At 33.1% G+C, this 121,896-nt stretch overlaps 9 protein-coding genes, 1 long non-coding RNA gene and 1 other non-coding gene across 14 annotated transcripts; 8 read left to right on the forward strand and 3 right to left on the reverse strand.

The window, feature by feature from the left end:
• The first annotated feature begins 24,323 nt into the window (after positions 1-24,323).
• On the forward strand, positions 24,324-25,557 carry LOC135128237 (putative nuclease HARBI1). Its single transcript, XM_064055135.1, has 2 exons — positions 24,324-24,452; positions 24,510-25,557. Exons 1-2 carry the CDS (start codon positions 24,406-24,408, stop codon positions 25,555-25,557), a joined length of 1,095 nt encoding a protein of 364 aa, XP_063911205.1. The 5' UTR covers positions 24,324-24,405.
• A 763-nt stretch (positions 25,558-26,320) lies between these two features.
• Positions 26,321-27,461, reverse strand: LOC135128238 (uncharacterized). Its single transcript, XM_064055136.1, has 4 exons — positions 27,430-27,461; positions 27,145-27,350; positions 26,649-26,835; positions 26,321-26,376 (listed from the first exon to the last, which is right to left on the reverse strand). The coding sequence occupies exons 2-4, from the start codon at positions 27,343-27,345 to the stop codon at positions 26,321-26,323; spliced, it is 444 nt and encodes a 147-aa protein (XP_063911206.1). The 5' UTR covers positions 27,346-27,350; positions 27,430-27,461.
• Positions 27,462-63,669: 36,208 nt separating this feature from the next.
• On the forward strand, positions 63,670-78,128 carry Oseg1 (Outer segment 1). The gene is made up of 15 exons (XM_064054872.1): positions 63,670-63,853; positions 63,935-64,721; positions 64,774-64,971; positions 71,470-71,751; positions 71,831-72,260; positions 72,313-72,440; positions 72,495-72,656; positions 72,771-72,928; positions 72,982-73,256; positions 73,307-73,451; positions 76,889-77,086; positions 77,167-77,441; positions 77,497-77,696; positions 77,744-77,914; positions 77,964-78,128. Exons 1-15 carry the CDS (start codon positions 63,795-63,797, stop codon positions 78,078-78,080), a joined length of 3,585 nt encoding a protein of 1,194 aa, XP_063910942.1. The 5' UTR covers positions 63,670-63,794; the 3' UTR covers positions 78,081-78,128.
• A 180-nt stretch (positions 78,129-78,308) lies between these two features.
• On the forward strand, positions 78,309-79,321 carry LOC135128065 (large ribosomal subunit protein eL28). Its single transcript, XM_064054881.1, has 5 exons — positions 78,309-78,377; positions 78,585-78,679; positions 78,864-78,992; positions 79,042-79,155; positions 79,206-79,321. Exons 2-5 carry the CDS (start codon positions 78,593-78,595, stop codon positions 79,287-79,289), a joined length of 414 nt encoding a protein of 137 aa, XP_063910951.1. The 5' UTR covers positions 78,309-78,377; positions 78,585-78,592; the 3' UTR covers positions 79,290-79,321.
• Positions 79,322-79,388: 67 nt separating this feature from the next.
• Positions 79,389-80,470, forward strand: LOC135128063 (S-adenosylmethionine sensor upstream of mTORC1). Its single transcript, XM_064054879.1, has one exon. The coding sequence runs from the start codon at positions 79,491-79,493 to the stop codon at positions 80,451-80,453; it is 963 nt and encodes a 320-aa protein (XP_063910949.1). The 5' UTR covers positions 79,389-79,490; the 3' UTR covers positions 80,454-80,470.
• An 85-nt stretch (positions 80,471-80,555) lies between these two features.
• LOC135128062 (G-protein-signaling modulator 2) lies at positions 80,556-98,306 on the forward strand. 3 transcript variants are annotated; one of them, XM_064054876.1, is made up of 9 exons: positions 80,556-80,766; positions 80,911-81,143; positions 81,197-81,475; positions 82,016-82,255; positions 88,177-88,441; positions 88,633-88,839; positions 95,488-95,686; positions 95,767-96,133; positions 96,605-98,306. In XM_064054876.1, the coding sequence occupies exons 1-9, from the start codon at positions 80,722-80,724 to the stop codon at positions 96,687-96,689; spliced, it is 1,920 nt and encodes a 639-aa protein (XP_063910946.1). In that variant the 5' UTR covers positions 80,556-80,721; the 3' UTR covers positions 96,690-98,306. The 3 variants fall into 3 exon arrangements, with proteins under 3 accessions (XP_063910946.1, XP_063910947.1, XP_063910948.1); XM_064054877.1 differs by having other exon boundaries at positions 88,633-88,800; XM_064054878.1 differs by lacking the exon at positions 80,556-80,766 and adding an exon at positions 80,805-80,863.
• Positions 86,682-88,309, reverse strand: LOC135128067 (uncharacterized). The gene is made up of 3 exons (XR_010280320.1): positions 88,123-88,309; positions 86,823-87,000; positions 86,682-86,764 (listed from the first exon to the last, which is right to left on the reverse strand). It is a non-coding gene; the product is annotated as an uncharacterized LOC135128067 (long non-coding RNA).
• Positions 98,281-99,453, reverse strand: LOC135128064 (surfeit locus protein 1-like). The gene is made up of 5 exons (XM_064054880.1): positions 99,239-99,453; positions 99,065-99,186; positions 98,817-99,014; positions 98,595-98,768; positions 98,281-98,543 (listed from the first exon to the last, which is right to left on the reverse strand). The coding sequence occupies exons 1-5, from the start codon at positions 99,410-99,412 to the stop codon at positions 98,333-98,335; spliced, it is 879 nt and encodes a 292-aa protein (XP_063910950.1). The 5' UTR covers positions 99,413-99,453; the 3' UTR covers positions 98,281-98,332.
• Positions 99,454-99,506: 53 nt separating this feature from the next.
• LOC135128061 (breast cancer type 2 susceptibility protein-like) lies at positions 99,507-108,447 on the forward strand. 2 transcript variants are annotated; one of them, XM_064054874.1, is made up of 11 exons: positions 99,507-102,301; positions 102,357-102,500; positions 102,550-102,801; positions 102,853-102,961; positions 103,015-103,185; positions 106,811-107,018; positions 107,068-107,297; positions 107,350-107,624; positions 107,678-107,899; positions 107,955-108,171; positions 108,218-108,447. In XM_064054874.1, the coding sequence occupies exons 1-11, from the start codon at positions 99,861-99,863 to the stop codon at positions 108,407-108,409; spliced, it is 4,461 nt and encodes a 1,486-aa protein (XP_063910944.1). In that variant the 5' UTR covers positions 99,507-99,860; the 3' UTR covers positions 108,410-108,447. The 2 variants fall into 2 exon arrangements, with proteins under 2 accessions (XP_063910944.1, XP_063910945.1); XM_064054875.1 differs by having other exon boundaries at positions 103,021-103,185.
• Positions 108,448-115,189: 6,742 nt separating this feature from the next.
• Positions 115,190-116,567, forward strand: Pdxk (Pyridoxal kinase). Its single transcript, XM_064055350.1, has one exon. The coding sequence runs from the start codon at positions 115,471-115,473 to the stop codon at positions 116,362-116,364; it is 894 nt and encodes a 297-aa protein (XP_063911420.1). The 5' UTR covers positions 115,190-115,470; the 3' UTR covers positions 116,365-116,567.
• Positions 116,568-116,687: 120 nt separating this feature from the next.
• Positions 116,688-116,760, forward strand: Trnar-acg (transfer RNA arginine (anticodon ACG)). The gene has a single exon. It is a non-coding gene; the product is annotated as a tRNA-Arg (tRNA).
• The last annotated feature ends 5,136 nt before the right edge of the window (positions 116,761-121,896 follow it).

Here is a 121,896-nt window from a genome sequence, read left to right on the forward strand (position 1 = left end):
AGATCTGAGGCAAATCTGAGCTTTTAGACCCCTCGTAAAACTTTATTAACTTACATGAAATCATTAAACCAAGAGTTATCAAATATTTCGAGCAAAATTCGTATTGAAATTAACACTCATGATTAATTAATGAATTACTCTCAAGTCGGGGCAAAACTGAACAGATAAAATCGAAACTTTAATATTTATTTCCACATTAATAGCAAATTCGGGTAATTAATTCAAGCAAAATATTCTTATACTTGCCGAGTTTAAACTGGGAAAATATGAGAGCAGGGTATTTTTGATCAATGGGTTGTGATTTGTATGAAAGAATGAAAAAGTAGGTCTCCCATTTCCGTCTGTTTATAGTTTGTTGGCGATTTTATTAGACATAATCTTCAAAATAAGTATTTTTATATTTGCCAAAATTTTGGAAATACGATGTTGTTGTTATTAATTTTGCATTGTAGTTATCCAAACTGATTTCATGAAATCGCCTACGCTTCCTTTAGTCTTAATTTATACTTGTCGAGAGGTTTTCTAGGCTCTCAAATTAACGCAGATCGTTGTTTTTGTTCTACTTACTATTTATTAATGATAATTATAAAAATTATCTAGAAAAAATAAACACAGCAGCATATTTCCCTTGCCACAAATGTTAACAATATCTTTTTGCTATTGTCGAATGTTAATGATCAAAATTAATTGCAAAAAAAAATAGTTAAAATTATTTAGACACAATTTCCCTGGACCCTACAGTACAATACAGTATAATATATCCAGCTTTTCGAGAAAGTATAAAATCTGATTTTTCGAATTTTATTTTTTTTTATAATAACCCCTATAATTTAAAATAAAGACATGTGTGTTATCTTAAAGTGGCGGCAAAGAAGCATGTTATACGTATGTTTCAAGCGATTTTTTAAATTACATTTTTTTTTATGATGGCATAAACTTTTTATCAAGGAGACGTATATCAATTTGGGTAGGTGCAGTATAATATTAATAATAACATTACAGTATTCTCAATTTTTCAGAAAAATGGGGTGATTTCAAAAATAAAATAAATTGGCTTATTCATTAATTTTTTGAGTCACCCTGTGTATCTAAAATCTAAAAAATATGAAAGCATTGATAAATCACTAGTGTAGACTCATAATATTTTCTACATTTTAGGTAAGCACTTCCGAGGCTCATAAAGAAAGTGAAGAAGAAAGTGCCCTCTTGAAAATAAGAATTATTTTGGAAAATTTTGAGATGACATCATAAATTTGTTGAGGAGAATGAATTGATAAATTTTGATTAACGAGTTATCATGCTTATGCTAACCTTAAAACGTTTTTAAATTATTGAGCATTTAGTTTCGCAGATTCACAGTTAAATTGTAAATGGTTGTTTAACAATTTTCTCTTGAAAATTTCTTTACTTCTCTATACTTTTTCACCATTCACTTTGCAACTTTTGACTTTTCAAACTGACTTAATGTGAGTTTTATTTCGTAAGTATATAGTAAAATAAAAAGTGAAACTTCTAAGAACTTTGCAGTTTATTTTTAATTTTTGTTTAATTATTACATACAAATTGTCGCAAATTCAGTTTGAAAACTGAAAAGTGCAAAGTGCAAGGTTGCAAAATGAATTGGTTGAATGGGGCCGGAGATATCTAGGTTAAAAAAGTCAAGAAGGATTCATAAACCACAGGTGTAAGAGTATATTATTTTATAATATTTATATGACATTTAGAGTTATCAAATATTTCGAGCAAAATTCGTATTGAAATTAACAGTCATGATTAATTAATTAATTCTCGACGAAAGTGTGCGCACTTGGGTCGGCGATTTTGATACTGAAAAGTACACCTAAAAAGGAGACGATCCTCAAAATTTGAGCCCGATATGTGCAAATTCTGGCGCTGGAGAATTTTTTGAATTTTTGAAAAAGTCGATTTTTCACCAATTTTCAAGTATTTGTATTTCAGCTTCTATATAACTTGAAGACTCCTGCTCAGCGGCATTCTTCTCAGTAAGACTTCTACTTTTTTGAAAAAAATAGATATTAGGTCTAAACTTATATCCGGCTTAGCTAATATCTTCCAACTAAACAACTGTTTTGGTTAAATTTTACCTATTTATAAAACACTATTACATGTACCGTATTCGAAGTTGAGAGTCGACCAGCAGCTAATATCTTTTGTTGAGGTATATTTTAATGGAATCTACCCAGCTTTTGTTTAATTGCTCCGATTTTGTAAAGTTATAGCTATTTAAAACCAATCAAATTTAAAAAAATCGCTGTTTTTAAATAGCTAGAACTTTTTTCTCCGAAGTTCGATTTGTTTAAAACTTTAAAACTGTCAGGAAAGTTGCTTTATTATGTCCCCAAGAAGCCCTGAAAATTTGAACTAGGGAATCGAGCTTCTATTTGAGTTATACATTTTTTAATATTGTCAAAATTTCTTACATGTCTATCGAATTATCAATATGGATATTTGATGCTGATATTCAAAAACATAAAAAAATTTGAATAAACGATTTGAATCTGTGAAAACCATCAAGGACACTCGAATTAACCATTCTTTTACACCTATCAACGACATATTTTTAATGACTACTATTAGTCCGTTAGTTAAAATTTCCGTAACTCACTTCTGTTTTTTGCTTTTTTGTTTTCTATAAGTTGTTATACAGTGTGAATGTGGTCGATATACGATCTCCCTGATGTGAAATCCCTTGTTCGTCTTTAATTCTTTCATTTGTATTATATTCTAGTTTATCTCGTATTGCTCTGTAGTATACTCTTCCGATTGTTGAAACGACGATAGTTTTCACATTTATTCGTTTCTCTTTTTTAAAGATAGATGTTACTTGTGCTTGTTTCGATTCTTTGGGAATTTTCTCTCCAGTTTCTCTGATTAATAAGTTCAGGACTCTTTGTTCCCCCCAAGTACTGATCTATGTTTGTGCATAGTTTTTCCCACGATTCGTTAATTTCTTTGATTACTTGTCTTCTAACTTCCTGATTTTTTCGTTATAGTTTATATGATCTTCTTTTTTGTGGTTAACTATTTCATATACATTTGCTTCTTTCCTTTTATTTTTTCTATTGTACATTCATGCAAATCCTTTTGAACTTCTGATATTCTAACTCTTGTTTTCTTAATGCTTCTCTTTCGATTTATTTTATGTCACGTGTTGTACATGCACTACGTATTGCAGAATTTATTGGAGACTAATTTTCAGACGACGATGACCTGATTTCTGATTTTAAAAATTTTTTTCGTAGAGTTCAGTTACGAGTTATCCTCTATAGACAAACTCTTTCTGGATATTCCGTCAACTTCCAACCTCAGGGTTGTACGTGGTTAGAAGCGTGTGACTTTTATTTAACATACAGGGTGATTTCGAAATGTGTGCAATAAAAAAAATGGACAATAGCTCACAATAAAATGTATTGCACTGTGGAAAATTTACGTTCCTAAGTGGTGGCAATGTCTAGAAAAAATTATTTGATTAAGAACCAAAAAAGCGGCGCACTGATAACCAGCGTGCAAACACGAGAAGGGCCAGTCATGTATCAGTTGGTTGCCGTCGTGTGTTCGGTTAACGTCTTTTACAATGGTGAATTTGTCCAATTCAGACTGTCTCGACATGGTAATGCTTTATGTTGTGGCTGATGAAAATATTACATTACAACAGTGGTATAGCATCTCCGAGATCATGGTTACTTAGAAATTGAAATTCTTAAGTTAGACGAAGCTTCAGGAAAAATAAAAAATTAAAAGGTATTGTGTATTCTGAATTCAATAAAAACTCTGATTTAAGCGTTTTGTATGGATTTTGTGAAGGAATGGACCCCGGTACCTGTGCTAAATATTGGATCTTACAACCAAATTTAATTATAAATCACAGCATTGGTAACAGGCTCCTTTTCTGCATTTAAAGACTTTTTAGCGCCTAAAAGAAATCAGTTCACAGTGGAAAATCTCAAACGTTCAATTTATGGTTCATGTAAATGCCCGACCTTGATGTCCGGTGTTGTAAGGCGGTATGTCTATGAATTAATTCCGCGGATGGTATCACTGATCATTGCATAGATAAATGAAAATTTAACAGCGACTTGCCATTTGTTGTAGTTTTTTTTTGTTACACTTATTTTTAGCATGAGATAAAGTTCTCCTTTGATCATTTAAATATACTAAACTCGCTTTTTAAGAAATTTTTGAAACAAGTAACACTTGTTTTGCGGGATAAGTGAAAACCTTGTAAAAACCAAAATGAACAAATCAAACAAATAGTCAGTGCTGTAATAGAAATTCTGAAAGGGATGTTTAGCAATAACAAGCGATATACATAATAATAAAGATAATAAGCGTACAACTATTTTGGCATAAGCCACACAAATAGTAATGTTTCAATCTACAGGTAATAAATACATTTTTCAAAGAAATGTGTACTTGTAATCAAGTACTTTTGATTTCGATTCGATCGCCTCAACAAAGTTTTTGCAATTTATATTATTGAAATGAAGTACGTTTTAAATTTGGCGTAATGTGCATAGCAGAAGCGATTACTAATCTTTAAGATTTATCGGAATGTTGAACCACAAGTGAGACATTGCCTTAGAAAATGTCCGATCTGATTAGTATCAAAGGTAGACATTTTTCACCGAACGAATAAAGACCATTGTAAAACTTATTTTCAGGTCAATTTAATACAAAACTCTTACAAATATCTTGATCCTATTTAGGTGATTTATTGCACATTTTTTAGTGGTGCATTTTAATGCAGCAGATAGGATAAACAGTTTTAATAAACCCGAAAATATCGCAATAAGGTAACGTAAAATATTTGTTGTTTTAATTAGCCGAATCTTTCATCTTAACACACTTGTAGTAAAAAAAAGAACGATAAGAATCTTCAGTTCTTTGCAAAGATCCGTTAGACAGTAATAATAACGAAAGCTAATTTACATAGAACTAGCAGGACGAGTCAAATTTGACGCATTGAAATGAATTTTTTTATTTATAATTCGGAGGTATCAAAAAAGCAAGAAAAACCGAAACATTTTGATTATCTCGAGTTCGATTAATGAAGTGTTGTTAAACATAAAAGTTCATTCAGGAAATACTCACAAAAGTATTTAATATTTTTTATTAAAGAAATAAGTGTTTCTTGTGTTTAATATAATGAGTAAGGAGTGACACAAAAACAGCTTATTCACTTGAGGTCCTGGGGGCATTTATTTAGGATGAAATTATTTATTTACAGTTAACATTCACATCACACATCACCTTGGAATTATTCCTCAAATCAGTTAATGCATCAAGATATTCATTGTTACGCTTTACTAAATTTGTAACTTGATTTTAACTTAGATAAAGGAATAAGGGATTTTCTAATGAGGTTTTAAAGAGTTAAAGTGTAAATTTACATTCAACCCCCAGGAAAATTTTGCCGCTTTTTTACACCGAACAATGCAAACCGATTAGCATAATGACTATTTCAGACGTTAAAGTGCGTTAAGCGACTTCAGTTACCATAAACATTCTTTTTCAAGCGGAAATCATTACGTAAGTAATACACTTAATGCACATATTCAATCACTTTTCTCACCCCTTTTATTAAAGTACAAAACTTACGAAATGAAACCTCCAACGGTTTCATTAAATTAATTGCCGCCAGGAAAATCATTACTTAATTTAAAAATCGATTGGGTGGAAATTAGTGCGGCCTAATCTTATAAATTTAAAATTGATAAACTGTAGTAGGTGATTACTTGGCTGGAAGTTTTAAAAATTGAAAATTAAATTAAGGATTCTCTCTGGAATCCATTATTTCTCCGCTTCCATTTACCAATACGTGATTGTGTTTATTGAAATTGACATTCTCGCCTGCAGCATAAAGATGTGCCAGTGGGATTTTTTTATAATTTAATCGGCAAAATTATAAATTATTCAAAGTGAGTGATTCATTTAAACGTAGCGAACTCAGTTATTTCAGCGGGCTCTCAATGACCTTACTTTTGATGTCTTGCAATTTCAGGCGGCACCTGACCATCGATCTCCGTCATTACAAACGTTTTAGTGTCTAAACTAACCCGCATTCTGTTATCTTCTTCCACTAATAAAACCAATATCATTTAATTGATCAGTCGCTTAAAGGTATTCCATCGGGCTCTGCTTCATCATTAACATGAGGCACACGTGCGGCAGCTGCCTTACATCCATGAACACCTTTGCTCCAGGTAACACCGGGCTCATCTCTTAGAGAGGGTATTCGAATTTCAAATCGCTGAAATAATGTCCAGGAAAGAGAGAGCATGATTTTTATGTGCACAGGCTCCCGCACATGTTCATCCGAAGTGCACCCCATGGCATCGGTCACTTCACCCACAGAGTGCTGTCGGTTCATATAATTTGAAACGAGGATCAGCATCTGTTTGTCCCTGCATTAAAAATGGAAATTGACGCGGTTGTTGATTTCTGGGATTGTGGTTTTGCGGCCGCTTGTGGATTGTCGTGGGTAAAAATCGGAACAGTTTGAGTTGATTTTAATAAGTCTCCACGAACTTGAGTTTTCAAGGCTACATGTAATAATTACGTGGAATTTATGTAACTCAGGTACCATTAAAAATTACTGCTGCTTTGCTAACAAAATTTGCCGCTTTATGTTGGGTTTGTCGATGATTTAATTTTTGCGCCACCGCAAAGAAAATAATGCCGCAAAAACAGCAAAAGGTGCAGGAAGAGAGGGTCTGTGATTATACTCAAAACGTTATTTTTATATCCACTAAAATGTTATTGCCCTATAAAACTAAAAACAATAATGTGCAAAAAAACCTAAATGACACTATTCCAGTAGCAGGTACAATTTCATTTAAACTCGTAACACATTGCAAAAAAACATTTACAAGGTTTATGGATGTACTAAAAAAGAAACAACGTGCGATGAAGAAAAGAAGTGTTGTATATAAATAAGATTTTTTTTTAACTACCGACTTGTAATAATAATAATTTTATTTACAACAGGCTGTAAGCCCAGTTACAAGAGATTAAGAGGTACTAAAAAAAACTCAAAGACGTGCTAACCACGAAATAAAAGAAAATAAGAAAGTACAAAAAAATTAATTTCTGTAAAAATAAGAACAATAGTAAATTTTTACTTTAACGCATATAAAATTGCGTTAAAGTAAATACCAACCGAGACGACTTAAATTCCAAAAATATTTTCCATGCGATTAGAAACAGAATTTATATGTAGAATCGAAATTAATATCAAAATTACGATTTCTTTTATTATAATAACAGAATGCCAGTTTTGCTTAGACTACAATAAAATTGTGTATTCTGTAGTGAATTTATACTTGGAACTAAAATATTAGTTTTTGAAAATAGCCATGGATCAAATACATATTTACAAAAAATTATACAAAAAAACAGACCCTACATATAACCAAACAATGCAAGGTAAAACTAAAAATCATCAGTAATAATAACTGATTGTGAACTGTTTTTGGTTAAGATCAATCTAGTGTGTAACGTGAACTTCGAAAGTTTGTTTCAACTAAATGAAATTTCAATATACAAAGTGTTTATAAAAAATCTAAAACTTTACAATTTCCAAATATCTATATTTCAGTTTTTTCAAGTGTAATACCCTGTCTTTTTGTCCTTATTCTTCTAACATGTCGATATGCCTACTGAAAAAGTAAAAATTCACAGTAACTATTAACATTAAATATAGAAAAATATGTATCAAAAGGCAAGAGAACAAAAAATAAAATATCATGCAGAAATATCGATATTTGAAAATTGTAATAATTAAAACATTTTGATAAACACTCTGTATAGGAAAATTTAATCTCATTTAATCTCATCTCAAATGTTTTAACACTGATTGTAAGAATAACCCTAGTGTGATTTTTTGTAGAAAAATTTCAAGAAAATTGGAAAAACGTGGCAACGTGGCATCGTAATTTTAAAAATAAACTATGGTTGTAGAGCCTAAAAAGAAGTCAATTAAGATATATAAAGGTATATATGGTGTTTCATTGAAAAAAACTAAGTTGTGCGTTACGGCTTAAAAACAGAACACTCTGTATAGTTAGGAATAATTTTAGAATATAGTCCTCAAAAAACCGTACAACTTTAATCTTTGATTTTTTTTTATTTTTAATAATAATTAATGAGATATCGAGGAAGGTGCGCTTAGTGACTCACCCGGTATTTAAAGAGAATCTGTTTTCAAGACAACATTCGACCAGAAAAAAATCTGGACGTTTCGGGTAAAAACTGGATTCGGAGTCATAAACTACATGTGTAGGACTATGTTATTTTATACAATTTAAAACCCATTTACTATGTACAATTTTGAACTGACGCCATCGCATTAGTGGTGGGGATGATTAGACAATTTTTGGTTAGCGTTTTACAATCTACATGATATTCCTAATATAAATACAAAATTTCGCAACAATCGGTCCAGTACTTTCGAAGATTATCTGTCTAATAAAAATCCAGGACGGCAGACAGACGGACAGACGGACAGACAGACGGAAACGGGAGACCTATTTCTTCGTCCTCTAGGGGTCATGAAAGGCCGAGAAAACGTAAAAGTAGAGAGTCGACAGACGGACTCGATTACAATACTTCCTTTGCTTACGCTCGGGAAGTAAAAATGTATTAATAATAAGATTGATTCAGAAAACCTTTTTACATTTCTGAGGAGAATAAAATGACCTATTTGTAATAGTTATTTATGCACCAAGGGCATAATGAAGTTAAAAAACATTAATTTCTTATTATCAAATAATATTCGTAAATAAAAATTTATGTGGTGTTGATTTTGTTGTCAAGGAGATTCTGTGATTGTTTATTGCAAACACGGCATCTGTTCAAGCGGTGTCAACACGTACGTTTTCGAACACGGAAATGAATGAGGAAAATTATGAAATTCCGGAACACATTTTGAAGAAAGCGCAAAAAGCCATCAAGATCCATATACGAAAAAGAATACAAAATTTTCCTTAATTGGAAGATGGAAAATTTAGTAAATCTTATCGGCGAGACAGTTAGGATGGCTTACTTCCAAGAATTGGTAAGTTGTTCAGTTTATAAAATAATTATTTAATTGTGTTTTTCATTTTTAGTCAGAAAAATATTCACCCAGTTCCTTATGGTCAAAATACTCGATGGTCAACGCAACTTTAATAGTAAACGACAACACAGACATTTATAATGATCATCGTTTTACATCTTAAAAAAAAACTCAAAAGGTTATGTGGCAAAAAAATCCAGAGTTTTGACTGGCGAACAAGTCATGCAATTTCTAAAAGTTGCTCCCGACGACAGATAGTTACTTCATAAGGTAAACTAAGTTATTTTTTTATGATTATAGCCTATAAGTATTTAAATACGAATGTTTTATCCATTAAAGGTAGTTGTGATTGGTCTCTTTGGAGGCTTAAGGAGAGATAAGTGTAGACGATATTGAAGATAAAAGCTGTGTTATTATTGCAAAAATTAAGAAAAGAAAAACTGGTGAAGCTAAAAGTTTTACTATTGTTGAAGAAAAAGAAATTGATGCGTTAGAAATAGTTCGAAAATATGCTGCATTAAGACAACCAGCCGGCAAAAACATGTTAGGTAATCTACCAATAAACTATTGCAAAGTTTTTGGATTTAGAAAATGCCAAAGAATACCAAATTTTTGTTTAGTTCGGTCTAGCAAAATACGGCATAATGATTCTTTATGCCCGCTCATTATGCCCCGGGTATAACCGGTAGCTTTACGTTCACTAAATCATGAGTATAAAACAAACATTATAGACGAGTGAAAAATAAAACGTTTTTGTAAAACTCAGTATCTATACATATCGCACTGTGAGAGCAATACTCACGTAACTCAAAACCAGCGTGTTTTGAGTAATGGTGATCTAAAATTCCCAAGTTCGTATATATTATTTGTATCTTAAATACCAAAGGTTTGGAAATACATTATAGTCGTATTGTCAATCTATTATTAATCGTGTTTTTATTCCTTTAGAGTAGAACCTTCTACTCGTTACAGAAAACAAGAAATTTTGACTTACGTGACTATTGCACTGCTACACCATATCAAATATTTTGGCTTGCGTGTTAATAAATTGAATACAAGAGCAAACTAGCAACACATTGTAATGAAAAAAATATAACAAAACACAAAACGATCACAGTATTAATTCATTTAACATCTACACTGACGGGCAAAAAAAACCGGCCACCCTGAAAATTTTCACAAAACCACTTTAAAACTTAATTTAACTAGTGATCGTTATTTTATTAAAGAATCATTCACTATTGACACGCGTTGTACAAATTAGCACAAAAAAGAAGACAATTAAACGCAGAATTAAATTTAATTTAACGAAATAACAGAAACAGACCAAGTACGATATTTTCTTAAAAAAAAACAATAAAGGAGGCTGTTGTTGTAAATAGTGTTTTTCATCATTTGATTATAAGTTTGGCGATTAATAAACTTTTTCACGCGAAAATAATTCCGTTAACTCTTACAGACGTCTTTCAAAGTGTCGCTCTGTTTCTGTTATTTTGTTAAATTAAATTTAATTCTGCGTTTAATTGGCTTCTTTTTTTTGCTGATTTATACCTTATATGTCAATAGTGAATGGTTCTTTAATAAAATAACGATCACTAGTTAAATTAATAATTTTTTTCACTAGCAGCCATGACGCATGCAAATGTCGACTCATTTAGAGGTATCAAATTCAACTTTTGCGACCACCGGTTCAAAAAGAAAAATTGAGGTTATGTACGCAATGTTTGATGTGATTATTTCTTAAAAAATGAACAAATGTGTGCTACAAACATTACTTGAGTATACGCATGGTAGTTGGTAGACGGTAGAAGATAAAATGATTAACTCAGCGACAAGTATAAACGGTTTTCTTTGTGTTGAAGATTTAGATTAAGTTTGATTAGAAATCAAAACAAAATCATGTTGCGTCAAAAAATTGAACGTTTATTTTTTCAGTTTAGTGTCTTATGGTTTCTACTAGTGAAAAAAATAGTATATTAACCACGGTTGCAAAGCCACTTCTAGACCTCGCGCTTCAGAGCCCTCGACGCTGCGCGTCTCGGGTTCTAATTTGCGCTCGGTCTAGAATGCTTGGCTCTGCAACCTTGGCTAATAATATACTATTTAAAGCTTCGTTTTGCGAAATTTTTCAGGGTGGCCGTTATTTTTTCCCGGTCAGTGTACTGTGGCTAAATTGTTATAAAATGTGTTATAATTGTATTTAATTCGTTTTTTATACATAATTGATTCAGTCCATCGTATTTTTTTACGTATTGCTAAAGGACCTTCATAAATATTGTTTAATCATTTTCATTTAAGTCTGATACCGCCGTTGTCGTGATGTTCGGGAGTTGATTGACTATTATTTCCTGATATACTTCCTTTCTATACAAAGTTAGAAAATTCCATCGGAATTTTTGACAAATTTTAATTTTTTTATTTCGCTCTAATTAACTTTCAAAGCTTTCCTATTCAAAGAAAAATTGATTTCCATGTTTTCGGTCAATTCTTAACTATGTCAGAAGTCATTGTGCATTTGTTGTGTTCAGTTTGTACCTAAATTAGTAGGAGTATCAGATTATCAACATCGACTGAAATCTCATAGCTTCATAGCTTACGTGCATTTCACTTTAGTTTTGAGATACGGCAGTCTTGCATTAAGTGCACACGTAATGTTCGGAAATGCAATACTAACATTTTGATGAATTTGAGCATTACGCAACTATTAAAAACCGTTTATACTTACATATACTAAAACTACATTAACTTTTTTATGCATTAATGATAAATTTAAGAATTCGGCAAATTTTGACTTACGTGAGTATTGCTCTCACTGTGCGATATATTACATCTACTTAACCAGAACTACCTATAAAATGATGAAGAATATTGTGTAAAGAGAAAATATTGGGTTTTTGACAGATATTTAAATTTGCTTGCATTGAAGAGATTCAAAAACTGTATGATCTACTTATTACGTCAAAATGTCATATTATTGCGACAAAATCATAAGTATAAAAAGTCGTATTCAAAAGTGGATTGTTAAATTTTATTACAAATTGCCCTCATCCATAATTTTTCGACGGCTGACCAAAGCTCTTGGAGAGACTTTTGTCCATTTTTTGTTTCCCGAGCCTGGCTACTTTTATGTGTTTCGGACATTTCATACACCTAGAATACGAAACAATAGGACCCCGTCTCTGTCGATTTTTATTGTATAGATACTAATCTCGGAAACCACGCGACCGATTGTTTTCAAATTTTGGATCCAGGCGTCTGGTAAAACTTACGGTACAAAGTCAAGGCGTTATTCTTTAAATTATTTTAAGATTTTTTTATACTTGAATGATTTTCGAAAAGGCGCTTTGATTCGAAGATACAGACTTAAACCCTTTGGATTATTATTTACGGGGCCATTTGAAAACATTCGTGGTGGTAGTTATTTTCAGCAGTTTTTTAAGATTATAAGAATATTTACATATCATATGAATAACTAAAATATTGTTAAATAGAACCCCCCGAATTTTTGCCGCATGTTTAGTAAACACCCTATGTAATTATGTGTTATTAGGAGTAGGTATCGTGTATGTGGAAAACCGCTAGCCAAAATTTGTCGGATCATTCCCACCCACACTGTAATGCTTAATAAACACCATTTCAATTTCATGAAATAATATACTCGTGTTATGTGCTTTATGAATCCGCCTTGTTTTTGTTTACTTCTTTAGTCGCATAATACGCAGCTGCGTAAGCCTGACTTTGCAGATGAAAATTCCCCGGTTCGAAAATCAAGAACGGTAGCCTCATTTTTGTTTTAGTAATATTACACTGCATGTGTCAAAATGGACACACATACCCTTGCTGAAATGTTGATTCACATTCTCCAGTGGGAAAACTCAATAGAAACACAGGCATAGCCCTGACTTTATTAATGCATTCATATTTTTTAAGTAATTGTTAATCGAGTGTACACGTTTCCTATCAACGGTGGATAAGTGCGAACTAATCCTCCGCGCCAGACCAAATATAAACAAGGAAACAGTGTATGTTTGCCTAACATAATGCGTTCGAATCAAGCCAGCGACGGAATATAAGTAATTAGTTAATTACTAATTACATTATGATGCATTAATGAATTCATAAGAACAAGTTTATAATTATTTTCCTTACATTGCGATTGGTGTTATCTATATTGTTTTTTGTAAACAACTGGATTTATTTAATTGCACTTCAAAGGAGATGGAACTTTTGTTTAATAAAATAAGACCAATTTTTTACGTGATTGTGATTCACTCTGTTTTAAATTTTCTTTACGTGAAAATAAGTCGACTTGCTATTGTTGTAGTTATGATTACAACAAAAACGATGGTGTTTTTGCTGTCTTACTGGCTATGATAGCAGTGTACGAGTAGAAAGGTTATTTTTAGAGGGGACAATCCAAATACATAGCAGAATTCTTTTAATTTTAGCAAAGTATTGTAAAACGGTATGTTTCTATTTCAGTGTACCTATCGGACGAAACAAAATAATGATATAATATACACCCAAAATTTGACAACAATCAGTCCAGCAGGTTCGGAAATTATCTGTGTAATAAAAATCGACAGAGACGACAGACAACACGCAGACAGACAATTATATTAATGACTAATAACAGATATTCAATTGAAAAAGTTGACAAGTTGGCCTTGCTTTGTTGGAAGAAAATACGAAAAACGCATGTGTTTTATACATCGTCATCTATTAAATTTTAGGTTTATTGTAGACATGCTTCACAATGTTTGCAAAAAATTAAGGCCAATTTAATTACTTTTTCAAATGAAAATCCAATATATTTTTATGCAAAGTTAAAAACAATGCTACACCGTCGAACCACAGCACAGGCGAAAAACTCATTACGCTGCATTTTCAAATGAAATTTACTTAACAAGGTTTTGAAATGGTAGTAAATTTTTTTTGGACAATTTTAACGTCCCAATCTCCACTTACGAAAATCAATTTTATCTCGACTTAACGTTCCAAGTTCGTATGCATAATCCGTTCCTAAACATAATGAAAATCCAAGAAATAAAAACTTAGTTTAGTGAAACTGGAGAGGTTCACGTTATTGGTAGAATATAAATATAGATGCGTGCTTTTTGAGATTATCTTATTGACTGTTCTGATTTAGGACTACCTACACGTAAAAAATTATTTAGATAAGTTATGGAATAATGTTCCACTTTCGTAAAAATATACCTCTGATTCTCGTTGAGTCTTTTAAGAAATACTTTTTTTATTCATTATTCAAGACGCTTTTACTTCCCGAATGTAAGCTGAAAAGGTATTATAATGGGGTCATTTTGACGAACGTCTAATCTCATGTTTTCGTTATTTTTCACAGCATAATGTACGTCTTCCGGTTTCGTTTGTCTCTCATGTCATCATTCTGTTGATCTATTAGCGATTTTATGAGAGGGCTCGAAAATACCTACTATTACTGCCACAGGATCGTTAAAAATAATTTTTCTATCTATTTTCTGTCAGAATTTAGAAAAATATAAGTTTACGTCGCGACGCCAACGCCAATGTACCAAATTAAGCTTCCCCCTTGAAGCTAAAACCAATGGAATTTACAGAATTTCAATATATCTATCGATTTCCAAGACCGCGGAATTTTATCTGGGACACGCTATATATGAACAAGCACTAGAAGCAAAAATATTTATGAATTTTACGTGAAATTTAATATAAACTGAGAGTCAGCTTCTCCATGTAACAATATAAAGCTGCACGCTAAAGACTGTTATTATATTTACACAGCAGCGAAAACTTTACTGAACAAACACGAAATCTAAAAGTACTATACATTTTCATATACTGCTTCAGCAAAAGTTCTGTAAAATAACATTGCACATTTTTATTAGTGAAGTTTTAATAAAATATCTTTGTGTAATAAAGATACTTTGTGCTGCACGCTCGCATGTTTGACTAACAAACGTAATGAATCTAAATTTTCAAGCGCAGCGAGTTGTTTTTTCTCCAAATGTAGAATTTGCAAAAGTAAAATTAAAATAGTTTCGTACTGTGAAAGCGAATCAGGGTTAATTAAACCAGTTACTGCTAATAGTCGTATATTGTTTCAAATATTGCAGCAAAAATTTGAGTATAAGTGCAGGTATTTTAAATTGTTTGCACTGTTAAAGTTACAGTATACATTATTTTACTACTTATTCTGTCGCAAATTAACGATCTTGAGAAGTTTCAAAATACGGTGTGTGCAATTCTCTATTATTCAATGCTAACAGTGAAAATAGTGCTTCTCTTGCTTCCATAGAATGCATGATATTAATGTTTAAGAAATATTACGTCTGATCAATCAAAATTAGATGTAAAAAATAAATTTCTTTTTCATAATACTACTTCAGTACTTCATTCTAGGAGAATGTTTTCACTTAAATGTTTCTATTTTATTATGTGGCTAACTCTAACTCGAATTCCATAGAACTAATTTTACATAGGAAAATAAAAAAGTCGTAAACATGAGACTTTACACTTACCCTAATTACATTTCGTTTTATTACCAGAGTGCTACTGTGCATTGTAAATGCGGACGTTAACAACATGCACTTTATGTTGTTGCCATAGAAGGTTAAAGAAATCCCTACTATGTCCAGACGAAGAATGTGAGTGTTCTGCAGAAAGGGAAGATTGAAAAATAACGTTCTATCCTCTATGTTATGAGTAGTCAACTCCAGTTGGACAAAATGATACATTTTTAGAAACACTTGTAACTGTTGCTTTAGTTATTGTTTAATGTACTATGAACATATATCATAACAATGATAACCTACAATTAATAATGAAGCTCAGTCATGAAGAATGTTTTCAAGAATTGAAATGTAAGTAGTTGTCTTGCTTCTCTTCGCAGCAATCATTCCAAAAGTACAACAAACAATAAATAAATTATGTTGCACATGAACAAACAAAAATGCATCTCGATACACTAATCTTATCCACAGTGAGTATTTCTCTCATTAATTTTATAAATAAAAAATTAAACAAGTGAGCCCATATATGTAAAATATGTTAAAATTATTACTACCAAGAAGATGGCGTAATACACATACTGCTCGCAAAAGTTTAGAATATTTGCAACAATTTTTTGATAACGGATCATCAGTAGAGGTTTACAACCTGCATGGGCCTGCATGATCTCCTGATTTAACGCCATTTGATTTGTCTTGATTTGGGGAGTGCACAATTTGGATGAAATATTAACTAAATTGATACACATGATTAGAGAGCGGAAAATATGCAGCAAAATTTTGGGAAATATGATCATATGATATGCATCAAATTTATGCAAATATGCAGTAAATTTCTTAATATATGCAGAGACATGCAGTTGCATATGCTCCAAAAATAAAAAAAAAGCGTAATAACCGAACTAAATTTATTTACAAATTACAAATTACAGGTTTCTTGTGATTACCTTTTATTAAAAAAAAAAATACATAAATCATATTGTAAAATGTTTAATTAGATCTCACTGGTACATATATCACATTTTTAAAGATAAAATTTTTATACTAAAATATAAATATAGGTAAACAGAAAGAATTTAAAAATAGGAGTAATCGACTATTTAATTACTATTTTGGCAACAATTTATTTTTAAATATTTTTCGAAATATTCTAACAAAAAGTTTTTCAGGTGATTCTAAAGTATGTATTTGTAAATTAAAAAAATACGTCCACAGAATGATGTAAAAAAATAGTAGTAATCGACTATTTAATTACTATTTTGGCAACAATTTATTTAAATATTTTTCGAAATATTCTAACAAAAAGTTTTTCCGGTGATTCTAAAGTATATATTTGGAAATAGAAAAACTATATCCACAGATATAAAAATGCTTCGGTTTAGAGCAGGCGCGACAAAATACAGTTCCTTCTTGAAGAATAAGATCAGGAAAAGGTTTAATCCATAAATTAATTTGAGTTATCTTCGACATATTGACACACCTGTATCGCTTTAAATGCTTTCAATGCACACTCAAAATGAAAAATAATAGGATAACGTCCATACAACATACCATTAAAACACTTAAGTAACGAACAAAAATATTGGGAACGAACGGTATTTCCAAAAGTAATTAGGGCCCGAATTTACGTGGAAGGTTGGCTTAACACCCAGTGGTTTCTCCAAACTACCATAAAACCCAGACCTTTCCTAGTTATTTGAAACTCAGGACAATATTTGCAATATGATTAATGAAATTTCGTCTTTCTAGATAAATGCCAATTGAATGACAATAATTTTTTTTTCAAATTAGCACAAAAATCGATAAAAATGCAAAATATGCACCCGTTACGTGAAATATGCAGCAGAAGGCAAATATATGCAAATATGCAATTTTTTTATAGCTGCATTCATTTTTAATTAGCATGATTCGTTCACATATTAAATATCAAGACTTATATGCAAAAAATAAAGGATATGCAAATTTCATAAAATCCGCTCTCTACACATGATAATTGAATGTGAACAGACATTTTATTAGCATTTTATTATATTAGTATGTTGCAGAAGCTAACTAATAGCAGAAGTCAACTTGACGGAATCTATACTGATTTTCATTAAGTTTTTAACCAAATCCTGATCCCTGTTGGGTTGAGCTACCTATCAGGCGCGTCCCCAGGTTGCGGATAGGGGGAGTACCAGCATTGTCTGGAGAAAGGAGGTCTGGGGAGGGCGCACATAGCCCCCCGGAACTAAACACTCCTGGGGGTGGTGGAAGTTCGATCTGGATTTTCCCTTCTTCAGATATGTAGGTTAGGGCTGAGGGTTGTCTTGCCTGGACATGCCTTGGTGGTTGTCGGCGTAGACGGCCGCGAAGGCGGTTCAGAAAGACGAGCTGGAAATAAACGTGCCCTCCCGGGAATAAACCCCTGGGTGGGGTCGTCAAAACAGCCCCGCGGACAAGCTCCCGCGTGTTTGTGCCGTGCGTGGAGACCCGTAAGGTGGGATGAAGGAATCCTGGAGGTTGAGCCCACCTTGGTGCAGTGTGGTCACCAAGGCTGGACAACACGTCTCTTGGCCTGGATTTCCACCAAAACGGGAGGTCGAGACTAACCCATCTCAGATCAATCGGCTGCGTCGTCGGGTCAGACCGCCGACAGGGTGAGTCCTTGGAGGAAGTGTAATCTGAGCACGAGTAACCTCACTTGTTGAGGCTGCGTACTGCAGGATGAGCTTCCCTCCCACAGGACGAAATCAAAATCCAAGATTATGGATGAAAAATTAATTAAACCCACTGAGGAAGTGCCTTCGGGTGCACCTCAGATTGAAAACCCAGCCACTGTGGGATTGCAGCCTTCTAAGAGGAAGCGACTCTGCAGGACTGAGGTAAAAAGGCGGAGGAAGGTTCGCTTGCGAGTGCCGACTCGCCGAAACCGGGCCCATCTTCCTCCGGGATAAACCCCAAGGGAAAAGGGCAGGTTACAATAGCCAACTTTAAACAACCCGAGGGAAAAAAGACTTCAGGGTCAAAAAAGAGAGTGCGGTCTTCAACCTCTACACCTCCGGTAGCGCAAACGCAAAAGAGGATGAGGAGGCAGGAGACCACCTCTAAAGAACAGCTACAGGGAGGTAGCTGCAAGCCGTCTCCGTGTAGCTGTGATTGATGTACAGCATCCACTTGGTAAGCTGACTGCTGACCCGGTGGAGATGGTACAAAATGGCCTGATGGGAGCACTGGACAGACAACTTGAACAGTGCCTGGCATCGGAAAGACAAGCAGCCACTTTCAGGGGCATCAAGTACGTAGGGGAAGTTCTACGGATAACCTGTGAACACGAGATGTCTCGGGAATGGCTAAAACAAACAGTGCGCTCTCTAACACCCTTGTGGGAAGGCGCACAACTTAACGTGATCCCCTGGGCTGAGCTACCAAGGCTGGTGAGGGCGATCCTGTGGATACCGCGACTACCGGTGGATGCAGAGGTCGTACTTCGCCCCTTGGAAGGTCAAAACCAATGGACTCGCGTTAAAAAATGGCTTCTTTTCCATCACGAGGCCAAACCTGAGGCTGCCTCTCCAGGCAACCTCTTTGTGTTTGGTCTTGGGATGGATGAGGCCAAAACAATCAGGGAGAGAGAGGGCAGGATCAACTATATGCTGTCCTCTTTTAACCTGAAACTTAAGGAGAACGAGGCGTCGACTCAGGAAGGACAGACCCCTATGGAAAAGGCAGAAACTCCAGGGGATCAAGCCTCTACCAGTGGGGGCGGGCCCGCCTGAGACGTAATCCTCGTGTCTCCTAAGACAGGTATGAGATTTTTAGTTGCAGAGATGGCGCTGCAACAGATAAATTTTATCCAGATTAACCTGCAGTATTGTCGCACGGCGGGGACTGTTTTGTGTCGTCGCCTAGACAATATGCAGAACATTATAGCAATAATCCAAGAACTATGGATAGTAAAATCTAGGGTCGCGGGGTTGAGCAATTTAAATGGCACTGTTGTTTCAGGTACCACAATAGTATCTCCAAGGACATGTATTTACATTCTCAGGGATATTAAAGCCGTCCTCCTACCTCAGGTCAGCTCTAGGGATGTGACTGCGGTAAATGTTAAGTGAACATAGGAAGAGGCGAGGAGCAACTGGTAATAGCATCCTTGTACTTACCACAGGAAGCACATGAACCATGTCGAACATGGGAGATGGCGATGTAGGGAAGCAAAGATACTTATGAAAGAGGAAGAATAGCTGAATCTCTTTTGGCAACAAATCTAGAAATTCTCAACCGAGGCTGCGAACGAACTTTCGTAACATCGCGTCGTCAGTCAATAATAGGTATTACACTCGCTACATGGGATATCTCACAATATATAATGGAATGGCACGTCTCTAAAGAGGCGTCCGTGTCAGATCATTGATGGATTATTATCTATGTATACATTAAAATGTACAGACATAGAGACAAACACGTACAGCAAAGAAGAACTGGAAGACAGACTGTGGACCATTATCAACGACTCTCTAAAGTCAGCTTATAAGAAAAGTTACCCCCTAAAGAAGGAAGACTTGGACAAAGGTACACCATGGTGGAACCGAAGACTCACTCTACTTCAATCGGGACTAAGAAAACTTTTCAATAGAGCAAAAACACTAAGAAAACTGAAGACTGGGAAGCCTATAAAGAGAACCTGAAAGAGTTTAAGAAAGAATTAAGAAAGAGGAAACGGGAACCGTGGAGATCCTTCTGCAGAGACATAACGTCGACTGCTTCGGCCGCAAGGCTGAAGAGAGTTCTCTCGAAGGACCACACACATCAACTAGGTTTCCTAAAGAAAGAAGATGGCACTTTTACAGCCACCTTATAAGAATTCGCAGAACTTTTGCTGCAGACTATGTTTCCAGGCGGCACAAAGACTACCTCCCATTCCAAAAGGGATGTAGCCGATACTCAACCTTCCCGAAGGACTGTCACGGCAGCAAGACTGGAGTAGCCAGTTGACAGAAGTAAAGGTTATCTTTATACCTAAACCAGGACAACAAAATTACACTTTGGTTAAATCCTATAGACCAATTAGCTTAACATCATTCTTGCTGAAAACGCTAGAGGGACCTCTACATTTGAACGAATATGCCTACATTAGTCGCCTGCGTTGACAGTTGCGTTGATAAAAATTGAAAAACCCAAAGTTTAAAAAACGAAAAATTGAAAATCCAAAAAGTAAAAAGTCGAGAAATCTAAAAATCCAGACTTAGAAAAATCGAAAATTCCAGAACTAGAAAAATGGAAAAGAATAAATGCTAAAAATTTCCAAAACTGAAATATCAAAAAATTCAAAAATAGAAGAAAAATTGAAGAATCGAAAAACTCAAAAATCACAAAATTGTACGAAATATGCAAAAAGTGCGAAATTAAAACATTGAAAAATTGGGAAATCGAAAAGTCAAAAGAGTAAAGTCAAAAAATCGCAAACTTAATTGAAAAATCGAAAAATGGAAGAACTGAGAAACTGAAAAATCGAAACATTGGGAAGTTGAGAAATGGGAAAATCAAAAAATAGGTTAATGAAAAATCGCAAAACTGAAAATTTAGAAACGTCAAAATTTGAAAAATTAAAAAATATTGAAGACCTGAAAAATCGAAAGATTTAAAAATCTAAAAATTTAACACATTGAAAAATTAAAAATCGAAAAACTGAAAAATGAACAAATCCAGAAATCGAAACATCGAAAAATTCACAAACTGAGACATCGACAAATCGAAAAATCAAAATATCGACAAATCGAGGAGTCGAAAAGTCGAGAAGTCGAAAAATGGAAAAATTGAGAACCCGAAATAGTCGAAAATCGGAAAATCGAAAAGTTAAAACTGAAAAATTGATAAATCGAGAGACTGAGCAATCAAAACATCTAAACATTCCGCATCTCAAAAAATTGAAATCCCGAAAATTTAAAAATATAGAACAGAAAACTCAAGAAATAGAAAACTCTAGAATTTTAAAAATGAAAATCAAAAAATAAAAATCCGAAATATAAAACGGTCAAAAAATTGAAAAATCGAAAGTTTAAGAAACTAAAACTCAAAATACAAAAAATAAAAAGTCGAAAAAACGAAATAATGAAAAATCCCAAAACTGAAAGAAAATCCATAAATTGAGAAATTAAAAAATTAGAAAATTAGGAAATCGAAAAACCAAGAAAGCAAAGTCGAAAATTCGAGGAACTGCAGAAATGAAAAATCAAAACTTTAAGAAGCCGAGAAGTGGGAAAATCAAAAATAAATTAATTGATAAATCGGAAAACTGAAAATTTAGCAACGTCAAAATTTGAAAAATTGAAAAATAGAAATACTGAAGAACTGAAAAATCAAAAAATCGAAAAATCTAAAATTTAAAACATTGAACAATTAAAATATCGCAAAATTGAAAAATCAAGAAATCCAAATATCAAAAGAACATAAATTATAAATTTAGTTTTCTTTATACATAATACGATTACTTAAGAACATATTTCACATCGTAATTTCTTGTAGAAAAGTAAGGATTTTACAATTTAGCTCCGCCCCTCGGCTTACGACGAATAAAAAAAGTCATCAGAATTGAGATAGGGTGGGTGGGCGGGGCTTATATTTCGCCATTTTTTTTATAAACTTAGCCATTTTTTGATAACAAAAAACTTAGAACATGGTTAAAATTGTACATTTTTACATGGAAATATGCATTTTGCAATTCTGTGGCGGAGCCTATTTGCAAAATCTATATTTCCTTATACAAATTTTTCATTTTAAGGATGTTTTAAGTTTCATCTTGTGTGAAAGTCTACAAATATGAAAACAAAAAGGCTACTATTTGATAATATAAGACTGATTTTCGCACTTTTGTCATTTTCTAGCATTTTTCAACTATTTCCGAAAACCAGTTGAAACATTTTCTTGTAGATTTCGATATACAGAAGTCATTATTTTCGGACCCGTTTCTTGGAAATTCCTACCGTTTTTCCAAAATCGCTAATTGAAATACAGCAATTTTCACAGTTTCGTCAAATAGCAGAGTATAAAAATTTTGTACGTAGATTAAAAAGGAATATATAATTGTTTCAAGAATGTACTTTGTAGTTTTTATATATTTTCAGAAATGATTAAAATTTGTTAGTTTGGGACAATAGAAAAGTCAGGACAGGTCAGGTCACGTTAGGCCAAGTCAGGTCAGGTGCATGAAATAAGAAATGAATTTTACAACAAGTACTTAGATAACAAAAAAAGTTACGATTAGCGTTTTTTTTTACTTATTTTCACATCCTAGATTCTACCTTATTATTAGTTATTATTATCAACGCAATTGTCGCCTACATCCAAGGGGATCCACGGATACGGCCTTACACACAGTTGTAAACCGTATAGAGTGGACGATGGAGAACAAACTCTCCACCTTAGATAGTTCTTGGATATTAAAGGAGCGTTCGATAAAACGACCTTCAAAAGCATAGAATTAGCTCTAAAAGAACACGACGTTATGGTTTGAAGCATCCGATATTTTTGAGCTTTTTAATTTTACGAGTAAATTTTCAGACCGGATATCCGATCGGTTTAATATGCAGAGACGAAGCTGTCAGTGCTGAACTAAGAGACAGCCTTTTTTCAAATTCAAAAGGAGACAAGAATCTTCATTGCGATTTGAAGTACTCGATTCTTTAGAGTTTTCTAATTCTATAAATTGGATACTCGATCGGTTTAGTATGTAGGGACGAATATCGGAAGAATATTTGTGAATTAAAAACGAGCCTTTTTTCTGGTTTAACGAAACATAACTCCAAAACGGCACAAGGATTCGCGTTGCAATTTGAAGCCTTTCATTACTTAAAGCTTTCTAGTTCTATGGGCAATTTTTCAAATCGGATATACAATCTGCTTGGTATAGAGAAACGGACATACATATAGAACGGATGTCACTTGGGATTTAAGAAATAGCTTTTTTCAAATTTGATCAATTACAACTCTAAAAGGGCACAAGAATCCACACTACAGTTCCAAGTATTCGATTCTTCGGATTTTTATAATTCTATATGAAAGATGTCATTTGTGAGTTAAAAGAGAGACTCTTTCAAATTTGACAAAACATATCTCTAAAACGGTGCAAAAATCCACATTGTGGTTTGAATCATTCGATTTTTTGGAGCTTTCTTAATTAAAACGAGTTGCAAGCACTAAAGATCTTGGGACAAAATTCGATCAAAAATTAATTTTTGACCAACATGTTTCAGATATTATTGGGAAATCCTATATTTCGTATTCCTTGCATACAACGTTCTCATGTGGTTGGTTCTTCGTGTACCAGCTCTATTGTGATCACTTAAAGCAGGTTAGAAAAAATTCTACATTTTTTATCGTTTTTTATAGATGGCTAGATAGATAGATAGATAGCACTGCTTATAACTATTAGTCAAAAATAATCTACAAATTTTACTTCCACTAAACCACGAAGATCAACGAAGACAAATAAAGAGCAGAGGATTTCCCGATTTTGTTATTCTCAAAGATTTAAATTTAGAAGCCTGATATTCGTCGAACAACCTCTGCTTTTTTCCACTTTGACGTAAAAGTTAATAAAAGCCAGAAAAATAATTACTTTTTCCTCGTTAAGAGGTCTATTTTGTAACTCTCAACGATCTCGCTAGAGCATCGTTAGCTTACGATAATCGTTTCCATAACGATTTTGGTACCGATGGCGATTTTGTAACAACTATCGTCTCGTTAGATAGCGATCGCATCGTTAGAATGTCATCGTTCCGGAACGATAGGTTTCAGTTGACCGTTAAAAGTGTCAGAACACGTTAGAAAAATATTTATACAATGGAGAGGAACGTTTTGGTGCAAATATTGGTAGAAGTAGAGAGAAGGTAAGTGTAATTAATGTATTTTTGGATTAGGTTATTATATATTTTTTTTTACTGCAGGGACAGAATGAGAAATTTGTCTCGGTTTTTAAGAGATGTAAACGACCCCTTCTTCGTTCCAGAAGAATCCTTTAGGAAGACCTACCGACTGTCAAGGCAAGCGGCAAGGGATGTATTTCAAGAAATACTGCCGCGAATGGAACGAGGAAGGAGGGCAACAAGAACTCCGTCAGTTGTAAGATTTATGGTTTCCTTACATTTCTTTGCCCAAGGAAGTTACCAAAAATCTGTGGGCAAAGATCAACACTGCGCCGTCTCGCAAAGTGTAGTCAGCAAATCTCTGAAGGAGGTAACAAACCTTTTAGTGGAAATTGCTCCAAGATACATACAGTTTCCCAGAGATATGCAAGAGGCTGTCGCCGTGAAAGCGGGATTTTACGAAAAATTTGGGTTTCCCGGTATAGAGGGATGCATTGACGGAACTCATATTCTTATTTTTCCCCCTCCTGCAGAACATCCTGTTCATCCTGGCAGAGTGTATGTGAACAGAAAGAACAGTCATTCCATAAACTGTCAGCTAATATGCGACTCTAATTTGAAAATTTTAAATATCAACGCTCGTTTTCCCGGGTCAGTTCACGACAGTGCCGTTTGGATGATGAGTAATGTTAAGGAAATTATGAGAAACAACCATATGCAGGGCGATAGAACAACATGGCTTTTAGGAGATTCAGGGTATCCTTTAGCACCGTTTCTTTTGACCCCTATCATTGGAGCTGAAGATAATACACCAGAGGGCCGTTACAACAAAGCACATATTCGTGCGAGGAACTGTGTTGAACGTTGTATTGGTCTGCTGAAATCATATTTTAGGTGTTTGCTCAAAGACAGAGTTCTGCACTATTCACCAGAAGTTGCAGGGAAAATTATATACTCATGTGCTGTTTTACACAATATCTTACGGATAAGAAATATTGAAAATGACGAAATCAACATTGTCTATGACAATGAGAACTACAATAATGAAGAACTGGAATATGAAGAACACAATTTACTGCATGAAGGGCGCATCACAAGAAATAATTTAATACTACAACATTTTCAATAATATATTTATTTTTTTAAAACAAAATAATTAAACTATTAAACAGAATTGTCCAAAACATCAAAATTTACACTAGGATATTTTAATTTAAATTTCATTTCGTTTAATAACACTTCCCGCTTTTTTAACTCAACCAATTTTTTTAAGTTGTTATTAATTTCTTCTAAAGTTCCGTCATTTTTTTCCAGGACTGATTTTAGTGACGAACTCAACGTTTTATTTTTATATTTTTTTTTTGGGACGGGTTTATCTTTGGATGTCGAAGGAATGACGTTGGGTGGGGCAGCAGGAGGTGTATCGTAGGCAGGTATGGGAAAAGTATCGGTTTCAATGGGATCACCGGGATCATCAAAGTCTACACTGTTCTCACTGCCATGACCTAGGACTTTATTAAAAAAATGTAATTAAATATTGAAAGAACGCTGTTGTAAAGGATACAGATACATAATACGATTACGACTCCAAAGTATTACTGCCCATTCACAATGGACATAAGGCATAACAAGTACATAAAGCTTACATAAATATATAAAGTTGAAACGATGGAAAACGTATACGCAAACGTATTCACAGTGGACGAACTTAATTCTTATGCTTATGAACGTTTTATGTAATCCTTGTGTGCGTACACAAAGTTGAAATAAGTTCAACTTTGTGCACAGATTATGTCAAAATTATGTTAAAATCTAGGGACTTTTCAATGCTGCTATTGAATTCCCTTTAACAGGTGGCACTTGGTACTTCACAGCCTATGCTTAGCCGGCAGTTATTCTGTTCTGCGTTTGCGCAGTTTAACAATTCTTACAGAGTTCACTCTGTCCACTGTGAACGTACATAAGCATAACCCAGACACAAACCAAAAACGTAAATTATGTTATGCTCTCGTTCTTATGCCTTATGTCAATTGTGAATGGGCAGTTAGAAGATAATGTTCTAAAAACTACTTAACCAATCAAAACACTATATGCACTATTATCTTTAGCTGAACTATACCAAAAAAATTTTTCCACATGAACTCGTGCCATATTTTTCACGAATAATGTGTCTTTGTTTTATTATTCAACATTTTTCAAACAAATATTTCTTATACTTACATTGTGGTACACCTAATTCAGGTAACGAAACCAACCCCGCAACAACGACTTTCCCCGTAATACCTAGGAGTCGCTGCTCCAGGTCTGTTAAAGTACCTGCAGCAGCTTCTCCACCTCCAGTTCCTCTTTCATACAGTCGTAAATTCCTCGCCTTCTTCCTAACATTAAATTTCCAATCTGCAAATCTCTGGAACACAGTGAAATTTACTTGGGTACCAGACATACGTAACATTATAATTAGATTGCCCTATGTTATATTCTTGGTGTTGTACTAAAAAATACAGAGGTGATGGTTTATAGTGTAACAGTATTTATAAACATAAAACTTCTCAGTTCTCATAATTGACTGATAATGAGTAAACACTATGTTCACTTCATCTAAAACAAGGGTAGGTGTTGGTGTAAGCAGAATAATTGCTAAGTGTAGCATAAATTATAGTAAAGTACACATTTTTAAAAATAGTGTTTGGGTGATTAACTGATTAATTACACATACCTCTCTCCACTGCTTAACACTTTTCTGTGGTCCTCCCACAGAATTGAGTTTGGCCACCAACCCTTCCCAGATCTTTTCCAAAAGATCTGGCTTGTCTGCCACGAACTTTTGGGCCCTAAAATCGGCGTTACTCTCTAACTCGTGGACATAGAGCTCGTATTGCTGTTGGGTGATACGCTGGGCCCTTTTACGTTTGTCCATTGCTTCTGTGAACGTATTGTAAACTGAATTTCGTGTTAGTGTGATTATTTTGATGTTTTTCTTTCATAATTATTGTTTACTTACATGCTATAAGTTATAACTTCACAAAATTTTACTAACTTTCAAAACAAATGTCACACAGAGAACAGCGTAATCGACAGCCTACACAAATTCAAATACTACCGATTCTAAAAACATTAGATTCATCGTTCCGCTAACGATTTCAAAGCTTTACGATTACGATAGTGTTTATAAAATTGGAAATTTTTACAATCTCGCTAAACTGATTTTACGATTGCTTCTAACGATTATCGTTTGGGAACGAGATCGTTCTGGAGCGATAAATTACAAAATAGACCCCTAAATCTACTAACTTTGATTGTTCAACTATCCTTTAACAATTAATGCGCTCTTACACCTCTAATTTCACTAATTACATCTTTTATAATAGCTCCATATTTTATCCGCTTACAACTAACTTACAAATCAAACTGTTCGTATCGTACAATTATGTTTAAACATAATGGAAGAAAATATATATTTTCAAATTTTGTTATAATGTTTGCTAATAAGTTCTTCGTTTTTTTCGTAATTATGTACAATCTAACCAAAACTTTATATCATCCCTTTGTTTTAGCTAAACTGAAATACTCTTGTTTAATTTAACAGCAGTCGTCACAGCAAATAGCCTTAGTTAGAATTCAGAGGAAGTTTTAAAGTTTTTTTCATTTAACCGTGATGGAATATATCCAGAGAGCTTACCGATATGGCACATCTTATTCAACGTTACCAGATGTTGTCACTTTCCTGTCGGAGAGATATTCTCTGTGTAAACTTTCTCTCAAGATTGATTTCTGATAAAATAAATTGTGCAGCTCTTCTTGGTAATATAAGTTTTAATGTGGCACGACTCTCTTCAAGTTACGTAAACACAAATATCCCAAGAGACGTTAAATTATATTTTTTGCAATTTTTTTACTTGTGTCAAATCAGGTACTTGTGTTATTAAACTATATTTTATTACATTACTTATGTTCCTGTTGGACAAGTAAACTTAAATTACTTAAGATACATATAACATTTCTTATATGGGTTGTTCCTCAAACATCCATTATGGAAAAATGGATCATTTTAATGCAGTTCTTTAAGTCTTAAAGTGTCGTTGTTTTCTGTTAACATATAAGATGAAAATTTTGCAGTTCATATTTCAAAATGTTCCATAATTGTTAAAACTAGTATTTATAATAATTGACCTTAATAGCAGGTATCTAAAGTAATTTACATTTCACGACAGATGTTTCATCCCATTTACTGAAAAAGTGTGTGTTAAACGACTTTCTTAAGTTCTGGCTACAGGTGTTCTATGCTCGTTTTTTTTTCTATTTCAAGTAAAAAAGTCGGTGTTGCTTTTTATAAATAGATATGGTGTCATTTTGCTACAACAATATGAAGAAACTTTTGCCCCCTTTATTATTGCTTGTGACGTGACTACATTTTTGATAAAATATCAAAGATCAAAGTTTTAATTAGGTCAGAACAAAAAACCGGAGAAGCCATTAATTTTTCTGCCAGGGCGAAGAGCGCAGTATGACAGAATTACCTGATCTTTAAAAGGTTTGATGTTTCGGTTCATTTATTTTTAAAAATAAATCAAGACTCTGTCAGACAACAAAAAGAACGAAAACAGAAATTAGAAGTAACATTTTAAAAGCATCAGGCGAATGGCACGCGTCAGCTTCCCTTAGCTTACCGCCTATGCCGTTCTAGTTTATCGTCGGATCCCTTCTTTCCACTCTCCAGCTGTCATGTCTCCGGCCGCACACAATGTGGAAACAAAATTAGTAAACCCTCAGGTAAAATTGCTCCCAAATTCACGATATTCTATTAAATCCTCATCAAGAATCATCCGAGCCCATCAAAATATGTTCTAACGCAATTCCCTCCCGATATATTTGGCGCCCTCGGGGAGTCCGTAATACGCCAGCCTCCGGCAAGAATTAAAGTCGCTTTTAATATGCAAAAATGTAATTCTTTTAACAATAAAACCATGAATTTTTAATCAAAACGGTGGATTCTGAGGGAAGTTAGTCACGCGACATGGACGACTTCTAATGACGGGACATTTCTCAGAAATTCATTTATTTTATTTTGATTAAAGTTGTCTTAACGCTCAATCGATAGCGAGTGTCTAACCTGAGTTTCCACTTAACTTGATACATTTCAGAGGATTTATGTTGGTGGTTATTACAAAGCCCCTGCTATCAAGAGGGTTGGAACTAATTATGTCAACCGCTTTGCGGAAGAATAGATTTTAATGATAATATGTAATACCACGCAGTTATTAACCCTATCAGCGAAATGATGAATATTTCATTTGTTGCTCATTATTCATTTCCCTTACGTACCGTTTCGGGGAATTCTACGAAAGTACTTCGTCACTTTCGGAACGGATCCAATTATGAATTTTCCGCATTGCCAAGCATTTCCCGATAACTGCCCTCCGGTGATATTTTTCAATTTTAAAGGAAGAGGGTCAGTGGCGGCTCTTGAGATTATGTAGCTGGGTAAAAGCTGCAAATCGGGTTTGAAACGTTGCAAAAATTTAAAGACAATAAATATATCCCAAGGGGATATTGAGCGGATTTTTTTTATTGCAATAATTTAACATTTTATTGTTCACTAATAATAATTTGCTTGGATTTATTGAATTTTATGTTTTAATGGTTTTAATACCAATTCGGACTCAAGGGATAATCGTACAAAATTTAAAAATATGCCAGTAATTTAACTTTTAATAAATATAAAATGGAAGAATTTTGCTTCATTTTACTTAATTAAGAATTGTTAAATAAATCTCAGTAATTTAGCGCCCTCTAAAATTCCGTCATGAATAAATTCCACTTTTAAGTATCGTAAAACTTTGCAGATTTACAGATCAAACTGATATTTTAACAAATTTTAATTTTCAGTCTCTTCGAGGTGTTTTCGTTATACTTACTTACAAATGGAAAACACACAGGAAACTAAAGCCGAAACTATCAGACCGATTGTTGTTAAATTTCAGATGTATGCTACGAATATGGTGTAGATCTTAAAACGCTAACCAAAATTTGTCTAATCATCCCCACCAATAATCTGATGACGTCATCACAAAGTTTTGCTTAGTAATAATATAAATTTTATAAAAATACCACACTCATACTTGTGGTTGATGAATTTGACTTGATTTTGTTTATTATTATTATACCTCCTATTATTCAATTTTTCTCGTAATAAAGCTGGCAATAATCATACAAAATATGGACCAAATCTCCAATATATACATTGTACTTACCTATACTTTAGCAGTCCATACAATTCTTTACTTCAAATCAATTTTCGAAGAAGCTGAATTTGTTAGAATTGTACTTCAGGGAGTGTAAATATCCTTGAACCAGTGTTTTTTTTTTGTTTTAAGAAAGTTTCGTTTTTCGTTAATTACAAAATGGGAAAAAATAATTATTTACATTCAAAAAATTAGGCAAGAACATGAAGAAACAATCGTAAATTATCATCTCCGCCTCCTGTTCTGAGTTTGTGGTTTCCTAGAATAATGCGTTTGAATGATATTTCGGTGTTTATCGTTGTTGTGAGTGGCAGTTTATTTCGAATTGCTTATGGTTATAACTCATAAAAGTTAACGCATGGGGCAATTTATTTTACTGATTACATCAACAATAACTCATCCGAATTTCCAAAAATCTTGGGAATATAGTAGTGTTATTGTTAGTACAGGGTTTCTATACATGATTATAGGATCGCAGTAGGTCATGTAAACGTGCCGCCTCTCAGATTTAACTGTACGGCGATCCGTACTAAGTGCCCAAGGACGTATGACAAAGATTTTACATGGATCACGTATAACTGGTTGCCTAAACGCTTCATATGTTTTTAAAAAATAAAACTAACTCATTACGATAAAAAGAAACAAATTTATTGCGGTTAAGGGGATGTTTGCTAAAAGAAAACTGTCGGATTTTTAATTTTGCCGTGTTATTGCCTTCACAAGAAGTTTGCGTGTAGAAAAATAAAGACGAGAAGTAGTGGTAGGCTGGTTGAAACTCAGGAAAGCTGGGGTGTAATTTATGACACCCATAATCTCTGGTAACAGTTCGGCACCCGCTTGTCGTGTATTATATATACAGTTCAATTTTCATATACGAAAAAAGACCACAAGAAATTAATAACAAATAAAAATCTGAATATGTACAAAAATGAACATCGAAAAATTAAGACAACAAATAGTAAGTCCAAGCAATTATAATCTAATTGGGAAACTGATTGATTTACAACAAAAAAAGCACTCAGCCGAATAATTATAAATGCAGTTATTTTTCGGACACACAACAATCACTTTCGCAACACTTAAAAAGATTTGTGGCAAGTAAAAGAAAATCAATTTTAAGTGTCCAAATGGCTCTACTGAGTGTGTCCCTATACTGAAATGCAACGAGAAAATCACCAATTTCTGCATCAGTACGTACCTATATGTCATGATGTAATGCAAATTATAAAATAAACTAGAGAATAATAATTTGTTTCGTTTTTATTTATGCGTATTTATAAATATACCCAATTGTTTTACTTAAAACTAAGTACTTCAATTATTTGGTTTACATATTTCAATTATAACTGGTTCCCTAGCTGGTTAGTATCGGCTAAGTTCAAACTAAAGTGGTATAGAAACTACCTGTGTATACTGAATGGTTATCCGGCTAATTATAAGGTTTATGGTAATCTTTTATTCAACAAAATAAAATTCTTTCAGGTAATACACTTTGATCTTTGACAAAAAGTCGAGAAGCAATAGGATTGGTGATTATATAAAGTAACAATAATAAAATTTATATTAGTAACATTGGCTTACACTTTATGTAAGTGTATAAAAACAGCGGCTGGTCTAAAAAACAGTAATATTTATATGTACCTACAGAAATTAGGGAATAAAAGCATAATAATAGTAAAACTAATCAAATGATGATTAAACTGCATTTTTTGTCTGTAGTTTTAGCAGGTTTTTGACATAATAATTCTGATAAAAGTTTTTTCCACTTTTTCGTGGCTTTGAAAGTGGAATCTTCGACTTTCGTCCTATTTCAAAATATACTCTTTATATATTTCAGTGGTCACGAGTTCGCTAACTACACTGAAGTAAATTTATGCAAAGATTAAATTTGTCACCGAAAAGATGTCGGAAGTAATAAATTATTCCATCGGTCCAAGAACGTTCGGTGGGTGTTATACCCCGATCCGAGAGAGACCGCAGTAAGAGACAGCAAATGGAACGGATAAAATAAAGCTTCAAACATGATCACTTTTAAATCAAAATTATGAAGTTTTATGAATCGATTTTTTTTTTTCTTTTTGAAATATCATAGTAAACACTTCAAAGAATGTCCATGACTTACTTTAATGTGAATTTTATAACTATGATCGGCACAGTCGGACCTAATATTAGTGTGATTTTGAACATATTTGCGATTTTATTAGAGCAAAACAGGTCATTTTTTCTCCAATTTTATAAGTTCCGGACACTAATAGCATATCAAAGATATTGTAAAAAAAAAAATTTAGTTCAGATTCCAACTAGTTGTCTAGTATTTGTGAAACAAAATCTACTGTAAATTCACTGAAAACTAAACCCATTACATCACCTTAAGCATCACAGTAAATGTTAAAAATGTCCATCATTCTGTTCAAGACACATGTTCACTCTATTTTTAATTTCAAAAATGTTCTGTAACATCCTTTCGTTAATACTTTGGACCCGTTGTTCAATTGCTCAATTCTGCTCAAGTCGTTTCAAATCAACAATGCCCTCAGGTGAAGTCTACCACGAGATTTCTCTTTGTGGATACTGCCAGTTCGAACAAATCTGTTGATTACATCTTTAATCTGGGCCTTTAACGATGTTTCTTGAATTATTAAATCACGGTATTTGGACAGATATTCTTGCTCACAAGCGGTTACAGAATACACAAACTCTTCGTTTATGAAGTCCCATTGCGATAAAAAGACATAATGATGCATAGTCACGGGCATAATTTCGGCGAAGCGGGATTTTTGAAAGCCATGGCCAACTACGCTATTAGAATCATTTATAAAAGCCTCCACCTATCCAAACTAGTATATGTGTCTTACAAGAATATTGATGACATCATCACAAAATTTTGTAATGGAAAAATTCACTTGAAACATGCCAATAGCATCCTTATTGACCTTTAATTTACTACACACAATTTAACTTATAAGGGTTATTATAAAAAAAAAAACAAATTCGCAAAATCAAATTGTATAAATTTTTGGATAAGTATGTACTTCAGGGGCGAGGAAAGTTTTTATTATTAATAATTATTAACTGAATTATTACGATTAGTTGGCATAGATCTAAATTCGGAAAAAGTAAAATTTTTAGAAAAAAAATACCCGCTGAGAAGCTATCTAAAAAACGTCAATTTAAGCCCGATTAGATATAAAAAAAAGTTTTTTATACATAAATAAAAGCTTGAGCTACTAAAAAGTGAAAAACATTTCATGACTCAATGTAAAAAAATGTAATTTTACCGTATAAATGTAATAATTAAATATTAGCCATATTAAAGAAGTGATTTTGATTTGACTTCGAAACTACTGGAACGATTGTTGTCAAATTTCATTCGTATTTTAGAAATATCGTGTCTAACCAAAATTTGTCTAATCATCTCGACCAATAATGTGACGACGTCATTTAAAAATTTTGCGTAGCAAATGTTATTTAAATTTTATAAAATAACATACTTGTAGCTAATGAATCCACCTTGATTTTGTTTGTTATTGTTATAATTTTTATTTTTTAATACTTCTTCTTTGTAGAATTATCAAAATAACAGTTACTTGCCTAAAATAATATGCACAGCGTTTTACTCCATTGTAGCTTAAAATTATGTACTTAGAATTTTCATCTGTTTTAAGGAAACAAAATCAAACAAATTTCATTTTCTGTTAACACAAAAGCATACTTTGCATCTGCCGCAGCTTACTCTGGTAACCCAGCATCTTTAGCTGTTCTTTAATAGCAGTGGTGGCTCATGACCCTTTGAAATAGGGTGACAATTTGATTGATGAGTTAAATATGAAGAAATAAAACAAGCCGTTATTACCAATTAATAGACGAAATTGGGTGACGGAAATAAATACAAAAATACATTCAATAAAAGTAAACAAGTATTTGTCCACATACCTTTGGTTTTGACTCATTACTGAGAAGACAGACAGAACAAAACAAGTTATCATTTTTTTCAAAGCCGCACATCCGCCAAAAAATGTTTAATACGTGTTATGTCTAATAAAATATTGATGAACATTTCTCGTTTTGCCATGAACACTTTTTTAACAATAATTCAGGGGTGGCTCTCCCTAATTTTTTTTTTATTTACAATTAAACAATGTCACTCGGGCAGAATGAAAGTGAATTCCCGTAGTTGAACTATTGCTAGCGGTCACTCTTTCAAATACGACCCGATTCCAGCCAAATACAGCGACTAGAGGTATGGTTTCCATGGCAACGGTGTAAACAAAAAATCTAAATGAGTCATGATTTGGCATCCGTTTTTATCGAGACCTTACCAACGATAAAACATCTTTAGTTTTGATACATTTGATACGAATGAAGCCAGATTAAAAAATTAATTTTGTTAAATATGAGTTACGTGTCCTTGTGCCCTCTGACACCAGCCGCTCCTATTTAATAGTTTGCACATTTCTTTTTTTAACTTATAGGAATTATCATGAAAAAAATTAAATTAGAAAATTGAATTTTAAACACAAAAATGGTTTAGATCATTGATGTTGGACGAGCAAGTTGTATTTTTCACCCATTAACTTCGTACTCACACCGAGGAATGTAAAAATCACCGCCAACTACGGGGCTTTTTTTGTTGATAACATATTACTTTGCTTTTAGGTTTTTAATGCATTAGTAAATTTTTTCATAAGAAATTCAAGGTGAATGACGATCATTTTCTTTCTTAATGATACTAATGAATTTTAAGTTAACAAAAAACACAAGCTACACATCAGAGGACCACACGAACAGAAACACTCTGTGAATTCGGAATAAATAACAGTCAGCCTTGATTAGTTGATTACTCCTTTTAAAATTACCTCCCTTTTTCAGCATCGAGAAGGATTGTCATAATCATCAACAATCTGTTTTTTTATTTTTCTGTCGTTATTTTCGGTAGCATTTAAAAAAAATACATTTAACTCTTAAAACTAACTAATTAAGCTTATCCTACTTACCTTAAGCAAAAGGTCAGGTAAACTCCTACCACCTTTCCGTTTTTTAAAAAATAAAGAACTTCTCGACTTCACTTGTTGCATGTATAATCCTACAGCAACCGACATAGTGAATATCAAATATTAAACAAAATGATGTTTAAAACTTGCTGAAAGTCACATTAATTTGGAATTAAATTTTCATATTCAATTCTATGGTAATATTTTGTTTGGAAGTTAAACAAGGCGTAGATAATCGTTTAATTGTTCCTGGAAATTTCGCATCAAAAGGACGATTTTATAAGCCCGTTTTATTCGAGCGTAAATATTTTGTTCAGTTTTACAAAATAAGAGGTAACGCAATAACAAAAAACACGAAACTCTTTCAGCTTTACTTTATATAATTATTATAAAATATTGCAAGTGATTTTAAAATATATCTCAAATATAACAGTTAATTAATTAATTAATTTTATTAATTCAATCAAAAAAACATTAATCGATTTTTCGCGATATACGCACTACAACCCTATTTCAGGTTTCGAAAACAAGAAAAAGATATCTCTAAGTTTTGGAATAAATTAAACGTCGTGTCAAAAGTGATATAAAACATTTATAGGAGAATACTACCCCACAAAGTTGTTTCATTAAAGCAATAGATTTTTTACCACACAGGATTTTAAAATTTCAACGATCAGATTAAATACGATATTAAAACAGCTGTGCACAGTAATTACAAGAAAGAAACTTGGATGGCGAGATGAACAAACAAGCAAGGAAACACCAACCTCTAAAACGAATCGCGTGTCTTATTAAAAAAGAGATCGTATATTTAACTAAGCTAATTATATTAATCAACCTTGAGTTTGCCTCAGGTTTTTGCTTTTTGTTTTATATTGTCCTAAAATGTGAATTTGCACTGGTTAAGCGTTTTCTTGTTTAATAATTTGCATTAATTAATTTGTAATATTTATTTATCTGTTGATTTGTAAGGACATTTTACGTGATCTAAAGCTTTACAATCCTACACCAGCCGCCACTGGAGAATACATATTATTAAGTTACTACTGCACGTCCAATTTCGCTTCTCTATTCAATGAAGGGGGACCGACAACCTCCCACCGGAACCTAGAAGACCATTATAATCTTATTATTGGCAAGGACTTATATCATGCTTGACAAGCTCTTTAATGATTGTGTCTGGTTTTCAGGTACGCGGTCGTAACCCCAGGATTTAGATTCAAGTCAAACTGTCTCATTTCTAACCAAAGACCTGTAAATTTTCACGCGACAGTTACAGATTTGACAATTATACGGTAAGAAATTTTTATTAGGGACTCGAGTGATTGATTTTACGACACCTAAGTGTGCATTGCAAAGGTAAATTTATTCATTGAAGTTCTATTTCAGCCCCTACTGGAAAATTAAGCAGCCCATCTGTTGACCAAATGTTGTTGCATAATGTGTTACGAGGTGGAAAACGATAATATGAAAGAATGGTGTAGCAAATGGTATGCGTCTGCCATAAGGTTTAGCAGAAATTCAAACACGCGTTCTGCTGAAATATGAGCAGTCATAGTTAAAAATTAGCGCAGCATTTGCATGTTATCGTAATTGATTCAAATGATCGCGAAAGCTGAAATGTCATTCAAACTTGATAAATTATTCTTTTAGCCGAACACCAGAAATATGCATTATTGTTCAAACTCGCGCTGTTTGTATTTATACATAAATAACAGTTTTAAATGGATTAACGAAAATACAGAAAGAAAAAATTTCTTAACAACACGTTAAGTTGTTTTTTCAATTAGTATTTAAATTAGTTGTCGTGAAATATGGGTTGGTAAGGATACTAACTGAAATACGTGCTTTTCTGGAAGAACAAAAGAGATGCTTGAAAGCAAGTATCACGTACGGAGCAAATGTGGAAGTTACATGAAAGAAGGCATACTTGTACAGAAAATTTACCTCTGGATATCGTAATATCCATTAATTTTTTGTAACCGTTATTTCATTTTATCATTATTAAAGTCGACTAATTGCATATTCAATAAATTCGATTTAAACGTATTTCATTATGTATTACAGTATTAGAACAAAAAGTGTTACTTTCATTACGACTCTGAAGAGTTAAAAAAAACATTAATGTGACCTAAATAAACAGTGGAAATGATATAAATTATATAAAGGATACAATACCTAATACTCTTTACACAACTTTTGTTTTTTTATTTGTGGACGTGTTGGTCGTACAACCCCCGAAAAAAAATAAAAATTTAATTTTTAGGTTTAATATTTTTTAGTTTTTTAGATTTAATATTCTTAAAAAAAGATACTTGAGACCCCCGAGAAGGTTTTACATTTTTAAAAAAGACAGTTTATACCCCCAAAAAGGTTTCACATTAAAAAATGACATTTGGGGCCCCCGAGAAGGTTTTACATTTTTTAAAAAAGACTGGAACCCCCAAAAAAATTTCACATTCTTAAAAAAAATACATTTGAGGTCTCCGAAAAGGTTTTATATTTTTAAAAATACAGTTGGGACCCCAGAGAAGGTTTCACATTAAAAAAAAAAAACTGGGTCCCCCTGAGAAGGTTTTACATTTTTAAAAAAGACAGTTGGGACCCCCGAGAAAGTTTCACCTTAGAAAAAAGATATTTGGGGCCCATGAGAAAGTTTTACATTTAAAAGAAAAACAGTTGGGCTCCCGAGAAGGTTTACCATCCTAAAAAAAAAAAACATTTCGCGCCCCCGAGAAGGTTTTACATTTTTAAAAAAGACAGTTGGTACCCCCGACAAGGTGTCGTAAAAAACATATTTGGGGCCCCCGAGAAAGTTTTACATTTAAAAGAAAAACAGTTAGGCTCCCGAGAAGGTTTCACATTCTAAAAAAAACATTTCGCGCCCCTGAGAAGGTTTTACATTTTTAAAAAAAGGCAACTGTGACCCCCGAGAAGTCCCACATTCTTTAAAAAATTCATTTGGGGCATCCGAGAAGGTTTTGCATTTTTAAAAAAGACAGTTCGAACCCCCGAAAAAAATTTCACATTCTTAAAAAAAATACATTCATTTTGAGGACTCCGAAAAGGTTTTACATTTTCAAAAAGACATTTGGGACTCCCAAAGAAGGTTTCAGATTAAAAATGAACATTTAGGGTCCCCGAGAAGGTTTTACATTTTTAAAAAAGACGATTGGGGCCCCGGAGAAGGTTTTGCATTAAAAAGATAAAGATATTTGGGACCCCCGAGAAAGTTTTATATTTTGAATAAATACAGTTGGCCTCCCGAGAAGGTTTCACATTACAAAAAAAACATTTCGCGCCCCCGAGAAGGTTTTACATTTTTAAAAAAGGCAACTGGGACTCCCGAGAAGGTTTCACATTCTCAAAAAAAATACATTTGGGACCTACGAGAAGGTTTTACATTTTTAAAAAATTGGTCCAAGGTTACTTTCACAGAACTTCCCTCGCGCTTGAAGTACCTACAGTCCAACGAATTCCGCTCCTTTGAAATTGAATAAAAAATGTTTGTTTTCTCATAGCCTTTAGATAATAAAAACCAGTGGTGTAAATGATAAATTCCAAGGAGGTGCCGATGCCGTCCGCCGACATACGGACAATATAAAACATATTCAAAGCAAATAACCAACGGAAAAGAGTATATTATTATCAATGTACATGCTTAACTTCGATTGTTTATGTTTATACATCGAAAGAATGTCACGTAGAAATTTGTTAAATTTGAATGGGTTGTCTCCTCAAAACAGAGGACCAAAATTATTAATTAAGCCATAACAGAACAAAATATTTTAAATATGATTATTATTATTCTTATCTGATCATAATTAAATAAAGACGTGGGTATTCTCAAATTTTCTAGAAAAAGAGGTTTTTAATTTGAGATATAAAAAATGGTATAGTATAATCCGGCAAATCCAATTCTTCAAAAAAAATTATAAAATTTGATTTTACGATTTTCGTTTTGTGATAACCGCTGTAAACTAAACACCAACAGCATAAATAACAACATAGAATATATTTAAAGCACATAACTGACAGGGTAAAATGTGCTTCAGCACTAGGTAATAGCAATCTGAAGCGCAAGTGTTTATTTATGTTTATACATCGAAAGAATGTCACGTAGGAATTACTTTGATTTGAATGAGTTTGTCTTCTCAAAACAGAGGACTAAAATTATTAAATTAATCGAACAAAATGTTACGAATATTATATAAAGACGTACGTATTCTTCACATGTTCGGGAAAATGGGGTGACTCGTTCTTAATTTGATCAATAAAAGATTTGTGCACTACAAGTATAGGAGTATATTTTTGTATAACATTCACATCATTTTAAAATATGTTTAATTGAAATGACGTCATCAAATTGTTGGTGGGAATGATTAACAAAATTTTGGTTAGCATTTAACCATCCGCATTACATTTCGAATATACACACAAAATTTGACAATAATCGGTCTAGCAGTTTCGGAGGTTACGTGCCTAAAAAAAATTGATACAGACAGAACGACAAACAAACAAACAGACAGACAGACAGACAGACAGACAGACAGACCGAAACGGGAGACTCGTACTTTCGTACTATTGGGGTCATGAAACGTCGACAAGATATAAAAGTGACCATTCGTCCGATGGACTCGATTACTATACTTCCTTAGCTTCCGCTCTGGAGGTAAAAAGATAAACTTTTCTACACATTTTAAAAAGAGCATATTTTGTTTGACAGTTTCCCCACGGGCATGTTTCAGTAGTTACGCTGTCATCCTTTCGGACCAAATCCGGCTACTACTGTTGTTACAGTTCATCACGGTACATTAGACTGAAGATAAATACTTAACAGCATCAACTAGAAAATTTTTAACTTGAGTGAAAAATATCTGAAGAATTTTGTCAATTTTAATTTATCAATATTTATCGAATTTGTTTTTATTTTGTGAATACATTACATTTTATCTTGAAAATCTTCAGGCAGCCGACAAATTATCATTAAAGAAATTGGTATAATGTTTATTATATAGAACTTCCCTCGCTCTTGAAGTACAGAAAAATTTACAGCGCTCCAACTCACTGAGCTAGTGGCGCGGTTGCCCAACATTCCTTGTATATTGAAATAAAATATTGTTATACAGTTTTCTTTGATTTTTTTGCGTAGTCTATGGGTCATAAATAATAATCTATCCCTCTGTCTGTCTGCTTGTCTGTCTGTGCTGTCTGCCGTCTGTCGTCTATGGCGATTTTTATTAGACAGATAATCCTCGAAACTACCGCACCGATTCTTGTCAAATGTTATCCATGTTAGGAATATCGTGATGGTAATACGCTAACTAAAATCAGTTTAATCATCACACTGTAATGACGTCACTTTAAAATTTTGTTTAATAAACTCCATTTTAATTTTATAAGATAATATACTTCTGTACTTGTGCTTTATGAATTCGCCTTGTTTATTACTTCCTAAGCGTAAGTTAAGGAAATATAGTAATCGAGTCCATCGGGCAACTTGCCAGTTTCATGTTTTCTCGACGTTTCATGAGTGTTAGAATATGTACGGAAAAAGTGGTCTCCCGTTTCCGTCTGTCTGTCTGTCTGTCTGTCTGGCGTCTGTGTCGATTTTTATAAAGGCTGACCAAAAATACGTCACGTCACATTGCTATTTAATAATGATAAAATAAGAATAGTAATAATAATATTCAGAACATTTTGTCTGATTGTGCTTTATTAACAATTCTAGTCCTCTGTTTTGAGGCGATAAACTCATTCAAATCAAATAAATTCCTATATGACATTCTTCCGATGTATAAACATAAATACTTGAAGTTAGGCGTGTTGTTATTGCTGAGAGGTCATTTTCCCCTTGGTTATCCGCTTGATATATATATTTTACATTGTTGGTACTTGTGTGTGGTTTTTACTTCATAGAGATTATCACAAAACAAACATCGCAAAAAATGTCTACAGTTATGTATACAAGGTGATTCAAAAGCAATCGTTCATATTTTGGAACTCCTTCACATTTTTATAACATTCTGTCAATGCAAGTGTAATTGAAACTCCGTTTTCTATCATCGTTAGAGAAGTGCAAATTGATATTCCGCCCCAGACCAAATATGTATAAACAAGTCAACAGAGTGTATTTTCGTAACATAATATGTTAGAATCAAAGGCAGTGGCGAAGCATGAAGGATTAAAGTATGATGCATTAATGAATTTACAAAAACAAGTTCTAGAATAATCTATTTTTTACATTTTTTTTTTGCAAAATACGCCAATACGTCTATTACATTTCTTGGCAATTTTCAAAAGCGTACCAATGACAGACAGCGTCGGTGTGATTAATATCAACAGTGAATAATCACCCCAGAGTCATTTTTTTTTTTCTAAATAGTTATTTAAGTAGTTTTAGTAAACAATGTCGAAAAGAGTTGAATTTGTAATTTCTTTATACCTACTTGTTTCTTGACAAATGTAAGTATTGATACATTCGTAATAAACTTATATATAGCTAGTGTTACATTGTACATATCAAAATGTTTTATGTTTACCCCTATCATAAAGTTGATGTCTTTTCGTAGAATTAGAAATGAATATTGCTCCTTTAAAAAATATTCTAAAACTTAAATTAATTTAGTAAATCAGGATTATAGAGCTGGTGTAATTCATTATCAAGATTTGAATTAATGAAATGTCGTTTTATGAATATAAACGAACTGCTTGTATATAATTTTAATTGGCTAATTTAATATAATATATGTTACCAGCAAAGTGAGAAATTCTGGTTTTTAAAAAATACCTAACTAATATTTAATATAGTACAAAATACTCAAAATCGCTGTGGCAATGTCGGGCATGTACTTTTCTTACTTGTGGATAGTTACAGTAGATCACTGTTGATAAAATGTTTTGCGACTCCGCACAAACATGTGTTTGGGGGTATTTTTGTGAGGGTGTCGTGACCGAACTGCATGAGTGTGCACATTTTCAAGAAACTAAGAATTTCTAATCGTCTAATACTAATTAATCACTCTTGGTCATAATGTGGACATAAAAAATATTTTGTTGTTAATTATTATTTATTTATATAGTGGGACAACGGAATGATATTAAATATAAATTCTTTGGAACAAGTTTACAGAAATAAATTAATAACTTATTAAATATTTAAGCGCCAAATAAGGTTTGATTTTGAGAATTTGATTTACGAATGTTAATCACATGATATTAATTACATGATTAAATTAACAAAGTTTTCATAAAAAGTGAAATCAAACTCTTTTTCATAACTGTGTAATACCCATACTTTACTATATGACACTGTATAGTAACTAATTTTAGACCAGACCGTATCACCAAAAGTAAACTGCTATTACCAAGAAGGTAGAGAAACGTGATTAAATTTTTTAATATATTCAAAAAATGTGAGTTCAGTCAAAGTGCATGGTGTGTTTAATTAATTCAGCTTTATTTATTTTTACCAGAAAGGGAGTAGGTAGGTACTACAATTATACCTCCATATAATTTAATCACACACATCTGCATTAATTAAGCTGATACCAAGTGAAGAAAAAAACTAGATTACCCATTCAGTGAATGCGCATATAAATTTTCAGCATTTATATTGTTGATTAAATATTTTTAACCAAGTTAATGAACTAAAACCTGTATTAAACACTAAAAAAATCTACGAAAATAGTAATTTACACAACTAGTTCGGGATAGCCTGCTTCCCGCATGAACGCTTGTTTGCGGCACGACCGAAGGGAGTGACGCATTTGCGTGAATGCGGGAAGCAGGCTCACGAACGTGTTGTGTACAATATTTTTTGCAACGAATAAACGTTTAAACTGAAGAGATTAACTGTGAGTTATTTATAAACAACGGCATTGACAGCGCCGTCAACACATCACAATGTTGACACTACCCGAGTATTTTAAGGTTACCATGGCAACGGGAAGTTAAATGCACGTGTGCGGGAAGTTCGACGTCCCGCACTCTGGTGAATGCGCGAAAGCTAGCAAAAAAGGTCATGAGTGCAAAAAAATGGTTTGTTAAATTAGTTTTATTTTTTACAACACATATCACGCACAAATTAACATTCTGAATATATATTTTATCATAACAAGAAACTGACCTTTTCAATATTGTTATTCATATTTGTTTGTGTAATGTGATCTTTTTTAGGTGGAAAAAATATGTAATAACTGGGAAAAATAATTATTATACGAAAACCTCCTGATATGAATATTTATTTATCTTCAGATTAATATTGTCATATGAATTTTGATATTGTTTATCATTAGTTTTTCAGTAAACAGCTAAAGTTTCAAGTTAAATTTGTCCATTTTCACATTTATTCTATACCTACAGTTGACATGATTAGATGATAATATTGTTGATTTCAGAACACAGTTTAATGATCGTTAGTAAGATGCAAAACTTCAGATATTTGTTAAATTTAAAGAATTTGGTTGTTCCTACAATAAACTTATGAAAGTAATTTTTTTATACGATGTTATAATTTTATTTTTATGTTAGAAACCATTTCGTCGAGAGTGGTAAACTACAGCTAAAGAAGCATGTTATGCGTATATTTCAAATGAGTTTTTCATTACAAAATTTTGTTATGACGTCATCAACATTTTAGCAAGGACACTTGTATCAAATTTAATAGGTGCAGCGTAATTCTATAATTAACAGTATTCAGTATAACTGTAATAACTGTATTCTCAAATTTTTTGGGAAAATACGACAAACCGCTTTTAAATTGATTATAAAAAATGACGACGTGTCGGCATCGATCCACGGACCTCTGATCTCCGAAGCGACCGCTTACGCTATATATGTATTTAAAGAACAAGACTGATTAAACAATAAAAATCTATTAATAATAAACAGAATCAAGGTAAATTATCTTGTAAAATTAAATGGTCTTTAATAAAAAACTTTGCGGGGACGTCATCAAATTGTTCGTGGAGATGATTAGACAAATTTTGGTTTATGTTTAGCCATCTACACGATACTTTTAAAATACATATAAAATTTAACGATAATGGATCCAGGAGTTTCGAAGATGATCTGAGAGACAGAAAACAGACAGATCTAAACGGGAGATCTATTTTTTGTGCTCTAATGAAATATTGAGAAAACATGAAAATAACCAGTCGCTCGATGGACTCGATTGCAATACTTCAGGAGAAAATAATAAGATCGTGCATTTTTGTTCTTCGTGGTACAAAAGAATCATTAAGGTACAATTTGAAAGTTGTCTTTGCTATTGAAATTGCTAAGTCAATATTCTTTTGAATATTTCAAGAAGGTTAGTCATGAATTGAAGCCAATTTTGTCGACAGTAAAACTATATGTGTGCTATCTGAAGAAAATAAAATCAAATGGGTTTTCTGCAATTTTTATGATTAAATATCTATAGATGATAAGTAGAGAGCGGATTTCTAGGTTTAATGCTTTTTGTGAAAAATGTAAGCACTTCAAAACTTTTTTATATCTGTAACTATGATACAATTTGGAGTCATTTCACACATTTTTTTTTATGCTTATTTGCTTTTTTTTCAATTTTATGCATATTAAAACTTATATGCTTATTTAATGCTTTTTTCGACGAATATGAGTTTTAATGCATATTTTGTTCAAATGCGGGCCTTGTCGGGATGACAAATACTTGTTAGTTAGGCGTATCGTATCGTATGCATTTTACCTGGACTTGACCATTGAAGTACACTTACTCAAGACCCTTTCTGTGAATAGGTTCCGGTCATTTGGGTAATACAATTTTATTATAGGATTGGAAAAATACTCCATAGATTTTATGACTTTAAATCCTTACTTTCGTTGATAATAAATTAAAGCTTTTAACCAGATGTTCTTTTTCGGTATTTTGCGGCAAGACCGTTGAAGATTTTCTAAAAAAAAGGATTATTGTACCCAACAACCTACCTTAAAATTTTTCTAATGGAAACTTTTAAGTAAATGAACCGTTTATTTCACAACCATCAGTCTATCGCATCTGTCGTAGTACAGTGTTATACGTGGTTCTCCCTTGTTCCATGTTGAGTTCTTTTTGGTAATAGGAATCGTCGACATTGTTTTGTCAGTTGTTGAAGCTAAATTTCCAATAGAATATGGAAGCAGCCCCTTTACGTAACGTCTAACAGGATAATATAAAATCACATTCTTGTGATAGTGTCATTATAACACCAAACCTCCTCAAAAACAAACAATGAACTAATTAAATATATACGTACAAAAGGTATTCACTGAGCAAGGAATACCTCTTGAAAGGAAATAGTGTAAGTTGCTGAGAGAGTGTTGGAAAGTTAAAACAAATATTTAGGAAAGGAGGGGTGTACATGTATTAAGAACTATTAATTACAAACGGAATGGCTGTGGATGGCAGGAGGCGAAAGAAGAAGGGAGGAAACAATAAAAAAGAAAGAACAGTATTAAATGTTGTAAAAAATGACTTGGCACAATGCTTAAATGAAGACAGGTGAAAAAAAAAATTTTAAAAATTTCGGTGTAGAGTGAAACAAAGGTATTGGTTGAATGATACAGAACGAATAGACTAAATATGTGGAGAAGAGAGAAAAACGGTGAAACAAACAATGTGTGAACGCGACGAAAATTAAAGCCCGAGTGGAGAGCGTACTTGAAATATTACAGGACGATGGACGAGGCGTGGATTGGATGAAAGAAGTGCAAGTACATTCAAATGTATACCTTAATTTGGGATGAGAACAAAAACGAAATGTATATCAAGATAGAAGTAGTGGCTTTTTTTTCTAAAACTGTTGCGTTCAAATTCGTCTATTCGTTCAATTACTTAATGATTATAGCGCTTTCTTAATAAGAAGGTATAGAATATATCGGAAATATTTACCATACTTACTACCTTTCCATTAACTATTCTAAGCTATTCAGTAAATATGGAGCAGACATTGGTATTATACAAAACAAATTCTGGACTAGCTAAACAAATCTTGATTTCTGTAAATAGGTATGGTATAAGACGTCGTTTCACGTTGACTCCTTATGCTGCAGCTACTTCAATCGGGAGCTTGACACTGTAGACGCTATTTAGCTGTCCAATCGAGTGCCATCTTTTAGAATATTTACGAAGGGGACACACCCTTGTCAGATATAAGTGTGCCAAAGATTCATTCATAAAAGCGCTCCACCTGTCTTTAGCTATCCCCGCATCTACACTTTGAAAAAGGTCAGCTTTAGTAGTATTCGTCAATATGAAATTTTGAAGACAATGAATGAATAATGCTTTTCTTATGTTCTTTCATTTAACTGTATACCACTAACATATAGATATGTGGAAAAAAAATATTTAAATTGACTGGAACTGAGAAGTTTTGTTTTAGTTTTTTTTTTTATTATTTGTGACTGCAGGATTTTTAATTGTCAAATTAATGTTATAATGAAAGAAAGTGAGCTCGTTCCACAGTTTATCAATGTGAAACTAAATTTTATTTATCTATCCATTTAAAGACTTTTCGTGTGCTGATCAGCGAACTGGCGAGCTGTTTTCGAATATTTTGTAATATGTATCCCGCAAATATTTCAGTTAGTAGAAGGCTTAATTAAGTGTTCCATGCCAAACCCATCTCTTTGTCGGTAAACATTTCCATTGAATTCAAAATAATATGAACAAGACACATTTCTAGTTACTAATAATTTCTGAGATGATAATCGGATTAGTGTTCTTGGATAAAGCTTCTGTTGAGTAAATTTATTACGTTGTTTGTTGGTGCAATTGGTAGAAGATTCGTAACATCAGAAGAAATAAATTTGAAAATATTGAAGAGAAATTAGTTAGATATATATGTTACTTAATAAAACCTTTTCATTGTTTAGAAATTCATACACACCACACATAGCTTTATTGTAGGCGGGAAAATCTCTTAATTTTAAGGCTAATTGTTCAAACAATTGAATAACAATTGAACACTTTAATTTTACGATTACCAGATGTACAAAGCTTTCAGTAAATTTGTTTCATATAATGTCAGAAGTGCAAATCCTTTTCAAAATTCATTAAAAAAGTATTGATTACTAAATATTTGCAAGTATTTAGTTATCATGTAAGATGTAAGTCTCATATTACATTGATTATTTTAAGAGTAGATTTCATGTAATTGCTTTTTACTTCCCACACATAAGCTAAGAAAGTATTGTATTGTAAGTTCATCGGGCGGCTGCCAACTTTTATGTTTTCTCGACGTTTCATGATCTCAAGAGTACGAAAAAATAAGTCTCCGATTTCCGTATGTCTGTGGTCTGTCTGTCGTTTGTCTCGAGTCTGTCTGTCTGTGTCGATTTTTTTTTTGACAGATAATCTCGAAAACTACCAAACCGATTGTTGTCAAATATCACATGTATGTTAGAAATATCATGTAGATGGTAAAACACTAACCAGAATTTGGCTAATCATTCCGACTAACAACAGGAAGACATCATCTCCAAAATTTACAACAGTAGATCTTATTTAAATTTTGTATGATAAGCTACTACTAAAAAAATCAGGATTGTATAACAACATTTTGCAATTTTACTTTGAAACTACAAAACCCACAGCTCTGAAATCTTGCAAACGGTTTACATTTTTTTCATCGTAGGCATGGTAAAATTTTCTTACGGGAAACTTCACTTGAAACATACGCATAGCATGCTTCTTTACATCTACGTTAAAAATTCAAACATATCTTTATTTTAACTCATCATAAAAGAAATAAAATTCGCAAAATTTAATTTTATAATTTTTCGAAGAATCTGTATATCTTCGCCTGTACTTCAGGGGCGGGGGAAGTTCTGCCTAAATAACTTTAGACCAATTTTTTTACACTGCAATTATTATATTTTTTAAGACATCTAACAAGTCTCTATAACATTATTACCTCTACACTCGGGGTTTATTCAACATTGAACCGAAAATATAAAACAATTGAATCCAGAAATTCCCTTTAAAAAAATTTCGTTGGTCGCGCGTTTACATGATTTGCTTAGGTGTCGACGTTACATTTTGTTGATGATATTAGAAATAAAAAAAATTTGAAATATGAATTCTAACGATGGTGTTTTACCGGAAAACTTCTTAAATGGAGCAGAACCAGCTCTAAGTAGCCTAATACCGGAAAAATCGAAAGGCAAGTATCAGAAATCATACACTACATTCAAACAATGGCAGGATGTAACTAAAGTTGCGACTGTAAATGAAAATGTTATGTTGGCGGATTTCCATGAACTGGTAAGTCCTTATGGTGTTAGCTTCTTTAGTGCATTTTATCTTTTGTTTAAGCAATGGAAGAAACATAGCTCATCATTATGGACGGGACGTAGTACTCAGTGCTGCGGAGTACTATACTATCACTGTTCACAAAAATCTTCACATAAAATCACTTCAAAAGTTGTTTGTTTTCAATAAATTGTAAAAAAGACGGTTTTGACGGAAGATGAATTTAAGAAATTTTAACTGAGGCAGACGACGAACTGTATTTATTATGCTAATAAGTACTGCAATTTTTCCAAAAGTTTCTTTTAAGTTACTTTTAGTTTGTTGATGTAATTTAGATTTTTTGGAGCTTTTTCAATCGAAAAATTATAAACCAAGAGGTTTTACTGTTATTTCTAAAAACACTGTCAGTCAAGTAGAAATAGTAAAAAAATATATATTCTGAGAATAAAACATGCAAAACATTCTTCGTTTTGTAAAATCGAGAAAAAAGAGTCCCTGCAAGCACGGGTATTAGCGATATTTTCATATTTGGTGGCGAAAGCAAGACACTGATAAACATCAAAAAATTGAGTGTCATTTTTCTATAAAAGTCGTAATTGGAAATAATTTATATGGGTTTTAAGAACTTATCAAAAATGAAGATTAACAAATATTCCAATATACAAAAATACATATCAATAAATTAATCGATTTTTAAGGAATAATAGTAATATAATACATAACAAATTAAAGTTCAATACAAGTGCTTCATCCATAGAAATGAAAAAAAAAAGTTGGCCCAGAGACGCACGGATGGAGTTTTAACTCTGCCTTGTCAATTTAAAATCATTTTTGACAAAATGATGATTAATGATGATGATTGGGTTAATTAATGTAAATATCCATGTATTGTCAATTGTTTTTTATAAAATACACTTTTTTTTATTTATTTATCATATAGAAATATCTAATTATTATAAAAATATTGTATAAAAATATAGCGCGGCGTTACATGCCTATTTCAGACTCCGTTTAGACCGGTGTCGGTGTCGGTGTCGATGTCGAACTCAACACTCAATTCCGGCGTGCGTCGTATACGTGTTCTATAATACGAAAATAAAGGAGTCAAAACTCCAAAAAAAACATCTTTAAGTATGCCAAAATCGAAGTCAGTATCATCCTCGCTTGATGTGTTTTCATTAAGACTAATGATCAGGTTTGAAATCCTTACTTCAACTTGACGCTCAAATAATTATTTTCAATAACCTCTCGCAAATACACACATTTTTCGAGATTTTATTAAACTTTATAAAATATTGGAAAATTCATTTTTTGCCAAAATTTTTGCTGCCTCAAATTTAAAAATAACATTGTCTTTAGCTACACAGTTCTTCACTATTGCCCCAATTTTTTTTATAACGTTAAGATCTGGGTGATATAATGGTAGTCTTGATGACCATTTGTTCCAATATTACAATTTATAAACGACGCGTTGTTTTCTACGTCTTTTAATAATTTCAAAAAGTGGAATTTTGAAACTGTTTGGATCAAATCGTACATTTTTTCCTATAAGCCAGTTTATTCACTTTTTGGGAACACACTGCGACTGATTTTTTCTTCCGTTATTCCTATCTTCTTCAACTCCAATTCTTAAATATCCTTACATTTACATGTATTTTCGCCCGTCAAGATCTGAATATCACGCTACAGTTTTTGGAAGGCATTGTAGAACGTCTTTAAAAAACTGCCATTGACAATTTTGTGTCTCTAGTCCCACAGACTTGACGAAAATAATGTGAAGACAAAGGTGATACATTATTATCCATCACAGAAGACAACTGAAAAGCTTCCATTACCAGGAATTCACTTCTCAGGATATACAGTTCATCTTATAAAGCAGAACTAAGTACTCTTAAGGCGTGCTCTAGTTCTAAGAATTTATTATTGTATGTTACAAATTAGAACAAATATTCCTTAAACGATACATTTTTTCTGCTATTTGTATCTATAAGGTAAAATTGACAGTGTTTTATTTCGAAAATGAATTTTACAAGGCGTGAACACGTGTTAACTAAAATTTTAATCGATTCTAGTAATTGATTAGTGATTAGTGATTACAGAAGAGTTCGCTCACAATATTTCATTAAGTCCATTAGACATTGTAAATTATTGAGTAGCTATAGGTATAACGTTTTTCGTTTCAATTCAGTGTCAGTTGCAGAGTTATTTATAACTGAAGTTAAACTATAACCAATAATTAATTTAATTTTACAATATTTCGACAGCCACCATTAAAAAGTTTTATTGCAGGTGTGGCAGATACTTTTGCATTCAATTTTAACAATAAATATAAATCAAGAAGTTTATCAAACGTGGCTTTTGACGCTTGCACCTGACTTTTGTAGGTTTCTGAATATTAAACAAGTTTTTACGTCGTAGTTTTTAAAGAAAGTTATTTGGTAAAGCTAAAGGAATCTTCTGAGCAGAAAATGTGATCCGTTAATTCGGCTTCACTGGCACTGAATTTAGTTTGGACTTCCAATTATGCAACAAATTCTAATTAAATATAGCATAGTTTAACCGCACTTTGCTTAAGATTGGCCTAGGTCTGTTTCTTCTGACGATGTTCATTTTTAAATAATAATGTTCGTTTCGTTCACAATATTAGTTATAATTATTACTTACATATTTGTTGTTTCATAGTAATTATTAGTATCATTATATGATAAAAATTTCATGTAAGAATGTCTGGGGATAAATTTTCGGAAACAAAAAACAGGGTCAAAGATAGGGGAAGAAAAGACACGATTGAGAAAGCAGATACTAACATCAAAATTAAAAAGGTTAATTATTAAAATAATTTTCTGGTAGATACATTATAAAAGCTGTTCTATTGTGAGATTTTAATTTAAGTGAGGCGACTAAATCATAAGCCATTTAATAACTCCTGTATAACACACGTCAAACAAAAATTCATATTAGTTTTTAAAGTCAATGCCTCAGATGTTAATGAGACAAAGTGATGGATCGTTATTATCTGTTCATCGTTCAAGTAGTTAACTTTGTAAAAATTAGTTTTTTCAAATGTTAGGTATGCATAATGAAAATCAAACAGCAAGTGTAGGAAATGTTAAGAAGGCATAATTATCTAAAATCGCCATCTCGGTGCAAAACTTTTGACCTTCAAAATGCCAAGCATGTTTATTTTATTCAAATTACAATGACCCGGAGGTTTCTAACTTGCAGGTCCTAATTAAAACCAAGAGGTAGCTGGCTTAATAAAAATGCAATGTAAAGGAATTAGAGAAGTACATTTAATTGTACTATAAAGGAAATAGCATAACTCTATTTAAATATTCATTGCAAGGGTAAAACACTTTTCTAGGATGTGAGCTTTTTAAGTTTCTTACGTCCGTTATTTATCCAAAGTGCACAGTAATCATTATTTTTATTATTATTATTATTATTATTATTTTTCAAAAAAAGTAAAAATATATGGATAAAATCGAATAGATGCATATCTTTTTAATTTAATTGTACTTTTTAATAAAAGTTATGTCTTAAGATTGTTTACATCAATAGCTACTGTTGCATATTACATGAACACATCATAGCACTGAAGTGTAAAACACATTGTTTGTATTTAGTATCTTCGTGGAGAGTTTCACTTTTTTGTGCCAAATTCGTGAGAAATAAGTAATTTTCCATGTATAAAGTATAACTATTTTTTAAAAGTCTACTACATGTAACAAACTGTATAAATTGTTTTTGTGCTACAAACACCTACTGAAAGAAATTTTTGGCCTGTTTTTGATTATTTCTTAAAAGTGTTTTGTATACTAATCAGTCACAAAAATTAGTGACTAAATTATGAATCTTATTATGAAATTACTCTGAAAAAAATTTGACAACACAAACTGTAGTTCTAATACGTACGTACACACAAAATCAAGAAAAAAATAAATAACGCATCAAGATCTGATGTTCAGAGTCTGAATCAACACAAAGAGAAAACGATGTATAAAAACACCTGTCGCTATATTATATTACATCGATTTCGTAAGATCGACAATGATTTATAAAGATTTTTGTTAACATTTACACACTCACCTGCAGCTAATTCATTAAATAATAAGTAGCTTACTTATTAAAACACATTTGAATCTAATTAAATCACTAACATTAGATCTTACGTGCACTATTCACTTATGCATCACTCTGAGTCGGTCTGTGTTAATTAACACATGCATTTTTTATAATTTACTCGACCTGTTAGCAGACGCACATTCAATAAGCCTACGAACTGAAAGCAAATTTTCGTGTGATGTGATGATACTGCCAAGTAAAATGTTATTTTACACCCGTCCTTTACACAGAAATTACTGTCAAGTTAAGTATATGTCAGGGAATTGTTATTTCTAATTAGATGTTTATTGTATATAACTCATGTGGGAATAGTCTTTGAAACGCAAAGTGCTAAGGAAATTGAGAGAAATTGTCGCTGTAATCGTATCCTCAGAGGCAATACTCACCAGAATTTAGTTACTTAGGTGTTCCGACACGATTGGGTATTTATCAAGTGGAAAGGGAACTAATGAAACAATGTATTTCTCCTCCCCGTCTGGGTGCAATTCCACAACGTACACCGAAAATTAAATACACAGTGTAGTCTTAATATTGTTAACATAGCATATTTCATACTTTATGCGTGTTTACAAGAAATAACATAGTCAAATGTGATATAAAATAGGAATAATAAAGTGTGCAATGTTTTCACAGGGGTACCATTATTAAGATTTACGTCTGATTTGGTTTCGTCCTATATTAAATACATGGGGAACATCATCGCGATTCAGGAGTTGTATGTGAGATATAACTACTATTATCGCATTAAAAAAATTATTGTATTTCGAATCAACAAACTTGAGCCCAAGAGACCTCCCAATTTATATTATTGTCTTGTGTGCAGTTTTTAATAAAAGTAATTATAAACTTGACCAATTTTTAGATCACTTTAAACGGACACGTTCATGCATTTTTTAACAAAGTGCTGCCATTTTTTGCGTTCTGAGCTAGGATGTACCCCCAAGAAAAGTGTCAACTTTCTTGTGATACCATTTACGTATAAGTCTAAAAAATCCAAACGGCGCCGGCTAACTTCCAAACATTTTTGGTAGAAGATATGGATATCAGTATTTTCGGTTACAATACCGATTCATTGGTAACCTTTACCGATATTTTGAGTAAGTCACCAACAGGAGGCACCGCCTCTGGGACCTTTCGAATGGAATTGGCGCTCAGATACAAACAATTTAACAGCATATTTTCTTAGTATAAAATGTTCGGAAAATTTTGATAAACATTTCTTGACACTGCTTAATAAAAAAATTATATAAAATTTTTCAACATGTCAAAATTTATTAAAAGATAAAGTAAATGTGATTTTTTTTGCTTTTTGTCATGTAGCTACGAGTTGCCGGTTTTAAGTAAAACGTTTAAAGTTATTTTCATATTTTCTCCACGTTTCGTCACCCCTAGAGTATGAAATAGTAGATTGTTTTACAAGTTTAGAAAAGTGCTAGTTTTCCAGGGAGTGTAAAAAGCTTTTACACGAGCTGGAAAACGCACTTTTCTAACGAGCACAACATGCTATTTTTTTGTATTCTTGATGGAAAGGCCTAAATCGAAGAGTTTTTTCAAGAACCATCAAGGTGCAAAACGTAGAAACCATTGAAATAATTGCAAACCTCCATGGTGACCAGTCAATAAATTTGCTTCCTAATAAATCAAGAGAAAAATATTTAAAAACCTATTATACGAACAATTTAATCAATAGAGACAAAGCAAAAATGTGAAGGCAGTTAGCGAAACAGTCTTGTTAGCGTTCTTTTTGGAAAAGGTAGGAATGTGTACAACTGTACATTTTTAAATTGGATTTTATGTATTTTTGCAGAGTAAGAGTCTAAAGGCACCAACAATGTGGTCAATTTACTTCATGCTTAAAAGCGCTCTACACATAAATGAAGGCGTAGACATTTCTTCATACCGGCAACTGATTGCCTTCCTAAAGAAGCAAAATAAAGGATACGAACCGAAAAAATCCAAGGTTTTGACGTCTGAGCATGTTATGAAGTTTCTCAATGAAGCTCAAAAGGATTCTTTCTTATGTGGCTATGATTTTTGCTTTAAATGGGGCTGAAGAGTGAAGAGTTATGTTCTCTAAAAGTTGATGATATGAAAGAGGCGGAATCTGTTTTGGTGGTAACACTACATAACACGAAAACCAGCAAGGAGCGTGTTTTACTGTCACTTCTGCGAAATAGCAAATGTACAGTGCAACCCGTTAGTATCAACAGTTTTTATGGAATACTAAAAAAAATTGTTGAAATTTTAAAGCTCCCTGAAGCTATTAATAGCTACACAGGACACTGCATGCGTCGAACATCGGCTACGCTGCTAACTGACAAAGGTGGTAGTATTTCTAATTTAAAAAAACTTGGAGGGTGGTCTTCTACAACTTCAGCCGAAGGATACATCGAAGACAGCATTCAAAATAAAATTCAAACATCAATGAAAATCTTCAGTGACCTGACTCAAAACGAAATAATCGTAGATCAGCATCCCTTTCAGGATCCCCTTCAGCATCCCATTTAGAATCTCCTTCAGCATTTGCCATAGTCTTCATCAAGTTTAAGTTTCAACATATCTGTCTACGACTGCTTCAAACAGATTGACTTTTAATAATGTAACAAACTGTACATTTCATATTTATCAAAATAAATGCATTGAATAACTGGACGTAATTATTAGGGCCCGGAATTTAGGTTTTTTGCCTTTTTGTTCCTGCTTAAGGCATTTACATAAAACTTAGATATAAATGTGTTTCGCAAAAAATAACGTTATTTGAGCCTACTTTATAATTGCCTAATTGCCTAAAATGAGAGTATGTGACCTAAAACTGATTTTTGTGACCTAAAACGTCCTAAACTTGCTGTTTTGCGGTAATTTCACAAAAATCCACACAATGGGTGAGCCGAAAGCAGACCTTTCCAGGAAACAACACCAATAAAGTGCGGCAGTTCTTTGAAATACATCTTGCGCCTTTACTTTTAACTGTAATAGTTTATCTTACAAACAAGTTTGTAATACATTTTTATTAGTTCTTTTGTAAATGCACTTCTGCTAATCCCACTTGCCATATTTCTGACGTTCAGTTAAAATTGTGTCGTGGTGTAAATTTGGTGTTCACTTGTGAAATATTCTTATATAAACATCCTGATGCCTAAAGAAAAAACCTCAACACGGTTAAGATTAACCACTGGCTCAAATCCATGGATGACCAATATATATTAAATTGCCAACGATGCCAGAGGATTATTCTGTAAAGCATGTGGCAAAGTGGTAAGCATGTAATTACGATTTTCATCAATTTGTTGTTGTTTAAATAACATACTAAATTTTAATTTTAATGTTGAGTATTCAAGTTTAAGTGTGAAAAGATGTTTCATTTGGAACAGCATATTTAAAAAATATTTTTGCAGATATTACATGAGTGACATAGAGCGATATACCGGGTGTCCCACGTAACACTTTCGGGCGCAATAACTCAGGTATTTTTGAAGGGATTTTTATGAAATTTAAAACAGGTGTAATGTAATAGGTAAAGATTAGGCTGATAACAAAAAAACTATTTTATCGTACAAAACACGAATTTTAACACAACTTCCTGTTATAAAAATTATTCAAAATCGCGTTATAACTTCAAGCAACTAAAATAACGCCTGTGCGCGAAAAATTAATTACCTAAATCACTGTTTTTGTGTAAAAGAATTACGTTAATAAAAACGCAAAAATTAATTGATTTGATTTTTTAAATTTAATAGTGCTGTCGCTGCAAAACAATTGCCTGCGTCGCCGAGTTCAATTTTGTACATCCCTAACATTTTTGTCAAAATCTGACAAGTTATTGAAAATGGTTCGTTTTTCTTTAATTATTAAAACACAGATCATTTTAACCCACGGGGAATGCCGTACAGACCTAAATGAAACAATCAGGACTCTTATATCGAACGGTATCCCGATGACGAATTTATCAAATTCAAAGTACAGACAATAATAAATTTATCTGAAGATACAGGAAGTGTACAAGACCTAAAACAATAAGTGAAAAAAACAAGATATTAAATACATCTAGCGAAGTTATTTCCATTTAAATTAGAATTAATTCCTGAGCCAAAAGCAATTTTGCACCTTCGAAAAAGTTGTAGCCGAGCAACTGAAAATTAGTATTTTGTTAAAATTCATAAAATAACGCTTGGCAAACAGATACAAATTCCCGCAAAGGAATCCAAAATGCGAGGAATGCAGTTTTTTGTTTCATAGCTACCTATCCCTTAATACTTTTTGGAATTATTTGCGCAATAATTAATCGTTTTTTGTCTAACCAGACGTATTTCGGTATTTATTTTTCATGTTTAATCAAGTGATGCAAAACTTAATTAATTCAATTAAGGCATGGAAAATTTACTTTTTAAAGATAATGATTAATCTCATCGGTTCATATTAATCCTCACCTATCAAAATACCTACATTTCAAATTTCATAACAATCCGTTCAAAAATACCTGAGCTATTGCGCCCGAAAGTGTTATGTGGGACACCCGGTATAGTTTGTCATGCGAATGCCCGCTTGAATAAATTATTTACTATAGCATTACGAGTACATTCAAAACTATAAATAATTAAATATATGTACATACTATGTTAATTAATATTGTGAATGAATAAACAATATAAAGACTAAAAAAAACATTGTTTTAGTTGCTTTGAAATTTTGAAGATTTCAGATTTGTATCAACCTATTTGAACCTATTTCAACATTTTTATAACCTAATTTGAAGTTTTTTAAAGCCTATTTTAGGCGCCTTTTTCGTCATTTTTTGTGACCTAAAATCCGGGCTCTATAGTTTCTCTTCCGAGGATCTTATTGCGGACAAATAAACGGTTGCTAATGAGAAAAGTATGGTCGCTACCGAGAAAAGTGTTGCTAACGAGAAAAATGACACATTTCTTTATTAATGTCACCATGGTAAACTTGATGGTTTTCCATCAAGGATACAAACAAAATAAATCTCCCGTTTTCTATCTGCCGTCTGTCTTGTGTCGATATTTATTAGACCGATATTCCCCAAAATTGCCAGACTGGATTGTTGTCAAATTTTATACGTATGTTAGAATACCGTGTGGATGGTAAAACACTAACCAAAATTTTTTAACATTACCACCACCAATTTGATGACGTCACCTCAAAATTTTGCATGGTAAATGCTATTTCAGTTTTATAAAATAACATATTCTTGTAGTTATGGTTTATGGATCCGCCTTGATTGTTTACTCTAGGTATCCAGATTTTCGTGTTACACATTTAGCCAAATATTGAAATCACACTTTTTTAATTGAACTTCAATAAGAAGTATTGCAGTAGGATCCATTTGACAAACGACTAATTTCATGTTTTTGTCTACATTTTACGACTTACGATACGAAAATGCCGCTTTCCCGTTTACGTCGTCGTCTGTATGTCTGTTAACAATTTTATTTAAATAGAGAATCTCCAAACCTAATGAACTGTTTACCGTGACATTTTAGGTATAGTTTGCTTGTAAATGGTTTAACCATACTACGATTGTAAGTAAATATCAGAAAACTTCAAGTTATTATCTCTCTTATGTATTGTTTCCACAAAGTCGTTTGATCCACTATTTCACTCTGTTTCGCTTGAGTACCTTACTACACTTCTTCTCCTTTTTTCCGAAATACTGACACATCATGTTCTCACAATTATAATCAACAAATACAAGGATAAGAAAAATGTCCTCGTGGGAGATTTCAATTTGAATTTTATGTTTCCTAATAAAGATACCAGGGATCTAGTAAACCTACTTCGAATACAGGAAACAACAGCAACTTGCATTAACAACATTGTTATTACCTTTAGTAAAAATGATACTAAAACACAGACAGATCATCAATGACAAATTCTAAAATTTTGGATTCCAAGCTAGACAAATGTCAGATCTAAATATAAATTGCGTAAGGCAACAATTAGTAAATAATTTGGGTGACTTCAGAAGTATCCTAAGCGACTAAACTGCACCCGAAGCTGTCACCATATGTCATAAAACGCTTTTGGCAAATAGTGATAAATGGCTACCCATAAAAGAAAACAGAATTACGATAAACAAACAAAACAACATAGTAAGTAAAGTGAACATCCGCAGAGTTAATCAAGATGAAAAATCACCTTGAAGCACTCCACATCAAATCACGAGTGGAAAAAAACTGAAAACCTATATGAAGACTATAAAGACTACAAGAAAAGAAATGAAGATTTTAGTGAGATGTTAGTAATTGGTTGCTAAGCTGAAGCATATAAGCGAAACACAATGAATGCTAAACAACTCGATGGGATGTGCTGTACTGATGAGATCAAACAAGAACGAAACTGAAGTCTACAGCGTCCCAACGGGCTGTCTAGCCTTCGGTATGATTAATCACTTCGCAAATGAAGATTTTGTGAATAATGCAGCAAATAAACAAAAGACCATGTGGAAGATAATATCGCAAGAAAAGGGAAAATCAAGAAAGAAGAAAATTCAAATTCAACAGCTGAAGACTTGCACTTTTTTTTTGTGCAACTGTTGGAGAAACTACGGTAGCAAGTATTCCATTAAAAGTAAACATCACAGCAGAACAACTGCTGCAACAAGATAATTTTCTTGTTACTAAATCTTGTTTTCTTTTCGACACTACTGAAATCCGAAAGATTTTCAGCCAAATAAAACCGAAAAAAACTAAAAATGCTTTTGAAGTATCAACGAAATTTTTCAAAAGAACTGATGAACCGTTAAGTTTTATAATCAATAAATATTTCAATGATGGGTACTTTTCTGATGAACTAAAGATCTCAAGAGTCGTACCAGTTTAGAAAAGAAAAGGTAGCGTAGACTACTAAGATAACTACAGGCTTGTATCCATATTACCGTTCTTTTCAAACATTTTTGAAATGTCAATAAGGAATAAAATTGTCAATTTTTTATAGAAAAAAATAAAGTTTAAAAAGCATAGGAGCAGAACAACTACTCTCTTAACGATAACTGACAAGGTCGCAGATTCTAGATATGCTAAATTGTGATCTTAGCAAAGCTTTTGATTCTGTTCCACATGACATCCTGCTTAATAAACTGCAACACTACGGCTTCAGAGGAACAGTGGATACATTAATACAGGCGTTTCTTGACAATAAAAGCCAGAGAGTTTTCTGGAAGGGTAAATCATCGACAGAACTTGCAGCCAAGTGTGGTGTTCCGTAGAGTTCCGTGCTGGGACCAGTTCTTTTCATCATATATATAAATGACCTAAAAGTGAAGAACAGTTCGTCGAGTCTCTGCTGTGATGATAATCTTTACTCAATTGGGGTAAAACAATAGAAGAAGTAAAAGAAAAAACAGAACAAGTGGTTTACGGCGAACAACTTGAAGACGACCAACAAGAAAACACAAAGGCTTACCTTTCAGTATACAGCACAACATAAATCCGCAAAATTACTTGGCATTTTTCTGGGCACAAGACTCAATTATTGGACAATGCATATCGAGTACATCTGCAAGAAAATATATCCACAGCTATCTTCCTCTTACGCAGAATGAAACAAATAGGAATAAATCTGATGGCGACAACTGCATATTATGCAAGTCATCTCACCTATGGTATTCTTATATGGGAAAAGGATCCGAAATATTCAAAATATTTAAACTCCAGAAAAAAGCAGTCAGCGAACCTCCTGTAACCCATACTTTAGGCAGGGAAAGATACTAACCCTACCTTGCCTATACACCAACCAAAGACAACAAAAAATGGAGACACCTATGAATATAACACTAGATAGAAAGATGTCTTGACAATTCCAATACACTGCAAGCGATCCACCCACAATTCGTTCATTATTGGGTACCGAAAATGTACAACCTTCTTTCAAAGGAAATAAGAACGATAAATGACAGAGGGTTTGAAAAAGCCATAACTGCAATACTGATCGATAAGGCTTTCTACTCAGTCGAAGAATTTTTAATGTGTAAGCTGTAAGAGTTTTATATCATTTTTCATTTTATTGAACTTTGTATGTAGATATATAAATATGTAATAGATATGTACAATCGTTTCTCATTCATCATCACGACAGTCCATATAATTATTGATGGAAGTAAGACTAAACTTCCAACTTCTGGTAAATTTTACAATAATTCATCACTACACATGTCGCTTTTTTACATTTTAAGTACCTACGTACATTAAGTACCTACACTTGATGATTCATCTGGATATGAGTCGATTATCCCCACATTAATTTTAATATTAGGTAGAAGGCAATAATTGTTCAGACTTCTTAAGCTCACTAGATAGCTCAATTTTTTTATATGTATTTATAAAATAAAATAAAATAAAAAAAGTTGTGAGGCAAAACCAAATTTTTAATGATGAATTCGATTATTGGTGTTATGTTGTATAACAAAAAATATTTGGTTATTAAAAACACAATATTGATTTTCCTTGTAAAAATTTTATAGAAAATATAGGGAATGCGATACTATTTTTAACAAATAAAGATATATGCTGATGTCAAAACATGTAGTTGGCAACGTATTTAATTTAAATTAGTTCTGCATTAATTTAAGTTTTACTATCGTATTTATTATAATAGTCTAATATTATACATATTATATTCCAATCACGAACGGATGCCTATTATAAACTTATAACAACCTGCTACATATGATTTTCCCCCAGTTTTAAGCAACAAATATTTTAAATGTTATACCATTCTTTCATTTATGGTTTGAGCGCGTATAGAATAAAGTACGAACTAAAATTGCAAAGTTTTAAGTTATCATTAGTGGAGGAGAAAAGGTGTTTATTGATTTGAATATTCACATAGGGGAGGTGCGATGAAATTAATCCCTTTAAGCAAATTAATCAGTTTACTCCTTAACAAACAAAGTAACTCGATCAACTTTTTGTTAGCAAAAATTATACTTAATTAGCTTAGCGGTATACTTTGTGAAATAATATAAAACAACCATATAACTCCTACTGTAAGTAAAAATGATCCCTACCTCGAGGAAATAATAATACCAACGAAAATATTTTTAATCTGAGCATAAAAATATACTACAAATTACAACATTCCAAAAACTTTATATATGTACCTATACTTCTTAGGTACCTACATTACTCTAGCTTCTAGTGGTTTTTATTATAACACTGATGAACTTAGTACACATGTATTTAAACCCAAAGTTCCTCCATCTTATTAAAGATGAAACAAATTTATGTACTTTATTCTGCATATTTATTTTTTTTTTTTCAATTTTTTATTATAATTTAAGTTAAGTACGTATTTTTCTACACAAAATTAATGCTATTTTTAAACAATTAAATCCAACTTTTCTCCACTGAAACATAGAATCAGACTATACTTTATTGCCACTATAACGGTACAAATACACGTTCGTGCCTGAAATTATCGACTAAAGCAGAACAGAACATATAAATATTAACATAAACGATCAATTTAAATAAAAGCAAAACTAAACTACTAATGTCTTCCGTCGTTGAACAAATTTGTATTATTTTCATTAAAGTATTGTGTATCAACAAAATACTTAAACGGTCAAAATGTTGTCGAAACGGCATAAAATATGCGAAAACAGAACACCTGTCGGTTCACTTTTGAGTATTTTTCCGCAGAGTTATAATTACCCACTGATTATACCTAAAGTGTAATTATAGATGACTTTTTTGAGAAGATATTTGCATTCAGCTGCTTAGGTTGTTATAATTAGTAAAAGTCGAACGAAGATAGTTCAAATCTAAATGATTACCGCAGAGTTAAAAGCTGCTGATAAACACTGGGTTATAGGTGTGTCCTCGACCGATAAAGATAAATAAACGCAGTTTAGATAGGTCACCTTATTCTACTTTCCCCTACATGTAACAACACAAGCTCCTCGGAAAGTTTCATCTCGTTAACAAAAAGTTTCTTGTTCCTATATTGTTTCTTTGCCGTTTTTTTATACCGTTATCAATAGATGGATTTCTGTTTTTTTTTTTATTAGAACATGTAGGTACTTATTTAGTTAAAATTTTATATGCAACTTATAGTAACATGCTCTGGTAGACCATGAAATTTATTTTCGAAATATTAATGTTGACACCGCAGTTATTTAATCCTTTATTGGAATGGTGTTGCTAATATTGTTTTTAACTTAAAATTTCAAAGCTTGCTGGAGGACTTTTTTTCAGTTGTATGATTAGACTTTTGATACTTTTATATCTGCAACCAATAATACAGAGCTTATTCAATTCATCTTTCTTTCACAATTTAAACAAAAAACTTGTAAAACCTTGACATGAAGTAATGATAAATATTTACAAAGGAAACTACAGCACTTCCCATTAATAAATACCGGTGGTCCATATTAAAATATTATGTATTTTAAGTGTATTTTCAGTTATAAAATCGCAATATTTTAAACGACAATGAATTCATCTAAAATTTTATATTTTTGTTCCAAAATTATATGTAGTTTTAATATTTACAAACAACCATTTACACAATTATTAGGCAATGAACATTGTTATTTCCTTGAATATTTCAATCTGTCTGTAATGTGGGTTGCATAGATTGTTGCAAACTGTCAAGTTTGTTAACCTGTTGCCTAGGAAACTGTATGTACACAATAATTATTTAAATGTCAAGTTGTCATGTTAGTGCCGTTCCCCGAAGGCATTAGGACCGAATTATGTGTTTCATACCCACAAATACATTAATACAAGCCTGAACAATGCGTTCAATACCAAAATGGGCCGATAAAGTACAAGACAACGACAAGAAAGGCCAAACGTAAGTATAAACCTACCAATGCAAACTATCACGTATCTCATTAGTCGCCGGTAATTCGTAATTTTATTATCCCCTTTCCAGCATTTACGACTTATGTTTCAATCCAGAGGGTACACAGCTGATTGTAGCAAGCGGTAATCATGTTTTAGTTTACGATACTTGTGATGGTGGTCTGATCCAGACTCTAAAAGGTCATAAAGATAAAGTTCACTGCGTCTCATATGCGAAAAACGGTTTAAAATTTGCAAGTGGGAGCGCAGACAAAACTGTAATTATATGGTCAAGTAAACTAGAAGGTTTACTTAAATACAGCCACAGCGATTCCGTTCAGTGCCTTGTATTTAACCCATTATCACATCAGTTAGCCTCATGTGCCTTAACAGATTTTGCCTTTTGGAGCTCAGAGCAAAAGGCTGTGCAGAAACATAAAACGAATATTAAAATCAATGCTTGTTCATGGACTAACGATGGACAGTACTTGGCTTTGGGTCTCAACAATGGGGTCATATCAATACGAAATAAATTGGGGGAAGAAAAGGGCCGAATTGAACGTCCACAGAACCCAGCGATTTGGGCGCTTTCATGGAGCACGTACAAAGATGATCAAACTGACACTCTGTGTGTAACTGATTGGAATAAAACATTATCTTTCTACACTCTGGGTGGTAAATTAGTTGGTAAAGAAAGAAACATAGGGTTCGAAGCTTTAATGGTTTCCTATTTTCCCAAGGGCGAATATATTTTGATCAGTGGATTAAATAAAGCTTGTGTTATGTATACGCGCGATGGAATCAAACTGGATATAATTGGTGATCAACAAAATGCTTGGGTGTGGTGCTGTGCTGCCCATCCAAGTGGAAATTTTGTTGTAAGTTTAATAAAAGATTCTGATAAATAAGTTGTTTATGTTGTATTTACAGGTAATGGGGTGCCAAGATGGTACAATTGCTTATTATCAACTTATTTTTAATACTGTCCATGGACTGTATAAGGAGAGATATGCTTTTAGAGAAAATATGACGGATGTTATCATACAGCATCTCATAACTGAACAAAAAGTTAGGATTAAGTGCCGAGATCTTATTAAGAAAATTGCAATTTTTAAACACCGACTGGCGGTAAGTTTAATATAAATTTTATTTCAGGTGTTCAAATATAAAACTTATTTTTATAAAATTAACGATGAAATTACCGGTAATTTCGTTAAATATGAAAAAACGTGCTTTATTTTATAGTATGTATTCATAATTTAATAATAACTAAAAATGTTTGAAATATTTTCAAAATGAACTATGTAGAAAAAATCCTGAAATTTTTGAGAAATCATTTCAATACCTACCATTAGTACCATTATTTTGGCATCTCGCTCGTCGCAAAAACGCGACTATTAATGTCTTGATGGAGCCACTTAATGTTTTACTTTTTGCCTTTTTTATTTTTAGTGCCGGCGCCTGCGGCACTAAAAGTACTTTTTTGCTCCGCCGGCACTAAAAGTAATTAAAAACAATTTTTCACTTTGTTGATTCCGCAAAACTGTAGTAACGTGTCCACCAACTAACATAATTCTGAATTTTGATGTATGAATTTTAATTTTCGGAACAATTTGGAGCAGTTACAGGCGTTTAGAGAAAAAATTGCGTGTTTTATTCGAAGCCAAAGCCACTTTTTGTGGCTCATCTGCAATGTCTGACTCACGTCCTTCGTCCGACAACTTTGCACATTCGCACCAAAAAGTTGCTTTTGCTCCTAATAAAACAGTATACTATTAACCAATAAATATGAACATGCATGTTTGCCGTTGCCACTCGTGCTATTAAATTATCTGTAAGGAAAAAGTATTAGTACCGCATGAGATGCAGGCAATGTATTTAAGATTTGCGTTCTCAGTATATGAAATTTCTGCACTTCAAACACAGAATTGAGATAAGGAGGGTGGGCGGGGCTTACATTTTGCTTTTTTTCTTAATATACAACAAGAATCTTACAACATGGTTAAAATGGTACATTTTTGCAAAAAAATGGATTTTGCAATTATGAGGCGGAGCCTAATTGCAAAATCAATATTTCCTTCCTTACACAAATTTTCCATTTTAAACATGTTTTAAGTTTAATATTGTGAAAAGAAATCTACACATGTTAAAATAACAAGGCAAAATGTAAGCCCGCCCACCCGCCCAATCTCAATTGTGATGATTTATTTATTCGCCGTGAACCAAGGGGGCGGAGTTTAACTGCAAAATACTTATTTCTTTACAAGAAAATAAAAACATGTTTTTCAGTACCGTGTTGAAAAAAAAATTTCCGCCCACCCACTCTATCTCAATTGTGATGATTTTTTTATTCTTAGAAACTTAAGGCACGTTTAAAATGGTAAATTCTTGTAGACAAATATGGATTTTGCAATTAAGCCCCGCCCTTCGATCTGACAACGAATAAAAAAATCATCGCAATCGAGATAGGGTGGGTGGGCGGGGTCTACATTTTGCCTTTTTTCTTAATATGTGTAATCATCTTTTCACAGCAAGAAACTTAAAACATGTTTAAAATGGTAAATTTATATAGGGAAATATCGATTTTGTAATTATGCTCCGCCCCTCGGTCTGACAACGAATGAAAAATTCACGATTGAGATCGAGGCAAAAAGCCCAAAATGTGAGCCAAACACAAAAACATGAATCTATCACAGCTCACATCACGTTTGAAAATACATAGATTTATAGTGCAGTGATTTAAAATGCCTTTTCGAAAACCAAAAAGTCGCTAAGTTTAAAATGTGGCCAAAGTGTGTCCTACCGCTAAATAAAACACCAAATGTATGTAGGACACAAAATTATTGATTCTTCCACTGACAAAAAAAGAAAAAAAAAGCTGCGACTAAGTTGTGCAGGTTGAAGACCTTCTTAGTGCTCAGCTACAAAAAAAAAAAAACTTTCCAAACTTTGAATGAAATCAAATTAAACGTTCTGAACCAATGCAAATATTTGAATATCACAAATTTAATAAAAACAAAGCAAAATCTGAAGTAAAGTAACGGGATGCAAATACACAAGTTATTACGGACGTGTGGCGGCAAATTTAAATTATGGCAGTCAACAAGAGAACAAAATTTTAAATAAAAACTATACAGCGGCAGCGACATCAGAGCGCTATAAGAGTGGGGCGATGAACTATTTTGATGTGTTTCTAGAGCACAGCAAAATTACCCATAGGGGACGTTGTAGCACGAGCGGAGTTTGGGGCTCCCGGTTGTGGCTGTTCTTCCACCGGAACCGTGATTCTATTCTATCGACAAGCACTGCCGCCCAGTACCCCTCTATCGAACGAAGAAACGTGCCGCGCTACCTAGGCCGTTATGGTTGAAACTCGTGGTTGGAGATCACGGCTATAAATAAGCCGACAGCGTCATGTCATACCGACCGCTCCTGACTTCTATTCAAAACCTGCATCTTTTGGCCGCCAGCTCGACAAGGAACCGCGCACTCCGCTTCCGCTACGTGTTTCTGTGTTATTTAACCTCAATTCCATTTAAATGTTCAATTTCTATACTCTGACATTAAACTACAACTGAACAAGTGTTACAGTATCAAAAGGGCAATAAACAACATTTAAATTCGCCATACACTCTTGTGAAATTTGAAACAGCAAAGAATTCTTATCTGAGATTAAGATTGGTCAGCAGACAATTTTATGATGGAAGCATTAATCAACAAAATATTTACAAACAAAAAAAACTAGCTAAGATTTATAAAAACAAAAGGTCTGGTGTGAAATAAAACTTGTGCAGACAAAAGAAAATTACCTGAGGTTAGAAACTGCCGAGTATGAAAATTTACGTTCAATTTAAATTATACAGCAGAGAAAGTTATTGACGCTAAAATTCTGAGATAGAGAAAATTGTATGAGGTGAAAAATTGCAAAGCTAACAAAACTACGTGAGGTTAATATTTTATGTCCATTCGAGTTATTGGTTCATTTTTTAAAAAGTTAAGTTATTCAGCTGCATTGTGGATCATTGTTATACATTGCCGCAAACAAACAAACACAAAAATAAACATAGTAGGCAATCTAGAGGTCCAAAATGGCGTCGGACGAATGCGTCGTTCAAAGAAATGCGTCAAAAATATGTCTCCCACAAATGTCATCAATCCTGTGGTCTAACTCAAAGGAATAAAATGCATGTCCCGCAATGTTGTTAATTTGTTTAGTGACATTTTACAATTCAAACATGTGCTCGGTTTGAAAATACGCTTTCAACATGGCCGCTGCCAGAACGAAGAATTTGGCAGATGTTAAATTATGCCACACTTTATCAACGATTCAAACAAAGAATTTACGTTATATGAAATTTTGCCTTGATCCAACTGCTTGGTTACTTAAAACAATTAACTTTGAGAGTTTATATCGTGGACTGTCCCCAGGTCATCCCAAACAAAACACAAGATAAATCAACAACACAAAATGTATCATGCCTTGCGAGGTATGGGCGTCTCGGTGGTGTAATTTTTCATGTGATGATAATAACGATGATAACTACCTAAATATAATTATAATCCCCCCCGTACCTCAGTGCACGATATTAGGAATTCTATCGTACTTTCTACGGTCTTTTCCAGAGTGGGGCAACGTTAGGTTAATTTAACTGCCGCAAATGAAATATTAGCAATCTTGTGTGAGGAATTAAGTTACATTATAACACTTACGTATAAGCATCCAGAAACGTTATCTATAATTAGATAAACAAAAGGTGAATCCTGACAAAGTGAATGTCATGAAAACTCCCCCAAGTGCTCTGTCTGAACAAATCCAATGTCTCTTAAATTGTGTTAGAACTAGTTAACGATTAAAATCCTGACATGAGCTGTGAATTTACAAACAATAAAACAAATTTACAACACGTGTTAGTGTCGTCGAAAATCCACATTTATTTCCGCTTGGAAAAACCGCAGGAATTAGTTACACGATAATAAATAAAATAATCCAGAACTTTTAGATACATCGTTAATTTAAAATAAGTTGAGTCTAAGTAAGTGAATTTCGGTCACCTGTTGTACAGGAACATTTTCCATGATTGTATTGTGTGCCGGAAACGCTAGAAAACACAAGAAAAAAAATGAAAAGTAACATTTTTGAAGTTTTTGAACAATTTCTTTGAATCTACAAACGCCAGAAAGTGGGAAAATATGCCCAATCGTCATCTTTTCGCAAAATAAGTCGTCATCACGTTCAGAATTGTCAAAACAAGTCGAAATATAGTTCAGAACTTATGGAGTATTGTATCGATGTACATACATTGTATTAGAACAGTTAAAATCTTGAGATGAACTGTGGATTTACAAACGATAAAACAAAAATTGCACATATTTGTGGTATAGTCAAACTTTTACACATTTTAGATTAGAAAATAAGTTAGTCTTACGATAATTATTAGGGTGGTTGAAGGGAGACGGTGGCGTCGAACGCGATTAATTTTTGTTTAAACAATTGCCCTTTTATGAAATTGCAGACAATATTCTACATACCAATACTGACTACCAACCTCCAAGGTGGCATTCACTAATTCCCTAAACGCTCTAAAACATAAAAACATGGTGATTGTCCATGTTATTGAATGTTTTTATTTTTTAATTTTTCAAATGCAGTCTTGTGGCCTTTCCAACTCAAGACATCACAGCACTGAAGATAAGAATGTTCAATGTTTTTCTTTTTAATTTCCGTCTTTACTAGTACGTGCTGAAAAAACTGATAATTCATTAGGTATATAACATATAATAAACAGAAGCAATCGCAGAAGGGATCCCTGAGGCACAGAAAAATTTTATTTCACATTAACCACTAACTTTCTATCACTCGTATAAGAAAATTATCCAGTTTAACACAAAACTTCTTAGTTACGCATGAAAGGTATATTTAAAATACGTATTAAACGCACGCAATGGATTGAAGAACATAGCCATCTCATATCCCGCATCCTTTTTTGAGTAGATCAGTAACAGCTGTTTCCGTCGATCTCGGATCTCGGTATAGTTTTTGTTCTACCCAAAGGGATTGAAAAGAATAGATGTAGGTTATAAGGAATATGCAGGTGTCTCAGTTAAAAGTCAACGGCCTTATTATCTTGAGAACTGATAGATATATTGAAATTCTGTAAATGGCATTGTTTTTAGCTTGAAGGGGAACGCTTAATTTAGTACATTTAGTTAAAAAAAAAATATGCGTTGTAAATTAAAGTACATATAGGTTTGCATCGCAATGCCGACGCCATATGTGCATCATATTTTGTGATGTACTAAATTAAACTTTCCCCGTTAAGCTAAAAGCAATAGTGTCTACATAATTCAAAAATCTCTATTCGTTCTCAAAATAGAAAGCCGGGAAGTTTTAACTGGGACACCTGTATAGACCTACATAAAAAAAAGTCTTTGCTTCTGCCCGATTGTTACCTAACTTATTACTTTATCTTTTTTTGTCGCGGTTTTTATACTTCTTTTCTCGATTTTTTATCGTGTTTTTTGTATTGCTTTTTTTTTAACTTTTTCACTCATTTTTTCAGTCGCATTTTTGGCGCAATTTTTTGTCGCGTTTTCTTGTCCCCTTATTTTATTGCCTTTTTTCTGCGTCGCTGCATTTTTGTCGTCTTTTTTATTGTTACTATTTTTGACCTCTTTTTTAATCAAATTTTTTTACCCCCAAGCAACACGCGATATATTCACAGCAGAGCAGTGATCGCGATGTTTTTTCTCATTGGTTCATTTAGCACCTATTTATGCATAGAAAACGCGGAGCTTGCAAGAATTTATTAAATTATTAAGTACAAGTAGGCACATGATAAGTATAATTCCTTCAGTATAATTCGATTTTGAACGCTTCTATGTAATGAGAGTTGTCAAGCTTTTATAATTGTAATTACTAGGTATAAGGTACGTGATTGGAAACAAGGCTTTACGCTCTTAAGATATTATTGCTGGTAAAAATTGTTTCAACAATTTGAAAACGGCATATACATCAAAATTTTTAAAAATGTTTTTCCTCCTGAAAAATGTAAAAAACAGTAAGACTTAAATGCAGAGACGTTTCTTAGAAGCAATATGTATTTTCACAAATCTCAAATTTCATTTTCTTTTTCCAAAAAAATTCTTAAACCATTGAAAATATTTCAAAAATTTTTATCGATTATTAATTGCCTTAAAAGTGCACAATTTTATCTTACCCAAATGCGACCACTCGTTTAGGATTTAAGTGTTGCATTATTTTGGCACAAGGTGACACTTGAGAAAAATGTTTGATTGGCACTTCTGTTTTCCGGAATCATTAACGTTTAGCGTTTTTCAACTGATTTATGGTGTTTATAAGAAATTTCACGTCATAAATAACAATAAGATACTATGAAGATACCCTATAACGTCGAAAATCAGAAGAGATATCGCAGAATGTTAGTTGCGCAATCGAAAACTTTTTGAATTGCAGTAGGCCACTACATACTACGTGTAAGATGTTTGCCTGTCAGACCTATCATTTAACAGCACAATGATATAATATTTGGATTATACATAAAATGTTTTTCATAATGAATAAAAAGTAGTGAGATTTTTGAGATAAAATGTTTCCATTACATTTAGGTACAACTTCCTGAACGAGTGATCATTTATGAATTATACTCGAACGATGCAAATGACATGCACTACAGAGCTAAGGAAAAAATTACACAAAAATTGGATTGTAGTCTTCTGGTGGTGTGCACTGAACATTTAGTAGTGTGTCAGGAGAAAAAACTACAAAGCATGTTTTTTTCTGGTCAAAGCGAAAAAGAATGGAATTTTGACAGCTCCATTAGATACATTAAAATCATAGGAGGGCCACCTGGAAAAGAGGGCTTAATTTTAGGCCTGAAAAATGGGCAAGTAAGTATTTGATTCACCTTTAAATGTTAGTTATTTTTTTATGGTAAAAAAGTATAAATAAAATAAAAATTTTTACAAGGTATGGGAAGTACATCTAGACAACATTCACCCACTGCTTAAAGTAACAGTCAATGATGGCATTCGTTGTTTGGATTTAAGCCAGAAGAAACAGAAATTGGCAGTAGTAGACGAAACAGGGCTGCTACAAGTCTTTAACGCTAAAACCGGCGAATTGCATTATCAAGAACCAGGCACAAACAGTGTAGCTTTTAATAACTTATACGAAGACATGGTTGCCTTTAGCGGAAACAGTTCTTTGGCCATTAAGGTACTTGATTTCCCAGCGCATCGCCAAAAAATGATGGGATTCGTTGTGGGTCTGTCAGGGGCGAAAGTTTTCTGCCTGAACGGATCGTCAATGGTAACGTTGGAGTTACCTTTAAGTGCACCAATGTATCAATACATTGACAAAAAAATGTTTGCTGAAGCTTACAGAGTCGCTTGCTTGGGTATTTAGTCAGTCTTTCTGTGTGAATTTTTATTTTGGAGATTTTTGTGTAGGTGTGACAGATGGAGACTGGGATGAACTTGGTCAGGCTGCCCTTGAATCACTCGAGTTTGAAATAGCCAGATTGGCATTTATTAAATTGCAAAATTTTTCGTATCTGGAACTCATTCAGGATCTACAAGTAATATAGGGTTTTGTGGATTTTTGATATGGGTACTGACGATGTAAATTTCAGGAACAATTGAAAAAAGGCAATGTTACTCGTGAGTCAATGATTGGAGATATTTACGCCCATAGGGGGAAACTGAAAGAGGCTGCACGGTTGTATCAAAAGTCGGGACAAGAACATAAAGCTCTTACAATGTACACTGATCTAAGGATGTTTGATTTGGCACAGGTAATTATCAAAATCCAGTAAAAAGTACATATATATGCCGCATTTTTTCCCTGCGTGGTAATATTACTTAAAATATTATGAGACGATACACTTGTGACCTTAAGTCACTTTTAGGAATATTTAGGATCCAGTGATAACACCGATTTAATTCGTCAAAAAGCAGATTGGGCTCGAAATATTAATGAGCATAAAGCAGCTGCAGAAATGTATCTTTCTGTGGGTGATACTCAATCAGCCATTGATATCTATGGAGAAAAAGGATGGGCCGACCAGTATACACTTATTTTTTTTTTATTTTCCAATCTTGTTATTTGTGACGTTATAGATTGATAGAGTTGGGAAGACGTTTAGACAAAACCGACAGATCGGCCTTATTATCAATCGCTGAACATCTAAAACGCCTAAATCAAGCTTCATTTGCCGCAGAAATTTATCGTCGTTTAGGCGATTCAGCCGCTGTTCTACACTTGCATGTGGAAGCGAAAGAATGGGCGCAGGCTTTTCTATTGGTCCAGAATCAGCCCCAGTTTAAAGCTCTAGTTTACGTACCGTATGCCCACTGGTTGGCAGAAAATGATAAATTCGTGCAAGCCCAAAAAGGTTGGTCTGAATATCTAATATTTTTTCAAAGTGAAATTTTCCGTTTTTAGCGTTTTATAAGGCTGGCAAACCCGAAGAAGCATTTAAAGTTCTGCAGCATCTTATAAACAATGCTTTAAACGAATGTAGGTTTCAGGATGCTGGATACTACCACTGGTTAGTATCGCGACAGTTTTTAGATCTGGCAAATACAAAGTAAGTAGATCATTTTTTGAATATTTTTTCTTGAAGTGCACTTGTAATACACACACAAATTGTGATAGTCGAACAAAAAAAAATCAAACTGAGTGAAAACAAACTACGACGTGGGGACACAGCGACAGCGTCGAGAGACGTTTTCTCGTGAGGGTCTCGCCAGCTAGACGGCCTGATTATAGTGGCGAAAATCCGGTATTACAGATAAACATTCACAGGAACAATGACAAGGGGAGAAAAGCTATCGCGAGTTTTTCTCTATTAAAATTCAAATTTCGCGATATTTTATATTAGCACAATAGGCACATATTATGCGATTAAAATTAAATATAAGGTGGTCTCAGAAAACACTCAAGCTATAAGAAATCATTCAACCTATAAGAAAATATTAAAGCCTCCCGTTTTCGAGTCCACGATGATATTCATTTAACAGAAAATAACTTTCGAGTGCTATCTCTCAAAATGGATCAATGTGCGAATAATGAACTATTTTAAAATCTCGAGGGAGTTATAAAGTATGAAAACGTAATGGTACTTATTAAGATAAGACTGATTTTGCAAATGACATACCTTCTAAGCAAATAAAGGGCGGGTGGGCGGGGCCAAAACTTGCTAAGTTAAAACTGATTTTCGCATATGACATACCCTTTGAGAAAGTAAAGGGCGGGTGGGCGAGGCTAGTACTTGTTAAGTTAAGACTGATTTTGGCATATGACATACTCTTTGAGAAAGTAAAGGACAGGTGGGCGGGGCTAGTATTTACTAAGACAAGACTAATTTTACCAAATGACATACCTTCTGAAATTAAAGGGCAGGTGGGCGGGCCTAGTACCTGTCAAGATGAGACATATTTTGGAAAATGAACCCTCTAAGAAAAAAAAAGATGAGAGTTTAATTTACTTGAACTCTACAACTTGATTTTTTCAGAATAATTTTGCTTCACAGGGAATCGAATTATTATAATAAAACAAACTAAGTAACTTTAAATATCGTTACTAAGGTGAGTTAAGCCAGAGTGAGAGAATTTCCGCCACCTGTTTTATATCTATAAACAGTCATATTATTGTAGTTAAATTGTATTGTATTAGAACCATGAACAGTTAAAAACTCCTGACGTGAACTGTGAATTTACAGAGACAAAAACACACGTGCATTTCGCAAATTAACTTTAAAGTGCAAAACCGAAATTTATCCGTTTATCCCCTTCCAAGAAACTAATGACGTCATGTCAAAAATTTTTCGAAAAAATGTTATTAAACGTTTATAAAATAACATACTCCTGTACTTGTGGTTTATGAATCCGTGTTGAATTTTTACCCTAAGCATCCAGATTTTTGAAAAAAAATCAAAATTGTGTAACAACATTTTACATTTTATATTTTAACTTTTAAATTGGAAAAGTAAGTGCTTTGAAATCTTACCAACGTTTTGAGGTTATAGGAAGCATGGTAAAGAGTTAATGAAAATTGGGTTGCTTATGCCCCCCCCCCCCTCATTGATGAAGTCATCTTACAATTTGACCGAATAAATGTTTAAGCTTTACTTATTTAAATACTTGTAAATGTGCGGGCATGAGTCAGTTGCGCCCCTCGGTCAGAAAAATTTGCAAGTGGTCCGAACCCCAACTGACAGCTGCGCGCAGCGGTCACAAATCGGTACTAAAAATTAGAGTGCTAATGCCTCCCCTCCCCCCGAATTGATGAAGTCATCTTACAACTTGACCGAATAAACTTTACTTATCTAAATAGCATACTTGTGAATGTGTGGGCATGAGTCAGTTGCGCCTCGCGGTCAGAAAAATTTGCAACTGGTCCTAACACCAACGGACAGTTGCGCGCAGCGGTCAGAAAGCTTTGCATAATTTGCAGGGTTTGTAAAAAAATATATCAAAATTGTTTAACAACACTTTACAATTTAACTTTGGAAACTGAAAACCGAATGGTTCGAAAATTCGCAAACGTTTTAAGGTTATCGTAAACGTGGCAAATCTTCATCTTCACCTTCCATTCATTTTGATGACATCAACGCCAAATTTTACCCAATACACCCTATCTAAAATATACAAAACATCACGAATTTCATGACTCTATGTGCTTGTGGTTTATCAGTGCATTTATTTTTTTGTATTACATAGAGGTTATCGCAAAAAATGCATTTTTTTTTTTTTAAGAAGCTGGGTTTGTTAGACTACATTTCAAGCGCGAGGAAAGTTCTGTCGAAATAACCTTCAACCAATTTTTTTTACGAAACGAAAAATAGTACCATATTCTAGAATCTAGAACTTTGGTATAAACCATTTTTATTAGTTGATTGATTTATTATTTTTTTAATAGATTTATAAACAATTCCAAAGAATGAAATATTTATTTATTCGTTTGTTTTTCAGGAGGCAACGAATAAATATATTTTATTTGTTATTCTGTAATCAATAAATCAATCTTGCCAAAGAGAATCGTTTCGTGGATTCTAAGACAAACAGTTTATTTTAAGATATATTTAACAACATTTTAAGATGACGTCATCAAACTTTTGGAAGCGATGTATGTACAGTTGAATTCTGATTAGCGATTTACCTTGTTAGCGATAACATTAGAGTGTCCGTTTCTTAATTTAGCTGTATAATTTTGTTGTTCAATTTTGTTTTATAGGATTTACTTTGCAAAATTTTGAGATGACGTTATCATCTTTTTGGAAGGGACGAACAGATGAATTGTGATTAGCGATTTCTCAATTACACGATACTTCTAAAATTTCAGAACAATCAGTCGAGTAGTTTGAGAGAGTGTCCACCTAATAAAGTTTCCAACAGATATATTCTAGTAGTTATGAAACGTCGAGGAAACATTCGTCACATGGGCCCTATTACAATATTTTCCTACCATACTCTGGATAAGTAAAAATTAGCAATATGACTCGCCTCAAAAATTCTTAAGGGCATTTCAAATATGCTATAACATTTTATATTTTTTTTATTTCTGGTTAAATCCATTCATCAAAGTTATGGATTTAACTTATGAGTTGCAACAAATATTTTGAATTTTTTTGTTAAGTATTGGCGTGGATTTGGAGATTACAAAATATTAATTAGAACTTATTTGGTCGTCTATCACTTAAAGCTGATAACGTCATCTCAAAAAGACATTCTTTCACATAAACATTCACTCAGGAAATTATTTACATACGATGTTTCAAAAATATAAATGTACTTATTAACTAAATTTGTTCCTAATTACCTTAAAACGGCTCACATGATTGAAATTTTGAGAAAATGTCAGTAAGGTCATAATTAGTGTACTGTTATATCTACATATCTGTATATCAAATTCAGTATAGGTACTTATCCCCGCCAAAAATTGTATGACACCATTCCAAAAAACGTTGTTTTAGTAACTTTTTCTAGACTTTTTAAACGACATTATAGTAAATTTTAATTTTAGCACTGATATTCAAAACGAATACTTGACGAATCATGTAGTAAATGAACGACTAGCAGCAATTTATTATGCTTTTCATGCAGTTCATCGATATTTAGAAGAACCCTTTACGTCTTATATGCCCGAAGCGCTTTTCAACATAGCACGATTTTTAATGACTGAAACCAGCCAAAATAATCGCCCTAAAGGAGTTTCATTGTTGTATCCTTTTCTTAAATGAAAAAAATTAAATTATACATGAGATGAGAACCAGGATAGATATATTTCCTTAATGTAAGTAGTGCAATTCTGTATTGTCTGTCGAAACAGGCACGAAAATTGGGTGCAAATAAATTTGCCAAACAAATCTTGGACAGAATACAAACTCTCATAATACCGCAGAAGTTCCAAGAGCAAGTAGAAATTGCAACAATAGCAGCCAGAGCTCGGCCTTACAGTGACCCAGAAGAGTTACTGCCAATGTGTTATCGTTGCTCCACGTACAACCCTTTGGCCAGCGTAAGTAATCTATGCGTGAATTGTGGACAAAAATTTGTCCACTCGTATGTAAGTTTTGGTAAGAAGTAGCACCCCATTTCTTGATTTTCAATCAACATGTATTTGAATTCAAGAAATTTTACCGTTGGTGGAATTCGTCTTGCAAGAAGATATATCAGATGTTGAAGCAGTCAGGCTGATTGAAACACCCCCCAGTGAAGCGACAAAAGGAGACAATTGGAAACACCATGTTACAGAAAGTCACGAAACATTACAGTTAGATATTGATAATGAAGAAAAGGATCCATTTACAACTAGACTGAGTTCTTTTGAGGTATAACGATTTTTAAACTATGCTTTTATTAACTTATGACGTTTAAGGCTGGTGATGGAGATGGAAGTTTCTCCCCTGTTGTTGTAAACAGGAAAATTCTCTTGTCCATGGATAGCACTTCTGTGTTAATATGTAAATGGAATCCACCTTTGAGATACCAATTTTATAAGAATTTATTACCAGAACTTCAAATAATGATGTGTTATTCGTGCTTTAAGGTATACGTTTTAAAGTTTTATTTTAAATGTTAATGTTTTATTATCGTAGGCATTCCATGTTGACGATTTTGAGTTACAGTTATTGCAAAAGGGATATTGTCCGTTTTGTAGGGCTTTGCCAGAAAATTCGTTAAATAGTGATTTATGTGATGATCTGTTAGTATAACAACACTTTAGATGTTGCTTAGAGCTTTAAAATATCCGTCCTGTTACATTGATGAATAAAAAAACTATTTATTCATACTTGCTGTGTTTTATTTATTTTTTCATATCGCTTCACACTTTTCATCATAGTTTCATTATAAAATTGCGTTCCAGTGAATAGTTTTTATAAAATTTATTTAAAATATCGTTATAAATTTCAAAATTTCGCGCCGCACTAGAGGTCGCCACATGCGCTATGTTTTCCTTGTCCGGCTGTCAACTCCGCCATTTCGTTCTTTCCCAAAGATTGTTGTTCTAGGTGAGTACAATTCCTGAGTTATAAAGTGAAATAAAGAAAAATTGAGTAAATTGGAAACTAGTTGATTCAAATTCAACTTTCGTATCAGTTGTATAACGTGATTTATGTGGCCACCAGACAGTAAAGCAAAGAAAGTGTAAAATTCGAAAAATTAAACACGTGGTTCGCAGATTCTGGTAAACGTTACTAATATAAATTTTATTTCAGGAAACACGATGTCTTCTCATTTAGTTTGGAGCATCATCCGCAACAATAACGCTTTCCTTCGAAAGAAGCGTAACATTAATAAACCATTCAGTACTGTAAGTACGTATTCTTACTGTTAATTATTTTAAATCAATTCTTTATTGAATACTAAAATGATGATATTTACCACCAAGATCTCCGAAAGTTGTGACGATGATTATATTAGAGACTGAAGTGTAATAAAAAAATATAATTAAAAGTACTTTGGGAATCGAGTATTTACACATTATTTTGTTTCAGGAACCCAACAATCTGACAAACTTAAGTTCTTACAGATACAATGGTTTAGTACATAAGAAAACTGTTGGCGTTGTGGATGCCCCCGACAAGAAAGGGTTTACTGTTGTGTACAAAAAAGCAACCAAACAGGTAAATATTTCAAATTAAAGTTGGATTACAATTATTATCGTCATTTTAGAATAAACCAAGACAATGCATTGTTAAAAGGACCATGAAGTCAGGACCTAGAAGGTCGTTGGCTAAGTTGGAAAGGCTTTTAAAAGCCAATAAGTACCGAACCGATTTGACTAAGGTATTTGTAATGGATTTTAGTTACAGTTGTAACAAGTTTTGTTGTTGCAGGCTGCCCTTCGCAGAGCCAGTGCTGTTTTAAGGTCACAGAAACCTTTGCCCGCCAAGAAGCAAAAAGCAAAGAAACAAGAATAATTAACTTGTTTAAATAAACATTCTTTACTATATCCCGAGTTTTATTATGATTTTAATTACAAAAAAAAAATAATGCGTTTGTTACCTGATATTAGATAAGGCACTTTGAGTAGAGTACTACTTAACCTCAAAATACACGCACATTTAGAACTATTAGTGTTTATTGTAGTTGTGTGAATAAAAGCAACACATTTCATTAAAATGGCATCAGTTGATCATTTAGCATCGTCAGACTTCATTAAAACAGTGCATCAGCGTCTAAGAGATGAATCCAAAATATCGGGAGTTGAAGAAGCATGGAAAAAGCACTGCCAGGATGAAGAAAATTTAAAGAAATATGCAGCAGCAATGCATAACTTGGCTGAAAACCACTGGGAAAACAACTACAAAATAAATTCGAAGCCCACCTCTAGAATTGCTTGGGTGCACCAGTTTTGCCAAATTTATTTTATAGAAGAGGAATTGCTGAAGTACAGACAACGAGAAAACGAAATTGCAGACAAAATAAATTTAAAAATCGGTGTTGGTGTTGGTATCAGTACTATAAACAAACAGTGTAGACTTTTAGATGTCGGCAGTTGTTACAACCCTTTTCAAAAATACACTTGTTTTGATGTTCTTCCAATAGACATTGCGCCTGCTATAAGTGGTGTTTACAAATGTGACTTTATAAACTTACACATAACACTGAGTGCTTCTAGTGTACATGATAATTTAGAAATAACTGAATTACAACAACAGTCATTTGATGTAGTTGTTTTTAGTTTGTTGTTAGAATACTTACCCTCACCACAACAGAGACTACTGGCTTGTAAAAACGCTTACAAATTACTGAAGACAGAAGGCATATTGTTTATAATAACTCCTGATTCTAAGCACGTCGGAGCGAATACAAAAATCATGAAGTCGTGGCGCTTTTTGTTAGCAAAAGAGGGTTTTTCGCGTATTAAATATGAAAAATTGGCACACTTACACTGTATGGTATTTCGTAAATGTTTGAGTCCAGAAATTTCTCAGCGATGGGCCACACTGCACAAACAAGAAAATTTCTACAGCGAGTTTGTAATTCCACAAGATTTCAAACAAACTAAAAACAGCACCACAATGAGCAACGTAGCTTGTGAAGCAAGTTTATTCGATGAACTTCCAAATTTCTTTGAATAACAATAAACTATTTTTAAGAGTATCGAGTTTTAAAATTGCCCGCCTGTAAACAATGTCCCCAAAAAAATTTTAGTGTAAAGTGAAATTCACTACATTTCTGAAAAAGTATGACAGTTGCAGGAAAAGGAGTGTTGATGGTTGTGTTGGGTTTGACATTACAATAATTTTATGGTTGTGTTTTGTGTAATGATGAAAGAATAAATGAGTGATTCATAACTTAAGTGCTTTTAATTGCTGTAAATAATTATATTATTTTATTAGCCTCAAAATGTCACTGAGTGCAAGTGCGGAGAACTTAACGTTTGAAACACAGGTGTGTTATTATTCCATGTTTTCCTTTTAAATTTGAATTGAATGGTCTAGAGAAGTAAACGTTCCAGGAAAGCTTTCGTCATTCTTGTTGAAACAACGTAAATATTGCACGTTGCGTCGTTTTAAAAATATTTCATATTTCAAGGATTATGATGGATCAAGCAATATGTGCTTAGAACTTGCCCTGGAAGGTGAACGTCTGTGCAAGGCAGGAGACTGCAGGGCCGGTGTGGCATTTTTTCAAGCTGCTATTCAGGCCGGAACGGACGATTTACGAACATTAAGTGCCATTTACAGTCAGTTGGGAAACGCATATTTTTATCTAGGAGATTATGGAAAAGCGATGCAATACCACAAACACGATCTAACTTTAGCCAGGTTTGGGGATTTACTCTATTGTATAAATCGTAATAATCAAGTGCTTTTTTTAGAACTATGGGTGATAAACTGGGCGAAGCTAAATCATCGGGAAACCTGGGTAACACTCTTAAGGTAATGGGTAGATTTGACGAAGCTGTAGTGTGCTGTAAACGGCATCTAGAGCTTTCAAGAGAATTAGGAGATAGGTTAAGTGAAGGTCGAGCTTTATACAATTTAGGCAATGTGTTTCATGCTAAGGGGAAACACATTGGTCGAGTGGGACATAAAGACCCAGGAGACTTTTCTGATGATGTGAAAGGATGTCTACAGCAGGCTGTTAGTTATTATGAGTAAGTTACTTGTGTAATATGTTCATTTAATAAGTGTTTTTCATTTCACCCTTGACTAAAAGTAAAAATTTTCTTTACAGAATAGTAGTTTGTTATTCTAATATGGATTGAATGATTGTTTAAAGTTTAACATTATGAATGAATGACATTCTTTTATTGGCGGAAGGAACTAAAACCACAATGTTATCCATTAATGTAGTATGTAAATGTACTAAAATAAAAGACAATGCACAATGATATAGAAAAGTTATGTATATGGGTTTTTCATGTATCACTCTTTGCGTTTTAACTATTTTAAAATTTATGGACTACCGACCACTTGGTATACATACATTTTGATTCACAAATTTTTAAAGCATTTTCTGTAAAAAAATTCTAACTAAGGGCGTTTTTCAAAATGTATTGACCATGTGAACCACACTAATTTATTCTACTTATAATTTTTGAAATTTATCCTCAAATTGTTTTTTTTTACTGAGTGCACATGAAAAACTCGTATTTAAAAAAAATAAATTTAATAAATTTAATTGCTTTTTTAAGGGAAAATTTGTCCTTAATGAAAGAACTAGGTGACGTTGCTGCACAAGGAAGAGCTTGTGGAAATTTGGGCAATACATTTTATTTGCTGGGAGATTTTGCTCAAGCCATACATTACCATGAAGAACGGTTATCAATTGCGAGGCAGTTTGGAGATAAAGCTGCTGAAAGACGGGCACATAGTAACCTGGGAAATTCGCATATTTTTATGGGACAGTTTGAGGAAGCGGCTCATCATTACAAGTAAGAAATGATTCTGTTTAAATGTAGGCTGTTCATACGCACATGCACTAAACCATTCATTAATTCCTGTAATAAATTTACAAAATTCGCGTTAATCTTTTACTTCCCGAGCGTGAGCTACAGAACGCTAGAGTGGGAAAGAGTGGGTCCGCATTTCCGCCTGCGTCTCGGTCTGTCTCTGTGTCACTTTTTATTAGACAGATTTTTTTTTGTGAGAATCCTTATAAGTTTAAGTAAAAATAGTAGTAAATTATTAAACTGCAGGTAAATAAGCATGGTGTGCGTAAATTTTTTCTTACGAAAATTTTATGATGACATGATGATATTTAAACAACTTCCCTCGCATCTGAGGCTAAACATTCAAACAAATTCAATGTCTTAGAAAAAGAAAAATCTTAACTCCCGCGTGCACACTATTCGAACCCTTTATCTCACACGGCCACGTTGCATATATTTCGGAGGTGCGTGAGATATCGGTTATATGAAACGTGGAGCGAATATTGCGTAAAGTAATAATTGTGATTAAAACTCAAAACAAGTGGATTCATAAAGCACAAATGTAGGAGTATATTGTTACGTAACACTTAAATAATTTTAATGTAGAAACTTTAGATGACGCCATCAAATTGTTGGTAGGGAAAATACACACAGATGGCAGATAGACATACAGACGGACGGAAACCGAAAACCTATTTTTTCGTATTCTAGGGGTCATGAAACTTGGAGAAAACATGGAAGTAGTTTATGGTCAGGAAAAATGTATTGCTCCATATATTTTTTTAAAGATACCCTCTATAAACAAATCTTAAAAATATGAATAGAAGAATAAACTACCAGGGTAGACTTTTTGCAGAAGATAGACACATTTTGACTAGCAGTTTACCATAGAACCTTAAAACGTTTGCAAGATTTCATAGCAGTCGCTTTTGTATTTTCTCATTTAAATTGTAAAATATTATTTTGATTTTTTCCAAAATCTAGACGTCAAGGGTAAAACATAAGGGCAGATTAACACACCAGAAGTATCTTATTTTATAAAATTTAAGTAAATATAATTTACTTTGTAACATTTTGAGATATCATCAAATTTTTGGTAGAGATGATTAAATAAATTTTGGTTAGCGTTTTACCATATACGCGATGTTCCTAAAATGCACCAAAAATTGTACGACAATCCAGTAGCTTCTGAGATTACCCGCTTAATGAAACCGACAACAAACGACAAACCCACGGAAACGGAGACCAACTTTTTCAAACTCGGGAAGTTACAAAACGTCGAGAAAACATGAAGTTAGTCAATAGACGAACGGATTTTTTTACAATATTTCCACAGCTTAAGCTAAAGAAGTAAAAAACTTGTAAAAATTCATGAAATTATTTTTTAAAGCGAAGCTACAAATTAGCAAATACCGAGTAAGCAGTAAAAAATATTTGACGTATATAATATTATATAATTTTTGTGGGAAAGTATCAATTTTGCAATTAGGCTCCGCCTTTCGGTCTGACAACGAATGAAAAATTTATCACGATTGAGATCGAAACGAATGGGTGGGGCTTCTCTTCTGGTTTTCTTTTTTAATTAATACATCTAGTTTTCTTTGTAAAACATGATTACCTACTTAAGAACATATTTCACATGGTACTTTCTCGTAGAAAAATAAGGATTTTACATTTAAGCCCCACCCCTCAGCTCACGACGAATTAAAAAAATCATCACAATTGAGCTGGGCAAGTGGGCGGGGCTTATATTGTACTTTTTTTTCTCTTAATATGCATGACCTTCTTTTCGCAACAAGAAACTTAAAACATGGTTAATATGGTACATTTTTGCAAGGAAATATGGATTATTTAATTATTTTCATGTGTCGAGTGGGAGCGGAAACTAATAATAGAATCTAAGATGTGAAGAAAGTAAAAAAAAAGCGCTCATCTTTAAAACACCTGCATTTCAATTGGCGACTTTGGGAAAATGGTAGGAATTTCCGTAGAAACGAAGCCGAAAATGAGTTCTCGATATCGAAATGTATAAGAAAATGTCTTCAACTAATTTTCGGAAATAGTTGCAAAATGGTAGAAAATGTCAAAAGTGACAAAATCAGTCTAATCTTATCAATACTAGCCCCACCCACCCACCCTCTTACATTATTAGAGGATATGTCATTTGCTAAAACAGTCTTATCTTAACAAACACTAGCCCCACCCACCCACCCCTCTTCTCATTTTAACGACTAATTTTATTTCTGTTCAGCATAAGACCATTCATTTCATTCAGATCAGATGAAATCATCACTGAAAAGGAGACAGGGTGGGTGGGCGGGGTAATAATGTTCTGTCGAGTGGGAGTGGAAATTAACAATAGAATCTAGAATGTGAAAAAAGTAAAAAAAGCGCTAATCTTTAAAATAGGTGTATTTATTTCAATTGGCAATTTTCGAAAAATTGTGGGAATTTTCAAAGAAATGAAATCGAAAATGACTTCTGGATATCGAAATGTACAAGAGAATGTCTTCAACTAATTTTCGGACATAGTTGGAAAATGGTGGAAAATGTCAGAAGTGCCAAAATCAGTCTTATCTTATCAATACTAGCCCCGCCCACCCACCCTGTATTTTATTAGAGGATATGCCATTTGCCAAAATCAGTCTTATCGTAGCAAGTACTAGCCCCGCCCACCCACCCCGTCTTCTCATTCTAACGACTATTTTTAATTCTGTTCCGTATAAGATCATTCATTTCATTCGGATCAGATGAAATCAATCACTGAAAAGGAGACAGGGTGGGTGGGCGGGGCTAGTGTTTGCTAAGATAAGACTGTTTTGGAAAATGACATATCCTATCTATCAAACATTGTCAAAGTTTTCAAAACCCTACGTTTAAAATGTTCGCAGTTAATTTTCGGTCCCTTTACTGATGTTTTATTTTCGGATAAATTTAAACGATACATTTTGTTACTGGATGAACCTGAAAAAGTCTTTTGGGGTTCTAGTGTTTTATTTTTTACGAATTTGAAAAAGTCGAGTGCCGCAGTGTTTGGGTACTCATGGTGTATTATTTTGGGAGCCTATGGAGATTTTTTTTGTAAATTTAGATACTCCTGTTTGTAAAGAATTTGAAAGTGCTATAGTCTCTCTAGTGTTTTTTCTTATGATAATCTAATTAAATTTCTTAGAGAATACGTCATTTAATAAAATCAGTCTTATCTTAACAGGTATTAGCCCCACCCACCCGCCTTCTCTTTTCCTAGAGGACATGCCATTTGCCAAAAACGGTCTTATTTTAGCAGTTACTAGCCCCGCCCACCCACCCTCTCTTTTCGTAGAGAATATGTTATTTGCCAAAATCGGCGGTACTAGTCCCGCCCATCCACCCTCTTTTGTTAGAGGGTATGTCATTTACCAAAATCAGTCTTATCTTAACAGGTACTAGTCCCGCCCACCCACCCTCGTCATTTCTTAGAGGGTATGTCATTTGCCAAAACCAGTTTTATTTTAGCAAGCACTGATGACTAACTTTTACATAAAGATTTTTTTAATTATTTTTTTGGCACTCCCGAAACCCCCGTGCATAACGTACTCAAGAGTTAATTCGTCATTTTCCAGACACCCGGTATAAAAATTGTTTAGATAAATCAGTTAATTATACAGCAAAAATGGGAAAATTTCTTCATCTTATTTTTTACTTCCTAGGCATAAACTAGGGAAGTATTGTAATAGGATCCGTCGGTCGAACGGCTAATTTCATGTTTTCTCGACGTTTTATGATCCCTTGAATATGAAAAAATCTGTCATCTATATCAATATTTGGTGGCACATAATCTGCAAACTACTTACATATTTCATTTTCTTTATTTTATTTTACGAATATCATGTAAATGCTAAAACGTTTACCAAAATTTAACACCAAGAAGATGATGACGTCAACTCAAAATTTAGTAAAATAACATACTTTATACTTGTGGTTTATGAATTAATTTTTATTTTTCGAGCGTAACCTATAATAATGTCCATCCGACAAGTTTTATGTTTTCTGGAGGTGTCATAACTCCTGGAGTATGAAACAGTAGGTCTCCCGTTTCTGTCTGTCCAGATTTTTATTAGACAGATAATCTCCGAAAGTGCTGGACCGATTGTTGTCAAGTTTTAGAAATATGTTATGAATATGGTGTAGATGGTAAAACGATAACCTACATTTGTCTAATCGCTCCCACCAACAATTTGATGACGTTATCTTAGAAGTTTGTACATTAATATTATTTACATGTTTTATAATAATATCCTTCTACATTTGTGGTTTATGAATCCGCCTTGAATTTTCCCCTTTGGCGTCTAAATTTTCGGAAAGCAGGGCCGAGTACGCCATTTTCTATTTTCGTACACTGTGATTAGTATTTTCTAAATTTAAAACGTAGAAGAAGTAAGTCGACGGCACAGTATTCAGAGTTTATTTAGATTGCTAACTTGTTTAGATACAAACCATTTCCATACAAACTTACTAGTATCATCATCAGAACTATATGTTGAAAACAGGAAATTAGGTAACAAACAAACTAAAATATGTGAACACTTACCATAGGATTCGCGAAACATAGAATGTACACTATGTACAACGTAGTGATGAATGGTAGTGAAAACAATAAAAATTGTAATAGTCATATTTCTTGGCGCTTCACGACTTGTATAATATGAAGTCAGGTTTCTAACGAATCGATTGCCCAGAACGCTGACGAATTGATTTGCTCATCTTCTCTAAAAAGATCCATTTTAAAATAATTTGTACCATCAATTTGATCATTTATTTCAGAAACATTGATTCAAGGATTACAAAACTTTAACTCGAGAACGTTGATGCCTTAAAATTAATTTTCTTTATTAAAATTAATATATTGACCTGTTTCAAAAAGTTTATGAAGTTATATCAAGAATGACCGTACTTTAAATGCAAATACTTTAATGCTGCTTCACTTGTGATTTAATTAATATTCCACAGTTATATTTGATCTTATCTACTACCCGTGACTCAATAAAATTAATATTAATGATAATTTATTTCACAAAATATTACGAAAACATTTGATTTCACTGAAATTTCTAGATAGACCGAAATTATATTAAAAAATAAGTTCACTTCAAACATACTTTTCCTTCTTCCAAAAAGTCGATGTCGTCGTTTGATACAAAAACGCATCAGTAACTTCAAAACGACTATGTATTCTCTTTTATACGATTTAATATTGTATTCCTTTACTAAATTTTGGCAGCTGCATATCATACACCTAAAAACTAAAAATAGCGCCAAGTTACCATTTATTACATGGGAAAATGTGGCATTTGTTTTGAAACTACCTGTATTTTTAAGCTTTTTACCGTATTATTATTATTATTATTACTCATCTTCACGTACAATGACTCGGCTTTACCATGACTAATGTTAATAGTCGTAAATATGCCGAGATGTTTAGGTTTTAACAACTTTTAATAATATGTGTACATTAAAAATCATAAATGAAGTACATCCGTTATAATGGTGCTTGTAATGCTTATAAGAAGAATGAATTTTAATTGTAAATTTTCTCGACACGCGCAGCACATACCGTTATGTCCAACGTGTATGGATATGATATTAGACTTGATGCCATATTTTGCATTCACTTTCGAAAATTTTTTATTCCGTTATTATCAATTTTTTTCGTTTTTCGTTAATTGAAAACTTGTTCTAAACTGCCGAAGAATTTATAAAATTATTAATTAAAATTTATTCATTTACCTATATACATTTAAATACCAATAAGTCGACGCGTTATTTCATCACATTTTACTATTTTCACCTTTTTATAACATTAATATTAGCAACAATGAAGTATAACTTACTTCACATTAATTCAAACAGTTCTTTCAACCGTTTAATTAATATTAACATTTTAGACGAACGTTGGCTCTCGCACAAGAGCTAGGTGATCATGCAGTAGAAGCTCAAGCCTGCTATAGTCTGGGCAACACTTACACTTTGTTACGAGATTACGAAACTGCCATAGAATATCATTTACGACACCTTCTGATCGCACAAAACCTTGCTGACCGCATCGGCGAAGCTAGAGCTTGTTGGTCCTTGGGAAATGCTCATGCGTCTCTGGGAAATCACGAGAAAGCTTTACAGTTTGCTAAGAAACATTTGGAAATTAGCAAAGAGGTATGATAATCACATTTACATTAATAACAAAACTGTACACAAGTTTTAATCAGCGATAACGTACTCTATGTACTGTGACTATACCGTTGTGTTTGAACGGAATATTAATCGCTAATTTATTTTCACAACATCGAGAATCATTTAAGGAAGCCGTTAATTGCGTAATCCGTTTTTCTGCTGTTGTGTTTTAGTTAGGGGATCCAATGGGTGAAGCTACAGCGAAAATGAACGTGGCGGACTTGAGAAAAATTTTAAATTTACCGGAAAGTCCTGAGTCGATCTGTGAAACTCCTTCTTCCAAAAGTGCGTCTCCTAAAGAACCTCAAATGAACGACGTCACTCACCAGAGGATACATAGGGTGAGACGAGAAAGCATGGAACAGCTTAGCCTTATTAAGGTAGCGGTTTTTTTTTTGTTTTTCGTGTTTCTTGTTTAACAAGCGTAAGTTTATTTATGTTTCTCGATTGTTTGTGTATGCTTTGTGTGTTGCATCGCTTTTTATATGTGCAATAGATAGCATTAAGTTAACCTAGGCATTGCATACATCTTTGAACGTGGTATGAACCTTCTTTATTGATTACACTGGTCAACAATAAAAAATCGAACAAAGAAATAGGTGAATCACGGCAAGTCTAAATTCATTTTTCTTCGTTACGATTCGAATAATTTTGTTTGAAAACTGAATTTAATTATTTTACGTAACACAAAGTGCATAATGTACCATATTTAGAACAATGTATGACATATCATAAAGAAAAGACAATACCTATGAAAGGTAGGAGCATCAGTCGCACTACAATCGATAGTTCTCGACGCTGAATGTTAGATTTTTTTATTGAAAAACACTGACATTGTTTCTGTTACAATTTGTTAGAGAAGATAAATTACCACAACATGTTGTGATATGCATGCGTTTCATTTGTCGTACCTAAATTTTTAGAAATTATACGAATTGTGTTTTAGTTACCTGGGGACAAATTATGCTGTGACATATAAAAGGAGCACCAAAGTCATAAAATCTAGATTAGAGTTCCACCTAATGACTATTTACCAGTTTCTATATCCTAATTTTCTTTAGAATATTTAAATTAAGTGAAGTATAACGGTGATAATTCATTTGCGGTTAAGAAACTTCTGATAAAAACTAACTTTGGGCTAAAACCATTGTCATTAAAAACTAAATCCTTCTGTTTTGAGTCTTTCTTCGAAAAAAACTGAACTTCTTGTGTCTTAATTAAAGCCAATCACGAATAGTCAGTGCTACCCTCAGAACAGTGATTGGAGCAATTACTTTTTGCACTTTGAAAAATTTGATGAAGACACAATTTTAGATATTTGTTGTTGGGTCCAAAGAGTCAAGAAAAACATGTTAGAATGAAAAAACAAATAAATACTTCACGCAATAGGACTATATTCATAATTTAAATTCAATAATAACTGACATTCAAAATTTTCGTCAGCAAAGACAACAGTACACATCCTTTCCACTGCGGCGCTAAATGGAGTTGTTGTAGGACAACATGTTATATATTTTATCAAAAATTGAAGAGCCAATTCTTTTGCGCCTAATTTAATTCCACTCTAGCTACAAATAAAAGTTCGATGCCAACTGCAACACCTTTTAAACAAAAATTTGCATTGGTGGGAGATTTCAAAATATCTTATTGGCTGCGTGTAAATGTATCGTAAATATTAGTCCACCGATAATTACCTACGGACGCAAATCTTTTAGTCGTTAATAAAAAGGATATTCCTAAATACTTAGAAGGGGGCTATAAGATAATGTAAACTTAAAAGTCTGCCTTTAATTATGTCTTAGTTAACGTTGTGACTTACAGATTAAATTTAGAAAACCTTAGAGGGTGGACACTCTCATAAAATTTTATTGTTGGATTATGAGAGCTTTATCGGTTACCTGTTATAGATTTGAGTGGACCAGAAAAATGGCTAAAGTTTGTTTGACCACAAATTTTAAATATTCTGCCTTTGTTTACTCAATTATTTATTAAGATATTTTATTTCTGTAAAGCGCAATGGATTTTTTAAATACAATTTCTACTAATGTACCTTTTTGAAAATTTTAAATTGATCCATAAATAGCGAAAACCAGATAATGTCATAATGTACTGATCACAATTTTAACACGTTGTAGTTTTTTTTTTACAACAAAATTTAAAAACTGGAAAAGCAGTCTTGGTAGGGTTTTTTTAAGCTCATTTCAACGGAATGAAGTTCATTACAATCAGACGTATATTTTTGGCAAAAACTTGGCCTTAAAGTGATGAAGAGCTTATGTATATTATGGTTACCTTGTTTCTTAACAAATTCTGTGCTAAACTCGTTTTAGATTTTAACCCTCTACTTCTCTTTGTGGGGACAAACCAGATATAATAATCCCAGCAGGTAAGGTAAACAATTCGTAGAGAAAAACAAAACAATAATTTTGAGTATTTGGGTTAAAAGTAATTGTAAAGTGATTGAATTACTCAAAAAAAGTAATTCGTTGCAATTACTCATTACTTGAGAAGGTATTAAATTACTTCCAACCACTGCCTCAGAACGTTATTATTGTATCAATTTTATGAGGAAGTGTTATTAGTGACGGTTGTAAAATGACCAGTGCCTGAAACCCTTCGCTGAAAATGTAGAAGTTGTAACTGAGGGAATTCAAAATTCAAAGCATAAAATATAAACTTATTAAAAAATACAATCTAAACATTTCCTACGAACAGGATACACTTAATAAATAAATAAACAATCTAATTATTACTACTACTAAGAAAAGTTTCCGACGAAGATTAGGTATTATTATCAATACTAACCGTGATTATAAATATATTGTGTAGGCGTTCTCATACAAAAATAACGTTCTGAGAATAAGCATTATCTTAAACTTGATAATCGCATGGTTTGGCTTCTTAATGTTACTAACTCCGTGAGAGAATTAATAGAACATCGGTGACTCTTTATCAACGATGTTTAAAGGCAGGGTTTTTTTTGTAACAGAAATTCAAAATTTCTATTTCTGTTGAAAATTGAATTAGAGACAACTCAATACAAAGGGCGTCAATAAAAGGAAGAGACAATCATATCGTTAACTTCTACTTTTATGGTATTGTGGTCCTCAGTTGTACAAAACCTTTTTGTCATTTGGGTGAATTCTATTTATATGAAATAGCAATTTATTGTTTCGTTTCTACTTCCCGAGTACAAACGAAAAAATAGTTCTCCCATGTCCGTCTACCTATCTGTCATTTGGCTGTCAGATTTTTATTAGGCAGATAATCTCCGAAACAGACCGATTATTGACAAATGTTTCTTAGGAATGTCGTATAGATAGCAAGACGAGAACCAAAATTTGGCTAATCATCCCTACCAACAATTGAACACGTCCCTTACATTTTTTTTTTTAGTAAATACCACTTAAATTTTATAAAATAACGTACTCCTATACTTGTGGTTTATGAATCTGTCTTGATTTTTTATTCCAAACATCCAGATTATCGCAAAAAATGACATGTAGTGAATTCAGTGGTTGTACCGTAAAAATGTTGACGTATTAACGCGAAGGCCGCTGGTTCGATTGAATCATGGAGACACATTTTTTTATTGATCAAATTAAGAACGATTTACCTTATTTTTTCGAAAATTTGAGAATACAATAATGTCGTGTCCGCCTATATTTAATAATAATAAAATAATTATTATAATAACAGCTACTTGCCCAAAATAATATTCAGAACGTTTTGCTCCATTGTAGCGTAAATAATAACTTTAGTCGCCTCCTCTGTTTTGAGAAGACAAGGTCATTCAAATTTTTTCACTTATTCTGGTCAACCAACTTGATGCGTGCCTAATAGTCGCATTTTAAGCAGATATTGATAATATGTATATTTTTCCCGTTGGTTATCTACCACGAATCTAGAAAAAAATGACAAACGACTATCAGTGGTCCCATTTATTTTCCGTTATTTTTTACGCGGCCGCTAGAGGCGCCACCGTATACTGCCCCAGTTTAGCCTGGAAACTTATAAAATGTGAATTTTTCATTAATTCAGCCTAAAAAGCACATAAAAGCCATATCAGGGATAAAAATTGTCTGGTTTGCGATAAATAAAACTCTAGTTCATAGTTTACGCTTACTTTTTCTGGAAATTATTTTTAAAACTATTTTATTAATTGAAATTTACTTCGTTTTAATTAAAGATGCATTAATATAAAAAACGAAATTAATTAATAGTATATTATTATACAGTGGAAGGAGGTGAAAGATTGTAGCTCGAAATAATAAATAAATAAATAAATAAATAAATCAAATAAGAAGTAATACATGCGTCACATTCGGTTTTTGGTTTTTGACAACTGTTTTTGAAAACATTACAATATACATTTGAAAAATTGGCGTCACTCTCATTATATTGTGATAACCTCACAAAAAGGTGGCACTTGAAATGGTACATTATTTCCATCCATAAATCCTTAAAAGGGTTCTTAATTACTTCTAGTACTCTGACTATATTGGGTACAGGTTCCAAATTTACCGGTTGCTCCATTTTTGTCCTTTTCGACGGAATTTCATGTCTTTCTGTGATCCTCCTCTTCGATACTGTTATGTACTTACTGAACCAGATGTCCACACTTTAATTATCTCTGAGGAAATAAAACTTTTCACTAATTGCCTGATGCCTCTTTCATTAAGTGATTAATAAAAAACTAGGTTTTTGTAATATATTAAAAATATACGTATAATACGCAGCGCCGCCGCAGAAGTAAAATTGAGTCATGCGAACTACACAAGACAATATCCTTCATATTTTAATTCGTGTTATCTACTTTAAATATATTTGACATTGTCGGTGTTTGTCCAGCCTGCGTCAACTGTGTGGCATACTTCTTCATTTTAAGTTATAGGAGTTGTCAAAAATTAAATTTTATTAGCTATTTGTCGAAGAAGCTGCATTTGGCGACTACTTCAGATGCAAAGGAAGCTCTATCTAAATAACTTTAGACCAAATTTTTATTAAAGCTGTACATAATTAGTTCTAAGTTATGTCATTGTCACTACTGACGTCTCATATGAAGTAATTACTAACCACACAGTAACTGAAAGGGTAGGAAATGATGTAACACAATAAGCTCCTGTTTACACTATTGTTTTGTTTATTGTGTGTTTCGCCAACTTGCAAAACTATTTATTCTACTTCATTGTCAAGGATGCTGAATGCGTACAACAATAACCACAATATAAATTAGTAATGATCAAATATGATTTCAATATTTTAATACTGTGTTTTGGTGCCGGATTATTTATTTAGAGTTTGCATAATGTGTAACTAATTAATTAAAAACCCCCAAGTGTTAAATAAAATTTTAAACAATCCATCCACAGAATATAATCCACCGTTTGATCGATGAATGCAGACAAATTTTTAATTATTTTACATTGATAGACAAAAAAGTTAAACAATTTTGCACTTGATTCTGCAAGGTGATTAAATTTGTGAAGCGTTATTTCCTTAATTTCTCTAAAATTAAAAATGTATGTACGTTTTGTTGCCTTAGGCAAATGTCTACTCATTTAAATATTATTCAAGCGGCGAAGTTAGTCACTTACAAACTAAAACATTCAATATTGACATATAAATTGAGACTAAGATAAACCCCAATAAACCCGGTCATAATAGAAAGCTTACTTAAAGAAAAAGTGGAAACAGTTCTAAATAAAATACGTGGCGTTCGTTTTAAATTTTTAATCGAATTTATACCGTAAAGTATTTAGAGCTGACTGTATTGACACATAAATTGTCTACCTATGACACAATTTCTTTAATATTTAATTTTTCAATAATTAACGTTTAAAATTTTAAATGACAACGTTCACTAGGTTACGTAACGTTAGAGTAATAATGCTGTGGTTCACCACAAACTAAACATAATAGTTCTTATGTAAGCCTGCACTATTTCATCACGATCTAACGTCGTCTTTACGTGAAACATTAATTGTTGATGTGCCAGCACGAATTTTAATCCAGTTTAACATTGTTATTCTCCATAACTATTATTGATCCGAACGGTCGATTATACAAACCATAATTGTGCCGCTTGTCAGAAAAAATTTATATATTATAATTGAAGCTAATATCAAAAATGTCAGTTACGTGTTCGTAACTCTGTAATCATTTTTTGTCCACTAGTGAAATAAAAGTGTAAGTTACTATACACAACTCATTTTATTTTGTTATTTTGCATGCTTCATGTGGCATGTGTATGTTACATATGTTAAGGCGCCACTGCTCTCTGACTGTGTTCTAGTATCAGATCACCAATTGCAATTAATAATCTAGTCAGGCGTGTTTGAAAATAAATAAAACATTTTAATCCCTGCATGTTAAATAATATCGTCCACGCTGTATATTTTTTACGTGGGGGCTAACATGGTAATTTCCTGAGTCAATTCCTTCTAATTATTAACTAAACACTAACAAAAGGCCCTCTTGTAAACAGGCACGTTATGTTTACTGGGTACACAAAAACTTGTGTATTATCTTCGTGATTTTCAAATAACAAGGTTACAAATATTTAATTCGCACAATCTATCACATGTTTGTTTTTGGATTAGTTCTAATTAACGTAACAACTGTTTTCTCTCGTGCATCTTATTACATTGTTCGTTTTAAACCCAAACGTCTTTTACTCCGCAAAAACAACGTAAGTATGTCACTTAAAATTTGGAAAAGCGCCAAAGTTTTTCTATAAACTCGTAAATAGCAATAAAATAAACGTGGATACAAATTGCGCACTAAAGAAGATACACAGTCGATTAATTATAAACAGCTATGTACCTCGTTTCTAGGTAATTGTTTGCACCGTTTTTATACGTGAATACGCTGCAGCAAAAATTAATAAAATAAATAACAGTTGACGTCAGATTGTGGTGCTAAACAACAAGTTTTATCACCGCGGATATAAGGTTTAACTCATTCTCTAGTATTTTTTTGGACGAGCGTCAGCGGAAAAATTAAGTCGCGAAAACTTTGTTTCGCAGTTAACTCCAGACGGAAAACAAAGACCCGGCCTAACACTCCCTCCAATGAAGGCACCATCTCCAACCAAAAACGAAGACGATGATTCTTTCTTCGATTTGCTGTCGCGATTCCAATCCAAGCGTATGGACGATCAGCGTTGTTCTCTGACTGTGGACAACAAGGAGAATACCAACGTAGTTAATCTGCCTCGGAATGAAGGTATTTTAATTTAAAAAAATGGTTACACTTTTTCAGTGTTAAATTGCTTAAACTAAAAAAAATAATTGCGTTTGTTAAAGGACCAGACGACCTGATAGACATGATTGCCGGAATGCAGAGTAAGAGAATGGACGAGCAAAGAGTGGCTTTGCCTCATCTGCCGGGGTTACAGTCGTCTTCTCTTCAAAGGCTAGCCGAATCTAGGAATAATAGCGTACCAGATGATAATTTCTTAGATCAGTTGGTTAGGTGTCAAGGCTCCAGGCTTGAGGATCAAAGGTCACCTCTACCAGTACCTGCCGTAGACGTAGAAGCCGATCCACCACCAGCTAATTCCAGAAAAAGTGGAGCAACTGTACCAGATGAAGATTTCTTCTCTTTGATTATGAGGTTCCAGTCAGGGAGAATGGATGATCAAAGAGCTGCGGTGCCTCGGGTTGAGCACAGGTAGGTGTTAATATTTAACAATGTATTTTTTGAAGTGACTAGTGTTACATTGTACACGTCAAAATTATTAAAGAATAGTGAACTAATTTTTTCAAAAATTTGCTCTGATAGAAGTGAGAGAAGTTTAATGTAAATAACTTCACAAAGTTTTAGTACCCTTTTTTTTTGTTTACAACTGGAGAATATATTATTTATGTAAACATTACCGCCTATTGACGCAAAATATTCCAGTGTATATAAATGCACTTACCAGTGATTTGCTTTTACGGAAGTGATAGTAATGCGCTTATTTTACAACAAAAACATTTTTAAGTAAACATTTCAACCACAAATGACGATAATTAACTAGTCTATTTGGTTTATACACTTTAAAATAATAAAATAAGTTTTTCTTTCATCTTTTTTTGTAAAAAAAAATTGCTAGAACAACTGAATTGAAAATGGTTGAAAATAATCCCTCTGTCGTTGCAGGATGGCTAATGGTAACGTTCCGCACGCAACAAATGGTATTAGTAATAACTTCAAAAGCAATTCTTCTGGAAAGAAGAAAAAATAATTAGGTATGTTAAGTAACAAAAAAATATTTAAAAACCCCATATCTCGATTTTTATTTGTATTGACTGCCATTGGAGCGTGTACCCATGTAATATAAAATGAGCCTAAAGCAAGTTATATACATATTCTTTTATATAGTTTAAATTTTTATATATTTTTATATTAAAATAATGTATGTATTGATTTTTTTTAATTATGTATAATTATTTTTACTTGTGATTTGTCCAAGAAATGTTAATTTCTTATCATAATAATGACAGGAATCAAACTTTCTTATACAGATGACAGAAAATATATTGCCGTCACATCATTTAACCTGTATTAATTAACTTATGGATTTGTTGCTCTTGAACTCATTTTGTTTTTTTACTCGTCGGTTCATGACAACATATTAAATAGATTAGATAAGTGGATGGTTTTATGCAGAAGTGGACCAAATTACAAGCCTTTCCATTTTTCATTGCAGTTAGGAGTCTCCTCCTGTCATAATAATACTAAATGATGTCTCAAATTTTAGAAGTACAGTCATTTTTCGTCTTAAAGTTTTCAGCAATTGTAAATTGATCCATTTCAAGTTATACTTAACAACTTGCATTTGAGTGTGATGATGCAAATCCAAGAGATTTGGTTTTGCAAAAATTTAATCTCAGACCTGAAAGCTCCAATTTTTCAATAAACTGAAAATAATCGTTATGTATAAACTAGGTTTTAAACTAGAGGTGTATAATTTGATGAAACCAAAAATTGTAAAACGTTTTGGTCTGGTATTTAATTTTTTATGAGATAGAGTATTTAAAAAAGAAATGTTTTGTGGAAGGATGTTGCTCTCTATTTTTATAAAAAAAAAAGTTAAAATACGTCTTTCCTCATTAAAAACGTGAATATTGTCTAGAGGAATTTCGTTACTGTTATCAGCGGTAATTCAAGTTTCGTTTTCCAATGTATACAACTGGTGGATTAACACTTTTATGAAATTTGTTGCCACATTGTGTTACCGTCGTTTTAAATTTGTATATTTCTCAAGCCAGTTCAATGCTAAAAGATGCATTTAGACTTTGCACATTCATTTATATGACGTAAATATTTCTGCCATGAAAGTACAACGCGAACTATAGAATAGCACATAATGGTATCAAGTTGAAATTGTGCACCTAGTTAATAGCAAAAATACAGAGAAATTTGAAATAGTTTTCACAAAGCGTAATAATTTGAAAATCATTAGCTTCCATTTACTTGAAATGTTAGAAAAGCAGATTATTAGATTATACGTGTAATTCTTCTGAATGGGTTAATGGAGTGCCAAATGTTAAAAAATTTGTGGCAACAGATTTTTTGGTGCATGTTTACATATAGAATCATCCCACCTGAAAATTTATGAAAATAATCTGTCCATTTGGATGCTTTATGCTGTACACATTGTTACAAAGTAATGTGAGAACAAATTAGACAAATGTTTGCCAAAGATGTTTATTCAAATATCCACATGTTTAATAATAGACTGTTGAATTTCTTCCCTCTTTTTATGAAAGATTTATATGACATTCATGTGTTAATGATATGCTGAAATGTATTGTTATTTATATGGTACAAAGTAGGAGAATAAATTTTATTAACTGTACACTATTTATTTACAACCTTACCACTTCACAACCTAATACCTTTAATAAACTGTTTATACCATAAATAACTAGTTGCGCCGCATAAACTATACCAAGTTAAAATATATGAGAAGTGCTCATTTCGCAACGAGATTCTTGTTTGGCCGCCCATCGGTCCTTGTGGTACATCAAAATCATTTGTCGCTTCCAATAAAACTGGTGAGGCACCTGTCACTTGCGCCATTTGGTTCAAATCCCTAAAATATTTTAGTTTATTCTAAGAAACACATTTTTTTTCTTTGATCTACCTATAGTACCACTGATTACTCCCCACTTGGTTTTTGGGTGTAAAATTGGGTCTATTTTCATGCAAACGCACTACTCCAATAACATCAACAATTCCTTTTTGTTGACCATTTTGCCTGGTTGATGGATTCTTACAATTGTTAGGAACCCACCCTCTATTAATTAAAATTGTTTCACTACAATCAACTATTAATTTAAAATCTTCAGTGACAAAAATAACATACTCCCTATCCACTAACTTCAAAGGCGTTATAACTAAATATCCTTGGTTTCTCTGTGTTGAAACAGACATTAGCTCACTTTTTGTGGAAGCATCACCTTTAAGTATTAATGTTCTTGGTCCCAAATATAACTCTTTGTCGTGTAAAAATTCACCACGGACATGAATTGGCCTATATTCCAGCTCCTTGAGTTCCTCTAAACTATAAAAATAAACTACAATAAAACGTACATACTTAGATAATTTACAAACTCCTCTGGAAGAGCTATAGGATCTGACTGAGTTAATTGTTGCAATTTCCCAATTAAATCCTCTTTCCATTTTTTCCTTTGTACTTGCCACGTTCCTAAACCGAAAGTTGAAGCAGGTATCACCTACAATATCGTAATTTGAACTGTACTTCAACTACAATAATGTTATATGAACCAGTAAGAACCATCCCCATGGACCTATTTTCTTTGATGCATTTTCTTGTTGTTTTACAAATAGTTTAGACTTTACATTATTTGAATAACGTAATTTACTAAAATATAACGTAGAATAAACTTTACTTCCTTTACTGGTACAATTTAAACATTTTATAATACTTTGTGACAACATTTTAGGTTATATTTGTTTTCATATTTTTTGACAGTAATGACAATGTGACAGTTGGTACTAGTTTCAAAATAAATTGTTTACGTAATTTTTTAATGGACTGAGTTTTGTTCAACGAAAGAATCAATAAATAGCTCTGGTAAAATAGTACTCATAGAAATTCATCTCCTATAACTCTGAAATACCAAGGAATTTGTTATTTTTTATCGACATAAATCACAAGACTAGCCAACAGTGTAAAACAAAGTTTACTAGAAATGACAGATTTAACCACATTGGAGTTCGAACTTGAAGTACTGTTGAAATTCAAGGCGGTAAAATAGAGCAATGTTTGTGATTATTAGTTTAAAATTAGTGTTGTAAGTGATTTGGTGCAAAAACACTCAGTGCAAAGTGTCAAGATTAGAATTATCAATATACAATCAAGAAATCAAAAAACACAGACTCCTCCATGGCAAGTCAGGAAGATGACATCGAACAAAATGATTTATTTTTTGAAAAACCGCCCTCTCCAATTCTTAGTTTTAAGATGACTCGAAAGTATCTGCTGTCCAAAAAGATGCAAAGAAAGAGTCGGGTAAAATTGAGCGATAGATTTTCCGAAAACACATCGAAAGACTCTGTAAATTTAAATGATACGACTAACTCACTAGCTGGCACTTCATTTGCTGCACCTCAGTTGGAAAAAATTGAAGCAGAAGAAGAGCGACTTGGAGGAAATAAATTCCAAAAGAAAAACCAAGTAGAGAATTTTGATTTCAAACAACCTGAATCACCTGTTGCACTTGCTAAACCAAAAAAGACAGTGCATGTTTCTGGTCAGGGTCGTGGTAGTGGTTTCAAGACAGCAGGCGGTCTTCAGTTGAATCTCTCGGATGATCAGATTAAACAATCTAAAAAATTATTTGCTGATATTTTAAACCCAGGTGAAAGTGATTGTGAAAAAAGCAGGTCTAATAAATATGCATTTCTTAGTAAGAGAAGGTCTGAAAATTTTGAAAAGCATAAACCAAGTGGTGCCTGTGTGGAGGAACAAAATATAGCGTCTTCTAGGAAAAATTTAGTACAGTTAAGTGTAGGGTTTCAAACTGCTTCTGGCAAGGGTGTGCAAATTTCTGAATCTGCATATAATTCTGCTTGTAAGAAATTTAGTGATGAAAGTCTGCCAAAATTTGAACAATTAAAAGATATAGGTGACAAAGAGGAAATACATATGTTGAGCACACAAGAAACAAATGAATTATTTAGTGATTTCACAATATTAGAAAGTGGTCATAATACACATAGAATGAGTGAATATGAAGACAGTTTTAAAGGTTTTACTCCAGACACAATTAATCAAAGTCAAAAAGTGTCTGATGAATTCATTGTGGCAATTACAAAACTCATTACAGAAATCAAGGTACATTCTCTCCTAAAGCGCGAAAAAGTTTCAAATAAGATTTTGAAAATTAACACAGAACCTAGATGTAAAAACAGTTTAAGTGCCATTAATAAAAGCACTGGAGGTTTTTCCATGGCCTCTGGCAAACAAATTTTTATCACTGACTCTGCTTTAAAATCAGCTAGAAATAAATTTGGAGAAGAGTTTGCCAGAGATATATACAGCCATTTTAAAAAACCCTTACCAAAAAATTCGAGTATAAATAAACACAGATCTTGCACAGAAAAATTGTATTTAACTAATTTACAAGAACATTTTAGAGGATTTCATGACCAGTCTATTGAAGAAAGTAAAAATAAAGCAGAAGCAATAATTAAATTTTTTGAAGAATTTAGTGATTCAGAAGTGACTTTAGTACAACATTATACCACACAGTTTCGACTTCATGAGTCACGTAATGAAACCTTAACCCCAATATCAACAGTCGGATTTACAACAGCATCAGGGAATAAGCTAATTGTATCAGAAACTGCTTTAAAAAAAGCACAGGACCTTTGGAACAAGCGCGATATTAGCTGCAGTGATATTTCATTTAAAAAAATAACTTCTAATGTTACCGAAATCACCGACGAAAATGCAGGATTTCAGACTGCAGCGGGACAGTCTTTAACAATGTCAAAAGATGCATTAAATAAAGCAAGGCGGATATTTCAAAGTCTTGATAACGAGGTTTCAGTGAATAATTTTCCAGAAAACTCGTCTTCAGGTTTTCAGACAGCAGCAGGGAATGTATTTACGTTATCAAAAGACTCTTTAAACAAAGCAAAACAATTCTTTCAAAATATTGATCACGATTTGCCTTTGAATGATTTTCCTAAGAAAACTTCAAAATTTCACACCAAGTCAGAAACTTCATTGACGCCTCCTGAAGATACCTCAAGTAAACTTGAACAGTTGTTTCAAAATATCGGTACTGAAGTGTGTTTAAACAGTTCAGCCAACAGCACCGAAAGCACTAATGTTTCGTTTGAAGACGATAGCCAAAGCTCAAAAAGTTCCATATTAAAAAATAGCAAAATTCATAGGAAAAAGCGCTTGGGAATATCATCCTGTAAACAAATTGTAATTCCTACACACAAAATGGAACAAGCTGCGAAGCTTTTTGATATGGAAAGGACGACAATGTCTCCTGTAAGAAATAATCAACCCACTATTTATAATTCAACACCGTTAAGAAACGTTCCACTGTCTCTTATCAACTCAGATATAACTCCAATAAAAACGCCAAGTTGCAAACAAGTAACGCAAGAAGTAACATGTGCAGAAGACGTAATTGATGATCGAATTTTAACTAGAGAATGTACCAAAGGCAATATTGATACCTGGAGTAAGAATTTGGAACATGAGAAAACTATTTTAGAAACAAAATTAAAGCTGATAGACGAAAGACAAAAAGCTTTAAACATTCAAAAACAGTTTACGGAAAGTAATAATACGGATCATCAAAAGTATGTCAAGTTAATGTTTTGTTAATTAATTTATACTTGTCTTTTTCTCTATTAGAAGGCGTAACGGCACTTTGTACACCCAGAAACAAAGTACTCAAAGGATTTCTTTAAAAGAATTTGTGCAACAGGATACTTCCGCTAAGAAACTCTTAAACATAACTCCCGAAAATGCGGAGTTAGTACATTTTAATTACAAAGAGTACGTTTTTATAACAGTTACAGTTCCACTGTTATCTTTAACTTTATAGACAACCTTTAACCTACGTGCGTACATTGGATGGTGCTTGCATTGTCCCTAACATTAACAATCATATAGGTTTATCAGAAATCGAAACAGCTTTCAAAATAATGCCGGGAATAGAACCAAAATTAATTCCGACTGGATGGATTCGAAATCACTTCAAGTGGATCGTTTGGAAGTTGGCAAGTTACGAAAACTTTTCTTCAAACATAAACAACTGTTTAACGGTTGAGAACGTGATACAGCAGTTGAAATATAGGTCTGTTTTTCTCATGACGTGTCATTGTAAAGTAAATGAATTTTTATGTAGATATGATCGAGAAATTGATAGGGCGGAGCGTTCAACTCTCAGAAAAATTTTTGAATTGGATGATGCTCCTCAAAAACGAATGGTGTTATGTGTGTCAAAGATAATTAATGTAATGATGGACATTTTCAGAATATTTTATAATAAGTAATGAACTTCTTCCAGTTGCAGAGTGATCAGTTTGAATTGGAATTGACAGATGGGTGGTACAGTATTAGAACCGTTATAGATGAGCCACTATGTAGACAGGTTAGGCTGCGGAAAATACGTGTAGGAACTAAATTGATTACTTGTGGTGCTGAAATTCTAAATTGCGAAGGATGTCACCCTCTTCAGGTAAGTATCGTGTCACTATGAATTTGATAACGTCATCTCAAAATTTTGCAAAATAAATCCTATTTCAGTTTTTTCAAATAACTTGCTTCTATACTTGTGGTATATTAATCCGCCCTTATTTTTCATTTTCTAGATACAGATTTTTGGAAAAAATTAAAATGTTCTGAAATCTTCAAACATTTTAAGGTTATTATGAGCACACTAAATCGCTAATTAAAATTTATCTATTCATCTCCTCCAAAAAGATGATGACGTCATAATAAAATTTTATTAAGAAAAATTCACATGTAAAATACAACGTATGCTTCACTTGTAATTTTCTAGTCCACACCTATGTTCATTTTAATTCATAGGGGTGTGATATGCCAAACATTCCTCCTAAATTAAGATATGCGTACAAAAATTTGACAGCAAAGTGGAACCCTACTTTGTGTTTTTGGAAAATGGCGAATAATGCAAAGTGAAAAAGTGACCTTGGATTAAAATTCAAAAATATGGGGGGAACATCTTTTGTTAAAAGGCTGTCAAAAAAAAAAGAAAAAAATATAGTTCGGATCACAGTTATGGGACTGATCTCTCTGATCAAGGCGATCGATCTCCCCCAGGTTTTGACGTTACGTTACGCAGCAAGGAGTGGCTGCGGACTTTCGTTCGCAGCCACTCCTTGCCATCATGACCTACTGCGTCGAGACGTGACATTTAAGTCCCTAAGACGCAACTGAATTTAGAAAAATATCAAAGCTATGACAAAGACAACACTGACAACTGGACTCTTGAACTTAAAATCCCCTAGCTAACAATTTTGGAACTGATGTTTAAGATTTCAAATCGTTCATTTAACTATTGGTTCAGACAAAGTTGTGAACAAATCAGAATCATTATTCTGAAAATTGTACTTCTTAAGTTATGATGGTGATCAAATGAATTATGTAAATCTTCTAAGCAAACAATCTTCGTTATTCTAGCAAGGAATTTATGTTAAATTATACGTTAACTCAAGGTTACTGATCAAATCAAAAGAAGTTCATCAAGATTACAACGTGGACTGCACATCACATAAATAAACGCAACAAATACATATTAATTGCTGTCGAAATTATAATAACGTGGTTTTGGTACACGCATCGCTGTGAGAGGAGTGTCTAAGAATAAATATTCAACACTCAAGTTGTAGAACCCCTAAAAAATAACACAAAATAAGCAAAATAAAATGACGAGTCAGAAGTTACGACACGTAAATAACAACTTAGGGAAAACCATCCAGCATTTTAGATACATCACTAACAGAATAGTTAAGCCTAAATAAGTGAATTTCGGTCGGTTTTAAATTAACATTTGCATTATCGTTACGATAGTTATTTACTCGTGAACATCAAAACAAATTTAACTAAAAACACTCTAAAATTACGTTCACAGATGTGCCAAACGCAAGGTCTTGCAAAAATACATAGAGAAATGTGGTACCACAATGTGGAGAACAGTTAAGTCAGCTCGGTAATATTATAAAGTATATACATGGGGCCTTACTTAGAAATATCTTGTGTATAAAATATTAATTCCTCCATTGTCTCACAAGAACATAAAATGCATTATTTCTAGAGATTGCGTGAAATAAATATCAATATTACATTTACAATTACAAACTAGCAGCGAACGAATTCACAGTTTAACCGTCTAGTCAAAATAATGGTGCACAATGCCAGTGCCGGATTATGCTGACGGTACACCGGGAAATTTCCCTAGCGCTACGTGCCACCATTTAACTCAATAATCATGCAAAACTAACCCCTAAGCCCTATTAATTGTCCGACTACCAAGCAAGCGTTTCCGTGTACCAGGTTGCCTATGTTTAACGATTTTTTTTGATGATTTATTTTTCAAATTCAAATTATTCACATTTTGAAGTTTTTTTAAAGCATTTTTTAATATTTCACCCCATTTTTAAGGTTATTTCTTAAAAAGTTGTGGGTTTTTAAAGATTTTGACCGTGATTCCAGCGGATCCATATAGAAACTGCTGGTTTTGAGATTCCGTGTCGCGTTTTCACCCTAAACATCCAGATGTTTTGGGAAAAAATCACAATTGTGTAACATTTTACAATTTAACTTTGAAATTGTAAAACCGAATGCTTTAAAAAATTACAAGTTTTTTAAGACTATCGTAAGCATGGTAAATTATTAATCAATTATTTGTTCGTTTAAAAAAAATTATGACATCTTAGAATTTTGCCGAATAAATGTTCTTTAAATTTTATAAAATAACACATTCTTGCATGTGTGATTTATAAATCCATGTTGAGTTTTTACTCGTAGCATCCAGATTTAAAAAAAAAATCAACATTGTATAACAATATTGTACAGTGTAACTTTGAAATTGCAAAAAGCGAATGTTATGAAATCGGGTAAATATTTTAAGATTATTTGAAATCTGGTAAATCGTTAGTCACAATTTGTCCGTCATCTTACAATTTTGCCGAATTTCTTCAAATTATTTTCTTGATGCTAAATTTCACTGGAAACTCGATTTGTTTGATTGTACTTGAGGGGCGAGGAGAGTTCTGTCTAAAAAATTTTGCATCAATTTTTGAACTTTTCAATTTATTACGGTTCCACGCTATTAAACTAGTCAGTGAAATGCATCAGATGCCGTAAAATTCTTATGACAATGACAAATAAAAAAGTGCGTCGACCCAGGGACGCTGCGTTGTCAATTTATATAAATTAAACACGTATACGAGGCCGAAGTCATTAATTTTCTGTTAAAAAATAATAAAAACCAAAAATATGTTGCATTTGTATTTTTTGACAAAATGATTGTTAATGATTGGGTTAATTAATGTAAATATCCATGTATTGTCAATTGTTGTTTATTATAAAATTCTATAGCGCGGCGTTACATGCCTATGTTCAGACTCAGTGCAGACTAGTGTCGGTGTCGAAGTCGGTCGGTATCGAACTCAACATCGTATTCCGGCGCGCGTCGTATACGTGTCATCAAAATGGAGACCTACGTTGTGTTTTGAAATGCCGGAATGCGTTCAAATGCAAAATGATTAACCCCATTTGAATTTCGCTGTTAATCATTTTAATCATTCACATTATTGAAATGAAATATGTATTATTTTCGTCCAGAACCTAAGCTAAGGAAGTATTCTAATTTTATGTTTTCTCGACATTTCAGTTCTAAACAATAGGTCTCCCATTTCCGTCTGTCTAATAAATCCCACCCACACTGCAATGACGTCTTTTTAAAATTATCGTTAAACGCCATTTTAATTTTATAAAATAATATCTTACTGTACTTGTGGTTTATGAATCCGCTTTCGAATCAAAGGCAGTGGCGGAGTGTGGGTGATTAAAGTATGAATTCAGAAAAGCAAGCTGTACTAGAATCTTCATAAAAAATTCAAACAATCATATTTTACTCCCCGAGCGTAAGCTACTTTGTTGAAATATTTCACCACGAAACTTGACCATGATGGGCATGACATTACGGTTCTGAGAACGAATGAATACTACCTACATTCTTTAGACCATATTTTAATTTTGAATCGGGACATCACAGCGGTCTTAACATTTTCACCCTTTGTTGTTTAGTTAAATTTATTGTTTGTCATTTGCTCTAGGCTACTGATATGATCCGCTTAAAAATCAGTTGTAATTCAACAAGAAGAGCCAGATGGTATATCAAACTAGGATACCAAAGATGCCCAGAGCCTTTCCCAGTCATGCTGTGTTCCGTTTTTCCAGCCGGTAATGTGATTGGATGCGTTAAAATTTGTATTGCAAGAGTTTACCCAGTTAAATATATGGAGAAACAAAACAATTTAACTGGTATGAATACACTCATTTATGACCAGAGAAAATTAATTTTTAATTTTAGTTTGGAGAAATAGAAAAGCCGAAGAATTGCGTGCTCAAGAATGGGAGAACAAAGGTCGACAAGAAATAGAGAAACTTAGAGAAACAATAACGAAAGATTATGAAATGAGTTTACGAACTTCTAGACAAAATCTCAGTTTAAACTACTCTATTGATCAAATTAGAAACATCAATTGTCCGGAAACTCTGTTCCATTTATATCAAAATAATAAAGACCCGGAGAAGTTCCAAGTAAGTCCCCGCGGTCACATCTAAAATTCAAAATTTAATTTCTTTGTTTAAGGAGATTTTATCCAGTTCTCAAAAAAACTCAATTGTGGATTATCAACAACGGATATTATTTATGCAACAGCAAGATATATCACGTAAACTGAAAGACAACATCGATAAACGACAAATTCCAAAACGAGATGTTACACCGGTTTTACAAATGCTAGTGATTGATATTCTTGATGCAAATGAGAAGACTTGCACTTTCCACATATGGAGACCTTCAAACGAACACGTGGAAATTCTTAAAGAATCGTCGGTTTTCGTAGCTTATAATGTTTTACCAAAGTAAGAATGAATATTTTGTGCTTTAATTGTTTAGATCAGTATGAATATTTAAGGAAAAATGGTGATTTGTGCACGACGAGTCGTACACGGTTTCAAGCGTGCTCAAAAGAGTGGTCTAATTTTCATAAATACAAAAGAACTCTATTTCCAATATCACAAATTATCAAAGCAACTAACAAACCACCATTTAAGGAATTTGACACAGTTGGAGTTGTAGCTGCAGTGTCAACTGAAGGTTGCTCTCAGAATTTATGGTTAGCTGATGAGTGTGGGAGGTTTTGTTCAGTGCGTGTTATTTTTGAACTAAGAGTTGTTTAATTTAATTTTTAGGTTATTGTTTGTGAAAGTGTTTGAAGGACCAAAAAACTGTCTTTTACTTGATAATTTAAAAATCGGGCAAGTGGTAGCAGCATCTAATTTGGTTTTTTGTGAATCAAAACTGGAGTTTGGGGAAGCCATTGCTAATCATTTGACTATAATTTCTTGTTATCCCAAAGCGAGACATTTGGAAGATGGAATTAGAGCCTTAAGCACTCAACTACCGAAGGTAATTTTTTAAATTTTGAATTCTGAAGCTAATACATAGTTTTTAGGACCTTAAGTTAATGTTGGCTGAATCTCAGCAAAAAATATCATACTATATTAATAAAGTCAACATCACAAGAGATTATAAAAATATGTCTTCAAGTTCTTTAGTTGCCCCCAATTCGTTTTTTACATCTGATATTTTTGATGACAGTTCAGATGTTTTATTTTCTATGATTGATGTGGACAGGGTTAAGTAACAAAGTGTTACATGTTTTTAAAACATTGTTGAAAAGGATATTTTAAGTTTGCTTTCGTTTCCAAGTTTTATTACCTGTGTTGTTAAAAAAATAAATATATTTATAGTTTTGTAGTTCCGTGTGTACCTGTTACGTAATGATAAATTTGAAGATTTTTGCTTTTAATGGCAAGGTGGGGAAAATTACTTAACTGCTTCATGCAATCATTCCAGTAAGGTAAGTTGTATTTTTTCCTTTGAAAGACAAGACTCGTCTTTATTTTTATTTAGGCAGAATAAATAGCTTGTTTTCTTTTACAGAAATCATGTTAGTTCTGAATAAATTTGACTGTCGCAATATATTTGGTATAAATATTTTTAAAATTTCTGTTGCGAACCATTTGAATTGAAAAAGTTATAACCATATGTGAAGGAATGACCACACTGTGAGATCCCGCGAAAAATCTACGTTGTGTTTTTGAAAAATGGTGGGATGCGTTCAGATGCAAATGGTGGACCCCAAGGTTGAAAAAGTACCGCTAAATAAAACACAAAATTTATGGAGGACACAAAATTATTTATTCCTCCACTGACAAAAAAAAAAGCTGCGATTAAGTTGCGCAGGTTGAAGACCTTAATGCTCCGCTCCAGAAAAAAAACTTTGAATGACTTGGAATGAAATCAAATTAAACGTTCTGAATCAATGCAAATATTTGAATATCACAAATTTAATAAAAGCAAATCAAAATCTGGAGTAAAGTAACTGGATGCAAATATACAAGTTACTACAGACGTGTGACGGCAAATTTAAACACAAGTTTGGGGCTCTCGGTCGTGGCTGTTCTCCCCCGTGACGGTGAATCCATCTATCGCAAGCACTACGGCTCAGCACCTCTCTATCTAACGAAGAGACGTATGGCGCTACCCAAGCCGTTACGGTCGCAAACTCGTGGTTGGAAGTCACGGCTATAAATACGCTGACAGCGTCACGTCATCCAGACCGTTCCCCTGACTCTATACAAAGCCTGTATCCTTTATGCAGATGGCGCGATAAATCCCGCTAGCTCGACTAGGAACCGCGCCCTCTGCTTCTGCTACGTGTTTCGGTGTTATTTAATCTCAATTCCATTTTAAATGTTCAATTTCTATGACCCTGTGATAATCCAAACTTTCCGCCTTTAATTAACACTTGAAAAAGTTTGAGAGGCTGTGATCGTCTAACAAAATGGAAACCTACGTCGTATTTTTTTTTTTTTTGAAAAGTGACTCGCACCCCTCCCTAGTAGGAAAAGAAGCGACGAGCGAAGGTGACTCGGACGTGCCCTTCTGGCGGCCCAGGAGGGCCGGGTCGCCATCGCTCTTCATCTCCAAAAACCCCCTAGGGTTTTATTCACCCACATATTACATGTCAAATGAAACACCTTAAAATTATGAATGAAAAGACACTCACGAATTGACAGACGTACACATATGGGAAACCGAGCGAGTACAAAAACCCTACGTTTATGTTTTGAATCAATGCAAACATTTGAATATCACAAATTTAATAGAAACAAAGCAAAATCTGAATTAAAGTAACTGGATGCAAATACACAAGTTATTACGGGCGTGTGGCGACAGATTTAAAGTTACGGCAGGAACACAACAAAAATACCCCTGGGGCGTATAAGCGGAGTTTGGGGCTCCCGGCCGGGGCCGTTCTCCCCCGCGACGGTCATTCTATCTATCGTAAGCCTACCGCAAAGCATATCTCCATTACGAACATACCGCACTAACCAGGCCGTTACGGTCTAAAACTAGAGATCGGAAGTCACGGCTATAAACAAGTTGACAACGTCTCATCGTCCAGACTGTTCATACTGAATCTATTTAAAGCCTGCACCCCTTGTGCAGATGGCGCGATAATCCCGCTAGCCCCCACTAGAAGCCGCGCCCTACGCTTCTGCTACGTATTTCAGTGTTATTTAAACTCAGTTCCATTTTAAATGTTCAATTTCTTGTGACTCTAATATTATCGACAACTGAACAAGTGTTAAAGTTTCAAAGAGCAATAAACGACATTTAAATTCGCCATACAATCTTGTGAAATTTTACACAACAAATAAAATATCCAGTCATCGTTGCGAGGAAAAAGCGTCTCGATGATGTAAATTTTAACGTTGCGAGGAAATGCCTCGATGATGTAAATTTTAACGTTGCGAGGAAAAAGCGTCTCGGTGGTGTAATCAATCTTTAGCGTGGCGAGGACATGCCTCAGTGATGTAATCAATCTTTAGCGTTGCGAGGGCATGCCTCGATGAAGTAATCAATCTTTAGCGTTGTGAGGACATGCCTCGATGATGTAATCAATCTTTAGCCTTGTGAGGGCATGCCTCAGTGATGTAATCATGATAACGATGATGACCGCCTAAGAGAAGACATTATTTTAACCTCCCGCCAGTTCTCAGTATAATGAATTTTGCTAATTTAAATGTGTGAAATAAACTTGTGCAGATAAAATATTGCGTGAGATTAGAAACTGCAGAGCATGAAAGTTTACGTTCAATTTAAATGAACTATTAGCAGTCTTGTGTGAAGAATTAAGAAGTGTTATGTAACACTTACGTATGTGCATCCAGAAACTTATTTATAACTTGTTAAATAAAGAATTGTTATCCTGAGTAAAGTGAATTTCATGAAATCTTCTAGCAAGTGGTTTATTTAAATAATCCTGATTGTTAAATTGTGTTAGCACTAGCTGACGATAAAAAAAACTACCTTGATTGGTGAATTTACAAACAATAAAACAAATTTAGACCGCGTAGTTCACGTTGAACGAAAGTTTGCACTTTTTCCGATTAAAAGGCCGCAAGAATTAGCCGCGCGGTTTGGGGAAACTGGGCGCCATCGGCGTTACGATTAATTGTCGTTAAACAAAGGCTTCCTCCCTTTTATTAACAACCGAACGAACTAATTTTAACGTAGCTGCTTACTGTTTACCATGCGTCCACTACACCGAACAGAAACGTAATGACGCTCTCCTTTACCAACCCGACTACCGCCCTCTAAATAAAACATCTAGAGCTACCCCTAAGTTTAACGATTTTTTGATTGAATTTTTTTTCTTTCAAATTCAAATTATTCAAATGTGATTTCGCGCCGCTGTTAATTAATTTCAGCGTGAAAATTTGATTCAAATTCGGTCACTACAACTCTGATAATTAAGTGTTAAAATTTCAAAAAGAACAATAAATAACATTTAAATTCGGCATACAATCTTGTCAAATTGTAAACAGCAAATAATTCTTATTTGAGATTAAGATTGGACATCAGATAATTTATGATGGAAACATTCATCAACAAGATATTTACAAAACAAAAAAAACTAGCAAAGATTTATAAAAACAAAAGATCTGGTGTGAAATAAACTTGTGCAGATAAAATATTGCGTGAGGTTAGAAACTACAGAGCATGAAAGTTTACGTTCAATTGAAATTGTTTGAGGTGAAAATTGCAAAGCCAACAAAATTTACATGAGATTAATACTTGCCACATTTTATCAACGATTCAAACATAGAATTTACATTATGTTAAATTATGTCGTAATCCAATTGATTGGTTACTTATTTAAAAACAATTAGCTTTGAGAGTTTATAATATCGTGAACTGTTTACCTCAAACAGAACACATAACAAATAAACACAAAAATATCCAGTCAGCGTTGCGAGTTGCGAGTCTCGTTAGTGATGTAATTTTTGGCGTTGCGAGGAAATGCCTCGGCGGTGTAATTTTTAGCGTTGCGAGGAAATGCCTCGGTTTTGCAATTTTTAGCGTTGCGAGGAAGTGCCTCGGTGATGTAGGTAATGTTTAACGTTGCGAGGAAATGTCTCGGTGATGTAATCTTCAACGTTGCGAGGAAATGCTTCGGTGATGTAATCAATCTTTAACGTTGCGAGGAAATGCCTCGGTGACGTAATGATGATGGGTGAATTTACAAGCCGTCGGTCGGTCGAAAATTAGCATTTTTTCCGATTAGAAAGGCGCAAGAATTAGTTGTACGTGTTGGGGAAAACTGGGCGCCGTCGGCGTTACGATTAATTTTCGTTAAACAAAGGCTTCCTCCCTTTTATTAACTACCAAATTAACTAATTTAACCTAACTAACTTACAGCGTCTTTTCACCATGATCCCACACAAGAAACCAAAACAATAATGACGCTTTCATCATGCTCTCGCTATGCCATCATCTTGTCTACTCGTACCGCCCTCTAACTAAAAATCCCCTAGCGAGCTACCAACTACCCCCAAGCGCTAACGGCTAACGTGCACATGGTTGTCTATGTTTAACGATTTTTTTTGATTTTTTTTTCAAATTCAAATTATTCAAATGTGATTTTGCACCGCTGTTAATTAATTTCAGCGCGAAAATTTGGTTCAAATTCGGTTACTACAACCTGTGCCACAACACCCCCGTAATTGTTCGTGTCTCGTCGGTTCTAAAAATAGGATTAATGAAACAGGGAGGTTCAGATTAGTGTATTAAGTAATACAATTATTATATGGATCATCCAAGGTTTAATTTTTTTTTTTGTTTTCCATTAAAGGCATTTATTATTATTATTTTTAACACGTGTTTACATTAGCACAGCCACAGCAAAATAAGCCAAAAATAGGAAGTGAAGGGCCTTCCAAAAATCTACCTGCCTGTATTACCAATCCCGAACTACCAACCTATCCTATAGGGTGGCCTGTTGCCAATTCCCTAAACGTTAAAACATGGGTGATTGTCTTACGTTATTGAAATGATTTTTATTTCTTTTCAAATGCGGTTTTAAAATTAAAGTACGAAACTGATGCCACCTTGAACAAAGAATATTCATTTATTCTTAATCTGCAACAACACGTGACCCAATCGACGTATCAGTATGTCACTTATCATTAAAATATGATTTTGGCAATTTTATTATTTTATTATGATAGCCCCTGTAGGTCAAGATAAAACTTTTGGATTATTAAAATTACGGGTATTATAAAGGAGCATGCTGTACTGTGTTTCTAGTGAGATTTTCTTCATACAATTTTTTGGTTACGTCATCGATTTTGTAGAAGAAATAAATATACCAATATGGATAAGTAAAATGTAATATTAATAACAGTTACAACAATGTATTTCTAGATGCTATTTTTTTATTTAATCGATAAAATAAATTATCAGTTCTAAAATACAGGAATGTACAACAAAAAAAAACAACAGTTACAGAAGCATGTGTTTCTGGATATTCCAGAGAAGATTGCCCTCCCAGAAATTTAGGATAACGTAATCAACGTTTTGTGAAAAAAATTTCAGAGAAATTCGTTTTGTAATTTCTAAAATAAATTATTGATTATACAGCCCTGGGAATGTTTGGCGGATCGTACAAAAGTGGGTAAATGTTATTGATTTGAATCTCTGAATTTATCAAACATATATAGGTACTTCGAAAGAATCCGACTATATTTCCGGAGGCATCCGTTATATACAACACGCAGCGTATATTGCAGAAACATTTTTGTAATGTAATTGTGATTTAAACTAAATGCGGATTCATAAACTACAAGTGTAGGAGTATATGGTTTTATAAAATATAAAAAATCACGTTGTTAATGGGGATGATTAGACAAATTTTGATTAGAGTTTAATCATCTACATGATATTCATAATATACAGGGTTAGTCACGAGAGAATTACTTCTGAAAATTATTTTTACGCAACCCAAAATACGAATACCATGTACCACTTGATACTAACTGAATTTAAAATGTAATGCTTAATCCATGATTGCTTTGAGTTTGGCAGTCTCATTTTGACAATTGTGGAAAAGGAGGTTACACGAGTGTCCATGATGGTACCGCAGCCAGTCGGAAATCTCCTCCGGTGCCGCTAATAAATTTGTCAGTGTGCCTTTTGATCTTTTGCAACCGATTAATCACGAGAAAATTATTTCTAAAAATTCCTTTTACGGCATTTTATTCAAAGGTTACAACAGAAACTCAAACAAGTAAGTAAATAATTTAACTACTAATCTGTTGAAAATGCTGGGCATTTTGTGGGAATGCTACGGCTTTTCTGTAAATGGATGGCCGAAGAAGTCCAGAGGTTGCAGATTTGCACTTCGAAGAGGCTCTAGGTGACGCAGAGATGGCGAATTAACACATGCACATTAGCGGCGAACAACATTGGTAGAGCACTTACGGCTTCAGTATAGCCCAGATTGATCTGACTGTATGTCGTCGATCCAGTGGGGCTCTATAGGCGAGTCAACGATGAAAAAAAATGTTAAAAATTAATTAACGTCAAAGTGACACTGCCAAAGTCAAAGCAATCATGGATTAGGCATTTCATTTTAAATTTAGATAATATCAAGTGGTACAGGGTATTAGTATTTTGGGTTGCGTAAAAATAATTTTCAGAAGTAATTCTCTCGTGACTAACCCTGTATGTACCTACATACAAAATTTGGCAACAATCGGTCCGGTAGTTTCGGAGATTACATGTCTAATAAAAATGGATAGATACAGGCGCCAGACGGACAAACATAATATGTATTTTAGAGTTTAGACTGTACTCTATATAGCTAAAAGTAAATTTGAATAAATTATAGTGTTATCTACATCACGTTCCGACTTTAGAAACATTATCAGGCAAAGGTTTACGGAAGTTTTATCAAAATAATTATTATTATTGATTTAGAATAGTGTTTTTTGGGTTGCATATATCGAGGACCGCACGAGGTAATATTCTGATTATGTTTATGCGAACATGTGACTTTGACAGATTTATAGTTCTACTCATAGGTTCTACTTAAATCATTATTTATAGTTTTTGAACATCCTATACAGTGTAATTTAGCCAACACCGCACAAACCGTAGCTGTTGTTAACAGATTTATTACATATTGTTTGCTTATTTCCACTCTCGAGGTCATTTGAAATTGTTATGCGATTAACAAGTAATTGTAGAGATTAGATAAATGAGTCCAAGTACAAGGTGTAGACTTTCTACGATCAAATCGACATTTACAAAGTCGTGAAGAAGAGTTCAAATCGATACAATCGTCAAACTAAAATGGCAGAAAATCAGAGTCCGAGAGTTCTGTCAGTCCAAAGTCACGTAGTCTCAGGTTACGTTGGCAATAAAAGTGCAACATTCCCTTTACAACTGCTGGGTTTTGAAGTAGATGCCATAAATTCCGTGCAGTTTTGTAATCACACAGGATATAAAGCAGTAACAGGGCAAGTGTTAACAGAAAAGGATTTGGATGATTTAGCCAAGGGCCTCGAAGAAAATGGGTTGGATTTTTATTCTCATTTACTTACAGGGTATATTGGAGCAGAATCGTTTCTCCAGCGGGTCTGCTCATTAGTTAAGCACTTGAAAACTGTTAATCCTAAACTTACTTATGTGTGTGACCCAGTTATGGGTGACAATGGAAAAATGTATGTACCAAAGGAGCTCTTACCTGTTTATAAAAACTCAGTACTGCCATTAGCTGATATTATAACTCCAAATCAGTTTGAAGTGGAGCTTTTAACAGATATTAAAATAAATAGTGTCGATGATGCATGGAAAGCTATCGATGTTCTTCACAGCAAGGGATGTCCAATTGTGGTTCTTTCCTCAACAGAGTTAGGAACCGAACAATCATTACTAGCTATAGCGAGCAAGAAAGTTGGTTCGAATAGCGAAAAAGTGACAATAAAAATTCCTAAATTGCCTGCTTCATTTACTGGAACTGGAGATTTATTTGCTGCGTTGTTACTGGCGTGGATGCATAAAACCAACAGTCAGCTTAAAGTGTCGCTTGAAAGGACTGTTTCATCATTACAGGCAGTTTTAAAGCGGACCTTAGAGGACAGTAAGGGAGAAAGAACATCAAAAGCCATGGAACTAAAGTTAATCCAAAGTAAAAGTGATATTGAGAGTCCAAAGATAGTAGTTTCTGCTGAAAGTGTTTTTTAGCCAAGGTAGTCACTACTTGAATTTTATCGAAGTCTTCCATGTTTGGTACAGATGATTACAATACTTTACATATTGTAAATATTTTGTGTTACTTACGATTTGTTTATAACGTGATCAAAATATTTTTAAAATAATGTTTATATATATTGTGACATAAGTTGTTTTTATTATTTGAATTTACGAACTATAAAATGTTACTAGAATGATTTGTATTTATTCTTTTTAAAAATATTCCTTTTTGAAAATTTTCAAAAAAGCTAATTGTGTATTGGGTACGGTGAAATGTGCGCGTGTTATGTCAGGATTCGAATGCAACGTGCACAGGCCCTGTGGCGCAACGGATAACGCGTCTGACTACGGATCAGAAGATTCCAGGTTCGAATCCTGGCAGGGTCGCACCTTTTTTTTCATATTTTAACATACAGTATGGTGAAATTATAATTTATTTATCAAAAAGTAGTTTTTGTGCAACTGTAATTTGTTACATTATCTTATCTTACAATGACTTACAGTTTTACTGCAATTGTAGTTTACGTAATAGAGATACCTATTAACAGAGTTAAATTATGTTGAAATAAGTAACTACTTACTTATTAGTGTAATCTCTAGTTTATTGCAGTGGGCAATATTCAAATGTAAAGATGATAACCGGTGGAAAATACCTACTTATCTGGTGCTACTAACATTGCGAAATGGTAGGAAATATGGTAGGTCCAGTTCATTTAAAAATTATCTGGGAGTGTCATGAAGTTCCACGAACAAGTTCTACACAAAATTTGTACATAATTACGGTTTAAACAATGTTTGACTTAGTTGTTTCATCACTGTGTCAAAGCGAAGATGAAATTCGGAATAGAGCTTTACATTATTTTTGGGCAAAACTAATGACATTAAAAATGTGATTAAATAGGATGTTTAAAAAATAAACATTTGTATCAATTTATTTAATTTTATCGGTTTCAGGATGTAAAATGTCCTTAACATTCACAAAAGTGGATTTGCAATGCACCCTATAGCTTTATTTGTAACGTAAAATGGCATCTTGTATTGTAATATTTTCACATTACACGAAAAGGAATTACTTGATGAACCTTTATTATCAAAATTATAAGTATAATAGCAATATACAAAAACAAACTACTAATTCTACTTTCCATTCAGAATTATTTACTCCTATACTCACCATGCAATTAGAACAACCTGAAAAATAAGCTTTAGTTATTTCTTCGGTTTCGGTCTTTTGTTTATGGCAAATTCATTATTATGAGTGCTAATATTAACGTTCTTTTCCATTGTTAAATTATAATAATTATTTTCTGTCGTAGACGAACAGGGTTCACAGTCAACTATTTTTTTGACAACGTTGATCTTATGTTGCACTGATTCTTCCACATATGATTCAGCGATAGTAGAACTTTTCCACCCACCCAATCTTTTCAGACCAGTGATATTGTCACCTTTATGGGCCAAAACTGTTGCTGAACTACGTTGAAGTCCCAAAAGCGTTGCAAGTAATTTGGGAAGCGAAGAAATCTGATGTATGCCCACTCTCTGAGTACTACATTTTCCACGATTATAGAAAACAAAAAAGTTATCATGTTGAGTGTGCTTCGGTCCCAAATTTTTATATTGAATCACAATACCAATATAATTAACTGAATCCTCAGGGACAACAGTAAAAAATCGGAGTTTATAAGTTTTTGTCTGATAAATTGTCACTATTAAGCAGTGTTGCGCAGTATCTAGATACTTGTATCTAAATAAAGTATCTAGATACATTTTTGGGTATCTAGTATCTGTATCTAGATAAAATCGAATTTAAAAACAAAATATCTGTATCTAGATACAAAATTAATGGCGAAGATACAGATACATTTTTTTATTTCACTTTTTTTTAGTAGTTATTAGTTGAGTTATACTAGTAGTAATTTTTTATACTTCATGTTGGTGATTTTGGTCACATATACAAAAAAAGAGGTAAGAGGTCCACTAATAGTGTTCTCACGGAAATTTTCATATTTTAAATACCATCATTTCCTACATTGTAGCCTTCAGTACTTATACATCTTTAAATATAATCCTGAGGGGTAATAAATCTAAGCCATGGTAAGACGATATTTTAAAAACCATAAACCACAATTCACTATTCACTGCGTTTTACGCTTATCGGGGCAATGGATTTTATCTGCGTACCTGAGCAACCCGGGTCCGGTAGGCCTGCTGATTGTATTTGTGTTATTAAATAAGAGTAATTTTAATAGTAAAAATATTTATTTAAGGTATGTTATTATTTTTAGAAAATAATAATTGCGTGTTACATAATGATTAATTTTTTCAGTTAGCACAAATTAGTTCTGTAATCGACTAAACGAATGTTCAATACATACATTTCTCTCGCATAAATCGCATATTTGTTACTGTTTTATACCTTTATTTTTCAGACAAATCTAGCATCTTTTCCTGTTGCCACATGTGTCATTTCTTTACTTTTTCATTGTTGGACCTAACGCGAGGCGGACTTGGCAGGTCCGTTTTGCCCTAGAATGTGCCGATTATGTTTAAGCGTAAATCTTGGGCAATAAAATTAATATTTTTACAACCCTCGGTAGAATAATTTATCGTGATATATTCTCAGAAATCGTGAAACGAGATTAAAATAAAATGAGTTTCAACAAAAATCTGAAAATTTAAAGTTGCACTCTGGTGATTCCGGCCTGCCTGGCAACCTTTGATCCTATAAGGGGTTTAAATACCTCCCTAAGAAGTTGTACTTATTTTGCCTTAAACGGAACCAGCAATTCTTCCTAAAATGTATATACCTGCCGCACCGGGATAGACGATTACCGGACATGGTCATAAAAACATCGTAAGCCGATATTGAAGAATAATAATTTATGACAGGTTGCTGACAACAGACCTCTACAGCACAGAATAATCATTTCCCGTATTCTTTTGAAATATTAATTCTAATGCTGGAGATAATTATTAGATATACTCAAACACAAATTGGACACTGTAGTATGGGAATAAAAACAAAAAAAATATTCTTTTTAAGCGTACGTAATAAATATTGCACAATTTGCGACACATCAAACAGCGAAGTGATGGCCTATTTGCAGGAAAAAAGAAAAGATTTTTCAGTCTTGAATAACTATGCTACAGTAAAATGTTTATTGTTTAAATTTAATACCACAATCCCTTCTTCTGCACCTGTGGAACGGGTGTTTAGTAGCGGAAACCAAATTCTGACACCAAGAAGAAATAATTTTTGTGACAATACGTTCGAAATGTTGTTAATTTTAAAAAATTCATTAACCAATACATAAAAAAATACATAAACATGTTTTCAGTTATTTTATTCGCCAAAGCTTCAAAAAGTATCTGTTTTCTTGTATCTGTATCTAGATATATTTCGAAAATATCGAAAACAATCTGTATCTAGATACTTTTAAAAGTATCTGTCCCCAACACTGCAGACCATGGATTATGAGTATGACCCATAACAGCCTTAGATGTTATTGTTCTCATAAATGGTTTAATAAATTTGTCTATATATCTCAAAATTAATATGGTTGTTCTCAGAAAAAATAGAATACTATTTTAACTGTGATTTATTGACATGTTACACTTTATTTTTGATATTGTTAACTAACAGTACCAACCAAATTAACTTGAAGAAACCGATTTGTAAAGTGGAGAAATTAACAACAATATTTCTCTGACTATTATTTATTCTGTAGTAGTGATCCCTATTTTACAAACCAAAGAACCTAACCAGTTATGCTCATATTTAAAACAATAAGCAAATCCTTTTTAGTTTTGTTCTTTTAAAGATATTTATTTACAAAATTTAACACTGTATTAAGAAGCGAATTTGCGTACAATATGCGGCGAATTAAATATTCCGCTTATTATTGTTACGATGAACGGGTATTTAAAATCGGCGTGGGTTAAACTCGACAATTTATTTCTTTGTAACTCAAAATCATACGACTAATCACACAACGATTATGTACAAAAATAATTCCGGCGCAACTTGTCTGGATTTTCTCGACACTTTACACTAGGTGTAAATAGAGGCCACCGTCGGGAACGAAGATTACTCAGTCATTAAGTCGAGTCCAGCAAAATTTTTGTGTTGGCAATTCTGAATTGTTGGCATCCGTGCTAGTAGGTCAGTTCACAGTTGTCAATTTTGACGCCAAACAAACGTGTTAATTGGTTGAGACGATGGCAGCTGTCATAAAGATCGCCTTGACAATCAGGTATCCCATCATAAAATTTTAAATAGGTTGCCAGTTTAACAAAAAAAAATCACAAACATTAATAGTCACTGGCTATTAGTTTATACATACTAGTTATTTTCGTTTTAAGGCTAAAGAGTATCTTTTTTGTGACAAAAAAAAACAACTTTGTCATGACTTTGTCACTTTATAGTTATAATTTTCAACACAATTTCGCAATTCGAATTTATAAGTTTCCCCGCAGTTACAACTAGGATTACGTGAAGTCATCTAGCACGAAAATATTTTTTCGAAAATATTTTTAAAACAAAAATTGATGTTTTCAAATGGCTGCTGATTTAAAAACAGTATAATCATTACAGGTATCTCATAATTTTTTGGTTGTTTCAAAAACTGTTATAGAAACTTACCTATTGTAATTGACTAAACTCTGAATAATTTAATTAAGAACATTTTTTTTACAATGTTTTATCAATTCCTTTCTATTTTCATACGTTTCATACGTTTTACAATTATTAAGACCCACCACTGACCCGGAAATGACCGGCATTCAGGCAAGACTTCTATCATTACGGGTATTAAGACCAAGTAATGATATGCATTGATTGGATTAACAAAACAACTTTCGAGATTTTAGAATTACAGCATACAAATTAGTCTGCTATTATTTTCTAATCTCACCCCATCCCCAAAAGTCTAGCGTAACTACCGATCATTTATCTGCGCATCACTTGGAAAGTGACCTATACTACTCTGACCTACTGGTGTTAATCTAATCTGACTGACATGATCAGACTGTTCAAGAAACTTACGAACAATATGACATGTTCCTAATAAAACAGCTTTTTGAATTTTGACAATTATTGATTCATTCAAATGCAAAGACTTTAAATTCTCAACTAAGCTATTTGGGACTACACCTACATTAGAGATAACTAAGGGTAGAATTGAAATTTTTTTAAGATTCAACATGGATTTCATTTCTATCGATAATTGTAGATATTTTGAAATCTTGGTGTGGTATGTTTGAACAATGTTGTTTGTGTTAGGAATAGCAATGTCAATGAGAATAGCTTCGTTCGTGTGTTTTTTGATAAGTATGATGTCTGGTCTGTTAGCTGTAATGTTTAAGTCTGTAAGTATTGTGCGATCCCTGTATAATTTGTATTTGTTATTTTCAAGGAACGGAGATGGAATGTAAGTGTAACAGGGTGTCGTATCTTCGATTAAGTTCATAAGTGTTGCTAATTCTTTGTGAATGATTTTGGCTGCGTTGTCGTGTCTAGCC

Source organism: Zophobas morio, unplaced genomic scaffold, assembly GCF_036711695.1.
Source record: "Zophobas morio isolate AGI-343-1 ecotype UQ-CSIRO unplaced genomic scaffold, CSIRO_AGI_Zmor_V1 ptg000012l, whole genome shotgun sequence".
NCBI classification, from domain to species: Eukaryota; Metazoa; Arthropoda; class Insecta; order Coleoptera; family Tenebrionidae; genus Zophobas; species Zophobas morio.

What these genes read in the sequence shown, in the direction of transcription:
- LOC135128065 (XM_064054881.1), top strand. Translation starts at nt 78,593, where the DNA reads ATGTCTTCTCATTTAGTTTGGAGCATCATCCGCAACAATAACGCTTTC. An exon ending in TTAATAAACCATTCAGTACT is followed by an intron (nt 78,680 to 78,863) that starts GTAAGTACGTAT and finishes ATTTTGTTTCAG; the next exon opens with GAACCCAACAATCTGACAAA. An exon ending in ACAAAAAAGCAACCAAACAG is followed by an intron (nt 78,993 to 79,041) that starts GTAAATATTTCA and finishes TCGTCATTTTAG; the next exon opens with AATAAACCAAGACAATGCAT.
- Pdxk (XM_064055350.1), top strand. Translation starts at nt 115,471, where the DNA reads ATGGCAGAAAATCAGAGTCCGAGAGTTCTGTCAGTCCAAAGTCACGTA.
- Oseg1 (XM_064054872.1), top strand. Translation starts at nt 63,795, where the DNA reads ATGCGTTCAATACCAAAATGGGCCGATAAAGTACAAGACAACGACAAG. An exon ending in TTACAGAGTCGCTTGCTTGG is followed by an intron (nt 72,261 to 72,312) that starts GTATTTAGTCAG and finishes ATTTTTGTGTAG; the next exon opens with GTGTGACAGATGGAGACTGG. An exon ending in GGATGTTTGATTTGGCACAG is followed by an intron (nt 72,657 to 72,770) that starts GTAATTATCAAA and finishes AGTCACTTTTAG; the next exon opens with GAATATTTAGGATCCAGTGA.
- LOC135128238 (XM_064055136.1), bottom strand. Translation starts at nt 27,345, where the DNA reads ATGGACAAACGTAAAAGGGCCCAGCGTATCACCCAACAGCAATACGAG. An exon ending in GTGTTAAGCAGTGGAGAGAG is followed by an intron (nt 26,836 to 27,144) that starts GTATGTGTAATT and finishes ACTGTGTTCCAG; the next exon opens with AGATTTGCAGATTGGAAATT. An exon ending in TGAATTAGGTGTACCACAAT is followed by an intron (nt 26,377 to 26,648) that starts GTAAGTATAAGA and finishes GTACGTTCACAG; the next exon opens with TGGACAGAGTGAACTCTGTA.
- LOC135128064 (XM_064054880.1), bottom strand. Translation starts at nt 99,412, where the DNA reads ATGTTGTCACAAAGTATTATAAAATGTTTAAATTGTACCAGTAAAGGA. An exon ending in TTGAAGTTAGTGGATAGGGA is followed by an intron (nt 98,769 to 98,816) that starts GTATGTTATTTT and finishes AGTTGATTGTAG; the next exon opens with TGAAACAATTTTAATTAATA. An exon ending in AGTAATCAGTGGTACTATAG is followed by an intron (nt 98,544 to 98,594) that starts GTAGATCAAAGA and finishes AAAATATTTTAG; the next exon opens with GGATTTGAACCAAATGGCGC.
- LOC135128237 (XM_064055135.1), top strand. Translation starts at nt 24,406, where the DNA reads ATGGAGAGGAACGTTTTGGTGCAAATATTGGTAGAAGTAGAGAGAAG. An exon ending in TTGGTAGAAGTAGAGAGAAG is followed by an intron (nt 24,453 to 24,509) that starts GTAAGTGTAATT and finishes TTTTTACTGCAG; the next exon opens with GGACAGAATGAGAAATTTGT.
- LOC135128063 (XM_064054879.1), top strand. Translation starts at nt 79,491, where the DNA reads ATGGCATCAGTTGATCATTTAGCATCGTCAGACTTCATTAAAACAGTG.
- LOC135128062 (XM_064054876.1), top strand. Translation starts at nt 80,722, where the DNA reads ATGTCACTGAGTGCAAGTGCGGAGAACTTAACGTTTGAAACACAG. An exon ending in ATTTGGAAATTAGCAAAGAG is followed by an intron (nt 88,442 to 88,632) that starts GTATGATAATCA and finishes GTTGTGTTTTAG; the next exon opens with TTAGGGGATCCAATGGGTGA. An exon ending in AACAGCTTAGCCTTATTAAG is followed by an intron (nt 88,840 to 95,487) that starts GTAGCGGTTTTT and finishes TTTGTTTCGCAG; the next exon opens with TTAACTCCAGACGGAAAACA.
- LOC135128061 (XM_064054874.1), top strand. Translation starts at nt 99,861, where the DNA reads ATGGCAAGTCAGGAAGATGACATCGAACAAAATGATTTATTTTTTGAA. An exon ending in GTGTGTCAAAGATAATTAAT is followed by an intron (nt 102,962 to 103,014) that starts GTAATGATGGAC and finishes AACTTCTTCCAG; the next exon opens with TTGCAGAGTGATCAGTTTGA. An exon ending in GAAACAAAACAATTTAACTG is followed by an intron (nt 107,019 to 107,067) that starts GTATGAATACAC and finishes TTTTAATTTTAG; the next exon opens with TTTGGAGAAATAGAAAAGCC.